The sequence below is a fragment of the Hippichthys cyanospilos genome, chromosome 18, assembly GCF_059441005.1.
Source record: "Hippichthys cyanospilos isolate Australia breed blue-spotted pipefish chromosome 18, RoL_Hcya_1.0, whole genome shotgun sequence".
Classification (NCBI taxonomy): Eukaryota; Metazoa; Chordata; class Actinopteri; order Syngnathiformes; family Syngnathidae; genus Hippichthys; species Hippichthys cyanospilos.
In genome coordinates, this window is record NC_142386.1 from 3,687,708 (window position 1) to 3,828,708 (window position 141,001).

General features: G+C 41.0%; 9 protein-coding genes across 21 annotated transcripts in view; 5 read left to right on the forward strand and 4 right to left on the reverse strand.

The window, feature by feature from the left end:
* Nucleotides 1–1,154: 1,154 nt before the first annotated feature.
* Nucleotides 1,155–19,367, reverse strand: LOC148408504 (gap junction delta-2 protein-like). 2 transcript variants are annotated; one of them, XM_088440066.1, is made up of 3 exons: nt 18,237–19,367; nt 16,658–16,714; nt 1,155–2,200 (listed from the first exon to the last, which is right to left on the reverse strand). In XM_088440066.1, exons 1-3 carry the CDS (start codon nt 18,305–18,307, stop codon nt 1,336–1,338), a joined length of 993 nt encoding a protein of 330 aa, XP_088296192.1. In that variant the 5' UTR covers nt 18,308–19,367; the 3' UTR covers nt 1,155–1,335. The 2 variants fall into 2 exon arrangements, with proteins under 2 accessions (XP_088296192.1, XP_088296193.1); XM_088440067.1 differs by lacking the exon at nt 16,658–16,714.
* Nucleotides 19,368–22,615: 3,248 nt separating this feature from the next.
* Nucleotides 22,616–30,705, forward strand: LOC148408505 (ras-related protein Rab-6A). Of its 2 annotated transcripts, none has more exons than XM_088440075.1 (8): nt 22,616–22,971; nt 24,032–24,090; nt 24,170–24,223; nt 24,388–24,493; nt 25,008–25,119; nt 27,500–27,593; nt 28,679–28,745; nt 29,533–30,705. In XM_088440075.1, exons 1-8 carry the CDS (start codon nt 22,902–22,904, stop codon nt 29,595–29,597), a joined length of 627 nt encoding a protein of 208 aa, XP_088296201.1. In that variant the 5' UTR covers nt 22,616–22,901; the 3' UTR covers nt 29,598–30,705. The 2 variants fall into 2 exon arrangements, with proteins under 2 accessions (XP_088296201.1, XP_088296200.1); XM_088440074.1 differs by lacking the exon at nt 27,500–27,593 and adding an exon at nt 26,623–26,716 and having other exon boundaries at nt 22,617–22,971.
* Nucleotides 30,706–30,842: 137 nt separating this feature from the next.
* dnajb13 (DnaJ heat shock protein family (Hsp40) member B13) lies at nt 30,843–36,483 on the forward strand. The gene is made up of 8 exons (XM_088440070.1): nt 30,843–31,480; nt 31,555–31,658; nt 31,860–32,021; nt 32,089–32,237; nt 32,441–32,554; nt 32,628–32,741; nt 33,075–33,151; nt 33,385–36,483. Exons 1-8 carry the CDS (start codon nt 31,413–31,415, stop codon nt 33,542–33,544), a joined length of 948 nt encoding a protein of 315 aa, XP_088296196.1. The 5' UTR covers nt 30,843–31,412; the 3' UTR covers nt 33,545–36,483.
* Nucleotides 34,609–40,427, reverse strand: LOC148408507 (dicarboxylate carrier UCP2-like). Of its 2 annotated transcripts, XM_088440071.1 has the most exons (8): nt 40,259–40,427; nt 40,107–40,175; nt 38,502–38,641; nt 37,459–37,666; nt 37,198–37,395; nt 37,034–37,135; nt 35,829–36,009; nt 34,609–35,149 (listed from the first exon to the last, which is right to left on the reverse strand). In XM_088440071.1, exons 3-8 carry the CDS (start codon nt 38,625–38,627, stop codon nt 35,044–35,046), a joined length of 921 nt encoding a protein of 306 aa, XP_088296197.1. In that variant the 5' UTR covers nt 38,628–38,641; nt 40,107–40,175; nt 40,259–40,427; the 3' UTR covers nt 34,609–35,043. The 2 variants fall into 2 exon arrangements, with proteins under 2 accessions (XP_088296197.1, XP_088296199.1); XM_088440073.1 differs by lacking the exon at nt 40,107–40,175.
* A 3,043-nt stretch (nt 40,428–43,470) lies between these two features.
* ppme1 (protein phosphatase methylesterase 1) lies at nt 43,471–48,259 on the forward strand. The gene is made up of 14 exons (XM_088441731.1): nt 43,471–43,733; nt 44,166–44,257; nt 44,411–44,505; nt 44,591–44,648; nt 45,135–45,186; nt 45,503–45,657; nt 45,757–45,847; nt 45,923–45,988; nt 46,071–46,197; nt 46,354–46,483; nt 46,561–46,605; nt 46,687–46,751; nt 46,821–46,888; nt 46,992–48,259. Exons 1-14 carry the CDS (start codon nt 43,648–43,650, stop codon nt 46,993–46,995), a joined length of 1,134 nt encoding a protein of 377 aa, XP_088297857.1. The 5' UTR covers nt 43,471–43,647; the 3' UTR covers nt 46,996–48,259.
* Nucleotides 48,260–50,266: 2,007 nt separating this feature from the next.
* On the forward strand, nt 50,267–73,897 carry nectin3b (nectin cell adhesion molecule 3b). 4 transcript variants are annotated; one of them, XM_088440015.1, is made up of 8 exons: nt 50,267–50,420; nt 57,234–57,581; nt 58,137–58,436; nt 58,759–58,876; nt 59,963–60,114; nt 69,044–69,188; nt 71,442–71,544; nt 71,655–73,897. In XM_088440015.1, exons 1-8 carry the CDS (start codon nt 50,342–50,344, stop codon nt 71,802–71,804), a joined length of 1,395 nt encoding a protein of 464 aa, XP_088296141.1. In that variant the 5' UTR covers nt 50,267–50,341; the 3' UTR covers nt 71,805–73,897. The 4 variants fall into 4 exon arrangements, with proteins under 4 accessions (XP_088296141.1, XP_088296138.1, XP_088296140.1 ...); XM_088440012.1 differs by lacking the exons at nt 69,044–69,188; nt 71,442–71,544; nt 71,655–73,897 and adding an exon at nt 63,792–66,454; XM_088440014.1 differs by lacking the exons at nt 69,044–69,188; nt 71,442–71,544; nt 71,655–73,897 and adding an exon at nt 63,792–66,454 and having other exon boundaries at nt 57,234–57,519; nt 58,210–58,436.
* Nucleotides 73,898–74,070: 173 nt separating this feature from the next.
* cpeb4b (cytoplasmic polyadenylation element binding protein 4b) lies at nt 74,071–104,557 on the reverse strand. 3 transcript variants are annotated; one of them, XM_088440009.1, is made up of 11 exons: nt 104,135–104,557; nt 102,155–103,377; nt 92,283–92,373; nt 87,874–87,924; nt 85,468–85,491; nt 84,070–84,240; nt 83,260–83,349; nt 83,063–83,181; nt 82,852–82,966; nt 80,180–80,361; nt 74,071–79,076 (listed from the first exon to the last, which is right to left on the reverse strand). In XM_088440009.1, the coding sequence occupies exons 2-11, from the start codon at nt 103,325–103,327 to the stop codon at nt 78,849–78,851; spliced, it is 2,244 nt and encodes a 747-aa protein (XP_088296135.1). In that variant the 5' UTR covers nt 103,328–103,377; nt 104,135–104,557; the 3' UTR covers nt 74,071–78,848. The 3 variants fall into 3 exon arrangements, with proteins under 3 accessions (XP_088296135.1, XP_088296136.1, XP_088296137.1); XM_088440010.1 differs by lacking the exon at nt 85,468–85,491; XM_088440011.1 differs by lacking the exons at nt 85,468–85,491; nt 87,874–87,924.
* Nucleotides 104,558–128,479: 23,922 nt separating this feature from the next.
* Nucleotides 128,480–131,918, forward strand: adad2 (adenosine deaminase domain containing 2). Of its 2 annotated transcripts, none has more exons than XM_088441809.1 (11): nt 128,480–128,560; nt 128,790–128,870; nt 129,024–129,129; nt 129,195–129,309; nt 129,515–129,643; nt 129,715–129,865; nt 129,946–130,116; nt 130,535–130,743; nt 130,822–131,056; nt 131,399–131,531; nt 131,609–131,918. In XM_088441809.1, exons 2-11 carry the CDS (start codon nt 128,794–128,796, stop codon nt 131,717–131,719), a joined length of 1,437 nt encoding a protein of 478 aa, XP_088297935.1. In that variant the 5' UTR covers nt 128,480–128,560; nt 128,790–128,793; the 3' UTR covers nt 131,720–131,918. The 2 variants fall into 2 exon arrangements, with proteins under 2 accessions (XP_088297935.1, XP_088297936.1); XM_088441810.1 differs by having other exon boundaries at nt 129,718–129,865.
* A 138-nt stretch (nt 131,919–132,056) lies between these two features.
* adgrg4b (adhesion G protein-coupled receptor G4b) overlaps nt 132,057–141,001 on the reverse strand; it is a 10,719-nt gene continuing 1,774 nt past the window's right edge. For 2 of the 4 annotated variants that reach the window (XM_088441805.1, XM_088441808.1), the window contains 27 exons: nt 140,856–141,001; nt 140,461–140,763; nt 140,273–140,370; nt 140,114–140,175; nt 139,977–140,022; nt 139,431–139,459; nt 139,209–139,363; nt 139,080–139,136; nt 138,916–138,989; nt 138,776–138,843; nt 138,228–138,373; nt 138,010–138,139; nt 136,724–136,824; nt 136,455–136,659; nt 136,165–136,330; nt 135,902–136,039; nt 135,681–135,806; nt 135,549–135,594; nt 135,374–135,477; nt 135,136–135,257; nt 134,792–135,060; nt 134,444–134,558; nt 134,297–134,375; nt 134,010–134,214; nt 133,812–133,913; nt 133,587–133,739; nt 132,057–133,025 (listed from right to left, as the gene is read on the reverse strand). The exon at nt 140,856–141,001 is cut by the window's right edge and continues 92 nt beyond it. In XM_088441805.1, the coding sequence (XP_088297931.1) occupies nt 132,862–133,025; nt 133,587–133,739; nt 133,812–133,913; nt 134,010–134,214; nt 134,297–134,375; nt 134,444–134,558; nt 134,792–135,060; nt 135,136–135,257; nt 135,374–135,477; nt 135,549–135,594; nt 135,681–135,806; nt 135,902–136,039; nt 136,165–136,330; nt 136,455–136,659; nt 136,724–136,824; nt 138,010–138,139; nt 138,228–138,373; nt 138,776–138,843; nt 138,916–138,989; nt 139,080–139,136; nt 139,209–139,363; nt 139,431–139,459; nt 139,977–140,022; nt 140,114–140,175; nt 140,273–140,370; nt 140,461–140,763; nt 140,856–141,001 (3,409 nt within the window). In that variant the 3' untranslated portion in view covers nt 132,057–132,861. The remainder of the gene's footprint in view (nt 133,026–133,586; nt 133,740–133,811; nt 133,914–134,009; nt 134,215–134,296; nt 134,376–134,443; nt 134,559–134,791; nt 135,061–135,135; nt 135,258–135,373; nt 135,478–135,548; nt 135,595–135,680; nt 135,807–135,901; nt 136,040–136,164; nt 136,331–136,454; nt 136,660–136,723; nt 136,825–138,009; nt 138,140–138,227; nt 138,374–138,775; nt 138,844–138,915; nt 138,990–139,079; nt 139,137–139,208; nt 139,364–139,430; nt 139,460–139,976; nt 140,023–140,113; nt 140,176–140,272; nt 140,371–140,460; nt 140,764–140,855) is intronic. The other 2 variants (XM_088441806.1, XM_088441807.1) reach the window with 2 other exon arrangements.

Sequence of the window (141,001 nt, forward strand, 5' to 3'; positions counted from 1 at the left end):
TCACTGACGACCCCCAAATTAATTTTTTTTCCGCTCGAGTGAGCGATTTGGCTTTTTTTTTTCCTCCACGCTCATGCGTGTGCATCTTTTTGCATATGTGCACATCTTAGGAAAACAAGATTACAGTATTCATGAGCTACAACAAAGGCAAGTAATGAAGGGCATTCCTCAATGCAATTTCAACCTACCTTTACATTATTTTCCTATTATGAAATTGCTCACGTGTGTCTGTATTTTTTTTTTTTTAATTTAAAGGCACCTAGTGTCACCTAGGCAGAGTGGAACGCTCCATTTTTAGGAAGGAGCTTAAAGGTCAGGGAGCAAAGATTTCATAGCGTCTAATAAAATTCATATTTTCATTGTTAAAGGGGCTCTATCATGGTAACAAATTTTTGAAGGTTCTAAGCATGGTACAATTCTAATGACTAGAAAATACCCCACCCTCGCTTTGTCTGCAGTGCCGTGACATCACTAACCAAGGAACGCCCTTGAAACGCCACCGTTCTGTCTCCGCGCTGCCAGTGCAGGTTAAATACGCACCCACACTCACATTGGGGCGGTCTTTAAGGGAAACGGTTAACTTCCTGATTAGAAATATTGCCACCCAAAAACCTAATATTTCTTAAGAAATAAAATCGCCAATGATTGTAACATTTGGATATATTTCACTGTGGAACGCTAAAAAATACCATGATATGGCTCCTTTAATGTTTTCTAATACATACAGTATTAGAAAACATTAAGGAGCCATATCATGGTATTTTTTAGCGTTCCCACAGTGAAATATATCCAAATGTTACCAATCATTGGCGATTTTATTTCTTAAGAAATATTAGGTTTTTGAGGTGGCAATATTTCTAACTCAGGAAGTTAACCAGTTTTCCCTTAAAGACCGCCCAATGTGAGTGCTGGGTGCGTATTTAACCTAGCACTGGCAGCGCGGAGACTCAGAACGGTGGCGATTCAAGGGCGTTCTTGGATTAGAGATGTCACCGAGCACTGCAGACCAAAGCCGAGGGTGGGGTATTTTCTAGTCATTACGAATCTGCTACCATGCTTAGAACCTCTCAAAATTCTGTTACCACTGATAGAGCCCCTTTAAATGAAATATGACTTTTATTAGACGCTCAAGAAATCTTTTCAGCTCACCCCTGACCTTTAAACAGCACCAAAGTCTGTGGTAGGAAGGTGATTCTTCTTCTCTGTGCTCCTTCAAAGTCATATCACAACGGTGACCTTCTGTGCCCCGATGGTCGTCCGGGGTCCAGGGCCAAGGGAAAAACCTCTTTTCCAAAACGTCACATGTCCCCGAGCCCTCGGGCGGCGAAGCCTCTGTCAGACGTAGGCCGACTCGCTGGATTGGGTCCTGCCCAGGTTGGGGGCGGGACCCAGGTGGGATACGTCCTTCTTGCGCACCTCGCAGATGGACTTCCTTCGTGCCTGCACGCCACGGATGGCCGTCTTTATCTTGCGCCAGCCCAGGTGGTTGAGCTCAGCCAGGTTGAGCACCACGCAAATGCCGCTGACGGCAAACATGAAGACCAAGAAGACGGTCTTTTCCGTGGGGCGAGACACGTAACACTCCACCTCCTTCACGCACGGGTAGCGGTCGCACTCAAACATTCCCGGCACGTTGAAGCCGTACAGGAAGTACTGGCCCGCCAAGAAGCCGATCTCCAGCGCGTTGCGGAAAACCACCTGGATGACGTAGAAACGGGAGATTCCTTCCTGCCGCCGCACTTTGGAGCTCTTGTGCGTGGGAGGGAGCCCTCTAGGTCCGTTTGGGATCTCCTTGACCTCCAGGCAGTCGTGGTCCTCTTTACTGCTGTCGGGGTGCACCAGGATGCCGTTGATGTTGCGGGAGTGCAGCTTGCGAGCGTGATGGTCGTGGTGGCGGCCGTGGTGACCGTGCCCGTGGTGGTCCATGTAAGGGTGCAGCAGGGAGTAGCTTCGGTCCCGGGCTTTGGCCGACTGGTGGACGGAGTAGGTGATGAAGCACAGGCTGGGCGTGCACACCAGGATGATCTGGAAGACCCAGTAGCGGATGTGCGAGATGGGGAAGGCTTTGTCGTAACAAGCCTGGTTGCAACCGGGCTGCATGGTGTTGCAGATGAACATGATCTGCTCGTCTTCGTACACCTTCTCGCCCACTATGCCCACTATCAGGATGCGGAAGATCACCACCACGGTTAGCAGGATCCTGCAGACGCGGGGAGGAAAAAGAACAAGAAGGGTGAGATCGGTATCGCCGCAGGAATTTCAATCTCCCACCGAGCCATTCTTGTCTTGTTCGGGTGTGCTTTGTCATCTTGCGGATTTACAGCGGTACCTCTACGTTCGAAATGAGTAAGTACGAAATTCTACGAGTCCTTTCGTAACGTGAATTTTTCGTAAGTAGAGACGCGTTTTATATGTAAGTAGTTTAATCCGTTTGAAAAAACGCTCCTAAATACTTTGAATTAATCATTTTAACTGTAGCAGTTGACGTTATGAATGCAATTCGCTTGTGTTTGCCTGGGGATGGCGCTGTTGTGTTGGTGGGGTGTCTAGAGAACTTTGTTAAGGTTGTTATAATCCTACGTTTTTATTTTACATTTCCAGTGATCCAGGCATCATTTACAAGTCCACAGGATCAATAATATTTATTTTTGGATCATTTTGAGCATGTACGTTTACTTAAGTTTAGTTTAAGGTCATGCAGAGTTTTGACCTTTGGAGGTCGAGAATGAGACAAGACCTTTGGAGGTCGGGAATGAGTTAAGACCAAGACATGTGGATGTCGATACACAGACAAGACCAGAATTGCATGTATCAATTAAATTAAAATGCCTCCCGCCTCCCAAAAAAAAGAAAAAACGTGAAAATACGTCTTTGGGATTGAATGAGTTAAACAATTTAGTTGCAGCATTAGCAAAATGATGATTGTGTTTGATAGCATTAACCTTGTCCTTGAGAGTGTTGAAAATTTGTCACGCCATCGCCTGGGTGCGCGTGTGAGCAACTTCATGCATATGCATTTGCGAATCCTGTAATTGCTCAGCACCCCGAACGTAGCATTTTATTTATTATAACATACACGCTCACAAGTCGACTAATCATAAGAGTGATGGTGAGAGGGTGCCGGTAAGTGCAGTGACTCATACTCCACATTGACATCACTGTGTATATGCCCGCACATACGCATATGCTAAAACCGTTTGCTGTTGGTCAAACTAAACACAAAATATTATCCGCTGGTGTGGATCCAACTTGGCCACTGCAGAGGAGGATGGGGCCTTTCGGATTGCGCCGTCAGCGCTTTGTAATGAGCGGCGGGCGCCCGCGCATCACGGGGGGGCCCGCTGCCAAAATGCAGTGGATGCGCAGACTTCCTGCGTGGAGGAGCCAATTACTTAGAACTCACTTGTCTCTAGGCAGTGAAAAGGAATGGAGGGCGGGATCAATGGGAGCTATGGAAGCAACCAAGGTACCAACCAACTAAAAAAAAAAAAAAAATTGCACAAATATGAGTTTCTGATTTCCCACGTTGTGAGCGGTCAGTGAACGCCTCGCCAGGGTGGTTGAAGGGCCCGAAGCAGTTGTGTGTTTTCTTTTAATCGAATCAGCTGGAGACATCATAAGTTTTATATTTTTGCAATATTGTTTATACTCCGGTGAAGCGTATCTGTGGGTTTTTTTACTAGCCACCAGAAAACAATATGCCGGTGAATTTAGGGCTGTCTGAGAAGACATGATCAAACTTTTGATTTTGAGTTTAAATTGCTTTTTTACCCACCACTAGGGGACAATCTCCACTAGGAATCACAATCAGGCAGGTTACCGTTGTGTTGGTGCAGTATTCCAACAATCTGACTGTGTTGTGTTTTGTCGAAAATATGTTGGTGCTGCTCTTGTTTCTAAACGTGTTTATTTGAATATATTCACTTACCACATACCCAGTGGTGTTTCTAATGTTTTGTGAGGGCAGATTTCTCATGATTTTACACTGTGGCGACATACAAAATTTGTCCAGCGACCGTCTTTTTATGAGGCTTCACGAGCATTTAAAGGCCTGTTGCCAAAGCAACTGCTAAAATGTGAGATGTTTGAGCCAGGGGGGGAAAAAAAGGTTTGTATAAGCCAAACGTGCTGTATCTCTCAAATGTAAATATTGTTGTTAGAGAAGTGAATGGAATTTTGAACGAAATGCAATCAGCATCTCTGGTATGTATGATTCATTTTATTTACTTTTTTCTGAATAGCTCCAATTCTCAACCTTTGTGAATTGTTTTTCCAGCCAAGTTCCTCCTAACCAGCGCAAAGCATTTTTAGATTAAAAAAAAGAAAAAAAAAAGACTGAAAGGAAAAGAAAACACTGTGCTGAGTCTGATTTATTAAATCATTTAATACGAAAGACATTTTTTATTTAAGTCCAAACATTCAATCTCATGTACTTATTTATAAAGTTTCACTTGTTTTTTCAAGTGTTTGGCTAAAGTAATTGATTACTTCAGGTATTTAAGTACTACAGTACTCAATTACTAACCGAAAGTACTTTTGGACTTATAGTATTTTTTTACTTTAGTACCTAAAGTAATAGATTAGTTAGTACTCAAATCAATTACTTCTTTGTTTTTTTTTCTTAAAGTAATCAATTACCTATCATAATTAATTACCATAGTACTTAATACCTAAAGTTTTTTTTTTTCCAAAAGGTAAATTATGTAGCACCAAAAGGTAAATCATGTAGCATCAAATTTAGGCCACTAATGACAATGTACATCTGTAGAAAACCAAAGAAAACAAAGGCATCAAATGCTCTGCAAAGGAGATACTCTAACATAAGCTTCATGTTCCTATTAATTTGCTCTTAATTTGAAACAAAACTTTGCCATTGCGGTTAGAGCATTAAAAAGCCTTGAGCTAATTCTGCTGGAGGAGAACACGTGTCGTTAGCGTGAAAGAGTTTTAAAACAGAGTGGGGTTCCACCTGCGAGCGCATGCCAAGTACGTTTCCTCGTGTGCGAGACGCAGACACGGCGACCGAGACGATGAAGGAAAGTCAGCCATGTGTGTGACTTGCGCAAAACGGCAAACGTGCCCGGCCGTCTGTGATGGAGCAGCTGCCAGTGCGTACGCTACACTGACTCGCCCTCCATGAGCCCCGAGAACACAATAAAGCTCAGCTGCACCTTTGGACTTCCATAAATTCAATTTAAAGTTGTCATCGTGCAGGCTTCGGTTCTAATCAAAAACTTGATATTTTTCAACTTCATAAGGAGGAAAATCATGTCCTGTGTGCTCAAATATGACATATGATGCAATAGTAGGAGAGTAGCACTTAATCACCTCCGATTGAACACTGTTGAAGCTACAACGTATGTGATTGAATGAATTATTTTATTTCGAACATATATACTGCAGATAAAAATATTCATAGTTTGTACATACCAAAATAAAATATAATTGAAAACAAAGGGAAGAAAAAAAGGAAGAAAAAAAAAGACTTTTTTATATTTCCTACCCCCTTTAAGAATTCTTGTATTATATACTAATGTTGCTACACAGATATATGCGTATATAAATACATGATGTATTATTATGTTATATAAGGTATAGATAGATAGATAGATAGATAGATAGATAGATAGATAGATAGATAGATAGATAGATAGATAGATAGATAGATAGATAGATAGATAGATAGATAGATAGATAGATAGATAGATAGATAGATAGATAGATAGATGGATAGATAGATAGGCACAAAACGATGTATCGATGATCAAAAAAAGCAAATCGATTCATCTGATAATCGTCTAGTAATCGATTAATCGCTGCAGCTCTAGAATGGTGCACTGCCTACTGTAAATGTGCCTCGTGATTGGTCCACGTTGTAAACAGCCTCTTACCTGAGAAATTATCCCAAAAAAAATCAAAAACTATTCAGAAATCGTTTTTTCTAAACATTGCGTTGCAGGTATTCAGCTCTTCATTGCTGTGTCATGAATCTGTCCTGCTGCAATAAAAATATTGGGTGTTGTGCAGTGTTTATTTGTCTTGTGGGAGATGTGTGTGTGTGAGTGTGTGTGTCAATATGTGCACTCCTCTGCTGGCTAACAGGATAATCAGCACATGGCAGATTGCTGCATTAGCAGAAAGCAATGAAAGAAGGCTATCTGCAAACATCAGTGTTTTAGTGGCGCACCGCGCCAATAGTGTGCTTTGGAGCACATTGGGCCAGAACCACCCCAAGCACTTTACCTGCAGAAGGTTCCAAAAAATCTAGCGATCCTGAATCGAATAGAAATTTCCGGTCCGAGCACAAAATCTATTTGCTGTGGGGATGTAAAGGAGAAATTTCAAGATGTTCGGTTCGGCGTTGTTGCGCCTCGTGGCGTGCGGCGCGTACAGCTAGTGAATTTTTCTCCCTTTAGTCAATGCTCATCGCATCAGTAACAGCAGCTGCCCACCTCCCCGAGGGCGTCTTTTCAGTTACGAATAATCATTACTTTTTGGGTGATGGGCTGCCGCGGCTTCAATAACATTTGAAAGAGAACTAGCATGTAGCATGGTCGTTTTTTTTTTTAACCATTCACATGGGTAACAAATGTCATCGTTTGATTGTGTAGTGTAAGTGAGGAGTCCTGATTAATGGGCGGCAGATTGTCCTGTGTGATACTAGATGCTTTGCCACTGGTGTGTTGGCTGAACTTACTGGCTTGGGATATCCCACAGGCTTCAAAACACACACACGAATATTCATTCATAAGGCAGCTGCTGCTGCCAAACCCCTGGGGACACCAGAGCCTGCAGCATGACAGAAGATGTATTTCAAAAAAAAAAAAAAAAAGCATACATATTCTCTCTCACACACACACACTGACTATACAGTCCCCTGATCCATTTTCTGTATCCTGTTCGGGGTCACAAAAGGTCAGTGTGCCCTGGGCTCCCAGTGCTGAGCGATGAAAGAAATGTGGATTTGTGTCAATACCATGCCGTGATGTATCAATCAACAAACAAAATGAAAAATGTGTATGGACTGTAATATAACTAATCTGAATGTTGAAATGTTCAGACATTCACATAAATTCATTCATAGCTTCTGCATAACTTGCTTGAATGCAATTATTAAGTAGTTAATAAATGTCGATTGTATTCATTTTCAAATGGTCAATTTTTAAAATCGAATTGAATTAATAAATTACTTTTATTTAGATAGATAGATAGATAGATAGATAGATAGATAGATAGATAGATAGATAGATAGATAGATAGATAGATAGATAGATAGATAGATAATATTCGATTAGTTCGATATTAGTTCGAATATTCGATTCGATAAGTAATTCGATTAATTTGTCTTTTTAAAAATTGACCAGGCATTTTTTTTGGAGTGTGGGAGACAACCGGACTACCCTGTAAACTCTTCATCATAATTTTTCAATTTAATCGGCCAATTAATGTGTCATCTGTAATATTTTCTGCCAAAAATCATCCACGTTTGGGAAAAAAAATCCATATCGGCCAGATCCTATTTATTACAGCAAAATTATGGCCATGGAACAGATACTTTCTATAGCACTTCCATTATTTCTCGTGGGACGCATTGATTCTAAACAAACGGGAGGTTTACCAGCATCTCGGGATCGATTATTTTTGATCTTCAAGGTGTCGCTATACCGTACGCCATACTGACTGTTGAGTGCAGTCGGGCTTATCCGAAGGGTCAGGAATAATCTCTGCGGCAAGGCCTCGAGTAAAAAGATTTATCCCACCCATACGCTCTCAATAATAAGCTCCAGCGATCGCCGTAATGAATAAAGACTTGCGCAGGCAGAGAAATTAGGCCGCTTAATGATGAGTGCGCAGACATTTCTATCCTACTGCCACTCATTCGCGCACAAGCCGGCTTTCCGAATGCTTTAATAGTTTGGGATATATGGCAGACGGGCCGCCCGAGGGTCCGCTAAACAGCGGCGTGAATGATGATTTTAAGTGAGCTTTCACCAAAGCAGGTTAACCAAGTTCAATCAGCATATTTTTTACGGAGCCATTAAAACCTAAATGCTTTATAAGTACCACGCTGCAAAAAGTGCTGGACCAAATACAAGAAGTTGGGGATTCTCTATATAAGGTCAGACTGAATAGAATTCTCTTTTAAATGGGCTTGCGTTTACATAGCACTTTTTAGTTCAGTACTCAAAGCGATTTGCACTATTTATTTATCTACTGATAACACGAAATCAGTAGCTTCAACAGAGTCTGTAAAAAAAAAAAAAATCTTCTCGATAAATCCTTCAAAATGTAGCTCGAGCATTTTTTTTCTCGTTTGAGTCTACGTTCAAGCAAACTGTCCTCATTTTACTGTAAAACGTCAGCGATATTTTCTAATTACTTTCGAATTACACAATTACAATATTTCTAGTAATTTTATGAACTAAAGCAATACAGTAGATTCAAGTAAACATGATTCTAGTATGTAGTTTAACTTAAATCACAGGAAAACATATTTATCTTGCTGTATATTTTTAAAACAATGTTTATGAGTAAGTCTGTTGGTACAATAAGATTTTGTTTTTGCTATCATTTCCTAAATTAAAAAAAAAAATGGCCTTGGCCTTAACCTATGGATCCTTCAAAATCATCTTTTTATCATATCATGAGAAAAAAATAGGAATATTTTGAGCAAAGAAACCTTAATAAGAAAATGCTGGATTGAATATCTTGAAATAAGAGCGTTTTTCTTAAGATTTTTATGCTACACAAGATTTTTCTTTTTAGACCAAACATTAAATATATTTCCTCTTTTAAGCCTTCTTTACTTTCTTAAAATTGACTTTTTGCAGTGCATGAACTATGGAGAAATTTAAGCGTCATTCTTTTTGGGAAACGGCCTATTTCTGAAAAGTGACCCCCATTAGTTGTGGAAAAAAAAACAAGATGCTGCAGCCACCCTCTATCCCCTTCATTTTTCATCCATAATGCTCTTTCCATCCCTCTTCCCTTCCCGCCAGAAGAAAAATAAATTCTCTCCGGTTTCAAATGAATGAAGCGGCGCATTTTTGCTGACTGCCTGGAAACGCACTTCCTGAAACCGCCATGAATCTTATTGCTTTCCAGTTGTTTGGAGTGGCGACAGATTCTCCGTCATCAAAAATATGATCACCGCAGAGGTTTCCGCGCGCTCTCAAGTGCGGTGTGAGAAGTTCAGCGTAACTACACAACTTTCATTAAAAACACAGCAGTGATAGATTGGGCTTTAATGCATTCTCCAGTGTCACATAATGGCCGGTGGAATACTAACACTTCAAGCATGTAATAGCATCGCATAGTTTTGATTAGAGCTATAACTCAGTGTAATTGATCATTTATTGTGCATATTAGAAAACTGCTAAAGCAAATTATTACGCAGTTATATTATTACACTCACGCATTGTTTTGTCATTACTAAAAGTGACAGTGCGGTACCCAACTGTTATTATAATTACATTATTTCTCCGAGTACAAGTCGACCTTGCTTATAAGTCGCCCCCAACTTGTTTTTTTCTTCAATTCGAGTGATTTTTACAAAAACGTGATTAGAAATGTACTCCTGACTTTAGTGGTTACAAAGAATGTTCATGTAAGGGAGAAAAAAACAAAAAAACGTTAAAGGCTATTCAATGCTGCAGAATTCACGCATGCGTCGCATGAAATAAAACGCCGCCCTGCAGCAAAACAAAAGCTTTTCTGCAACATTTTGTCCTTGGATCGAAGCTTTCTATCGACTACAAATTCCACAATGCATAGCAAGAACTTTGCGTTATGGGAGTCAGGCTAAGCCACTCAATAAAAATCATTGAAAGGCTTGCAAATGTCATAAGTTGTTTGCTAGCACCCCCCCGGTGGTTTTGGGGTTTCAACACAAAAATTTGAAAGGATTTTTGCAAAAATCGGAGGAAATGCATGATAAAACGTCAGGTTTTCATTATGTCCAAATTTGACTACTACCAATGGCAGCAAATGAGCCCGACATGGGCTCAATTCGACATCTGTGGGGTATACCGCCCGACCTCCTGTTTGCAAGCATTTAGAATTGGATGGCAGGATGGCACATTGAAAGTCGGCATGTTTTGACAATCTATGCCATAGGTGTCGAACTCCAGTCCTGGAGGGCCGGCATCCTGCATGTTTTCCAGTTTTCTTTCCCCAACACACCTGATTCAAATGATTAGCTCATTAGCAGGCTCTGCAAGAGCTTTAAAATGATCCCAATCATTTGAATCAGGTGTTTTTGAGGGAAAAGATTTGAAAACATGTAGGATACCGGCCCTCGAGGACTGGAGTTCGACACCTGTGATCTATGCAGTATTTTAGCCTCCTGGTGTTTGTTTGCGTGCTTTGCATTTGTATCATACATCAAAAACAACAAAAAGCCCAAGTTGGGTCAAAATTTCCCCCAGAGGTTAATGCATCTTTTTCTGAGTGAGTTTGAAATATCCGACTACATTTGAATGCAGCGCAGAAGCAATTTTGTGACATGGATTCTGACCTGTGGTAAATGAGATTTTATGTGAATCGATTTTTGGGGGGCGCACCTCTGCTGTACCCTTTGTAAAATGCATAGAAATACAATGAAATGAGTTGGACCCTTCCTGTCTTTGTGGAGACTTGACTGCTGGCTTTCCTTGACCCCCGGCCCTTCTGTGTTGCGTTTGCTGATAGATGATGATAAAACAGAGTGTATGACACAGTAAGTGGCAGTATTGAGCCAGTGTGTCGTCTCCGCTCTGGAGTGGCCTCCTCTGCAGACCCATGTCATCATTCATAAGCCGGACCTCGACTAGCTCTCTTTCCTCTGACTGTTGCCTTCGCGTCCCCCCAGGGGTACTCGTACCCCATTTGAGAACCACTGATCTAATACAATTTGTTGCAAGAGCTGTTTAAAAATTCCGCCTGTACAAATTTAATATTTCTCAGTTGTTTAACACAGTTACAAAGACATTAATGCAACAGTATGGCGTGTTTTACAGAATAGTGATACTACCTTGCTTCATGCATCACTTTTGGTACAGCTGTCCGTCAATATCAATCTTAAAATGAGAATAAACATATAAAAACATTACTCTATCTTAATGTAATGCTCCTGAGGACTGAAGGAATAATTGCAACTAGGGAAAGATGAAACACATTAACATCCAGGTTCAAGTTCAACCGCCCAATAAATTGATCTTGATTGAGAATTTAAATGTAAAACAGGCCTCAGGGCTTATAAATAGTTCATGAAACATATCTTCATAAAGTGTCAAACTCATTTTTCCCGCCGGCCACATTGCAATTATGCTTTCCCTCAGAGGGCTGTTATGGCTGTATAAATATATAATCACATCACCATTTTATTACATATATACAACAAAACGATGGATTACTAAAATTTTGAAATCCAAAGTCTGACTGGCTAAAAAAGGGACGGGACCTTATGCAGAGAGCACAGTCGACGCAGAGCAGTTGAAACACTGCACATGCTCAGGGAACTTACTTGGCCCATCAATATGTTGCTGGAATGAATAATATCCTGCAGTCAGTGAACGCTGAGCTCAGCTTTACCAGGAAAATCCGCCATTAAACAGCAAAATCAATTGCAGTCAACACGGCGGATTGCTGCACAAATAAGCTAATGACAAGCCCTTCCATTTGCTGACAAATAGTTTCATCTATAAGACCAATGAGTTCCTTCAAGTCATCATAGAATGATGGATCGCTGATCAAATGTTGACATAAGGATTTCCATTATGGAAGCTGATGCGAAATGATACTTGAACAAGAGGAAGAAGCTACCCACAAGTAATGCAGAGTGATCCTGCATCTCATTTTTTGGGTGGAGAATTTGGGAGCTCTTGTCAAAGTAGGGTAGCTCCCCCTGCTGAATATCTTGACCTATTTAGGCTAAGAGGCAGCTAGAATGCAAATAACTACTGCAGCAGGCAACAATTTAAAGAGACCGTGAAGAACCTTTGCTTTCCTTTTACAACCATCTCAGAAAGGAGAAACTTCATATTGTGTTTGATCACGAAAACAGTAAAATAACATTTGGATTTGTTCATATATTCAAAACATTTTGAATAATCAGATCATAAATGGCTTCACAACTTTGTTAACAGTCATACAGGTGTCAATAAATCTTCCAATACGACTTAGACAGTTATGCTATTAAGCTAATGATAAGGTAGATCTAATGTTAGGCACAGTATGTAGTTAGCTAGGTGGCATTAGCTGTATAGCAAAATTATCAAAGTAGTTTTATACTGGAAACCAATCTATTTAAAAAATACTAATGTGCTTGTTTCCGTTATTTTTCCTGTCTGCTGCAAATGTTCGTATATGATGCTATTAGGCTAATGATAGCTAGCTACCTCCATACTGTACCCACCATATTTACCTTGAATTCTAAATAATGTATTTGTTTTCACATTGTTAATGGACACACGAGTGTAAAACTAAATCTTCAATCATGACTTAAACAATTATTCTATTTAGCTATTGATAACGTAGTCATATATAATGGGAGATAAAATGGTAGGTACAGTACAGTATGTTCTTATACTGGAACCAAATAAATCAAAAATACAACTGTACCTGTGAAAATGTCTATTGTCTTTCCTGTTTCGTGCAAATGTTCAAATATGATGCTATTAGGATAATGATAGCTGGCTAGCAACCGCCATAATGTACTCACCATATTTATCTTAAATTCTAAATGATGCGTTTTGACTACTGTATTTATTTTTAAAATGTTAATGGATACACGAGTGTAAGACTAAATCTTCAATCGTAATTTAGACAATTATTTTATTTAGATAACAATAAGATAGATACGTACAGTTTAATGGTAGGTACAGTACGTAGCTAGCTAGCTGTCACTAACCATATAGCAAAATAATCCTAGTAGTTTTAAACCATTAACAAATCACTTAATGATAAATCAAAAACACCACTGTACTTGTGAAAATTTCTATTCTTTTTCCTGCGTCAGTTTTTTTAAAAATGACTTGGGCAACCATGCTTTTAGCTAGCTAGCTAGCTACATAATGTCCCCACTTATATCTACATTGAATTCTATATCATGCGTTTTGACAGCCGCATTTATTTTTACCATCGATCATGGCAACGTAGGAATCAGAGAAGCGACATGTTTGAAATGCAGCTCTTTCTTTCCAACACAAGGCTGGTCAAGTCCATCTACATTTTTTATAAAGGACGTGACATCTGTTGCGGCTTGTAACAAATGCCAAACTGAGTTGTATTAGGTTTTATGTGTGCCATTTTTACACCGTTCGAATGGGTAGGGCGTGTGCATTAGAGAAACTGTGGTCAAAGTGGAGAAAATCAAATTTCAAAACGTACCCGTGGTTGCGTAAATATTTCATGATAATTATTTTGAACAGATGTCGCCTTGCTAATGCATGAAGATGTGCTTTAAAAAGCTACATCGTCATTTGAAGATGCATCCTCTGCTCCTTATTAAAGGTGCTGTTTATTCAGCCAAAGCTGCATTGCTGTGTCTGTGTAGATGGTGAATATTGCATGTCATTTCTCTCTAAATAGCACTGCAGTGCTAAATTCCATGCACCCAAATGAGAAAATTAAAAAACGTCCAAGTTTTAAAAAAGAGCACATGCTGCCTTTGTTAGTTGTTTCAAAACGGTCCTTTTTTTTTCTCTATTTCCTCCCCCTCTTCCGAGGAATATTAAGGATTTTATCTTCCTGGATCACTCTCTTCCTGCATTATCTTTGCCTCTTTTTTCGCTCCACTTGTCTTTGGCTCTGGCCCCGCAGCATTGCAGTGGAGAGCAAAATGCATCAAATTCCTTCCTTCCACTCTACCTGCAAGGTGTACATCTCAGATTTGTTGATGTAGCCCCAAGTCTTCGTGCTTTCACGTTCGACAGCGGCACACACATACACACACACACCTGTGGTCTCAAATAAATCTGAGCAAAACATGTCAAGGAAGAAGTATGCCTACGTGTATGTCTTTTATATGTGCATATACTTTTTTAGTGTACGTGTATATATACATATATATACTTTTTTTTTTTTTTTACACACACACATATAGTATGTGATTCCGGATTTTTTACAGTATCTGCGCCTGAGTGTGAGCTGCGTGCCATAATGCAGTAGCCCTAGAAGCTAGATGCCCTTCACATTTAATTATTTTGTTTGCATGTACTGCTCTGTTATTTGTCCTTTTGTGTTGTTGGGTATATGACTTCCATTGCGAGTGTTTATTTTTAAGGCATACATACACACTTGCAATTTTTCCGGCAGTTTCTTTCCATTTCCTCACAGATGGATCTGTATAAATAAACTTTTTATAGCTCGGGCTAATATAAATTGCTGATGCCTGCATGATGACAAAGCATGAATGTTATAAACAGCTGTACGACATCGATTCTGTCATAAAACGAAATGTTCCGTTTCCCTTCTAGTTTTTTATCTTTTGCTCCTGGCCACAATTTCACTCGCTGCTGCTCCTTGAAGAACATTTTATCGAAGCACAATATGGTTTTACGAGCCTAAAAATAATCTATTTCAACGTGGTTGTTGTTCAAACAACTCTGAATATATTTTTTGCTTTTTTTTTTTTAAATTTTTTTACCTGTGTACTAATGCACTTTACAGGCCACAGTGTACTAAAATTATTAAATAATCTCAATTGATTACAAAAGCACTCTGATAAATTGTTTTATCCAGTGGATGAGGAGACACTATACACAATTCTGTCTGTTTTTTTTTTTATACAATATTTCGTGATTCCATTCATTGGTTGATTATGTACATATGGTACAAGATGAGACCGGCCTTCAAAGGTGCAATACATGAAACACGAGTAATGAGTCACGGTACCGAAGCCACCTGCAGTCTCTGAGGCATAGACGCAAATCTCACCATCCTTTTCCAAGGCTGTGATTAAGCCAACTTATGCTAGCTTCTATTTCTAGTTTAATTACCTACCTAATGCCATAGCCTAAAGTCTGCAATTAAGAAGAAACATAATGGCAGCTTGAGCACACAGCGTCTGGATGGCGGAATGCCGCGGTCATATTGCAAGAGAACACCAAAAAAGATGAGTGACATGCAAAGGACGGTTATCAGCCCGTGTCATGTACTTTGGAGCGGCATCGTTTCAACTACAAGTGCAGACATGCAATGTACTGTATTTATAGTTTCAAGTATGAGACAGGCTCAACATTCTATCTGCGCTGCCATCAAGCAGTTGCTGCATGCTCGGGCCACAGCGTGCGGCGATACACTTGACGATGCACAACTGCGAATGCCTGCGTCGCAGTTGATCGTGTTGGCACGTGCAACAACGGATCACTCCTGACCACACCCAACTTGGGCGTTGGCTGTGGTCAGTGGTGCAACACAATTGAACCTTTCAACCCACAGAGGTCAATGCAACAATTTGGACTCCAAACACTGGTTTTGGTGTGGAGTGGGTCCAATTTAGGAGGCACCTGTACAGCATAAGACTGTGCCAGAGGGTGAGCAGCATTCTCCAACTTGCCGGGAAATCCCAAAAATACAATTTGGATGGATTTCCTGACCATGCAAATACATGCTTAGCGTTGGGCTTTCAAATCTTAATGAAAAGGTTTTGTCATTTAGCCTCAGGTGATATATAAACGACCTGTCTTTCTATGTATAACCCCTGTCAATATATCAATATCATAAAATTAAAACAAAGGCATCTAGACTGTTAGGTAATTACAGTGGAAGCTCTCAAAATGGAAAGCTTGTAAAGTTACAGGTTTTTACGAAAAAAAAAAAAAAGAGGGGGCTTTAACAGTAAGACAGACAGCTGATGTTTCATCTGGTATTCTATCATCTTGGGAGACCTTAGCTTCGTTAACTGTAGATCTGCATGGTTTGTCAAAAAGTGATAAGTAGGAACGGCAACTCACTGAACTCAGAGATTGCACTGCATGGAGAAACAGAAAGGATGCGGGGACCTGATCGGAAAACTCTAACGTTACAAGCGGATGCCCCAGGGCCGAGTTGAGAGGCTCGCAGGACAAACACGATCCGAGCGAAACCAAAACACGTTTACCTCGTGTATCACTTCATTTAACACTGTCTGAATGTTCATATCCTGATGGTGTCAACCACTTTCGAGATTGTTTTATCTAATTCACATTAACACCTAACCCTGTTTGTGTAATTTGGGGTTGCTAAGCTAATGGTCTATCATAAAAAATAAAAATAAAAAAAAAGGACAACCAAAACAAGTAATTAAAGGACCATTCTAATTTGAGCCAGAAAAGCTTCTGGGCTGATTATAATGGTGACTCAGGGAACCATTTTAATGTTCTTCCAGTGAAGTGCATGATCAACAAATAGCTTAATTAAGCACAGGAGTGGGAGCCATTACATTGTTAGAGTATTCATTATGACTTTTGAAAGCGTGAGCAGACAAATTGAGAGTTGCCTCCATGCCTCTGAAAAACTACAGGTGGCTTTCTAGCATCAAAATAAATAAATAAAAAATATACGGTATACCGCATTCAATCTTTGTTTTTGACCACTAGGGGGCGGAAAGACTCATATAAAGAAACAGTGACAACAGTTAGCAATTAGCTTAGCAAGTAGCCATGGCTAACATGTTAGCAAACAGTTGCCTACTTACAAATCCAGAAGAAACAGAGCAACACGGACATCCCTTTGGTCTCCTTTGTCCGGCCACCTGTTGAACGCAATTCCAATATTCACTGGCGTTTTAGCCCTTGTGCTCTTTTTAGCGCTAGCAGCATTCTTCAGCAGTTACCCGAACAAGAAACAAACGTGCTTACAGATGGTTCCACAGAGCTTGAAAGTTGGAGCTTCATTTCTAGTGGTAACCCCATAAGATGCGCTCATATAATCACATGACTATAAAAATTCGCTCAGTGCGTTTTTAAATCCAGTCAGCAGCCTTTTCCTGGCATCTGTCTGTACACCAGCAAATGTAATTGCTTAATAATGTGCTTTCAACCACAAGCAAACCTCTAAAATGGGTGGAAGGAATATCCCTAGCAAACCCATCATGATCAAGAGCCATCGAGAGAGTTGGTGTCATGGAATGCTGCTCACATCATCTCTGTCATTGTGATGCGGTGACGGTGACCCACATGCTGAAGGTACAGTATAGTATGTGCACACAGGGAGATTTTCCGCACTTCGGTTCAACTCAATGTGTGTAAAATCCCTCGTTTTTATTTAGTCACGCAGAGATGATGCAGAGTATGGAAAGGTCTATTATCATCTGACTTTTTTTTGGAATCTGATGGCTGAAAATGATTTTTAACTAGCCTGGCCTTATCATCGCCCAAATTGGGCTGACTTGGAAAGGGTCATAACATCGTCAAATATAAATATACATTTACTTTCAACAACTCAAATTATTCAGCGGCATCAGCCCTTTCCATACGTATATATTTTTTGTTTGTTTTTTGTATGTGTGTGTGTGTGGGGGGGGGGGGGGGGGTCTACGCCCTTTTTATGTACACAAAATATACTAGGAAAACTAACTACACTGTATATTTATATATTTATGACATTGAAATAGGATTGTTTATTATGTGACAATTATTGCGTTATGATGTTTGAAGACTTTTGCGTTATGTGAGTCCAGGCTAAGCCAATCAATGAAGTAATAATTGGTATCTGTATAAACCCCAAAAGAAAGCATCAGTGTTGCAAAGTGCATTGTTTGTTTTTGTTTTTTTACCAGCTGCTCAATGCCAATCAACGTAAGAGCTTATCTGTTCAACCTCTCAGATAAGACTTTCAATGTGAAGTGTTAGCAGATAAGAAAATCCTCTAAATGTTTTTTTATTTATTTATTCTACGTGCCTTCTTATGCTATCCTACTCCATTGTGGCCTATTAGTATGAGTCTGTTTCTATAATAACTAAACTATGAGGTAGTAACAACACAGGAGCATATCTGAATTAACCATAAAACCCAGTAAAGCTTCCTATTGATCACGCATAATTTATTCACCCCTTAACATTCATTATCATCCATTTTTAGGCCCGCCTTTATCCCAACACTTGAAAATATTTGAACGAAAAACACAGAACATGTTCCTGGGATTGAGTGTCTTGGATTGAAGAAAAAAAGTAAAAATGTGTCTTGGGTGGGGGTGGGGGGGGGGGGGGGGGGGCATAGAGAGTTGCGCCAATCCAACAAACAAAAGAATAAAGAAAAACATAACACTTTCTTACCTGCCAATCATGGTAGAGTGCTGCTGGACAGCCGCCTCCAGCAGCCTCTCCAAGATGGTCCATTCTCCCATGGTGAAGCGTCAGGGCGAGCAGACCAAACGACGTACTCGGGGATGACCTTTTGTCGTCAGAGGGGGCACGGCCACTATGACCCCATCCCCCAGCACTTCCCCTTTCTGTCCCTGTGAGGCACGCCGACTCGCTTTTGACCTCTACGCCTGGCCTTGGGTGATGTTTTTATGCTTCTCCAGGCTACTCGTGCGATGATTCTCCTGCCAGTGGTGGAGAGGTGCTGATCTGATTGCCCCCCCTCCCCTCCTCCCTCCCTTGTGCGGCGATGCTTGTCCTCCCCTGCCGCACCACTCTGCACTACAGCATATGCTATAGCTCACTGTTTGACAGGCATGATCACCCTTTCTTTTGCACCCTGTCTTCGTTCTGCACTCAACCTCCAGGGTGCTCGTCCCGGTACCTCAGCTGGCCTCCCTGCCACCGGCGCTACTCTCCGCTCGTCCTTGCATCGTTTTCCAATCTTCTGCTACTCTCACCTCAAGACACATGAGGCGTTCGGCAGATCCCGGCCGGCTTACCTCAGCACACAGCGGCGTAAACAAAGCCCCGAATCTTCTACTTCCTACCGAGGACTGCAGAGCCGCACCAGCACGCACAGCTCCTGCTCCTCTCTGCTGAATGTCATTTTATGACTGTAGGAATGGTCTCTCCCAAAGCTCGGAACGCTACAAGGACCCATAAAAAACTGCACACACACACACACACGCATGCACTCCCAAGCACGCTGCCACCCAGCCCCTTTGTAATAAATCAGGCGCCTTGCTGCATCCAAGGCTCTGCAGACCTCCCGTCCTGCCTTGTCCCCCTTTGCTAATTTGAGCACACTCCAGTGCTCAGAGTCACGTCTGCTGCAAACGCCGTCCTGTAAAGCCTATTTCGGGGCTCCATCATCTTGCTCCCCTGCAACCTCCTCCTCCTCCGCCTCCTCCCGCTAACCTCCGCTCTCCTTCTCCCTCCACCTTTTTTGTTTACTCACGTTTATGTGGCGATCTTGCCCAACTAGCGCTCAGTCCCCATCTCCGCGTTCCCTCTCCACCTCTGTCTCCTTCTCGTGCATGCTCTCGCTCTATCTCTGTCACATCGTGAGCGTGCAACACCCCCCACACCCCCACCCTCTCCTCGCTCCTCCCTCTCTCCCGCCCTCCCCTGGTAAATGTGCTTAGTCTCATCGCAGCTTTACTTATGCTTGCAAGAATGCCTCCTTCTGGCCGCAAATGAGGGATTCTACATCTCACGCTGCATTATGTCTCATCATCTCTGCAATCCTTTGTTCCGAGGTCTTTTCCCACACTCTTCCGGGAAAAGATTTCAAGAGAATCGCGTCCCCGCGCCTCAAACATCGCCCAGTGATTCCCTCGTTCGCCTTTGCTGTCAGGGATGACAAGACACCGAATTTACCCTGACCCAACCCTGATGCCATTCCCATTTTCCCTCCTCTAATCGGCCCCTATGTTCTTCATTCTGTTCACTCCCACGTCCCCTCCTCCCCATCCTCCTTCATTACATCCCGCGTGCTCCCCATCCCTCTCAGGAGACATGAGTGCTGTATTGCACTTTGCTGTGACATTGAAAGCTGCATTCATTAGATTTATATTAAGGTGACGTGAAGATGGGAAGGTCTCCCTTCATCATGTGCGCGCATGTAGGCAGAAGTGCGTCATTGGTATGCTCACAAATAGGCAGCCCTTTCAAGAAATCCATATTTCTGCGTGTGCAGTTTCTTCTGGCTGAGAATAATAGTTGCGGGTAAGTGACATTTATGAGTCATAGAAGGGCTTCCCCATCCACATAAGATTGGGTGCAGTATAGCAGCAGTTCTCAAATGGGGTGGGGGGGTTGTGAGATTTTAATAGGTTCTATGCTCTGCCGGTGCAGTCCCGATTCTGTATCTCATCTATGTATGTTTTTGAGGGTTTTTTTTAACGTACAAAACCTTTGACATGGCTACTGAATTAAACCAAGTAGCCTAAATGTAGCACAGATGGCACAACACACTGTTTTTAGAGTTGTTGTTGTTTTTTTGTTTGTTTGTTTTTTTTAAATACAATGCTAAATACCAAATAAATGTTAAATGCGAAATAAATACAATCGCGGGGGGTACCTCATTGATGAAATTTTGAGAACCATCGCAGCATAGCAGATGTTAATAATGCAGTGGCACGTCCGTGTGAAGTCACAGCTTGAGGTCGGCAGAAAATGCAAATATGCCACAATGGACTATAAGCCGCAGGGTTCAAAACGAGAAAAAAGTTGCGGCTTAAGTTCTAATTTTATAACATTTTTGTCATAGTATCTCATTGCATATTTTATGAAGCAACTTCAGTAGTTGAATTGTAACATTATGTTTTATTTCTGGCTCATCTGCTGGATAACAGTATTATAGAGGACAGTGTTCAGCCGCATAAAACTTAAGAAAATTTAGGCTACTACCATTTTGCAAAAAAATCCCTGCAACACAATTAAGCAAAAAAATGGTTCATGTTCCTATTAATCTGCTCTTAATTTGAAAATACGCTCTGTTCCTCTCATGGCAGCTTTAAAAGCCGTAAATCAAATGTGAAAGTACCTACAGAAACCTTGTTAAAATCTCACATACCCACTCAGAAGTGCTGTAAGAGGGGACAGTTTGAAAGACGTATTTGTCCATTCAGCATCTTGGGGTCATTCCCATACCAAGGACATATGGCGGGATTGAGGAGAGCAGCAACGGGGGGGCGGGCAGTGAAGGGGGATGGCTCGAGTTTGGCAAGGCTCGGGTCTCAAAAATCATGCACAAATAAAGCACTGGCATCAGCCAGATGGAGACTATAGCTGCGTAGGATGTCAGCTCGAGAGTCGCAGGTGTGTCTCCAATGACCTACAGCTCAAGAATGCACATAAACACAACACAATTCAGCAGCAAAGGGAATTATAGGGAGCATTCTGCAATGTTTGATTATGTGTGTTTCTGATTCACTATTGAACTGGGCTATGGTTTTCTGCATTCATAGTATGGGAATTGTTGGAATTTGGAAAATAGGCTTTATCTTGTCACCAAGATAAATTAATGTACTTGGAAATACCATTGTGCTGAAGGTCACGTTACACTTCACGCATGTAAACAAGCACCGGTGTTTCCTTGTATGCTCTTGCTCTCAATTTATTCGCTCAGGTTTTGTTGGAAACAGTTAAACTACCCTCGCAGTAAAATAAATGTGACTCTAATTATAATTATTCGTGGCTTCCGCGCCCCACTTTTCTGTAATACAACAGAGCCTAATGAATTCTTTCAGTTTTGATTTGATATCACAGCAAGGCAAAACGGTTTATAAATTACTATAAAAATTCCTCTTCGTCAATGTATGTCAAGTTGGTTTCACGGCGGCACAAATTACAGCATTTCAATATGATTATTAATCAACACCCCTCTTGAATTGAGTCAATAAAAACTGGAGATTATAATGGCCTCGACAGGAGATTTTATTGCAGGGCTATTGTGTAAAACTGCCTTCATTTGCTGTGCTGAGTGTCATGTAAAATGCAATTGCAGTACTTTAAATATACTATCTTTTTCATTCCTTTGTGTGTGTGTGTGTGTGTGTGTGTGTGTGTGTGTATATATATATATATATATATATATATATATATATATATATATATATATATATATATATATATATATATATATATATATATATATATATATATATATATATATATATATATATATATATATATATATATATAAAACAAGATGCAGATTTAAAGGATTTACAACAATAGAACTAAAAAATCCAGACCTAAGACTTTTGGAAATTATTGCATTATTACAGTGAACATTTCACAAACTACATATTAGCATTTTTTAATAGCCAATGTTGATATGAATTTTAATAAATGAACTCGTGTAGAGCTCAAGATTACAACTATTCGTAAGGAATTGTCTCAATTTGCCTTCCTGTGGGCAAATAGTGTTATCAAGTGCACTGCACATTTAGTTGATTTTATTAAATAAGAGCAGTATGTGAAAAGTGTCTTGCTGCCTCCGTGGATGACCTAAACGTTTTTTTGTTTTGTTTTGTTTTTTGTTTATTTTAAGAAAAACATTTTAAAGTATTACTTGTTTACGTATTTGGGAGTCAATACGTTTTCACGTTACTTTTACTTAGATGTAGGATCCACGCAATTAGTTGATTTTTTTTTTTAACACAGAAATTTGTACCGCTACTAAAACTACACTTCTGGATTTGGTTAGAAATATTGTTGCACTTTATATTTATCGCCGTTAGAGGGCAGCACGCCAATTTAGGGCTGGTTCACGTACACAGAAGAAGATCGCCCACGGTGGCAACTAGCCAGTAGACATGTCACACAAGTAATGTACTGTAATGCTAACTTGTCTGCAGGTCGGCGGTGAGTTGTCCAAAAAGTGTCTGGAAATCCGAAAGGGACGTTTTAACAACAGAAACCACATACAAGTGGCGCTTGTCTTGGTTTCGGCAAAGCGACTCGACGTTCCAGAGATTGATTTCTTTTTTTAAACAAGTGGTTAGCTCGCTTTAGCTTGCTAGCTGGAAGCTCCGAAGAAGTCACGTCAGAGCTTGTTTCACAGCCATGTCCACGGCCGGAGACTTTGGAAATCCACTCAGAAAATTTAAATTGGTCTTCCTCGGGGAACAGAGTGGTAAGTCATATTCCCAAGTGGGTGTTAGCGCAATTTGATCAAAATATGTGTATCAAGTGTCCACTTGAAAATGATGCTATGGACTTTGGGTGTGTTGTGGCTTTGCTTTGCGCCCATCGAGTGTCGAGGCTAGCCACGTAGCGTATTCATACATACTTCTTGAATTGCTTTCTCTCTCACAACGGATGCTCGATTTATCCAACCTCAAATGACTAAATTGACGTGCAAGTTTGATGTAATTTATATTGGCTTCGTCAAGATATAATGGTGATGGATTAGCAACTTGACAGTTGATCAGTAAATCGATATAAATCTTCTGACGCTTGTTATATCATTTATAATTATTTTTTAAGCTACTACTGCCCGGTATTATGTTTTGTTAACAACCTGGTCAGTTACATTCCTCCATCTTGGTCCCACCCATTCTCACAAACAGGACACAAAATTTGCTATATAATGGCTTGACTAACAATCCTTAATCCTTATTTATCACCGTGAAGTTAAAGGGCTGTCAACGCTCAACGTTTTAAGAGCAATCTCCCAGGAGGGTTGTGATACCTCAAGCCAATACAATATTAAGTATTAATACTGCACTAGATGTCTGCATGACTCATCTTTGTGCTTTGTAACATGAAGCAATATACTGTTTGCATCGCTGTCAGTCATTGATTGCAATTCAATGATTTCACTTTAGACAAAATGTGTTCTTCTGAAACTCCTGCTAAATTCTGCATCCTAACAACACGCTTTAAGAGCTTAAGTTTGAGAACATGACTGTGTCCCTGGGCGTTAATGATGTTCTTGCAAGCTGCCTACCACCGAGTCTGTGTGTCGGTGTGGCATTTTGCAGTTTTGTAAACAAGCATGTTGACTTTGGCCCTGTAGTCATCAAGTCAATGTGTCATGTAAATGATAGGCCGGTCGGCTCCGTGTCACAGTCCACGCCGGCAAGCGTGCATGACTTCCACCTTCTACATGTCTTCATAACAGGGCAATAAAAGACAGCAGGAGAACTTGTTAGTTTTAAGAATTCACGATTTGTTATGTATGTTGCTTTCAGTGGGGAAGACCTCGCTGATCACCAGGTTCATGTATGACAGCTTTGACAACACTTATCAAGTGAGGCCAACAATCAAAATCAAAGGTTTATGGGCGTAATGCTTAATCTACTTCATGACCACCATGTGCGATGTTTCAGGCAACCATAGGGATCGATTTCCTGTCAAAAACCATGTACCTCGAGGACAGAACAGTAAGTTTTATGCTTTGTGTTCGTTTTGTTCTACTTGTTTTGATTTTGTCTATTTTATTTAGTCCTTTGTGGGCCGACAGCCACACCATCTGGCATGAGGACAAGCGAAAAGTATTATTTTTCAATTTAGCAGCATAACTGGCATGTCCCCCACCCCCTCCTAGATCAGATTGCAGCTGTGGGACACGGCAGGCCAGGAGCGATTTCGTAGTCTCATCCCAAGTTACATCAGAGACTCAGCCGCCGCTGTTGTAGTGTACGATATCACAAGTAGGTGGCGATTTCTTTCAGACATGTTTTTTGTGTACTCCTTATGTGTTGGATGAATGAATTTGCAGTAACAGGAACTGTACAATTTTCTTTTCAGAATAAGTATAAATTAACTGGAGCATGAAGCAATTGTGTTATAGTGACTCCTTTGTAAAATGCCATATGCCTTTATTTAATTGAGTTTTATACAGATGCACATTGTCATTCTTGATGCAATTTTTTTGCCAGATAAGACAGAAATAAAACAGATGATGTGATACAATCTAATGGTGTTTCTGAATTGAATATGTTTAGAGATACCCCACAAATTGAGTTGACACAGCACTGTGTTTTAAGTCTTTACGTTATTTAGGCATTACTTGGTCGAGGGGGGAAAAAAATTACAAGAGATACATCATTGAAAATAGTTGTGTACCACTGTTTTTTATCATCATACCTTTGCAAAACATCGGTCCAAATCGACCAGTCAAACCACATTCTGCGTTTACCGGTTTTCTCTTCATGTCCTACGCAGACGTGAACTCCTTCCAGCAAACGACCAAATGGATTGACGACGTGAGAACGGAGCGAGGAAGTGATGTCATCATCATGTTGGTGGGAAACAAGACAGACCTCGCAGACAAAAGGTATTCTCTTCTTCCTTCCTTGATTCCTTGGCAGCAGGCATGCTAATGAAGGCATTGATTGTTGCTGCTGGAACGTCACAACAGAGTGCTTCAGAGTTTCCTGATGCGGCAACTTACAGTATTTCTTCTCCAATTGGATGTCAGTGCTGAGTGGCATTTTCATCCACTTTCACTTTTAAAAGTGCAGTGTGATTATAAAGTTATGATATTATAATATCACACATACGTTGTTCTCTTTTCAGAGTTAAGCAGCATATTCTGAGCTTTTGCCCATTGAAGCAAATGAGCGTTAATAATTTGCTTTGCCGGCCTTCCTGGCCATCAGACATTGTTGTGGTAAAAACAGGGAGTTAAAAAATAATTTGTTATATAACGTGAAAGTGGTTTTGGCTTCCAGTCTCACTTAAGCAGACATATATTCGTGTGTCTTTGGATTTTTTTGCGTGCATGCACAGGAAGAGCACTGCAATGCAGAGGGAGGCAGGTGTAAATGCTAACAACTCAGCATTGCTCACAATCACATTCGAAATACTCAAACGCTTTCTTGTACAAACTCATTTGTGTTTCATTTATTGAGCAGATGGTAAAATAATAAATGTACAACATAACCACACAATTTTAAGTCAACTTTTCGTCTGAACTGAGTAATGGTGATTTTGGCAGCAGTTTTTGCTTTTTGGTTTGTATTAAGGCGATTTGTCATTTATTGATGAAAGGTAGCAGTTTGACATCCATTTTTGTCAATATTAGTCAGATTTGATAAGCTGTCAGGGGGTCTGTCATGCAAGGTTACACTTAGATGCTGTGCTTGTAAAAATCTCATTAATCAAGCTTTAATGAGATCATTGCTTGCCAGCTTGAGCCTTTTCTTCTTCTTCTTCAGTAAGTATTCAGTGGAATCTATTTAAATTCTGATTTTAAATATGTTTTTCTATTTTTGGTCTCTGTTGAAATATATTGCATCAATACTTTCATGATAACAACTAGGGTGTCCCAATTTATGCACGCCGAATATTTGGCTCATACTTTACTGTTTTTGAGACAGTTTTTTTTAAATCATATCAATAAGTCAAGTATCTTCTAAAATTTCACACAATAAATAAAAAATTAATGTAATTAATGTATGTAAAAAAGAATGTACATTCCTGCTGATATATGGAATCAGTGTCAGTACTCTCGGTTGCAGTATTTGTATCATATCGGCTGACAATTTTATCGGGACACCCCGATCAACAATCACTTTACTTTTAGCCAGTGTATTGATGCAATATTGTGGCCTCAAGATTTTTCAGAAAGGACTCCAAATTATGCGGAGAGCTACAAATTGTTATCATTTAATTAAGAGCTGTTTTACATGGGCAAAAAACAATCATAATTGGATAAACAATAAAAGATCAATCTACCTCTGTAGAGGATCAGCTAAGAATGTCTACCTAACTTTTTTTTTCCATATTTCATGCATTGTGGTGTGATGTCCAAATGTAACCCCTTTATCTACTACAGGCAAGTATCTATTGAGGAGGGCGAGCGGAAAGCCAAAGAACTAAATGTAATGTTTATTGAGACTAGTGCGAAAGCTGGCTACAACGTAAAACAGGTAAGCCGGAGAGCGAGCGTCGTGCTCAGTCACCTCGCCACCGACGCTGCCACCTTGGCCACGCCTCCCAAAGTTCCCCCACTTCCCAATCTTAATTCACGCATCAGCAGATGTAGTTAAGAACACACCTGGCTGATATCAGGGCTCCCCAACCTTTTTATATTTAGTATGAACCTACCGTTAGTGGGACTCTTCACCTGATATGGACCTCCCCCCTCCCCGAAGACATCAGTTTATTACTCGTTTAACTTATTTGTAAGTGAAATTTTGGCACTCAGGTGACCGAAACAAATACAAGGGAATCCGGACAGTTTTCAAAATAAAAGCTTTTTCAAATCAATTGTCTTTCATACTCGAATTCTATAGAAAATAGGAATAGTTTCGTTCTTTCCTCAGTGTGTGTTAGAACACAGATTGACAGATAAGCGAACAGTTTTCAAGAGGAATGAAGAGGCTGCAGTAAATTTGAACTTGTTTTCAATCTCTGGGGGTTATATACTATAAAACTAAAATGGTGCAATTACCACATCGTTATGATCCGCGGAGCGGCGGTTGGGGACCTCTGGCCTACATGGCCTCCTCCTTGTTGTTCAGATGGTGAACTTTTGGTTTTGAGAAAAGGTGGCAGCAGGAGCAGGGTTGAGCACGACTTTTTCGTTCATTTGAAAATATTGAACCTGTACTTTTCTCCCATTACCCCCCCCCCCCCCCCCCCCTTTCCCTGTCTGTCTGTATGTCTGCGGGGGCGTTTGTGTGTTTGCCGTAAACTGCGACTGATCACAGACAGATTACCACAGAGGAGGGCGAGCAGAGGGCAAAAGACATGAATGTTCTGTTTATTGAAACAAGTGCAAAGACAGGCTACAATGTCAAACAGGTGCACTTCCTCCGACGTGTGTGCGTGTACGTTCATGCTGTCCATCGAGTGGCTTCGGCTTGACACGCATGCGCGCTTCAAAACGGCGGCTGGACGTAAACGGGTGTGGCCGCTCACGCTGACTGTCTTTTGATGATAAAGATCCGGCAGAATAATTGGAAAAAAAGTGAATTTAGTTTGACCTCATCCATCTTTGGCTGTATAAAGTATATAAATATGCGATCTACACAGCGCAACATTTAAAAACGAAAGCTTTTTGTGTTGCATGGAGTGAAAAATGATCTTGAGAAATAATAATATAATGTACACACATATCAAAAGATGTGTCAGTTCACGATCAAGGAGTATTAGAGGAATGCCAAGAAGTAATACTAAGATCGGAGTCATTGGATTGCAAAAGTCATCATTTTAACCATAAAGCTGAATAATCATTAATCAATATTACATTTAAGATTTTGAGTTCTTAATTCTCACATAAATGATGAAAAATAGGCCACGTTTTCCCCACAGATTCATTTGCAGATAGTGCTGAATTGGCTTAATATTAGACAAGCACTAGACAAGAGTATCCACTATCTTGTATTAAAAAAAACAAAACAAAACTATTTGACGAGAATTTTTTGATTCGTTATTTTTATGATTATTTTAAAAGAGGATCATTCTCGGCCATGGCACTGAAAGAGTTAAGCACAGATGTAAAACAATTCTTCAATCTTCAACAATTCTTCTTTCGGGCCTACCGCTAATACTCCTTTGGAACATTCCACTTCATGGGGAGTATGATGCCCAAACTATTTGCCGCATGTTGACAATCGTAATACAACACATGCTCACTTTCTTTCAATTCATCGTTCACTTGACATCGTCTTTGCTCCCTCAGTAGAAAAGGCCCTCTTTTTTTTTTTTTTTTTTTTTTTTTTAATTGGTGTGCATTTTTGTCTGTGAGAGCTCCAGTGGAGTGCATGCTTGATCATTCCAATTGACATCCAAGTGACTTCAATTGATTTTCATAGTGTGTTTTTCAGTTCAATTTCCTTCCCCTGGCAGAAAAAAAAAAAAACATGATTTGCATTACCGTCTTACAGCTTTTCCGTCGCGTGGCAGCCGCCCTTCCTGGCATGGACACCACACAGGACAAAAATAGAGAGGACAGTATCCTTTTGTGTGGACATTTGCAGCATGTCTTGTCAAATGTGGCCATGTCACTCTCTCTTGTCATGCGTCAGGGGCAAAAAAAAAAAGTGACAGATCGCTTTACAGCCTGTCATTGTCGGGTTGGCAGATTTGGCAAAGCATATCATATCAATCTTTATTATTGCCATAAGTTTTTTTTTCCAATATGAAAAATGATTCTTCAAAAAAGTAAAAACAGTGCTGTTTAAACTGATTAATCGCGGCAAAAAAAACCTGTAAAACAGTGCTGAGGCTCCTATACAGTTTTCTTTTCAAATTAAGAGCAAATTAATTGCAACCCAAAGCTACGCGTTACTAAATTGTTATTCTGACTTTGTAAAACGTTGCATGCCTTTTTGTCACTTTTTTTTTAACACAGATGCGCATTGCCATACATGACAATTTTCCAGCAGACAAGCCAGAAATAAAACAGATGACATTACACAAAAATTGTCATTGCTGGCAATGCACATTTGTATAAAAGAGCATAAAGGCCTACAACCTTTTGCAAAGGAGTCACTATAACGCAAAGCAGCACATTGCTTTATGTTCCAATTCATTTGTTCTTAATTTGAAAATTATTTGGCTTTTGACTCCATACGAAACACAGCACACCCAAAATCCCAAAATGCTTTTTGCTCACTATAGAGTACTTGATTGAAAAAAAGGTTGAGAACCACTTGACTAGTGGTTAAGACTCTAGGAATCGGATCAGCCCCCCCCCCCCCCAAAAAAAGTGATTTTCCCTAATTCACGCATCCTTCAGTGATCGACATCAAGCTGGAGAAGCCGCCCGAGCAGCCCGCCAGCGAAGGCGGTTGCGCCTGCTAGTTTCCCCGCGTCCGTGGGGAACGCTTCTCTCACCGGGCTTGTTTGTCTCTTTCTGTACCCTCCACTACATCCGCCTCACTTCCCCAACCCCTCGGAGAACGGAGACCTTCGCTCTCGTCCGGCTGCCATTAAAGTCTCCGATCGATATTTGCACTGCTGCGCACAAACATGCAAAGAGTTTTCACAGACGTCTCGGCCGTTCGGATGGAGATGGAATGAGACGCTGCGGCGGGTTGTGTAAACATCACTACGTTTTTCAGCCGGACGGCAAATGTGTACAAAGGCACCAAATGGATTTAGCATGTTAAATAAAGAGTATCGCATTAAGAGTATCTAGTGCAATGTGGATCTGTCGACATCACGGAGGATTCTTGCGTAATATTGTTGCACTAAAAGTCTAGCGGGCGTTAACGCGGCGAGAGCTCGACAAAGACTGAAACGGGCATGACATGTCAGAACGACCTTTACCAGCAAGGTCACCCATCTCCTGATAATTCCCAGCATGTCGCCAAAACCTCAAAGGACAAAAACATGACGCCCACACTAAAACCTAACATCTCCACACCTTTTTATCGTCCTCACGCAGACTTCCTGTTTGAATTGATTTTCTTGGCTTCTGTTTTCTACCCTTTTTATTTGATAGTTTTTTTTAATCTTCTAAGAGTATCATATAGCAATTTGTTCAATTATAGTGTTTGATAAATATCTCATATATACAGAATCACTATAATAAATGTAAAATATGAATGGAGATGCAGTGTGCATGTTAGCATAAAACCAGGGCTTCCTTTCTATCTACTTATTAGAAACTTTATTTTAGCTTTTTTCCGTTCTTGATGTTTTTGTCAGTGATTTATTTACAATGAGTTGTTATATTTATTTCTACTGAAGTCATTTTTTCTTTTTTATTGTTTCTAATCCATCCATCTTGATAAGACTCTGATTTGCTAATGAAATCTTTTATTTTGTAATCATGTTCAGACAACCGCTGCTCAATCATGCTATTGTCACTACAACTTAACCTTGTCCGTATTTACAGAAAGTTATATAGGCTACAGTAGATTCTGTTTTGATTTAAAAGAAAAAATAAAATGAACTTGTGATCGCTGCTGCATTTCACTCACTCACTCAATCACTTGAGGATGTGTAGATTCTTTTGTTTCACGTCATGCTCTTTTATACACTGCTAAAATATAAATGCTGCCATTAGCTTGCAAATTTAAGTATTTTGCTGATCCCAACAGCATTGTTAATTTCTGCTGTTGTTTTTGTCTACTTTTTACATTTCTACATATTTTTTTTTTCACCGCGTTGACGTTTTTCGGTCTTGTACTTTATTGACGGTCCCTGGATTGGCCGGCTGCTTAGCAACCGATGTAAACATTTCCTTCCCAATGGCTAGTTAGGTTGAGATAGGTTGGTTGTGCTTTTGTTTTCTGTCTTACTAATGTTTGATGGCTGCTTTTTCTGTAACTAATCGACCACGGCATTGAATTTCATACCAGCGCCGAATGAAACGTCACTTGGCTGACATCATTGTCGTAATTGCTTTAAAAGCTTTCGCGTGCGTTACGTCGTCATTTTTAAATCATCAATGTTAAAATTCTTTTGATGAGCGTGCTGTTTTGTCGACCCTGACCTTATCACACTTTTTTGTGTCTGTGATTGTCATAGCTTTTGTGATTTGATTTGATTTTTGCGCAAAGACTGGAGCTGGAGATCGTAAGACTAATCGCATTTGATTCATTTCGTAGTTTTTTTTTGTTTTTTTTTTTACATTTTCATTCCTAAAGAAAAAAAGTTTTAGACGTTGCTATGTGCAGCGAATACTACGACAAACTTGAACTAAACAGAAATGCGACAGATGCGGAGATCAAAAAAGCGTAAGTTACCTAGCAACAGCTGTCACAATTAACCAATCACCGTAAGGCATCGTCATTATTTTTTTTCTCTGCAGGTATCGACGTCTGTCACTCAAGTTTCACCCGAGCAGCAACAAAGAACCAGAAAGTGCCGAAAAATTTTACCAACTGGGTGAAGCCTACGATGTTTTGAGCGACCGTAAGCATGTTTCTTTTTACATAATCATGATAATAATAATAATGCAATACACATATTGCCATTTTTTTCTATCATTATTAGTTTCACAAATTCCTAACTAGACAACACGATTATTGCATACGTAAGCCTTAATCGACATAAACAAATAATGCGTTAATCTATTTTGAATGATCTTTTTTTTCATATGACATATCGCGACAGCTCGAAAAAAGGCAACGTACGACAAGTTTGGAGTGGAAGGCCTAAAAGGTGGAATCCCATATGAGTTTGGCAGCGGCGGCGCCTGGTCAACTAAATACGTCTACCACGGCAATCCAGACAAAACTTTCAAGCAATTTTTCGGCAGTGACAACCCATTTGCAGGTACCGTAAATAAACTAAATAGCATGTGCGACATGGATTGCGCAATAATGTCCATTTGTCTTGCTAGACTTCTACACAAATGACATCCCTCTGCTGTTGGGTGGATTGTTACCGGAGGAGGTCAAGACGCAGGATCCCCCCATCGAGCGGGATCTTCATTTATCCCTGGATGATCTTTTCCATGGTTGCACGAAAAAAATCAAGATATCTCGAAGGGTCAGTTTGCTTGCGTCCGGATTTCATTCTAACGTTAGATACAAGTTCGCGGCCATGCTTGTCGCTCAAAAACGTAAACGTATCTCAAGTCATCTTTCTCCGATGAAATGCACGGGAAGTTTTAACTAGCACACGCTGTCATTGTCAATGAGTCAGCCCACTAAATATGAAACTTTTAACGTTTTTTTGTAATAAACTCACAGGTTATGAACGATGATGGCTACACTTCGGGTATTAAGGATAAGATTCTGTCAATTGACGTCAAACCTGGATGGAAAGAGGGCACGAAGGTCATTTTCTCCAAAGAGGGGGATCAGGTAGGGGATCGATGAAATTAGAGCAGAATTAAGACTGGATATTAATAATTGTTTGGATTTTATCACCCGACAGGGTCCCAACAAGATTCCTGCAGATATTGTTTTCATAGTGCGACAGAAGACTCACCCTCAGTTCAAAAGACAAAATAATGACTTGATCTTCAAGGCCCAAATCTCACTGGCCATGGTGAGTCATGATCAAAACCAAAGAAACGTTTGGAAAGTGGAGGGAAAAAAATACCGTTTATAGGACGCATCCATACTTTTGGCCTTCATCTTAAAAAAATGCGTGTCTTATATTCTGGGAATTACGGTATTTAGTAAACTGTATTGAAAGCTGTTTTCAATCATTCCTTTTTATTCGTTTTTTTTTTTAGATTTGGTCTCAGGACAAGTGAAATGTAGCCGCAAGTAAATTTACTCAGGAACTGTATATTTTAGTATTGTTTATGTAAATTATCTAAAATGTGATGGGTGGTCCTCCAATTCTGGAATGACCCTATTTTTTTTTTTCTCACAGGCTCTGACGGGTTGTTCTGTCAACGTAGAAACACTAGATGGCAGACTACTCAATATTCCCATCAACGACATTGTACAGTAAGCGTTTTACCTCTTGATATACAGTGTTTATTTTCTTGAACCCATGCACACATTTTATATTCATTTATTTTCTTGTATTTCGTCCAAAGTATTTCTTTTCCACGCCCCTTTTGTAGTAACTATGAATCAGAACAAAAAGTAGAGGATTTGCATGAATCCAAAAACAAGCAAATCGTTTATCCGTATCCGTTTTTTTTTTTTGTGTGTGTGTGTGTGTGACCACACTGCAGTTTCACATACCAAAAAGTGGTGACTGGAGAAGGGATGCCGCTCTCCCAGAATCCCTCCCAAAGAGGAAACCTCATCCTCATTTTTGGCATCCAGTTTCCGGAGAGGCTCTCCCCAGACAGGAAGGATCTCATCAAACAAGCTCTACTTTTTAAAAATTGATCGCATTTGCCCTTTTTATTTCTCGCCATCAAAAGAGCAAAATGTAAGTCCATTTTGGCTGAAAGACGTTTTAGAATACTGAGTCATGCTCAAAACACAAAATGAGATCCATCAAGTACATGTTACCACCCTGACTACGTTTATTTAGTAAACACAGTGTTGGTTTTAAGCAAACATCTAGCTTTGAATATGTCCCTGTACGTTCCCACAGGCAGTTTTTCACAGCCCATTTACACTAGCCCGCTGTATGCTTTGTGTACGGTACATATTATGTAATCATGTCATAATATTAGCAACAGCTTAACACTTATTTTCAAGAGCCCTTAAATACGTCCTTAAATCATCCTTATCCTTAAATACATACGAGGGCAGTACGACTTTATGGTCCGTTGGAGATGTGCTGCAAATTATCGAAAAGAATCAATCAAATTTTTGATAATTATTTAAAGTTTGACACCCCTGATTTAGAAGAACAAAAATGCCAGCCTCTTCACACTGAAAATTGTCTGATTTTAGTCCTCTATGAAAGCAGAGTGATTATAATTATATTATCAGCTTTTACTTTGGAAATTATCATTAAAAACCATTTCCTGACATTACTGACCAAACCAGTAATCCAGTAAATTAAGCAAAGCGGTTATTTTTATTGTCTCCCTGACAATTAAAAAAAATACAAATTTTTGAATAAATGTATGAAAAGTAAAATGTTTAATTGACAAAATATTACTAATCCATTCCCTTTAATTGCCATCTATATAAGATATAGATCCGTTTTGTCTAGGCTGACAGTGTGATCTTTGACGTCTATGGTCGTTAATGGCAGCGAATGAGTTAAAAAAAATCGCCGTCAATGGCATTGAATGAGTAAAAATGATTACTTGCAGCCCTAGTCCATTTTGCTGATCGCTAACACCGCATTAGAATTACTGAAAACCAGTGAAGCACGAAAATCAAATCCAAGCCTTTCGGCTTTCATGTACATACAACAGTCAAAATATTAGGCACATTTCTACAATCTATAATGAATTGATTACAGTGGCAAAGCAAATCAGGCAGACCAGAAATCATTTGGAAAAAAATGTCACTTTATTGAATCTTCAACACTTTTGAAACGTTCCTAATTTATTGACCAGCAACAAATCAATGCATTTTATCTTTTGGCTCAGTCTAATTACTGCATGTGGTCTCAATAACAGATACAGTACAACATAACCGCAATCTAACATCATCTCCCTTATTCGTGTTGTAAACATAAACATCCTGTTTAAAGGCAGACACTAAATATGGATCTGCATATTTTGGTACGCTAGGCAATTCCCTTTGGGAATTCCAAAAGGGTGTTGCAACAATTCCCGCAGCAGGAATGAATGGACCTCAAATTTACCTGAGCTGTGAGAAAAGGACCCCCCAAAACCATTTCAAGTGCTCTTCCGACCTGCGGCGTCATCACTGTGCACTTTCATGAAGCTTCGGTCTCTAAGGTTTCCTGCTAAAAAGCTTCAAAAGGGTGACTCCCAATACTTTGTCACGCCTCGTTTGATTTGTTCATATGTGACAAACATGACGATGTTCCAGGAGCCCAGTCGCAGGAAAGAAGGCATAAACCTGAAGGAAGGAAAAAACAAACAAAAAAAAAATCCAATATTAGTGCTGACCAGAGTCCTAATTATGTTAATGCGTTTAAAGGCCTAATAATAAAAGTTTTTTTTTCCTTCAACCACTCAAATTGTTCAGTGGGATCAGTTATATCCATAAATTTATTAACACCCACGAAAAATTGAAAAATGGTCGTCTGTCTTTGTAGTCTGTTGAGTGATGATGCTACTTAAGGCAAAGTCATTAACTGTTCTACTGCCACCTACTGTCTTGAGGTGAAACACAAGTCAACAAAGAATTTCGTTTGCTCAGTTTGTCCACTGCACAAGAAAAGGTTGCAAAAATTGCAGGAAAATCAATGTAATAGATCCTATTAAAAGGCATTACAAAAATCATAATTATAATGGTTTTATATGGTCCAAAATTTGGACAGTGGTTTTGTTTTTGTACACAAAATCCCACACGTCTACTTGCTATCACATAGAAATATCAGAATTGTTTCATTATGAAATTTTACATGTTTACATCATTTGCTGGAAATTTCAGCTCCCTAGTGTTTGATTCTTATAAGATATCATAAAGACATACTCCAGATGTCGCCATATTGCCCAAAGCGTCATTGGCTGCAATTCAAATGCGAGCCACATAAGGATGAAAGATCCAAATGTTGTATGTGAAATGGTTTTACCCTTTATAGAAGGCTGTGGGTCCTTCGTTCCTCATCATGATGAGAGCACAGTTGACGGCGCCGGTGTAGCGATTGGCACCCGAATTCATGAAGCGCGTTTTGATGACGTCCACGGGCGACGCCACGACTGTGGTGCAGAAGCCTGCGCCAAAGGCGGCGGTGAAATGACACGGCAGGTTGTCTGGAAGGGAGCATGACTCATTGTTTCAGGGAGGTGCATGAATTGCATATGATAAATTAGAATATGGAAAACAGTCTTGTATTTTGGTATTCTATGTAAAGTAGCTTACCCTGTTGTTACGATTGTTTGCGAGGAACAGCAACCGTGTTCATGGTTTACTTTGACTCAGGGCATATTTACTGTAGCTACCCAAATGTGTCAGAAATATGCATAATCCAAAATCTAATATTTTATTTGAACCAGTGATGTTGTTTATGTTCATTTTGCAAGAACAGCAATAATGTCTGTCATCAACTCAAAGGGGTTTGTCATTGTCTGTTTAATCAAAAGTGTAAAAAAGAAAACTCATAAATGCAATAATTCATTTATAACTGTGTGTTATATTTGTTTCATAGAAATAACCTCAAAATGTCAAACTGACCCAGGCTCATGTAATTTATCCAAAGGTTTCACGACTTAACTCTTTCGGGGCCATGGACGAGAATTCAATTTTTTTAAATAGTTATAATAATAAATAACATCGAACGTGTTTTTTATGGAGGGTAGCTGACACCCTTGACTAATGCTAACCTAATATAAGCCAATTGAGCACTGTAGTGATAACTGTGACCATTGGATGGCAGTGTTTCCACTCATATAACAAAGATTATTTACATGCAATTCCAAGTATGGAATGGAAATCAATCTTTGATATGATACCAACAATATTTGCATAGACATAGCACACAATATTTTGTTTGCTTTGAAAGATGCGTGAGAATACTAAATATATTGGCCTTCTAGAGTGTTTCTTTTCAGATGCTGCCAAATGGCCCCCAAGTCTTATTTTGGACACCAATGATCTTTGTGTTATATTTGTTTGATAGTAATAACCTCAAAAGGCCCGCGGGCCTTTGTTTGAACACCCCTGTTGTATGTTATACTTAATGTTAACTAAGTACTTCTTGACAGTACCTGTTTAGTTTCTAACTTTCTACAGTAACCTCAAACCCAGAAGATGTTTTTGATCGACAAAGGTTCTCACCCGTCATTAGGTTATACTTCAGGATGACCTCCTTAAAGATGTCATAGGTCACCAGCTCCGCACAGTTGACAATGGCATTCCGGGTGATGTTGGGCGCGCACCCTGCAAGTATTCAAAAGTCGCTTATTTCCCAAGCGGCGGACATGATTTCCATGCAGTCGTACCTTTCCAAAGCCCCCGCACGCCCTCGTCCCTGGCGATGGTCTTGTACGCGTCCAGAGTACCGTTGTACCTTCTCTCGCCGTCAGACGAGCGAGCCTGGGCTTGGAAGCGTACCTTCACCACGTCGGTGGGTTGCGCAAAAGCCACCGCCATGGCGCCGGTGGTGCAGCCCGCCATGAGCCTCGTGACGATCCCCGAACCTTTACACGTGCGCTTCTTACTATCGAGGCGCCGTCATCGAGTGGCGGGCCGCCGGTACTCACTTTCGTTGCCCCGGGTGTAGAATTGCTTCATGGTGTCGTAAAGACCGATTCGTACGGAGGCGAAGCTCATCTGCCGCTGCAGTCCCGCCACCAGCCCGTTGTAAAGACTCCCGGGGCCTTCCGTGCGCACCATGGTGCTGATGGTGCCAAATACCCCACGGTATTTGCTGACATTTGTACCCTGGGCTTTCTGAACCTCGCCCTGAACCTAAAGACACGTATAGAATTAGAAGCACATTGAACGCCATTCATTTTTATCCACCCGGCACGTGAGTCCGCGGTTGGCGGTTCGGGTTTCGAATCTCGGCTGTGGCTGATAGAACGTTCAACCGACATGTGTACCAGACACATACGGGGCTGTGAAAAAAGAATGTGCGCCATTCTTGATTTCCGTTCACAGCACTAATATATATATATATATATATATATATATATATATATATATATATATATATATATATATATATATATATATATATATATATATATATATATATATATATATATATATATATATATATTGGTGTGCATTGTAAACTAAGCCCTTATTTTGATTACAATTTGAACCTTTTGTCTGCTGGGAAATAAACGTTGAGACCTTAAGGAAATTGTTTTTATGGCAATCCCAAAATTTTCATTTCTGTCAAAAATTGTGTTTATTATATTTTTTATTTACAGCATATAGAGTGTAAGTCAATAGTTAAGTCCACGTTTTATTGTTTCATGAGACATACATTTGATTTGTTTACGTTTGTTTACCTTTTGTTGGAATCTGATTTATGAGCTACTCTTATGTTCAGGCCACTTTTATATTAGAATCTTGTTAAGTTATGATAATGAATGCTTAAAACATGTCGTATTAATATACTGTTTCTTTACATTCATAGTAAGACATTAATAATTATATTTAAAAAAAAAACAGATTGTCATTGTGTTTGTGTTATTGCAAATCACAGAAATGAAACCGCAATTACATGCAATTTGTTGGGGATATAATGTACAGACCATTTGAATAATTTCATCAGTCCACTTCATCTTCCTACCTGTAGTCGCACTTTGGCCGTGTCCAACGGAAAGGTGACCAGGTCCGCAATGCAGGCTGCAGTGCCAGCGCCGAAGAATTTGACAGTGGCCGAGGGCGCCACCTCACCGCCTTTGATAACCGCCATTTTTGCGCCTGGGTCTGACACACGTGGAAAAATCTGCTCTTATTTGACCTGCACATGCCTTACAATGAGCGCAACTCAACTTGTCATCAATCAGGTTACACAACATCACTTGTGACGATGGCAATGTGGAAATATACGACAAGTGCGTCACTGTGGAACCAGTCCATGCATTTAATCCCGGGTAGTGATTACTTTAGTAATTACTTTGGGCAATTAAGTACTAATCTAATTGATTAAGTACCAAGCTAAATGATTAACTACTGTATTTTTCAGATTATGAACTGCAGCGGATTATAAATTGCACCAACAAAAATTTACAGGCTATAAATTGCAAATTGTGACATATTTACACTTTTTTTTTTAAATTTTCAAACTAACTGGCGAGAGCAGCAACATGCCTTCAACACATGCCTGCATGATTCGAAATGAGAGCAGCACCAACATAACAGACACACTGATTGTTAGAATACTGCACCAACACTTCAGTAACGTGCCTGATTGTGGAAAATACCTCCTGGTGTCGGGTAAAATAGAACGTCATTGTTAGAATACTGCACCAACACTTCAGTAACATGACTGATTGTATTTGATTGTGGAAAATGCCTCCTGGTGTTGGTTAAAATAGAACTTCAAATTCAAAGTCAGTACATTGATGGTGTCGTCTTTTGTCTCCCTTTGTTTAACCACACGATTGTCTCCTAGTGGCTACCAAAAAACTGCAACTAAGCCTCATTGGAAAATAAGCCGCAGGGTTCATCAAAGTGTGTGAAAAAAAGTTGCAATTATAATTCAAATTTTAAAGTACTATTGGATTACTTTAGGCAATCAAGTACAAAGGTAATGATTACTGTATTTTATTAAGTGCTGAAGTAATTGATTACATAAGTACGTTTCTGCCTAAAGTAACTGATTTTAGTACTTGAACATTACAACTTTATTCTCTGAAAATTATTATCATTTATCGTGATGGTTTTTCAGGATAATGTAACTTAACTCACTGAAAAAAGACATCCTGTTATTTTGTTTTCATTTTTAAACAAATTACCTAACAAAAAAGAAAAAAGATGGGGAAAGTACAATTTAAAAATGTCTAAAATCTCATATAAACATGCTTTTTTCCAGTAGAATTTCAAATTTACTATTAATAAATTCCAGTAAATATTAAATTATTGCAACTTTATTCTCTGAAAATTATCATTTATTCTGATGTTTTTTTTTCAAGATTATGTAACCAACAACTCACTGAAAATAATCAATTTCTGTTTATCAATCCACCCTTTTAAGTGATTTTATAAACAGATCCTTTTTTTTAAGATACTTTAATCACTCAAGACATTCACTGTCATTGACAGTTAGACATCAAAGGTCCATTTTAAGCTGTCCAATGTCTCATTTTTCCATGTTCAAGTCATTAAAAATGCCAAGACACGACTAAAAAAAAAACATCCATGAGAAATGCATTTTCACGTCATCAATTACCTTTGTTGTATTCCCAAAGTGACCGAACAATTCTTTGCTACGCCGTCCTCATCCCTCGCCACCTTCCGCCTGTTTGTCCCTCCGCCGAGCCGCAGAATTTATGAACACCTATTGGCGCATGACCCCCAGGCAGCGTGACAACTTGTACCCACCTGTTATGTGAGTCTCCTGTTTACCATCTCCAGCCGCCTGTTGATCTTCACTTTGCAGCGTCACCCGCCGCCGCCCGGCGGAGTTTGCAAACTTTGAAACCGTTGAAAGCACTTTCAAAGCCGCTTGAAAACGACTTTGATGTGCGCTCTTTGATTCTCCATGCGATACTTTTGTGCATTTCATATTCGGTGTAAGTTCATCCAGGGGGTTCTAGAACATGCAGTCCTTTGTGTGTCTATTGGCTCCCATTGGCAGCCAATGAGAGCGGCTTCCCCTTATAGAATTCCTTGAGGGTTTTCGCCGGGCGATACAAAATGTTGCATGCTTCTTATTACGTTTTTAACGATGGCTATTTTATAATTAGTGATGCAGTTTTCTGGCAGATGAGCCAAAAATGATGCGGCGTGATCTGTGCTCGAGTTGCTAATTAAAAAAACCCCTAGAAATACAACCAAATTGAATAAATCGCAGATGAACTGCTTAAGTTATTTTGTTTTTAATCCAAGAATACTTGAATATGTTAATATTTCACAGGGGGTGCCTCATTGAAATAAGTTTTGAGTACCACTGCTCTACAAAGAATTTTTTTGATAATTTGACACCATAAAACGCAACTTTAAGACATGGTGCATTTTTTTGTTGCCTTAATTTATTGCACTTGTGCTACTCCCTCTGATCTGTGTATCATGGCCACCTGGAGGCAGTAAATTATGGACATGCATGGAGATGGCCGCAGCTTCTCAGTAAACTGTGAAATGCCCGTGAGTATTTTTGTACTATCTACATGTGTTGCTCCACCATTGGACTGCATTGCACTGCAAAACTTATTGTTGTTTTAAGCCCAACTATAATAATCTTTTATCGTTAGCATCTGTTAGTTTCATAGAGCTAATAATAGGTGGATTTTTACCAAAAGAAATAGGAATATGCTAAACCTGGAATATGAGGGGGTTCATCGTATACTTTAGTGGTGTGTGAGGAAATTTCCTGAATCTATGTTCAGCTTTCCAGCCGATCAATTCGGTGCACAAATGTGGATTGGATGTACTAGAACATCTGTGCGGGCTCGTTTAAGCCTGTAGCATCTGTAAATTTTGTGTGGCAGTAATGTGCCCGAGAAGCGTGAAACTTTATAGGCACCGTTGGTGAGTGCATGCCTACATGCGGCGCATGTGACTTTCCATGCAAACTTACATCATCGGTCACAAGGAGGTCCCGCTGAAGCCGCTACTTCGAAATACTGAACACTTCCACTGCTTTGTTAAAAAACATTCATTATAATCATTATAATAAATAAGGTTTTTGTCTTTGTCTGGCACTATAAAAGTCTTTATATGTTGACTGTCTCGTTTAGATTTTTGATAGGAAGGCAAATTTAGGCTTGGGCACTTTACCCCAGTTCAGTTATCTAACTTGAACCTCTTCACTTCCCCGGCAATCCAAAAGAAGTCTCACAGACCGTAGACAGAGCCGTAAACACTCGTGGCTGTTCCGGCTCCAGCCAGATCGAGGTGACCTCGTATACGGCGCGTGCAAAATGAAACCGAGCGGGCCCTGCTGTGCTCTGCTGCAATTTGAATACCACGAAGTGTGCATCGGCGCAGTGAACACAGCTTATCACCGCCGCCCTATAAATAAGGCCCGCAGCTATTAATAAAGGCAGAATCTTCTTAATGTAAATGTTAGCGGTGCATGCAAGTATGTTTCATTATTCATGGGCCGTTCACCTGTCACATTGTCTTATTGCGTGTTTGTTTTTATTATGTGTTTTTCCAAACTGCTTTCATTGCATTGTATTATTGTGTCCCTCCATCTGATGCATCATGTTGAGTGGAGTCTTTCTTTTTTTTTTTTTCACATAATTTGCAATTAAATATATACTGTACACACATTAGGTGTGTATATGCATATATTGGGGTATTTTGGAGATGCATTTAAATTGCATGAAGCATTAACTCAGTTGTATTTAATTCAGAGGCAGCTTAACTCTGCTCAAAGACAAAGATGAACATTTACATTGTGTCACTTTAAAAGATGCTTAACAAAATTTGTGCCCGATACAGCGTGAGAGTGGGTAGTTTTGTTTAACGGTTGTATTTTACAGGTATGACATTAAGTATAACAAAGTTTGACATTAAAGGACAAAAAAAATATTACAATAGTCTTTGAAATGAAATAGGATTTTTTTCATGATTTTGTTCATTCAAGGCTACTCAAGTAAATATCTGTTACAATAATCATAGGATATAATTGTCCAAAAAAATTGATCAGTTATGGAACCTTGTGATTATTTAGTTGAACATGTTTAACTGCGTTTTGTTTATATGTATGTTCTTACTGTTTTTTTGTCGTTGTTTTGTTTTATTGAATACTTTAGGCTTCCCTACTCGGGAAGTGAACAGAATAAGAATTTTGTTGTGTAGTATTACTTTGCATATGACAAAACTCTTGAATGATCAAACAACTGAGAATTCCCTCATGGTCAAAAACATGCAATGCAATTTGATACCGTGTCTGTTATACAGTAGTATAACAATATAATCCACACCTACTTTTCTGCGGTCATGCGATATGATCAAACCCTTTAGAGGACACTAAGACTAAGCCATTGAAAGTTGCACTCTTTTCATCTGGTGATTGTATTGTAGGATTCCAAGAATAATAGCTGGGAGTCAACCTATTATAACGTTGTGTTTCCAAATTTCTATAGACCGACTTACTTAAACCTACAATTCCAGAAGAGTGTTTCCAAACGACGTCTTCTAAAAGTTATTTGTTTACTGCAAATCTCTCACTATAATAGTGACGTGTAGTGCCACTGTATGTGCATTTGTTGCCAGTCAAACAACAGAATGCTTTCATTTTCAGGCTCAGAGTTCCCATTAATTGAACTTGTCTGTGTATAATTTGAGGTGAGAGCATCATTATTTGTCATTATTTTTTGTGATATTTTGGCTTGATGGTGTATTGTGAGATTTTGTTGTTGATGTAACCTCATGTTTGAGAGGTTTGAAACGGTGTAAATCGAGCTCCTTTAGCTGGTGGCATTGTTTTACTCTACCCACCTATATTTACGACTAATTTTACAAATTAGAGGCTTGAGAATAACATTGAGCTTTATACTTGTTGTTGATACATATGGACACTAGAGGGCAACAGTTGACCAGTAGAAGAAGCCGCCGGGCGGAAGTGACGAACACGAAGAAGAAAATTAGCGTAGTAGCGGTTAGCCTTGGGTACAAATGTAGCAGCAGATAACGGCTAGCGTTTATATCACGTCTGCTTAGCATCGGTGCAGCAGGCGTGGAAGAAAACCCTTTTACAGCGAGAGTGTGTTGATGTCACATACAAGTTTTCCTGAGTGCAACCCAGATCGGCTTCCCGCAACATGGAGAAACAGTTGCATTTAAACCTGTTAGCTTCCAGACCTCCTATGCCGGGTGGCTTGCAGTCCAGCTCCAAAATGAAGATGGGGTAAGTCATTTAGCATCATATTAGCGTGACGTCAAAGGTAATATTTAAAATCCGATACTTTGCATCAGTTCGTGCCGTATGTATTAATGCAGCACCGCCATTGGTGGTCTTGCCAAATGACTGAAATAGCCCTTGGACTGGATAACAGTGATTTTCAGATGAAGCATTTTTAATATGCTATAAGCCAACAACTAGTTCAAGAATTGAGTACAATCGCTTTAATGCAAATAGTAACTGCTTACATATCAATAAAGCGATATCAGAAATGGTGTCGTTGCACCAACTTTTGAAAATGCTCATTTGATTTCCGTTAGTCATGAAATTTGAACTGATCTACCTCAACCCCTGAGTCACGACAGTGTCTTATGTTCTTAATGATAACTAATAATGAAGAGATGTTCAGACAGTGCTCTGTTTGTCTTCTAAATCCAGGCCTGGACGAAGGAGAGATTTCACCCCGCTGTCCTGGAGTCAGTATTTTGAAACGATGGAAGATGTCGAAGTGGAAAATGAAACTGGCAAAGACATATCTTTTACTGCTTTTTAGTGCATGAATTTCAGTTCAATCAACTTGAAGTTGATCGACTATGACGCTTGCTGTAATTGCTTCTGACAAATTGTTTGAGGGAGTGAGAATTTAGTTTAAATCCTGTGCAGCAATTCTTTGACTACACGGAACATTTTCAGAGTTTACTGCAGTGGTGCTCATGGCCCGGTGCTGCTCTTGCTCCATGGAGGAGGACACTCCGCTCTCTCCTGGGCCGTCTTCACAGTAAGCGTCGTAACGTTTACTTTTATTGTGTCAATATGCAAACTGTAAAATCCGGGCTGTTTTGAATGTACTTAATGTTTTACAGGCTGTCATCTGCAGCAGGATTAACTGCAGGGTGGTGGCTATGGACCTTCGAGCTCATGGTAAGTGGCATGTAGTGCAATTGACATGACAGGAAAATCAACAGTCACTATGGTGGCAGGTGATGCAAACCAATTCACAAGAAGGTGCGGTTTGGAAGGTTTACATTTTGGAATGGTGATTACCCTTAAGAATTAGATATCCAAACACGTAGACACAAAATATATACTGCAATAACTTCTTTAGAATTTCTAATGTTACTTCTCCACTGTGATGTATTGTACTGCCCCCATGTGGCCAAAGCCAAAACGAGCAGAACAATTTGCATGGATTTAAGCGTGACAGTAAGTGGATTATTTTTAATTCTATGTATAATTTAGTACATGTTTTAGCTCTCAAATGCAGGTTTGCATCTTGCATACAAAGGCCTTATTTAACTGCAAGCCTTCAAACAACTGCCGTTTTAACATACAAATAATGAAAGCTTGATTGTCTCTGCTCTATAGACCACCAAAAACAAATTAGATCATTTCTGTCATCTGCTGCAGGTGACTCAAAAGTGAAAAATTCTGAAGATCTCTCCGCGGACACTATGGCCAAGTAAGATGATGTATATTAAAGAGAAGCACCACTATAATAAGTCTGCACACCCATGATAAAATGCCAAGTTTATATAATGAAAACAATGAGACCAAGATGAATTATTAAAACACGTTTTTTTTTTTCACAATTAATTTAACAAGCACATTCAAATGAGAAGCCACAATCATTGTTTTTTTTTGTGCAGATCACAAAAATCTGGCGTTTTAACAGAGTCATGAAGAACTTTTATTTCCAATATATTTAATAATTGTGGCTTCTGAACGTATTTCCCAATACATTGTTAGGAATTTCTCTTTTCTATTTTTTTCCAAAGGGATGTTGGCAAAGTGGTCGAAGCGCTTTATGGAGAAAACCCACAGCCAATCATGATCATCGGGCACAGCATGGGCGGGGCCATCGCCGTTCACACCGCCGCTGCCAATCACATACCCTCACTGCTTGGCCTCTGTGTCATTGATGTTGTTGAAGGTATTTTTTTTTTCCTTTATATTTTCAACGTAGTCTTCAAACGGCATCTTAAATGTCTTGTTCCACTCGTCATCTCTGTTACAAATTGTTTTCACTCAGGCACAGCAATGGACGCTTTGAACAGCATGCAGAATTTCCTCAGAAGTAGGCCAAAAATGTTTAAATCACTGGAGCATGCCATAGAGTGGAGGTAAGACTTAATCCACCTCGCTGCTTGTAACAGCTTCTAACAACTGCTTATAACGCGGCTACATTCCCACGGCAGTGTGAAAAGTGGCCAGATCCGAAACATCGAGTCCGCACGGGTGTCGATGGGAGGCCAAGTGAAAAAGTACGTACTGCCCTGCGTCGGCTATAGAAATCCAAATACGTGCGAGTGTGCGCTCGTGACAAGTCCGTCCTGACCTTGACAGATGTGAGGAGTCAGCCAGGAGCCCTCTGGTCTCCCATAGCATTGGCGAAGGCATTATAGAAGAAGAGGAGGATGAAGAAGGAGAAGAAGACTCCAACAAGAAACGGATGAAGGAAGATGACCAAGAGGTGAATTGTGTGTCGTACCAGCAGTTCACAGCAGAGATATCCAAACTACGCCCCGGGGGCCATTTGCGGTCCGCCATCTACATTTTAGTGGCTCGCGGCATCTGCTAAAATGACTTAACACGGCCCGCGTATTTTAAAAGATGCGATGCGTTTCAGACGAAGAAGGAGAGCGTCTTCACGTGGCGCGTGGATTTGGCGAGGACGGAGAAATACTGGGAGGGCTGGTTTAAAGGCCTCTCGTCACTTTTTCTCACCTGCTCCGCGCCGAAACTGCTCCTGCTCGCAGGTTCGATCGCTCGCCTCGCCGCCGTTTCTCATAGCGGAGGTTTTGTCATCCAGAATTCAAACGTGCTCTTTGTGCAGGGGTGGACAGGCTTGACAAAGATCTTACCATAGGACAGATGCAAGGTAAGCAGATCAAATAAATATCGGATGGTCGTCGGGCAAAATACAGGGTCTCCCGCTTGATCGTCTGACTTTTGTTCGCAGGGAAGTTTCAGATGCAGGTCCTCCCTCAGTGCGGCCACGCCGTCCACGAGGATGCGCCGGAAAAAGTATGTCGCAAAAGTTTGAACTTTCAGCGTGGCCTTTTTGTCATTCGCCGAATCGTCCTCGCTTTCTAGGTAGCGGACGCTCTAGCGGCGTTTATGGTCCGTCACAAATTCACGGATTTTAAAGACGGATTTATGTGGTAAGTGGGTTAAATATGTATCATCAGGCTTAAAATTTCCATTTCAGGCGCCATTTTGAAAGAGAACGCATGAAGTTGGCTAATCTGTCTGATCTTTTTACAGTTAACTGAATATGTTGCCATAGAAGAAATATTTCAAGACTCATCAACATCATCATACAACAGACCATTACAAAAAGGATATTTAAAAGAAAACTGCTTTCATTGTTACGTTTGTTACTTTGCCTTTCAGCTTTGCCTTATTGTAAAACAATCATTTTGTTTTTTTTTTTCTGTAAAGTCCCCCCCCCCTTTTTTTTTGAGTGATGTGTTATAGGTATAAATGTGTGTAATGGCAAACAGTGATTCAGCGGGATTGAACAGATGTCACATGCTTTTTGAATGCGTAAAATTTAGCAATATGTCAACGTAGCAAGATCAACACAGCTGATTTACTTCAAGGTTATCTACAGTCTACAGTCTAAGACCTCGAACTTTTGCACCGTTCAAAAACTCATGATTTGATCCCCACACCATCTGTTGCCCCATTTACATTGAACCCAGCCCATCCCCCGAAAAACATGCAGTTGCACCCACAATGATTCCAATTTCGTTGAGTTTGCACTATAGCAAAACAGGCAGGAACCATTTAAATCAGGGGTCCCTGACCTTTTTAGCACCACACTGCAGATTTTTATTGTGGACCCAGATAAGTCCCAAATGTAAGAATTATATAGCTTACAAAAATGTGCACAAATTACATTAATTAAATCAATCATAACTGAATTACAAATGCAATCCATTTCTCTACAAAACATCAATTAGATGCAAATTAGTACTTAGGATATGCAAATGTTTTGCATTAATAACATAATATTCCAAAGAGAAAAACCTGACACAAATGAAAATGCTAACAAGCACAATGCAGAACTATAGAACTAACATTAGCAGGCATGTTAGCCACAGTCACAAGTTGTTGTATCAACAAACACATTTTGGGCATATCATAAATGACAACATTCTCACAAAGAAAGTACAACTTACAGACACTCGTGAGCAGGATTTCACAGAGACACAGAACAACGTGTGTGTAACTAAATCAGTTCCAAAGCCTAATTGTTTTTGGTGCGACTTATGTGGTCTGGTACCGTTTTGGCACCCCTGATTTAAATATCCCCACATAACTGTTAGCAATTATCTTTTAAATTTTAAGTTGTTAGAAATTCAAGTATGTTGTCATTTTAAGTGCAGCTGCATAGAAAAAAAACATTTCATTTAGGTGTTTTGAATTCCTGCTGAGTGAGTTGTTAATTTAGTATGGCATAGCACACCGATGCACACAAACGACGGTTATCTTTTGTGTGTTTCCTGAAATAAAAGGTTTAAACTGTTTGTGTTTTGTTTGCACTGGGAAATCTTCTACCTTATTATTGAATTAAGTCACAACTTTTAAAGGACCTGTATCATGTCAATGCCAAGTTTGGGGGGCTTTTTAACCATGCCATGCATTTCATACTTTATCCAGCAGATGTCCTCGATGGTACATACTTGAATGTGACGGTCCCTCTATCTTCTCAGTCTACATTATTTATAATGTAATATATATATATATATATATATATATATATATATATATATATATATATATATATATATATATATATATATATATATATATATATATATATATATATATATATATATATATATATATATATATATAATTTATTTTCCTCCCCCAGTCCAGATGGGCTCACATGGACTCTAAGGCGAATTCATGAGCATAAAGGGAGATGGCTACTCATGGAGTAAATAGGAGTAACCGAGCGGGCGGTGGACTAATTTAACCGATCGTTTTTTTTTAGCCCTCTCCAAAACTCCTTGGCTTCCGTAAAAGAGCACTCGAAGGCCTGAAAAACATTCCAGAGCGGGAGAAGTACCTGGTGACAGGGGCACCCAGACAAAGGTTGTTGTCATGATCACAAACCCCTTCACATCTTTTACCAAGAAAATGAAGAATGGCATTTGAACGAACCCATAAACACATAAACAAGGGAGAAACAAGGGAAAGGTTTTTTCTATGTAAATCCTCACCAAATTTTAAGTGCAAAATCAATATCCTTGAATGTAAATCTGTTAGCTATTAGAGGGAGACTCCAGAAATCAATATCAATTACACATACAGTGCTTTTAACATTATAGCTTCTCATTTTTCTACTCAGCTTGTGTTATGACCTGACTGGTAGATGGTTTGAATATATGCAGCATATGCACACGTACTGCTTCCACGTTCAACATCTTATAAGCTTCTGCTCTTGTTTATTTACAACTGGCCAACAATGTCTACTGGGTATTCAACAGTGTTGAAAGTCCAATTATGTAACAAGCTGATGATGGATTGAAAGCTCGAAACAATGGCATTGGCATGTGACAGTAAAGGCAACAAAATGGAATGCATTAATGCGGCAACTAACTACTAATTCTGCCGCAATTACTACTGAGAAATGGTATCCCCAAAGGTTCTCCATAGGCTGGCACTGTGACTCAAATTAAAGCGCTGACCTGGTTAGCTTTCTGTCAGCAGGAGGGAGCGCTGTACCCCAACCCCCACTCCATCCCACCCACATGCAGACATTAATGAGTCTGGAATATTGTATGTGCCAACCAACTTTTTGCCAGTTTTTACTTGAATTTGCAGAGGAATCAGAAATATGCAATGGGACTTTTTCGAAGGTTGATGGATGAAGCAAAACTATTAAACCATTAATGGAAGGCTGCGCTTTTAAAAATAACTATAGAATTTAGTTATCAATGATATTATAATCCTATTTTGCAACAACACATGTATGTATATGAGATAGATAGATAGATAGATAGATAGATAGATAGATAGATAGATAGATAGATAGATAGATAGATAGATAGATAGATAGATAGATAGATAGATAGATAGATAGATAGATAGATCACATTAATAAAAAGGCATTCCACATGCCTTGAAAGCAACGTAAAATGTTTAAAAATGACTACATATTAACAATGTGTGGGAACAGGTGGCTATTGAACGTATTAGACGAGTAAAGTGTATAGTCAGTATTCTGCCTTTAGCAAAGGTGTTGGCATATTTAGTTAAACTCGTGTGCAGAAACGGAAACGGTTAAAGTGACTTGATCAATCAATTGATATTGGGTTTTCAAAAGAGATGACGTAATGTGAATACTAATGGTTCACTCCTTCAAGGGTATTTTTTGCTGTAGACCCGTAGTTAAATGTTCACTTCACAGGCAGGTGAGTCGTGGTTCCCCCCTGCTCTTTGAGGCGCACATGGTACGGTCCGCATGCACTCTGAGTTGTTGCTGAGGAGGTTCCACTGTGTGCTCAGTGCATACCATCAAATTGGCACGCAGCTGCTAACGTCCTGTTGCAAGTAGTCGCCTGATTTAAAAAAAAAAAAAAAAAACATAAAACAAAACAATGCCGTCTTTTTTTAATCGAACTTACCTGGGACCCTATGGCAAGGTCGCGTTGGTTCACCTTTTCTTTCATATTACAGGTGAGTGTGATTTTATTCGTGTTTTACCAATTTAAAAGCTAAGTTTTTTTTAAATACAACTACCTCGTTCGCGTTCGGCTTGTAAGTTTTTCAAGCTCGCTTCTCGCAGGCAATAAGAGAGGATTTTCTTTTATCACCAAAAAAAAAAAAATGCTCCTGTGATTTTAGCAGGTGCCTCGGAAAGGAATAGCCCCGAGAAAACTTGGCTACAAGTTGACTCGCCTCGCCGGCGCGGCGTGTTAGCAGCCAGAGCCTCTAAGGTCTGCCGGTGCTCCGATCGACCCGGGGCTTCCATAGTAACACTCCATAGGAACCGCCGAGGAACAGATGCAATGAAATTGTACATACCGCCACCCTGCTGATTCAATGGCAGCCATATTAACGACCGGTCATTCTGTGTCAAAAGTAGCATGTTTTACCGCCCCCTCTTTCTAAAGTATTGGGACACAAAGGACGATTCATTTATTCCTTGTAAAAGACCAAAAACGTAATGATTAAAGATAGAGGACACGAGGATTATGTTCCACCTTTATTCCCATATGAGTGCGATGTACAAGTTAGAAGAGTGATCCTCAACCATCATCATCAGATCTTCAGGTGTGCCTGGGAAATGATCCAACTTTGCTTAATTGGTCAAAGTTATTGGGTCATTCAAGAATTGGAGGACATTTTACCATCAAATTTGAAATAATCTACATACAAAATACTTAAACATGTAGTTTCTGAGTCAACGTACTTGTCCTGAAGGACCCCCCCCCCAAAAAAATAAATAAATAAATAAATAGAAAAGATTTCTTTCATAGTTTTAAATACTAAATAACTTTGGAGTACTGTTTCACAAAGTAAAACAATACAATAGAAAAAGCTTAGGTGGTTGTCATGACACTTTCATCAATGGATATTTGAACACATATGGTGCAGCAACACATGTGGACACACAAAATAATATAAATTGCTATTTTGCCCACATTTTAAAAAAAAAACCTTGCTTAAGGAATTTGAGAATTAAAATAAAAATCTTTCTCTGGTGACTCGTTCCGCCATGTACTGCCGAGCCAATAGTGAGTTCGGCTTTCGTTAGACAAGCAGTGGGCGGGTTCTTGCCCGTGTCTTCTGGATGACCTTTGGCAGTTTCCTCTTCCACCTTGCTCGGCGCTAGTGGCGGCCTGCTGCTTATGTCAAATAGCCGAAGCGGAGCCCAGATTGTGGAAACCAAGCAAGTACCCAAAACAATGAAAGCATTATTGCGGTGAACGGACACATTGGCAAACACAAACAGCCCCCCCCCACCTACAACTTAACAGTGCAATCGAGTACGTGTCACTCAAAAGAAGTTAACGCTGGTATCTCAATTAGTGCAAGGCGATCCTTTGCATCATTTGGTCATTTCAGCACCTAGTAACCAAAATGCTGCTCTTGTCAATTCAAGTAGTTGTGTGGTATGTGACAGAACCAAACACAAACGGCGCCCTGCCCCCACATTGACAACCATTTGTATCATCTCTTTCTCTCACACACACACACACCCACGCGTATTAGCAATTTCAGAAATAGCCAGATAACTTAAAAAGCTGTTTTTCACACTTGATAAGTGAGCAGGTGGTTGCAGCCAACTACCCTGGTTTACTTCTGGTTTGTTATATTCACGCTCAATCTCATTAGAGCCGATATGGGGTTTTTTTGCCTTTTTTTTTTTTTTTTTTTTTAAGACAATGGTGATTTTTAGCAGGAAAAAATACTGATTACCGATTAATCAGATGGTTGATTTAAAAAATGATAATGAATACATTTTCTTTCTCCCAGTGTCAACAGTAAACATTGCTTTAAAAAAAAAAAACTTTTTGTTTACAGAATGCATTGTGTGGTGCAATTAATGAAGTTATAAGGACAATTTTTACTTGCGTTTGTTACTCGTCGTTGAAGCGGTCATATTCACGCATTCGTTTGTGTTGCGCTATATAATGATTTTTATTTATACATGTGTAATCAATAATGACTAGTGTTAAAGGTAAAAAGTTAAAATTGTTCTTTTTTTGGTTGTCTCCCCCTTCTTATGTTTGAAAGACTACAATCAGGTGATTTAATCGGCTGTCTGAATAATCTGCCGGGTGCTAATTTAAATAATCAATAAATCTCTCCATTATTTTGTTGATTAATCATTGAATTGTATTTTGAAAACCATTTCGTTTTCATCACTTAATTTAATAAATAGGATTTTTTGAAAACATTTAAATTGCAGAAAATGTTCCTTAATGATTTAGTTGCGACTTTATATATTTGTCAAAGCTGTTGTTGTCCAAAGTAAAAGCAAATGTTGGCAAATGTCTTATCTTGATTCAATTTAAAGATAATCGCTCTTCTTTCGTACAAGACTAAAAATTATCTGAGAATATTTTCCAGAAATTCTAAGCTTTTGGATCATTTTATGTCTCAAGATGATTATTTGATTCCCAAAAATAAAAACAGATTAATTAGCTAATTAATTAGGTGTCTATTAAGCTTTGCAGCTCTACTGTGGATTGCGTTGAGAATTTTTTTTTTAAACTTCCATCTCGAGGAGAATCAAAGCTGTTATTTTTTTTGTTCAAATTATTAAGAAAAAAACCCCATTTGTCCTTCAGGATGAAATTTGACACAGCATGAGAATGCCGCGTTCTCAAACGTTTACTTTTGAAATCGCCCTTAGACAAGCGTGCCCCGGTCTACAGTTATTCTCTCAACGATTATTGGAGCGATTCCCTCGGATTGATTCCTCAGCGACGGACGCTTGTACACGAACTTGATTTGTTAGTTGAATCAATGTGGAGCGCAAATGATGATTCAGCTGTACCGCGTCCCGCTCTGCGCAAGCACCACCGCTACCTCCACCCTAACACCATCTATTTTATGCTCTGATTCCCACTTTTAGCAAGACTCCCTAGCCTCTGCCAAGACATCCATATTTATATTCTCGCTGCCACTTACACATGCTCGATGGACTAACTTGAAGTTACTGCCAAAGCAAAAGATTCGGGTTAAGAAAGATCTGAGACACATGGTCCAACCCAAACTGTCTCTGACATCAAACCACATAAAAGGGGAATATCCTTTGGGGGAAGGGGGCGGTAAGTTCAAGTCTCTAGTATGGATCCAGGGAATCCTTGGAAAAGCACTCTGAAGCTTTTCTCATCGCGTGCTTTATGTGAGTTATTTGTCACCCGTCTATAAGTGGTGCATGTGAAGGTATTATTGTCTAAAGTGAGAACCAGCGTCAGACAGTCCCCGAGGAGCCATGTGTCCTTGATTCTAGGATATCTATAATCTGTTAGGTTTTTTTTTTTTTTTTCTTTTCCGACTGAGTGTGAAAGAGAAGCATTATACGACACATGCGCACCAAGAAGCTTCTTCTCGAGACTCCCAGGAAAGCACGCAAAGTACTTGCTTAGCGTTCCGTCAAGCTCGGCGGCATATATCATCAAAATACGCCCCTAAATTGCCCCTCTTCTCGTCACTTTTTATTCTCGCTCTGAGAAAAACCAGGGCACGCTTATGTAAGGTTGTCATGTCACCAATGAAAAATTTAACAGTCACTATACCTCTGTCATTACAAATTCACAAGTGGAGAAATGCTGCTTCTTTCCCTTGTACTGTGCTGTAGTTTGCTGTCTAGCGTTATTATTGTGCCTCTAGTGAAACCGCAAGTGGAGAAATCCAATTTATGACGGAAGAAGACACGTTCAGGAGTCGAGCAGTGGCCTTGAAGTCAATTTTCAGGATTTGAACATTAACTTCAAACCACTTACTAAATAGCAAAACAGTTCGTATTCGCCGCCGTCGTCGAGTGCAGTGGTCCCTCGTTTTCCGCGGGGGTTGCATTCTAAAAATAACCCACGATAGGTGAAATCCATGAAGTAAACCTCTGTTTTTTTTTTTTTACAATTATTATACGTTTTAAGGCTGTAAAAACCTTCACAATACACTGTATACATTTTTTTATGAGATGGGAATTTGCATTTTCTCACATTTGTCACACTCCACACAATAAATTACTAATGGTAATAGTTAATAATAGTAACTCGTGTGTATTCCACAGATTGTCAACCTTGACCAAATATCAACCCTTTTGACCTAAATTCAACATTGAACTAACGTCTTTTGCTATCTGAAAATGCTCAAAAGCTGTTTAAAAAAAAAAAAAAAAATCTGCGAAAAAGCAAGGCCGCAAAAAGTTAACTGCATTATTGCAAAGGACCACTGTGTATTTAATTCTTAGTTGTTTTATTTTAGTGGGGATTGGTGGAGGAGTGTTTCATGATACTGCACTGTAATTTTCCAAATCTTAAACAACTTTTCTGTTGCAAAATCACCAGTAGATGGCAATGTTTTAAATATAAGATCGGGACGGTTTTTGAATCCTCCTAAACAATCTGCAAAGGGTTTTGATGATGACGTAAAAACTGCAGAGAAAGCATTTCTCTTTTTCGGCTTTCGAGTTCGGCCGAAAGTTTTCATTTCGGTGCATCCCTAGTCAAAATACTAGCTAATTTAGCGGAGGGATGTAATGTTATCTTAGCCTTGAACTAAAGTATAGTTCATTATAGGCATTCAAAATGGAGATTCCAAGTATTCAGAACTGTCATTTCTGATCCAAGTGTCTTTGGTACTCAATAGAGAACCCTCACTTCCAAATAGATCTCATCATTTACGAGTGACTTTTTTTTCATGGTTCTACTTGTAAAACAGAATCTTCCCCCAAAAATGCTGTCATTTATGTTGAAAACCAAACAGCCAGTTGTTACGCACACAACATAAATTGTGTTTAATTAAATGTAGATAACTGCCGCCCGGGTTTTAAAAAAGTGACAATTTAATTCAAGCAGCAGACATGGCATCAGGGTACTTTGGCTCGGGCTCTTAAAATGGCCTCATGTGTCTCGTGGGACAAATTAACGAAAAGTTCTTAGCATTTTTGGATGAATCCAGTGGCGACGGCCTGCGCTGTGGGAACAGCATAGTATTTCTTCTGAGGTCCTCGCTTGACATATGATTCTTTTCCAGGATTGTTGCCAATTGCTGATATTTGCTTCCAAGGCCTTCAAGTGAAAATATCATCCATTTGCACATGTACAATTTGATTACTGCCTGAGGTTTCCAAGTGAATTACCGCCCGTAAGCACGCGTAGTGATGTATTTAGTATCGACTCGCTGTTTTGTTTTGTGTGAAATGACGAATGCCTTCTTTGAGGCAACTAATTCGCCCCGCTAAGTGAAATCAACATTGCCGCAAATCCTGTCACTCTCCCTTCACCCTCCTCGGAGGATGTCGTTTTCTAGGGCCACGTCCTGCCTCCGCGCTCATTATCTGCTATTTTGCAGAAGAAAATCAATCGGTAGCAATAATCGCTGTTTCGCGGTTAGTCCTCCACCAATATTTGAGGACGCGCTCTTTCAAGAGGGAGTTTGGCCCGAGATGGAGCCGATTTTGGCAAAACAACAATGGAATACTGTTTGGGACTCAGTTGCCGAGCAGCACAGCAGGTTTTCATTAGTCACGATGTTTTCCACGCTGGCAGTTTGTTGCAATTAGTGATGTATTCCGAGGCTCAGGGACACATTTTTTAATTTTCCTTCATCGAGCCGTGACGTCATTCATCTGTTTTCGCTTAAGCGGAATCTTGACGATAGCATCCCCCGCCGCCGCCGCCGCCTTTGGAGCGCTGATGTCATCTTCGCATCGGTACGCGCCCTCGCCTCCGCGCCGTATCCCTCTTTGCCTTTCTTTAAAAAGATGAGCTTTCGGCTTTTGAGCGCCGGCGCGGTCGTGACAGAAAGAGCGCGCCGTTTGTTGGAAAAGAGGACATGCAGAGACTGACTGCTTTCATGCGCGCGGTCCGGGCGGAGGGAAGCTGCAGATTAAACAGATTCATCAAATGAACGCTCCCGCTGTCATCTGTGTTTTATTTGTTTAAATGCTCGACGCCTGCTGTGATGCTATCACGCTTTGAATCCCGTCTTATCGCCGCAAATGTCGCATCGCTCTGGGTTTGCAGAGCTATGAAGCATTAGCTGCAACACCATAAATATTCCTCAACGTAGTTTGAACAAAAGTCTTAGTATGACCTATATTTGTGTCCCTTTTTTAATTTATTTATTTAAGGCTGGGGCAGTCAAACACATTTTAATCGCAGGACTTTTTTGATTGTTTGTTTTAACGGCAGTCGATGCTCAGCTGCTTGACAAAATTCAAACTATTTGAGCAGTTCCCTCTAGGGGGGAAAGAAAAACAAAAAAATGAAACAGATCTTGTGCCATTGGCCTGAATGCGTCACTGCATTATAGTAAATTAGTCAAACATTTTGCAAAGTTCAGGCAATTCTTCAAAATACTTGGTGCCATAACAAGGAATGAATGGTAGAAAGAGCTTTTACTTTGAAGTTCCTTCTGTAAGCGTGGTCTATTACTCGATTATTTTTTGTGCCAAACATCATCTCTATGCACATATTACAATGTGGAAAATACTTAAATATCATGTTACAGCCCCTTTAAGTCAAGCTGCTACTGAACTACTATGAAATATGGTTGCTCTATTCAGACTTAAGATAAAATATATTTTTATCATCAAACAAGATTTGTAAAGTTATCCTTGCTTTATATATATAAGTTCTTGTTAATTCGATCTGTTATTGTCCAACTTTTTAATATACAGATTTGTTTTTTATTGGGTTTTTTTTACATTTTGCAAATAACTGACCTGGTTGAGACCGGCATGCGCACGTTAATGATTTTCCGTATGTGGGTCACGCATCGATTCATCCGTCCGTGTGTCTTTGGCAGGGATGCTGTCCAGTCAGGTGGTGGTTCCGCCCAGCGTGAGCGCCGTTCTGGGGAAGAACCTAACTTTGGAGTGCCGGGTGGACGTGGCCACCAACCTGACTCTCACTCAGAGCTCTTGGGAGCGCCGTTTACCTTCCGGTTCGGTCACGGTGGCAGTCTACAACCCACGCTACGGTATCTCCATCTCCCCGGAGTTCATCCATCGCTTGTATTTCCGCTCACCCTCGTCACATGATGCCACCATCGTTCTGGAGAACGTGGGCTTTGCCGATATGGGCATGTACACCTGTAAGGTGGCCACCTTCCCGCTCGGGAACACTCAAGCATCCACTACAGTCAGTGTGCTCGGTAAGAAATTCCACTTAATTCACTTCTTAATTCACTTATTTGCATTTTACAAATCAAAAGATTTGAAAATAGCACAATGCTGGATGGTTTACGGCATGTTTACAATAAGTATTGTACGTACTACTGTAAATACTAAGTTAATATTTTAATATATAATCTTTTAGCGCCAGTCATTTTCAGCCATTCCTTTAGCCTAACTCTTAAATACACGTGCCCTGATGAAGTTCAAATAAATCGAATTCACTGATATAGTACCTGGGATTGAATGTCTGGACTAAAAAAATAAAAATTCAGTCAAAATATGGACTATCCTTTTAAGAAAGGTATGCACAAGTTATGAGTGTTAACGTTAAATGTGATTTTAAACCCGTGTTGATTTTTGTCATATTTTCCTCAGGATTAATTGTTATCTTTACATCGTGATTGTAGAAAATCTAGATTTATGTAACATTTGGAAGCCCTAATTTCCAGCATATTTACAAAAACTGTTAAGATATTCCTATGTCGTCCACTCAAACGCGATCCCTTTCCATTCGTCTTTCCCGGAACCTGTAGTGGAACCGAAAGTGTACGTGTCGGCCGGCTCGACGGCGCTGATCGACGGCACCAACGAGACCGTGGTGGCCACCTGCATTGCCGAGCGTGCCCGCCCTCCCGCCGAGGTGTCCTGGGAGTCCAACCTTTTCGGTCAGTCGGAGGTGCAGCTTTTCGACGACGTCAACGGAACCACCACCACGCAAGTGCGCTACCTTTGGCAGCCCACCCGCCACACCCAGGGACACACGCTCACATGCGTGGTCCGCCATCCGGCTCTGCTCAGTGACTTCAGGGTCCCTTACCAGCTCAATGTCCAGTGTAGGTCCGGCTGTCCCTCAGATATTTCGTTCATTGTGTTTTTATTTTTAACTTGAAGGTTTCAATCAAGTGCAAATGTAAAGAGCGTACTTTACAGCAGCACCTACACAACAACTCTACTTGCTCTGGTCTATGATTAAAATCGTAATCATCCAGAAAGACTGATGAAAATCCGGATTTTAGTCTTTTGGCCCTAACTTTAGCCAATTTTTCCTCCTTTTTATTTTTGCATTTAATAAGGCACACATTGGAGCATTTGTCTTACTGGTAGTGATGTCACTGCTATTTCATCACCTTTTTTTCTATTTTTCCTTGGCTGCAGTTGCCCCCGATATCGCTGTTGTGGGATATGACGGAGACTGGTATGTGGGTCGGAACAATGTTCAAATGACCTGCAAAGCCAATGCAAACCCACCGGCTCATCACTTCAGATGGATCAGGTGTGCAGAACATATACGTACATACTGTATGTACAGCGTCTGGTCTCACCCTTTGCACAATCTAATTACAATCAACTGTATAATAAAAAAAAAAAAAAAGTCATTTTCCCAAAATATTGCTAAATAAATATTTCTTCTGCTTTCAATCCAGCTGAATCCTGATTGCTAAATGTAGATTGTGCAAGTGGTCCTTGTGTTGTGGTTAATTTTGCATATTTGTAGTTGTGAGAAAGAGGTCTTGAATATTTTTTTTTAATACAATGGAAAAGTCATTTTTTAAATTCATGCGGCGTCAAGGCGATCATGAAACAAGTCAGCATCTTCTGGGAATTGTTTACTTTGAGCTTTCGTGCCGCCAGCTTTACAAATAAATCCCCAAAGCGTTGAAGGCAATTTGCACTAACTTGTCATTTAGCCATAAAACATTCAAAGCAGTGCTTGTCAACCTTTTCTAATGATGTACCACCCCCTCGAAATATCCTTTCAAAACTTAAAATTGCGTGTCTGATGTGCCTGTGTGCATCCGGATAAAACTGACAAAAACAATTTGCAAATGAGTCACTATAACACAATTAAGTCATGTTTCTTTAAATTCCAATTACTTTGTTCTTAATTTGAAAAAAATGTCCCTTGAACGGGATTAAAATCATTAAATTGACTTGGCTGATACTTTCAGAAACATTCGTAATCTCTCGTGCCCTTTGACTCTCTTCATTTAGTATTTACTGCCCCCGTGTGGTCAAGATCGGCACTGTAGAAGGAGCAGCGCAACGTCAACTGAACTGAGGAAAAAATTATAGGCAAAATCTTTAATTCCATGCACTTATTTCATCACGCTGCCTCATTTTCTAAATGAGTCATAACACAGTTGTAAAAACTTAGCTGGTGCCAATTCATTTGCTCTAAATTTGAAAAGAAAAATGTCGTTCCTGTCATCAGTAAATTGGATTTGATAATACCATCTGAAACCTTGTTAAAACCTAGTCTAGCCCCTAAGGTTCTTTCACATTTCATAAAAGCACTGACTACTCGGTTTCACAATCTTACTTTCCCACATTTTGAGAAGGTTCCCATTCGTCGTTGCAGGCTCGACGGCGAGATGCCGGACGGAGTCGAAATCCTGAACAGCACGCTGCTCTTCCTGCGTCCTCTCCAGAAGAACGACTCTGGCGTTTACAGGTGCGAGGTCGCCAACGACATCAACCTCCGGAGTCGGGACGTTCGCATCCTCATACAAGGTGAGCGTAGCGAACGCGCGCCCGCCACCCTGTTTGCCTTCTGCACGATTGCATGGCTGCTTTGTGGCCCGCTTGTTTTTTTTTTTCGAAATGTGACCGTGCCTCATTCCTGCCCGGTGTGTGCCAGCTGTTGGTAGCCTCCCCGGGCATTCACATTCACCAGCATGTATGGTTCCTTCAAATGCTTGACCCGTAATCGCTCGCCGGTGATAAACATTAACACCCCACATGCTCGTACGGCACGTACTCGGCCAATCAGTAACGAGTCGAGGCTTCTTCCGCCTGCTTTTACTCTTAGCGTGGTCGTGTGTGTGGTTTGTCACGCAGGAAGAGGCAAAAGTCTTCAGCCTGACTGGGATGATGCCTTCCTTTCATAAAACATTAACTCGTTCTTTTCAGCTCTGATGTTTTATTTATCGTACATATTTCATTTCCTTATGAGAGGGGCTGTATGAGGCATTCACTAGATTACATGTGTTGGTTTAACTCCTTGTGTGTTTGCATCAGTGGGATCGCACGTTCATTGACCACCTCGCTTGCATGTGTTGCGTTCACCCGTATGATGATGATGATAGACCTCCGGGTTTGTGGTTTTCACCAATCAGATGTCTGTGTCCGATCTTGTCTGGCACCGCTTTGGCTTGTCGACTGTTTTCGTTTCTTCAGTTCCTCCAGCTTTTTTCATTTCTTTTTTTTTTTTTACTCTGGTTTTGCGGTCCCACATCCAGATCGTCTTACGCATTATCCATTGTTGCAAGAAATTTGGGCATTATCTTAATGATGTCACTCCTCTGAATTTACCCAACGATTATTAGCTCAGCGTATGTGAATCTAGCAGGAAATTGTGCGAAAATGTAAACATTATGGGCAATTTGTTTTGCAGCCAATATCAGCTCGCACAGAAACCGACTCTAAAAAAGCCACAATACACTCCACAAAGATTGGTGCCATACCGCACTCAAACTACTCAAATTTGTTGCTGCAGTGACTACATAGTAGTTAGGGCCAAAAGTAAATATTAAGGATGTGCCCAAAATCTAATTGAATACGATTTAAATCGATATAATATGCCCCTAAATCGATATCATATTTATAATGAAATCCATTCGCTCGATCGGAGACACGTTGTGCCATGATGTCGACACGCAGCCCGTTCTACACAAACAATGGCGGGAATTCAACACGACACAAAACTTCAAAAAAACAATGTATGCAAACTCCAAATGAATACACAAACATATTATTCACATAAATGTAAATGAATGAAAATCTATACTAAACAATGTTACAACTGTGAGTGATAACGCTCGCAATTGCACACGTTTCATGCTTTGCCCATATTCTCAATTTACCTTGATGTCATAAATGTACTGATAAATATTAATATTTCACATTGGGGCAACAGTTTTCCCACATTTTGGAACTGCAATTTCCTGTGAAATGACAAAGTATCTTGTCACCTCTAATAAAAATCACATGGATTAAATTTACACGTTCATTCATGAAAGTGATTAACCGACAATAATAACTGCAAATAAAGGTTTTCTAATTTAAACCGTTGAGCTCGATTGCATTAGTTTTCATAGTCGTATCCCGACGATACCTAAACACAAGTCTGACAACACTTCATATTTTATGTATTCAAAAAAACCCGAAGTGTACCAACTTTTCAGTCTTATCCGTGCAGAGTCCCTCAGGGAGCATGCTGTCAAAATGAAGTACAATTTCCCAAAGATGTTTGTTCTTGCCCTACTTTATTACTGTTATTGTCTCGCACAAATAAACGCACTGGCAAAAGTTTAATTTCGTGAGGTTTTCTTATTCCAGTGACTTAAAACAAGTCACTTGCAAAATATTCTTTTCAAATGGAGTTTTCCCCGTCTGATTCATCTTATGTTTGACAAAAGCTCCTCACACTCTATAAGAAATCGTATCACGATCTAGAGGCTAAAACAAGGTGCTCTTAGGCGCTAATTAGCCGGTTTGAATTTTCAACTAAGATCTTTGTCGGAAAGGCGCTCAAACTGTTGTCATCGACAACAGTGTTCTTAATGGCCATAGGGGGGGGGGTCAACTTGATAATATTCGAAGCTAGTCATTGACTAGCACTAGCGTCAAACGACTTCAGTATGCAGCCTCAGAAATTCTGGCAAATGGAAAATCGTGACTTCCTCTCATGAATAATGTTCTGAGCAGTTCCAAAAGTTGTCCGAAAAGTAGAAGCAAACATCCCCGAAATGACTAATAGCCAAAAAGACAATTTGTCACGTACTGCAAACCTCCCACTAACTTGAAATGTGTCCAGGTCTTGTCATGTCTTCTAATAGATTGCTTGACCTCTGATTTTAACGAAGAAAACATTTGCCTTGTGTCGTTGCTTTTTTTTTTTTCTTTTCAACACTTGTGCCCATTTAAGATTCTTCTTTCAGCCGTCATCCCGATGTAGCCTCTGTGTGTAACCTTTACATTTCAAGCTTTAAAAACCCTGTAAAGTGAGCTCAAAGATTTGTTTTGAAAGCATTATACAATTTGGAATAATTGCTGAAAAGGTGCGCCAAGACTAGGAATTGTGGCAGAGATTTTTCAGCTGATCAAAGAACATCAGATTTTTTTTGAATGTTCTTTATTTCGGAATTCAAGAAACATTTTGTTTCGTTTGAACAACTGCTGACTTAGAGCCATATCAAAAGATATGTTGCTGGTATACCTTTATTCGAATTCAGAAAATTTGGCTATGCTTTTTCATGTATTTATTCATTTATTTTAGACCGTAGTTTCAACACATTCAGCAGATGCACCCAAAACTTTTGAGAGCAGAGTGAAGGGCTTTCATTTCCCTTTGAAGCCTCCCCTCTTTATTATTATTATTATTATTATTATTATTTTTCAGATGTAGTACTTGTTAACTCTTGTCCGTCAATGTCAAATTCCAGGCTTTTTTTTTTCCTCACTTTGCAGGGTTTTATTGAATTAATACTCAGTTCACACAAATCTTGTCCATTGTCACCTTGAGAATACTGACTGTAGTTTAGTTTGTGCAATAGTTATGTCAAACAGTCCCTACGTTTGTAGTACAGCGTTTCCTGACCTCTCTTGAGCCAAGGCACGTATTTTACATGAGGAAAAATCTCACTCCGCGCAATCGAACAAGTATCACAAATATCAAAATCAAGTTGGGGATGCACCAAATTTTGGGCAAAAAAATGCATTTTCGACTGCAATGCAGATGTTAGATTTTTTTTTCCTAATTTTACAGCATTGTATTGTCCGTTCCACAGTTAAGATGCCATTTTTATCTATTTTTTTCCTATTTTGGCCATACATATTTATTTTGGTGCATCCCTAAATCTCTTTATTTCCAAATTTTATTTTGTATAGTATTTTTATGCTATTACTATAACATTAGTTTCTTTTTTATATATATATTTTTTTTAAATTTAAATCTTACTCTTTAATTGAGCACAGTGCCGACACACTCGCCGAAAGCCACGCGGCAAAACGTTATTTGCATGAATCGAGAAACGGTCGAAACAGGGAGGACGACGCTCCCCACTTTCCCCAAAGATCTGTGAGGTGCGCCGCGGCACAGCGGTTGGGAATCGCCGCCGTAGTCCGATGTAGTCGCACTGACGTTGTGCTTGTCTGTGTGTTCACCCCCACCCTCTACTCCCCATTAGATCCTCCCACCATGCCTTCCACCATTACCGCTCCCGTCCTCTCCGGTTCCTCAGCGCCCACCCGAGTGGGCGATAAGCTCCACGTTCATCTCAGCTCCCCCACTCTCCAAGCGCTACCCGAGAGTAACCTGGGCACCGCGGTGGGCGGGGCGGTGGGCGGGGCCTTGTTCCTGCTTCTGCTGCTGTGTTTGGCCGGCGTGTGTTACCTGCGGAAGCGGCAGACCTTGCACGGGGACAGCTACTCCAAACCGTACCCGGGTCCCGGCGACCTCCAGAAAGCCCCCCAGCGCGAGCCCCACGCCGGCGGCTCCCATCGCCGGCGGGACCACGATAGAGAGGAGTGGGGCGGCCGCGAGCTCAAGCGCCACCGCGGCTGCGACGGGGACGAGTACCCGTCCAACGGCTACACGCGGGCCATGAGGGAGGGCGGTCACCACAGCAACCAGCAGAATCCCCAGCAGGGACAAACGGAGTATTGTAGTCCGCCGCCGCCGCCGCCGCAGCAGCCCAGGAGGCCCCGATACACGCACTCTCCCAAAGCTAGCGGGAACGGCTCCCCCTACGTGCCAAACAAGTGCTACCATAGCGGCCCCGAGGGCGATTACGTCTCGCACAAAGACGGCTCGCTCATCTCTCGCAGGGAGTGGTACGTTTGAGCGGCCCGCCGTCCCCGCCGCGGCTTTAGGAACACTTGACTTCTCTTCTTCGAATACCTTTGCACCCTGGAAGACACTTGATAGGCTCGCCGTGCGAGTGAGCCTCGTGGCGGCCGGCTTATTGTTCGGATGAGGCGGCCTTGCGCCCTCATTCAGCCCTTTGTTTCAAAAGACTTGGACGAAAGGCCGCATCCCTCCGCTTTCCAGATGCTCACTGGTCCTAACCTCTCCTTCGTGGAAGTCGCGACAATTGCACTGCCTTTTGCCATAGTCACAATCTTTAATTATTTCTTCCTCATAGCGCTCTGTTTATGAATAACGCCCTCAGAATGAATTTGGGGCCTTGCTGGTTTTTGAGGTCGAGAAGGGAAGCCAGGTCGGCGCCGCCAGCGGAAGGGAAGTGTTGGTAAATGGAGATTTGTCAATGCCGCGCAAGGAGCAGCCGCGGTCCCGGGTTTCAACCTCCTGAGTCGGGCCCTCTTTTGACCTTTTGACATGACGATAGCCGCGTTGGACAGTTTGCGCTCCGGCATCGAGCCAATGTATCCGCTGGGGGGTTGTCAGCAACATGGCCGCCGTCGCAGACCGGCAGTATCCGGTTGCGCGGCGGCGCCGCGGACGGGTCCGCCTGTCCGTTCGCTACTTCTCCTCCGACTGTTGTAGAATTGTCATGATATCCATGTTGGAATTCGGTTGACTCTTTGTTTTGACGCACACGTTAGCCTGAATTGTCATCGAATACTTTTCGGTTGTTTTTTCCCAATGTCAGGATATATCGGAAGCTCTCTGAGATGTTAAGTATTTTGGCACGCGCACTTACCAGACGAGGAGGAGGAGATCTGACAATCTCCTTCTTGCACAGTAGTGTTTATAAACTGTAGCTTTTTTTTGTTGTCATCTTTACGATATTTGCTCAAAAAGGCCAAATATTTACTCGTGTGTAGAAATGAGACCCTAGAGGCTAGATGAAGTCGTAGCATATATTAGCTCATCACGGGGTCCTGTAGCTTGAAATGGGAAAGACGCGTCAGCCACTTGAAGAATAGTCGCCCGACGAGCGTTAGTTTAAATCGATGTTATTATTATTATTACGGATGTGACTTGTGCCGTGATTAGGCAGCCGTCGTCGTAGCGACATGTCGGCCAGTGCAAATCGTTTTGTTTCTAAATGTGAAACGCTTGAGACACAAGCTCTTTGTTTAAAAAAAAAAAAAAAAAAAAAACGGCCATATTGTCCTGTTTACCTCCAGTGTTTCTAAAGCGGGCCATGCTTTGAGGCCTCCGCTGCCAAGCTAGTTTTTTCGTCAACACGTTTTTGTAGCAAAAGGCTTTGAATGGCTCCGGACGCAAGTCGGCGCAGGGAAGATATGAAATTGCTCCTCAGGCAACGTCAGCCTCTCCCCGGGCGGGCTTGAGAGTACAATCTCGATCTCGGCGGCCATTTTGCGCGCCGCGAAGCTGGAATCGGCCCGACGTGGCGCTTTCATGCTTGGGTGACGGAAAAAGCATCGTTGCCGCCGCCGAGTCGGGGCTGACATCCGTGCAGGTAACAGGAAGCACGGCTGCCGAATCCCCTCTTGCGTTTGCTTCTATGCACTAAGGCGGAAACTTGACTAATCGATTTTTGCAGCCCCCATACCTGGATTCATCAAGTTTGCTTGAGTGAAGCGACGAGAAACCCTTGATCTAGTGCCTTAGGAGATGTTTAATTGTATTTGTAGTTTTCCCCGTGCCATTACCGTTGTCCTCAGTGCCATATGTTCACCGGACACACGAGCAGAGTATCGCAAAAGCACCACAGGCACGCCCAAATGAGTTTCGGACCACAGTAAATAAACACTGTGAGTAGTTTACGTTTGATCAGCACCTTGTTCTTTTATCCTTGTATATACATATACAGTATTCAACAGGAATGTAAGTTAATGGAAAGAAAAATATATTTATGTCAGTGAAGCATTGATTTTTTTTTTTCCTCCCCCCCAGATACTTTGTCTCAATAAAGCACCTTAGCACACGAGTTCTTTTCTCTCGTCTTTGTGCTTCGATAAATGACATCATCTCTGGCTCACGAATGCTGCATAAGACCACCCACCCCCCACTCAGCTCCGTCAGCCCCCCCCTCCCGCTCCTTCAGATCCACTATGCACATCTGGGACGCTGCCGATGATGTAATGCTTCCTCGCTTCATCTTCATTACAGCGTCGTCTCGGAATGATCCGGGATTACTTCTCGTCGCTAGCCGGGATACGGTTATTTGTGTCATTTGGATTTGCAGAGTCAGGTTTTCCTTTTGGTTTCGGCGCAAAAAAAGGCCCTTTGCTCCTTCTCGTCTTGCTCCTTTTGTGAGTTCAGCCCCAGTTGTCTCCCCCCTGCTGTCTAGCAGCCGGTAAAATTAAACGCCGAGTGTTTGTCTGGCCCCGTGTCCCGCTCTCCAGCCCATTGACTGTCCCCATGGCAACGCGCTCATCTGGGGCTGCCTCTCTTCCTCCTACCTGGCCACAAAATATGGAGTGGGCGGGCGGAGGGATGCCGGGGGTGCACGACGCTGTGACAAGCCGCCGGGAATGTCCCGTTACCCCCGCCGTATGATCGCGGTCGCGCCGTGGCTTTGACCTTGACGTTCGCTTCCCGTAAAACGAAAACATCTCTGACAACCTTACCCTCCAAAGGTCACGACCTTGAAACAAGGTAGTTGACGGCGCACCAGGAAAACATCTTAAATGGTGACTTGACGTACTTAAAGACAAGCTCTTCGAATTTGCATTTGTTTAAAACAAGAATTGCAACGTTGGGATGAAAACAAGACAGCTAACCTTCCCCATGAATACTATGTCCTCCCCAAGGGCCGTGTTGTGACCTTTGACCCTGGCACTGAAACTCGGGGGATGGGACTGTCCTGTCATCACTCGCTATTTCACATCGCTTATTTAATTCATGCGCCACTGGCATGACGTCATGCAGGGTTGGCATCAAGTCTTTGCGTCATCACAATTGAACATTTAAGACCATTACACTTCTATCTTGTATTTGAAGCTTTTCTAGACCATTTTACTGATCCAGACAGAAAATCCTTCAGAAAATCCTGAAAATGCAACCATCCTTATTTCGTGCGAGGCCAGTAAAAATACACCTGACCTCCGTAGCCGTCAATGGCAGTGAATGGATTTAGGTATCATTTTAAAGAGATTTAAATGTACAATTTTTTTGGTGAAAAAACACACACAAATTTTGTTTAGCTTATTAGTGAAAGAAAAATATATCCCCACTTGGTCCTATTGGCGAACTTTTTGAAATGAACTAAAAGAAAAAAAACGATATTTAATTCAGATCAATGACCTTTTGACCTGGACGGCAGCTGCCACCGCTTTTCCTGCGCCGCCCAGTGAAGGTCAGTCACCGTGCATTACGGCGGGAAGGTTGACGAGCTGCATTTTTAAAAGCGGGCCGGCCCGTGTCGTAGTTCAGTCGCCGTCAGGGCGAGGCGGATATGGCGGCGGGTGGAGGACGCCGTGAAGGGCGCGCGGGGGCGAGGAGGCTCCAAAGTCCCCACTTGTCGGGGTGCGCCATGATGGAAGCGGTATTTAAGATTCATTGCGGCGCGTTATTGATCCCCCCCCCCCCACCCACCTCCGCGGCTAAATCAACTGTAATTGACCCTTGCACGCGTACTTTTCCTCCCGTCACCTTTCGTCCTCCGTCGGCCTTGCGGGCCGCGGGCGCGGCGCTTCCAGTTTTACGGAGCCAACCTGTGACATGAATGCATCTTAATCACAGCTAAGCCTTAATCCCTATGCAAGCATATGGTCTAACAAAGCTAATTCAGCAGACGTAACAACAGTATTTAAGCTCCACGCACACAACGGAGGAAGGACATGACGAAACGTGGTCGGAGAAACACTTATTCGTCGATACTTTAATAAAATTATTTTATTCCGGCAGGTCCGCGCGAGTCGTGAAATTTGCCGCGATCTTAAATGGAAGACAAACTACTAATTGAATCCCTTATTTAAATGTACGTATGCATTCACTATTTTATATTTGTAATGTGAATTATCAAATAGAAATTCAACATATGTAGGGTTAAATTTGGGGTGTCAAACCTACGGCCCGCGGGCCAGTTCTTGCACACACACAGGTTTGATCGGGCCCGCGAGATGATTTTGCAATACAAAGCAGGGGTCCCCAACCTTTTTTATCACCATGAGCAGGTTTTCAACATGTACTGCATGTCATGAAACAAAATCACAACACAACTTCACCAACGATGCTTTCGCGGGCACAAACAGCAAGTGGGAGTTACGGGAACGCTGGAGCTGTGGATCGGTTGTAAAAACGGAAACAGTTCAGTTGACGTCGTCACTGCCCGGAGGTGTCATGTGATCAAGTCAGCCTGTCGTTACACAGCTTAGAGTTAACCGAAATGAAATCAAGAGCCAACTCTTAAAGGCCACGACAAGGTTACTGGGCGCACGGGCCGCACTCGAAGCGCAAATTCAGACTTTTGCTGAGCGTAAATGTATTTTGAGTACGCCGTTTCTTTTTCAGCGTGATCCCGTCCAGATCCGACGGCCACTCAAAGTGTCTTTCTCCTCCCAGAACAGTCCCAGGCCGAAAGGTCGAACTCCCTCGCCGTGGCCGGGGCGGTGATCGGCGCGGTCCTGGCTCTCTTCCTCATCGCCGTCTTCATCATCGTCCTAGTCACGGCCCGCAAGGCCCCGCCCCCGGCCTTTTCGGACAAAGTGTAAGTCAAAGAAATCTGACTCAACCAGAAAAAAAAAATGACTGATGAAAAAGGATTCCCCTTGAGACTTGGCCGAGGCCTGTCAGCGCTTCTGTTTCCACCGCAACAATTGCACTTTATCTTATTTTGTGCGCTCGTTTTCATGTTAAAACAGCCGGCTCGCGGGCCGCTCTTTTGTTTTGATGAATCTAGCCTCTGTTTAGTCTCAAAGTCCGCGCCGCCGCTCTAACTTGTAACCAGCGGAGCGCAACGTCTGAGCAAGGTCCCCACATTTAGTCTTGTTAATGTGTCAGAGTGAAGTCATGTGACATTTACAAAGTTGAGTTGTGATTGGTGCTTGCCGTAGTCCTATGCAACTGTGATGTCATTTTCAGTTGACAGCAAGTTGCAAAATGGCTGAGCCCCTGAAGTAAAAATATGAGTGGATTTGAATCCTTCATTCATATTCCACAAATATATTCATTTAATTTGAATGCTGTGTTTAGAATGGTTAGGGGAACATAGAACATATTGTAAAAGAATTTTTCACATCTGGGTTTGGTGGTTTGTGAAATTTTAACAGGTTTTCTGCAGGTATTAGGAAGTATGATTGAATGCTTTTAATGCCGTGACCGGAACAGTATTGTATTTTCAAATTAAAAGCAAATCAATTGGAACATGACTCAATTTAACACTACGTGGTCTGGATGGCATTTCCCAGTAGACAAGCCAAGTTATTATATCATTGACCTAAAAATAATAATAATCCATAATTGTCAGGCTTTAGTTTTAGTTTTTTTATTTATTTTAAATCCACAAATGATTTCTGCTTGTTCTGGAGTACTTGGATGGAAACAAATTTCCATGCAGTGCAAATGTTTTTGAGGAAAAAAAAAAAAAATTCAAGGTGGAACGTGCGCATCAGCCCAGTGACACTGCAGAAGTGTGCATCCTGCAGTGCCGTAACGAAGTTAGCATCTTAAGCGCGACTGTGGCTGCTCGTCCCGCTGGGAGCGCAGGGGCAGGTCTCGCCACTCTGCTCCATCACACACGTGGCATGTTGAAAAAAGACAAGCGCTTTTGCTGTCCTCAATCATGAAAACCAAGCAGAAAAATGGAACGCCGAGCTTTTAGGATTGGCTGAGCATTTGGGCTCTTACCAGAAAAGATGTGCGTAAAAATCGATTCTTGTTTAAAACGAATCAATATCTCAGAATCTATACAAAATCTATTTTGCAAATTTTTAAAAAATAATGATAAAAAAATGTGCTTTACTTAAACATCCTGCAAGTCGATCAATCTATCTATCCTTCTATCTATCTCTCTAGCTAGCTAGCTAGTTAGCTATGCACCAATCTAGCTAGCTATACAGCTATCTAGCGATCTATACACCTATCTAGCGATCTATACATCTATCTAGCTAGCTAGCTAGCTAGCTATACAGCTATCTAGCTATACATCTATGTATAACTATAGTCTATAACTATGGATACATAGTTATAGGTTTATCGATACAGCTAGGTAGCTATACATCTATCTATACATCTATTTTATCTTTCTTTTTTACAATGGTGTCGATCGATCTATCTAGCTAGCTAGCTAGCTATACACCTATCTAGCTAGCTAGCTAGCTATACAGCTATACATCTATCCATAGTGATACGTTTATCGATACAGCTAGGTAGCTATACTTCTATCTATACATCTATTTTATCTTCTCTGTCTTTTTTACAATGGTGTCTAGCTATTTAGCTAGCTAGCAACCAAAAATGTAACTCTGCCTCCTACATTAACAATATGAAGTAATTCCAGTCAAAGTTTTATAAACAGGAATGAAATAAAATAGAAAAAAGGTTGTTTTTTTTTATCTATACACCTATCTATCTAGCTAGCTAGCTATTCAGCTATCTAGCTATACATCTATCCATACAGCGATACGTCGATCGATATATCTATCGATACAGCTAGGTAGCTATACATCTATCGATACGTCTGTCTATAATTCTATCTATACATCTATTTTATCTTTCTTTTTTACAATATATTTACAGTTGAGCGTGAATTTGGACCAGGGTAGCACTCAGTGAAAACAAAAACAATTTTTTTTAGTGTAGATGTTCCTCAATGTGGCCCCTGAGCTAAAGTGAGTCGGACAGCCATGCATTCAATGTTCAGAACTAGAAACGTCTCGGGGCTTTCTTCGTCGTCACACTCGTATTTACCCGATAAAATAAGTCAAGTATGAACGACTTTTGTTTTTCCGTCTTTCCGAAGGATCGACCTTCCGCCGACACACAAGCCGCCCCCTCCCTACACCGAGCGCGCGCTCGCCGTTCCTCTGGGTGTCCACGCGTCCCAGGTGGCCTGGCTGTGTCAGGTAAATCTTCACCTTCCTCATCCTCAGCGCCAAATGAACAAAGGCACTCCCCCCCCCCCCCCCCCCCCCCCCGCACGCCTATGACGTCTCTGCCGGATGTCCCCACGCAGAACCGCGGGGCCCAACGTAAGTACGAGGCCGCGGCGGGGCAGAGGCCGCAGGGGGGGCCGAGCCCCACGCGGCCCGCTCGCCTGGAGTGGGTTTGTCATCAGAGCGGGACGGAGCGGGTGTACATCAATCACCGTGAACACTACGTGTGACGTCACGCAACCGTCGACAAACCCTGACGAGGAAACATCTGGAAGGTCACAGGCCGAACTCTCAAGTCAAAATATATCAATAGACCTCACACCTAAAACAAAAGCACCCCATAACATGAACATGATAGTATGCATATTATAACATACTACAGTTAAACACTTAAGAGCATTTAAAAGAATGAAACCGTTTTTGGAGATTGCATCAATACTGCGCTGCTCTAGCTGCTGTGCCCATCTTCGCCACATGAGGGCAGTACAAACCCATGGTAGGCGTTATGAATCGAGTTTGTACTCCTATATCACAGAGTTTCTACTCTATTGCTTCATAGGTGCTAATTAGTATTAGCAATAAGATAATGAACGGAAAGGCTAAACTATGATTCATTATTATTTTTATTTTATTTTTTTTTACAAAGTGGATTCTCTTTGTTTTGACAGCAAACTTCAACGGAGTGCCATGAAACATCTTGAAGCCATTTTTTGCGAAACCATCAATGATTCGCCAAAGTCTTGCTATAGGTTGATTTAACTGAACATACTGAGCTTTATCTCAAGTTTAAGTCTCACTAATCAGAGCAAAAAAAAAAAAAATATCTGCCAAGGACGACTCGTATTTAAATAACCTAATGACGAATCTTCTCGATCTTGTCAGTTTAACGGCTATGAGTGTAAACTGGGCCTGCCACTTTACGTATACTGTATTAGACGCTCATCGTGCCTTCTCCAGCGTTCTTTCTGACAATCGCTGACATAAACAACCGTTTTATTAATTTAGATTTTTTTCTGCTAATGTGTGAGGATTTTGAATCACGTGGTTTAGCCTGTCTAATGGCAAGCTAAGTCTGTTCAAGACTTGAAAAGTAGGCATAACCACAATAAGCTAACGTTTGTGTTTTTTGAAACGTGATATTGTGCATTGTCGAGGTCTATTTTTGTACATTTTACAGAAGACGTAAAGATAAGAAATTTCAAAATTAAAATAACCAATACAAATATAATTAAAATCATACTTTTTAGGCTTCCTTGAATTTGGATTTTAAAAAGTGAATGTTTTATTTTGATAGCTGGACTAACAATATGTTCCTGTTTTGAGGGAAAATGTTTAGCATTTCTGGACTGATGTCCAGATCTGTATTTACTGTGACGCGGACTGTGAAGGGATTTCTTTTATAATTTTCTAGTCTCGATACTGCAAAGGTTAACAAGAAACTAGATGTTTGTTTAATGTACTTATCAGGGGGATCATTTACATATATTACTTTTTAAATCGTTTTTTCATGATTTTGATTTGACTGAGATTGCGCAATAAACGTCGTCAGAATCATATTGAAGTATACCTATAATTGTATATGTATTTTTTATATCTTCAATCAATTCCAGTCAGAAATATTATACGTGTTATTTAGAAATCTACAGTTGTGTAAAAATATGTTGACTGCATATCTCTCCCACAGCTTCTATAAACCCAATTTCACATTTACCCACAAGAGGGCAGCAGCACTCCGTCCAGCACCATGATTACGGGTTCACGTCACATCCTAAACATAATAGTTTTGGTTAGCTCAGTTCTATACCTTCTTTTTTTATTTTTACTTATATAAGTATATAACGTATATAAATTTTAGCTGGGTATAATTTGTGTAACAATTGAATAGTCGTTTGCTCAACCTTTTTTATTAAATATTTATTAGGTAGGAGCCATACCTGCTTCCACGGTTATCTCATCCTCGAACATATTACAATAAGGGCTTATACGTGCTTATAAACCTGGCGTCTATGGAGGACCCAAAATGCACAATTCAATAAATTTACCCATCAACAATTACTGTCATTAAATAAACGTTTCAGTAATCAAACATACGTTTTATCTAATAAATGACATATTTATTCAATTACACATTTAATACATTTTGAAGTGTAGTAATTGAATTTTGGCACTATCGGGCCACCATAGACGTCCACCAAATAAGAGACAAACTTCCTCCGCTTGCTTACAAAAAACAGCCGGCCGCCATCTTGTGGGCAATTTAAGAACTGCTGTCGTGACCACTGTCATGCATTTGTTTTCATAAATGATCAAACTGTTAACCGTTTCCCGACTTTTCCCGTTTTTAATAACGAGATGGATTTCAATTTTGGTCTTCCTATATCAAAACACAAATCTGTGGATTTTGTACTGTCCAACATTTCCCGCAAAGGTCTCAGGGGTGCGCAGATGGAAAAACAGAAGTGACCAAAAAAAAAAAAAAAATGGTGTAGGCAGGCATATTCATCACAGTTAAGATTTATTTCATTCAACATTTCACATTACAAATATTGAAAAATGATGCATACTGTTATATAAATAGTTGGCCGCAAACAATTAAATAACATTAGATTTCTTTTTCTTTTTCGTTTCACTAGCACTTCTACAGACCAACTCCTAGAAATATGGACATATCCGGATTACATAACTTAATCATTAGAAAGGAAAATACAAAAATAGGAACTTATAAAGTGAAATGACAATAAAAATTAAGGTGATATCTGAAGTAAAAAAATGCTATTAATAAATACAACAAACCTTCCCATACACAGTTAAAAACTATTGAAATCTTGCCATTAAGTAACATTAACAGACAAATATTTAAATATTTTTCCTTCAGAAAATGTGAACCATATATTGTGGAGCACAATATAGCAATTAGTAAAAACTAGACACTTTAACATATTAAAAGCTTCACCTCAAAAATATAACAAAAAATCTGATCAAAATTATAAAAATCAATTATACATTCCAATTAAAAATATACCAATGAACAGCTAAATACATTGTTGACCTAGTAATTACAATGCAATCAATCACAGTAGCTTAAAATAAACCAAAAAAATAAGCAAATGAGCACAAAAACCTTTTTTTTATGTTTGAAAAATAACTTCAATTATTTATATTAGTACAAATAGTTGGATTTCATTTCTTTCTCTTTTTTTTTTTACAAACACCAGCATGAAAAGGATTACATTAAACAGTAGAAAATGACTGTGAAAAAACATATTAACATCTTCTTTAATTAAATGTCTGCAATAATTAAAAATGGCATTTGAAAGAATTACATTGCAAAGAGTCTTTCGTCTGGAAAAAGGTTCAAAAGAAGTATTGCACATAACAACTTGAAAGTTTACTTGCAACATTTGTGTGTTTTTTTATTTGATTTTATTCTTTTCTTTTCTACCACATTCAAGTCTTTAAGCTCCCCTTCCTCCACGTAGGTCAAGTCTTCATTGTTTTGTTTTGTTTTTTTTTTTTAATCCGAATTTGTTTTCCTCTCAACAGTGTCGTAGAAAGATGCTCCAATCGGAAACGTTCAAAACTCGCCTTATTGGCGTTAGTGACGCGAGTCCCCGATGAGGTCTGCCAATGTGTGTGTGTGTGTGTGTGTGTGTGGGGGGGAGGGGTTGAGGTCGGGGTTCTCCTTAACAAGTCCAGAAACATTTGGTGCACACCACAACAGTTAATTTCCGAGCTAATTCACCTCATTTCCGAACTTTTTTTTTTTTGTCGTCATGCATGCTAAGGATTACGATAGGTGCTAGTTGGCAAGTTCAAGAATATAGATACTATATATATATATATATATATTTATAGTTTTTTTTTCTTCAAATATTAAAATAGCTAAACACCAAACATCCATTCTTGTGAAACGGGATTCCGCATTGAAGTGTCCGACGTTCTCTTTTTTGCAATGTACCACTTTGAGCGGATTTCCTCACATAGTGGCCGAGCGGGCGAGCGAGCGGTTAGAGGGGAGGTCTTTAGAAAAGCATTTACTCAACTTCCAAGTGAGAGAGAGAGAGAGAGAGAGGATGTCCTAAGTATAGATTGGGGAAGCTGCTTTCGACTATCTTGGGGGGAGGGGTTTCATAGGTGTGAGGTATTTTGGGGAGGCATCGATTATGGGAACGGAATCCAATTGGGTCTGATATGCGACTACAGATTAGGGGAAGTGTTTACTGGGGGGAGGCCTTCATATGCTTCACTGCAGATTGTGTCAATAGGCTGAAGGCATTTACTCGTCCTCAGGTTAGGGGAGGTCTTAACTATAGATTGGGGGAAGCATGCGACAAACTTGAGGGAGGCATTTAATAGGTGTGAGGTATTTGGCTGCATCAAATATGGGAGTTCGGCTGTATGAGGCATTATTTAAGAAGGCTTATTTATGCAAATATAGATTAGGGGAAGTGTTTAATGGGGGGGAGGCCTTCAAATGCTTTACTGTAGATCACGGGGAGACGGCGTCTAGGAAATGCCTCCAATTTACGCAATTTCCGGCGTCAAGGAAATGCCTCCAATTTACGCAATTTCAAGTTAGAGGAGGTCTTGACGATAGATTGGGGAAAGCGTCGAATGTTGGCTCCAGAGGGAGGCATTTAATAGGAGTGAGGCCTTTTATTTACTGCGTTGAAGATGAACAAATCTGTTGGGTGGGAGATGTCTGTTTTATAAATTGCACATCATCTTTATAACTAATAAGAACTATGTTCAATTGCGTCTTGGGTGAGGCTTTTTTTTTTTTGAATGAGGAGACCAAACGCAGATTGGCGGGGTGTTTAGAGGGAGGGAGGACTTCATTAATGCAGATGTAGAAGCCTTCATTAGTCGGGAGCCATCTTCTAGGAAAGTGCACCTTGTCAACTATGTTGGGGGAGGGGTCAAATGTGGAGAGGTCTGATGAGGTTGTTTACATTCAAATAAGGCCTTCATTTAACCGAAGGCCATTATTAGGGGAGGCCTTCGTTTATTCCATTGTAATTAAGAGGCGTTTACTGAACATTTGTCACTACCAAGTATACCCGCACTTTTACTCATCTGAGTCCTGTTTACATGCCTGAATAGGTGCTGCTGTTTTGGTTAGCAATTGCATTCAACGGGCTCAGCGCAGGAGAGGCCACTACCTGAGGAAATAAAGCGGCGATGGAGGCGAAAGTTTATGTTTAACAAGTTAGAAGATCACAACATTTTTTTTTTTTTGTCTTTTTAAACAATTCCGCGCCATGCTATTAGAAGGACTAGTCATCACCGAGTGGAAACATCAAGTGTGGGAAAAGCTAAAAAGACCAAAAGAGCAGATACAACTTTGGTCTCTCCTCGGCAAGATGCCACTTCGCACGTTTATATTGGAAAGAGTCCCCAGCACTGAAATGTATAAAAAGCATAATTGAAAATAATATAGATCTTGAAATCGCTCCGCTTGTTTTTTTTTTTTCTACTTGAAAATGAACATTTCCATATATGCAGATCTCTCAGTAACAAAAGTACAAAAGCTACCTTTCACAATGTGAAAAAATTGAGGTATTGCAAAAAGGAGTTTCCCCATATTTGTGAAAAATGTGCCTAAAATGACTGTCGGAAATAAAAAGAAAAAAAAAAAAGATATTTAGAAAAGTAGTGCATAATAAATGCTTTTATGTGCATGACAAAATAATTTAGCTAGAAAACACTGTTCCAAAAAATCAGCAGGCCGTGTATAAAATCATCTTCTCATCATCATCTCATTTTTGAACAGCAAATTCTTCACAAAGTTTGTGAAAATATCCCGGGTGCAAAAAGCCATATGAGGTGCCTCACTCGTGAGCAAAAAAAAAAAAAAAAAAAATCAAGTTTTCTCCGCGCTCCTCCATGTCTAAATTGGGAGGATTTCGTCCTTCCATTTTTCACTTCCAATGCGTGAATATATACTTTTAGGGGGAACTACCAGGAAGTCTAAATATGGTCGCCATTTACTGCACTACTGACTTTTTGTTGTAGTTAATGCCAATCTTTGGTTCTCTGGAGACCTTTGTGGGCGGGGCTAAAAATTGAACAGGAAATGAGCTACAATGCGAGCCACAGCCATCTTTGGTTTCCCAATCAGCTGGACTGTGTGTGTGTGTGTGTGTGTGTGTGTGTGCGTGCGTGTAAAGTAGCAGACTATCTTCAGTTATGCTTCAAAAACACATAAGATGCTGAGTAGGACTAGCTTGGCTAGAGGGAGGGAAAATGGAGGCCATATTTGAATAAACTGTTGGGGTTTTGATGTTGTTTTTACTTTTGGTGGCAGCCCCTTCAAAACAGCTACTTGCTCAGCTTTTTCTTTTGATTGGCTTTTCAGTTGTTAACCGGTATGGTCGGGTTCTAGGTGTAAAGTGAGGAAAGGGGTGGGGAGGGGGCCCGACCCACTCCCATTGCCATACATTCCCATAATGCACTCCGCGCGCGATCGCGTAGGTTTCCGTTAGAAAAATAAAAAGGTGACGACGAAGCTAGCGAGTACAAAAAAAGTGTGCGAGTAGCATCGTAGCTCCGCCTGGAAAAACACCACAACACGGGCAGGCGTTGGTGACTTGCTGTTTTTCTTCTTCTTTTTTTTTTTTAACTGCATCCGGCACATTAGCAGCTGAGTTTGAGGTATTAGTTTTTGCATGTCAAGATGGAAATCGAAATTATGACGCTTCAAGATCTTTTTTTTTTTTTCTGAGTGAAAGAGAGAGAGAGAGAGAGAGAGCGAACGCGTGTGGTTGGCTTTCAGGGTTTCGCTATCCTGTGCCGCTAGCTAATAAAACAGCTTTGGTTATCAACTAAGGGTATTCTGGTATATTCTAGAACGTGAAATAAGTGCACTCTTCATCAGCAACACCTTTTTTTCTTTTCAATTCACATTTACTCTAAAGCCTCTGCCTCAAAATAATTTAAAATGTCAAATCAAAGTATTCCTTTGTGGGGGGGGGCTCTTGTAAAAAAAAAAAAAACAAATCTAATCTGAATAGCAGAGTACCATAGCACACTTGGACTTTACTAAATGTTTTTTTTTGGGGGGGGAACAATCATTTAAAAGAAAAAAAATAAACATGTGACACTTTTCCTCCTTGCTGGACATACTTCCATAGAAATCCTGTTTTCTCATGTGAAAAATAAATATGAACTAATTTTATCTTTTGAGCAAAAAGGAACCAGCAACAGAAAAGTGCATTTATTCATTAAATGATTTAGCGACTCCTGCACTACCTTGCCATCCTGCTGGCCGCCGCTCAGTTCCAGCGGAAGGAGATGTGACGCGGTCGGTCGCCGCCCTCTTTGACCAGCGGCTTGTGGAACTCGCGGCCGGCGCGCGAGTGGATAGCCGCCCAGCAGTACTCGCAGTAATACTGCAGGCAGGTGACGTTGGCGCAGAAGAAGGGCGCAAACTTTCCGCCGCAGCGAGTCCCCTGGCACTCGTCGCACAACTGGTCGTCCAGCACGTATGGCTTCACTTCCACCTGCGGGCGGACCGGAGAAAGGCCGGAGAATGGGTTTAAGAAGTCCTTGGATGTGGTCAAATGTCATGGCGACGAATTTGTTATTTAATACAAACAATATTTCTACTATCTATGCTAGCTTTTGATGACGGACAAAACAGAAATTGCTCTTCCACTAGAGCGGTGCGTTATCATATTGCACTAACACTAGTGGTTGGTGGGCTCCCTCTAGCGGTAGTATGAAGAATAACATGTTGAGTTGTAATTTTATTTGAATACATTTGCACCATAACTATCCTTTCTACTCTTTACCTTTCACCTCTCTAAACATAGTATTAATGTTAAAACTGTACATTGTACTACATTGGCTTACAATATAAATGAACTTTGGAGCGAAATTTTAGGATCAAATTCTGGTATTTCCTTTGGTAGTGTCTAAGACACACCGACACACAAAACAGAATACATTTCATCTTACATGAACTCTTCCTATTTTTTTGTGTTCATATCTGAAAGTTATATATTTTTTGCGTATTAAGTGTGTTTCAGATTTCCCACATTGCCAGCGATCAGTGAACACCTCGCCACTGTAATGTTGAATGTGCTCAAAGCAGTTGTTTTTCTTTTTCCTCGCCATGCCGTTCAAGTTCATTTCACTATAAATACCAGCAATTTATAATTGTGTGTATAAGGCAAAAGACCGCAAGTGATAAACGACTCAAGTGGAATACCTTTCCGTGTTCTCTAACCGGAGCTCTCGGCTGCATACCTCGCCACTTTTAATTGAATCGGCTGGAGATAAAACTTTGACATGATCCTATCCTATCATATTCCTCTTTGTGAACAATCCTGAGTCCTCTGCGCCCACAGTAGTGTAAACTGTTTTCCAATTAATTCTATGTTTGTGAAATATGAATTAAGCGGCAAAATCGACAAAAAGTATCCGCCATCGGACATTTCGGAAAATGAAAACAAATAAATCGAGCGGAAGATCCCATTATGCTACGCTTTTGATAAGTTGTCAACTCCGTACTTGTCACCTAAACACACATTAGTGAAAGTCGAGCCGAAGCGTGAAAAATTGTACAAAAATGTGAGGCGAGATCACATTTCTTTCCACCAACCCGTTTATCGATTTCTCCATGCTGCAGCTGCACAAAGCGAGCACTGATAGCAGCAATGTAGCTTTGCTGATTAGAGAAGGCGACCCGCCCAGCTCCTTTCGGGTACTTCAGCTCAGGATCTGTGTCGATGCCGGCGTAGCAGACGCCGCCGTACAGACGGTCCATGATCATGGCCAGCTCCACTGTCAAAGAGAACCGTATTGCAACAAATCAACAACTTGACTCACTACAAACACACTAAAGGGAAAAATCAAAGATTTTATATTATAAGCTGAATATTACAGAAAAAAAGGAAAAAATGTTGTAAACAGGCTGTTGCAAATTGTTAAGTTTCACAATTTGAATTGAAATACTTGAATAATTTAAATTCTACAAATTGACTGAGATACGTACACTTTATGATTTGGGATGACTTTTTGTTTTCAAGAGTTCATAGCTTGAATTTCTTGTCCTCTTAATGTTCTGAGACCATTTTGTTTAGGTGTTTCCACACTTTTGACTGATTCGTGGAAAATGATTGCATCACAAGTAGGTTTGAGGGAGCAGACATTCGGAAAAAAGACCCATCAAATTTAAAACCTCTCCATATAAGCTCGCATTCAAATATTAAAATGTTGCTTTATAATTGAATAACAGTTGTTTTGAAACCGAAACATTTGTATGCGGATTGCAGCTTACAGGGAGCGGTGAAACACTAAAAACGAAAGCTGATTAATTCTTTGACATGGCATTTTCAAATCCTTCATTCATCTGATTTGAGGATTAAGTATAATTTCGAAGGGTAATTAAAGGTTTGAGTTTGGAAAATTCAATTAGGACTTTTACACTGTAATAGATATCAGTGCAGGACAATCTAAACACACACGCAGACACAATTAGGATTAAAACCGTATTTCCTAAGAGTTCCTGTTCCAAAAGAGGCCACGAAGAGTACAGAGGAAGGTAAAATGCGATGATTTCAGCAATTGGGCCACGCCGAGCGTGAGCATTTGCACCCTGACTCAAGCCTATCACGTGTCTGAACACCAGCGAGCGTTTGCTTACAGCTGACATTTCAAAGGCTGGCAGCGAAGCAATTAAGCAAATGTCGGAACACATGAGCGGGGATAAAGCGCTGAGATCGCGCTGATCAAAGCCGAGTTCAACATGAAGAGCGCAACAAAAAAGTGGTTGGAGTCCAGAGAGGAAAGCGGGACAGATTGCACATACATCTGCACTTCATACGCGCCTTATGTTTCTGTTAGAATAGACATCAAGCTGGGCTCAAAATTAACACGGAGTAAATTTGATGCCGGATTCCTTTGTATTCTCAGTTGGCAAAAATGGTAACTGACAAAGCTAATGCCTTAGAAAGCCAAATGCATCAAATTCACACCTTACACAATGTAAATGTTTCCACGGGGATTACAAATGGCAAGATTTACTCCTAGAACAAATATATTCCGCTTTGAAATGAACCCATTAACCCGCTCGAGTCTCACATTATTGCTTTCAGACATCGGTTAAAGGAAATGCTAGTTTTGTTTGTTTGTGGCATTTTGAATGCCTATGATTGGTGGGTTAAAATGGTCTTTTTTTTAAAAGGTGTGCATAAAAATGCATTCACATTGGTAGATTGCCTTCTCTAAAACCATCATGGGTTTGTAAACATGCCCCCCCGGTTCGCTTTGTGTACTTTCAGCCAAAATGCGTCACAACAAACATGTGACGTTTCTCTCTCTAACGTGAGAATCACGAGCATGAGAAAACAGGAAGTTGGTTTTGCAGAGAGGAGTACTGAGATTTAGGAAAAATGGAAACGTTTGTCCGAAACAAAAAAACAAAAATGAGAACAGAAAAAAATAAATAATAAAAACACTTCTTAAACAAAATTAGCCACAAGAAAAAGTGGCTCATTTTAATGTGCTCCACTTTTTTGGCAAATGTCATTAAAATGTAGTATTTATAACAACGGCAGGTTTATTTTTTATTCTTTGATTGACATGGCAACCACAAGAATGGAAGATGTAAGTCTAGTAGGTATTGTAAACATAAGTAAGTGGACCATTTATTGTATTGAAGTAAAATATCAAAGTAATTTCACTCACATCTTTGTTCTTGTTATACGTATACCACCAGCTGTTACAGACTGACAGGAAGCTGACGTTATGTAGGCATTTGCAGTTATTACCATTTAGTGCGACATTTAATTTCTTTCCGACTTTGAACTACGCATCTGCATTTGAATGCAACGCGTGAACTACATTCATAGTTAGCAGCTAGTGCAAACGCTAGAGACTTGTGTTGCACGACAGTGTAATCGTTGAACGGTTTCTTAGCATCCCTAATCAGTGATTGAATGTTTTGTTTTGCTTTAAATAGCAGTGTGTTGATGTTGGTAGCCTTGTGACGTGACGGCAATAAAAATTGAGTCATGAGGACTTGAGCCTAGCGGCTCCGCTAACACAGTTACGGAGGGCAACTTCAAAATAAAAGCCTACAAGAGTTGTCGCGTTGTTGTTCATGTATTATTTGGTGTTTGTTTTGAAGTTGGCCGCTGCAATATGCCGTTGGCATGTGACGTGATGTTGTTTGCCTTCCCTGGCAGGTTTTTTTTTTTTTTAGCATTCACATAGTGCCAAGAAAGACATTTAAATATATCGTTTAAATATCCACAAGGGAGGTCCTTCTACCTGCACGGAGCGGGCGAGGGACACCTCCGACAAAAATGGTTTTCCTTGGGTCCAAAGGCTGAGATCCGTCCATCACAAAATCACTGTCGTTCAGGTTCCAAGGCCGGATTTGGACCTGTCACACATAACGTCAACACCTCTCTTAAACTGTGAACTATTTTGAAACCAGATGAGATAAACTAGTGGGAGTTTGTCAAGGAGGTCCACTGACCGGTTTGTCTTTGATGGTAGGACTGGAGACGCACAGGTAGAGCTTGCCGTCCTCCTCGATGCAGGCGTCAATCAGAGCCTGCACAGAGCTCTCGTCCTGGAAGAGCAGGAAGGCGTAGCCTGCGCAAAGTCACAACCATTTTTAAGCCACGCTTTTCCCGGCAGAGTGCCCGACAAAAACTGGTATTTTCAATCTACCTTTTGGGGGGAAATAAGACTTGCTCTCGGCTTTATGGGGCCAGTCGACAAAAAGGTGTCCAAAACGCCGGAAACTGGCAGTTATCTCATCTATAACAAAACAAGAAAAATGTGTAAGGTGATTACAAGATTTACAATTTATATAGGATTGTGCCAAGCTTTTTTGTTACACAGAGAATAATTTGTAAGTTAAAAAAAATGTAGTAATGGTATGCAAAAACATAGTGAAGGGTCAGTTTTATTTATTTCCGAACAAAACAGGGATGATGTTAAATTTAGATTGGCTCAGTGGTGCAGTGGTTAGCACGTCCGCCTCACAGTTCAGGGACCCCAGATTTCGCATGTTCTTCCCGAGCCCGCGTGGGTTCACTCCAGTTTCCTCCCATACTCCAAAAAAAAAAACCATGCATGGCAGATGTACTGGACATACTAAATTGCTCTTCAGTGTGATGGGTGTGTGAATGATTGTTTGTTTCTGAGTGCCCTGCAATTGGCTTGCAACCAGTTCAGGGTGTCCGCCACCTACTGCCCAAAATCAGCTGTGATAGGCACCAGCAAGCCTGAGACCCCTGTGAGGATAAGCTCTCGAAAATGAATGGATGGAAATTGGATACATACTATTGTTTTATATTGTGATTTTGGATTCCTTATTTCGATTTCACAACTACACTAATTATCAATGTGCTTAAGCAAAACATAAAAAATCTCACACTCATGTGTTGTTCCCATGAGAAAAAGATATTTTAGACGAATTAGGGTAAAATCCTTCTGTGATGGCCCAGAAATGCCAAAAGTCAGATGCGAATGTACCTTCATCTATATCTGGAGGCAATCCTCCCACAAAGACCTTGCGTGAGTAGCGCTCTACGCGTTCGCCGTTCTGGTGAGGAAAGCAGTGTGGAGAGCCCAAGCCCGCCAGACCCTGATCGCCGCGTTCGTCGTCTGGGAAGCCGTCCTCCATGGGAAAGAGGGAGGAATGCCCTGAAAGAAAAGGAAGCAGAGGGAAAGAGTGATTTCCTGTGGAGAGAGCTCAGCAACGTTTTTAATCTGACATCCTTCGGAACTAAATATCAGCACCACCATCTGCCAGTGGCTTCAAAATACATTGCTTGTTTCAGAGTTGTGTTCCAGACACAAGACAGAAAATCCACATAATGGATTGTCTATTTTAAAAAATATTTATTTGAGCTTTACAATACCCGGTGCCCACAATTTCTTAACACTGTTTTATGCAGCCGATTATCGGATTCTGGTACTCATCATCCATGAGTGAAATTGAGCAATATTGCTACAGAAAAAAAGAGCAAAAATGATTCAGGAGAATAAAAAAAAGAGTGTATATTTTCGAAGTACGACAATTTTTTGGGTGATATTAAACGAATGTCTTTTAACGTTGGATGACTTTGCTGACGTGCTGCCGCCTTTTCGGGTGCTCATGCATTTCATGTATTTGAAGACAGATTTTGCAACAGCCTTTATTTTTCATCAAATTCTTCCCCACACTCGAGGCACCGCTGCCAGTTTGCAGCACTATCCTAACACTTGTTTATTTCGGTGAGGTGTCCATGTTGTTAATGCCCAAAAAAATGTAAACATATTTTTAAAAAATAAATAACTGAAAAATCTGTGACACAGCAGGGCCAACAGGTGTTGGATTACTGCCACGTCATCAAGAAAAGAAAACTGGAAAACACGTTTTTCTGCATACTTTTTCAAGCTTACCAAACTGGTGAGCAAGCATGCACATGAAACACACACAAGCTGCCTTCGAGCCGACATAGCTTGACAGAGGATTGCGTGTGCTGTGTTGTAGGGGTTAAGCCCTCCCTTGCCTATGCCTGCTCCGATACAACCTGCCCTGAGCTGCTTTGTGAAGATTTATGCCAGGGAGTTAGCTCAGCCACAGCTTACACTATGCGCCGCACTGTGGCAAGTGAGTCCAGTGTGTTTCTGGGCGGCATTACATTTCAGATGAACACTAACAAGCTTGCAATATTCTTGCACAACATGCGTGTGTATAAATATGTTAAGCAGTCCAAGATGGAATTTGCAAACTTCTGACACTTGAACAACCATGCAAATGGCAGATCACTGGAAGCGTTGAACCAAAAGCCAATCAAAGCAGAACAAAATGACTTCACGTCACAAAGCAATAGTGAGATGGACAGAGTGGACTTTATGCGGGTACGTCCGTGATTATGTTGTTACCTCGTCTTCGGCTATAACTCCTGGCTGCATGTGAATTCAAAGAAGAGGGTGATTATAAAGGATGCACAGTACATTTTAGCAAGAAGCATGCCAGGTGCTTGTGTGACAGTGGAAAGAGTATTTCCCGCCATTTTGATTCATTCATTAGATATGGCAATAAAGCAGCATGATAGTTTGTATGTGAGGCTTGACGAATACAAATAAAGAACATGTGAAACAATTACGCCACTATTAAAAATGTATACACTAACTGCTTTGATCAAATATCAGTAGTCTGATTTCATTCAAAGTCACACATCAGTTGATAACTACTGGTAAATAAGGGCATGTGAAATGGTTACAATGTCTTGCCGTCTCCATTCTATAGTGCTTATCCGATTCAGGTTTGCAGGCTGCTGGAGCTTATCCCAGCTAACTTCAGCCTACAGCCGATACTTCACCTCTCTGAGGCCACAAATACACTCATTCACACACACACACACACACAGTCACTACGTGGGGACTGAAAACACATTACCTGCACAAAAACGTCGGCGAGTGAACCAATACATTATTAGTGACCCATGCATATTTTAGATGGGTCCATTACCATCATTCTCTATGAATTGTGACAACATCTATGATCAAACAATGAAACCTCGAAAATGGAGCACATCAGTTTCATGGCATTAATTGACTGACGGGTTGGTTTTGGTATTGGTAAATTTCAAAACAAATCTCACATAGAAAGTCATTTTGAGTTAACAAAATTTGTGTCAGGTTCAGGAAATGTTTACTACTGGATGTTAAATGAAGATTCTAATATCCAGGAATGACATATAAACATAGACAGAGTTAAACAGTAATTATATTTGTTGAATGGTAACGGCATCATTACGTGAGGTATAACAAACAATTTCGGCAAATAAAGTATCTACAACAGCAAGTTTAAACTGCAAATATACTGTACCACAAACTGAGTCCAACGCAATTCTGTAACACTGTTACCCTTAAAAATAAATAGCAAATGCTAAACTTAGCTTCTCTGACAGTCAAGTATATTTTATTTATATAGATGGGGAAAAGGAAAAACTCCCTATAAGGGAAACAACTCGGTCGGTTGGGTTTAGAAGTGCAGAAAGAACAGAAAAAAATGAGAACAATAGGCAACAATAACTTGTCTCATGAAAGTCCAATGATGACAGCAAGAACAACATTCAGTATTGTTCATAGTCTCTATAGATATATCACTTCAACAATACTTCCTTAACACCCATTACAAATTCCTAAAAGCCTTGTGTTGGCATCCTCTTGAACCATAAAAAAATAAAAAAGCACAAAGTTATTCTTTGTTTTTCAAGGTCTAATTGAGGAAATACTTTCAAGAACAAACTAGTACTGGTTGAACGTACCCTACAAGAAAAAAACACCTTCAACACACTTTTCTTAAGCCTTTGAATGAGAAACAATGTCTAAGCCTTCGACTGGTAGTGTAGGGTCCACTTTAAGATGTTACAGTTATCAAGTCCATGACTGATACGTGACCACCGCGTCTAGAAAGCTTGAGTGACACAATAGCGCTTATCATTCTGAGAGCACAATAGCGTTCCTTAAACTTGTTCTGAACGCGTGCAGAGCTTGCAGCAGCGAGCCATCTACAATGAGTTGCAACTAAGAGAGGATGAAGAGGCCTGAATACACACAAGCACTAATCTCCTAGCTCCCACGGTGAACTTTCCAACCCAGATGGACATTAACTCTGGGGGAAGGTCAAAAGGGGGGAATGGGAGTGTGACAGACAGAGCGAGCGAAAGAAGGAAGCAGATTGAAACGAATCAGAGTTCTATAAAAAGATGAGCGTGTGCAAGAGAGGAAAAATAGATTGGAAAGATGCAGAAGCAAAAAGAGGCTGGGGGTGGGGGAGGGATATGCGCAGCCTGCGAGGCCTGCCTATCCGCTGGCACCATCTGTCTCAGGGCTCCATGACAGCTCCTGACCACGTGATCCACCCATGTGACCAGCGGATCGTGAACAAACTACTGGCATTGCCCTTTTGCATCCTGGCCCTGAATTCAGACAGCAAAAATACGCTTGATAGCAAAATATTCCACTGCTGCATGACACATAATCAGAGTTTTATGTTAAAAGCACATTTTAGGTTTTATATAACAAATACTGTCCCATCAGGGGCCATGTCATTTTTTTTTTTTATGACAGTCTACTGAGGGTCATACCAAATTTACAAAAAAATCATTGTGGGTGGGGTTTAATGCTTTTGCTCAGTTTATCTGAGGTGTTTCTAAAATTGCACGGTAGGCTTTGGTGTAGAGTAGCGAGCTGTAAAGATGACATTGGAGTCTTTAAGACTTCATTCCAAATCTCGACGTGTCCATGTAAACCAAAACCTGAGTTGGTCGACATACGTACCATTCAGGGGCAGCGGGTTGTCCCCGCCAGGATGGGGGAACCCCAGACGACCTGCACAGGGAGACACACAATGGTCATATTTAATATGGCCCCTACATGCACCATTTATGGTGGAAAAAGTGTACATTCAGATTGGCATTTGAAGCTAACTGGAATGCTGCTAAATGAGACAAAGACATCTGCCAAAACCTAAAAAGATATCTGACATGGAAGCTTGAAAAACCCTAACATACCAGGTGGGGTGACACTCCAGGCCTTTAGGTGGCAGAAATGGGACATAAACCTTCATCTTGAGCTTTTTGCTTTTCAACAATTGACCAAGTATATATTTTTAATCGTTTACTCAAAATGAAACTTCAAGTCAGAAAAGTGGTTTTCATTTCAATTTTGATTAAAATTTGAAATTCGAACAGTCGTAACAATAAAATATTTAACTCTGGCATCCTATTGACTTCCTGTGCCAGCTCAACTGCTAACTTTGCAACTAAACAGTGAGGAGAGTCAATTACATTTTGTGCACTCTGCAAAGACAACTATATTAGTTACACATCTTATTTTAGCGGTCAGGTGACCTGCACAAGGCCCCACAAATGTTGCCAGAGTATAGTGCTGATGGGCAGAACTACATCAAGAGTTTTAACATTTTTTTTTTCTGAGGTGATCAAATAAACGCCTGCAACAGTGAGTCAGACAAAGTAGTTTTGTTCACAAATGGTATTTAAAGCTTAAACAGAGTACTAGCCTTTAAAAAAGAAGCATATTATTAATTTGATTTTACGTTAATCGTCACATTTTACTTACGTAAACATGCGTAATGCTAACAACTATTTTAGGTCTTGGCATTAAACTTATAAATTTTATTTTGGCTTTTTATTTGGCTTTTTTGTGGTGATATGAAAGAAGGGTCTTGTTGATAGAAGACAGAACGAATAACGGCCAGCTGAAATCAAACTATTGACAGAAAGCCCAACATTAACTGAGCAATATAATTTGATTTATTGCTCATGCTCCTTATATGCTGCAGCTTTGCCTCTAAAAAAACCTTTCCTGTAAAGATTTTGCTGTTCATTTATTTTTAGCCAGTGTATTTTTATTCACAATTCTCACAATTGTGTTATAAGAAAATTCACTCGACATCACTAATGTTGGTAAAAGATTTCATGACCGCAACTCTTTGATAAGGGGAACTAATTAAACCTCTATACATTAATTTCCTTAAAAAATTATGTTAAAGTGTCGAGACATGATACAACCACCTGTGTTACTAAACTGTGGCAATTTGAAGGTTCCACTGTACTTCAGCCAAGACTGGGAAGGCATTTTTCAGCAGAAAAGCGCAATATGCTCAGAAGTTGTTGACTTGAATATGACCGTTTTCTGAGTGTTCTATTAAGCGTGGCAACGCTTTACCTCCACATCAATCTCATTAGAACTGTGAGAAACCAACCCATCTCTCTCTCTCTCTCCCTAATCGACATCCATTTCCCAGTCTGAACCTCTCATATTGCGGGCCTCCTGTCAGACATGTCCCACTTGCCAGGCCCATAAAAAACAACACAACTCCAATACGCATGTTGTGATGCCAAACAAGCTTCAAAGTTATGCAAGCCCTGCTTTCCGCACTGCTGGGGGATAATGAGATGAAAACGCTGAAATAGTACAAGCATTGTTGTACGGACAGCGAGTGCCCTATGATTGGTGCATTCCAACGCCTCTGTCACATGGAAGTCTGAAAGCCCCTCCCTCACAATATGGTTAAGGCGCCCGCCTGTATGAAAGAGATGGGGCGCATAAAATGAGACCTAGATTTACGAAATCAGGACGGACCGCCCCTGGTTTAAAGCAATGCCGCCAAATATTGAGATTTTTTTTTTTTAATCAGTTGAACCCCGAGGCCACACAATGTTATGCTGTAAAAGATAATGCAGCAATGCTCATAGATAACTAGGATGCAACCAAAACTGGTCAACTGGATGTTAATCGTTCATGAGAAGTATGTGGTCTAGCACGAAAAACTCATGTCAACAGGGTGGGGTGCATCCATCGCGTGAACTCTCCTTGGGTGCCGCTACTTTACATGTCCTCAATCGACATGCATGCAAAAGCACACACATAACACGTTGGTGCTCATCTGCGTGGATGAGTGGTGGGCATGCAGAACAGAGAGATCCTTTCTGTCAGTCAACACAATGCTGGAAGCCATTCAAAGCCACGTGCACAGATGACATTTTGTCTCCCCTGTTCTTTTATTCCTCACAATGCTTGGTCCAAATTACAAATATGTCTCAATGTACATGAATTCCATTTGATGTTCCCATCTGGGACGCAAAGAGGAGAGATTAGGACAGCAAATGGGAGTCACTACTGTTGAGAAACTGCAGCAGTTTCAGTGTAATCTACTATGTAAACTCTGTACAAACGTAAAATCCTGTTTGGAATTATGTAAAAGGCAAAACAAACTGAGCGAGTTTGCAAAACATGCGGCTGTGAGGCTGAATCTGGCGTGATGTGTCATGTGAAAGCAGCAGAGAAAGAGGCACTGTCGTAGAGAAAATGTGATGAGGGTTGCCTGAAGAGAGCTAAAATGAGAGTAATGTGTTTCTGCCTTAAAACACCAAGTGGTTCTCTGAATTTTTAGAGTAGTACATTGAAAATGTGTTTGAAAAAAAATGTGATCCATAATTAAGAAGACTAATCAGCATCATATATAATCAATTTGTTCAGGCAAGGTTTTCACTAGTAATTACAATTTTGCTGAGATGCTTGTATTTGGAATAATTTGTTCCACAGTTTAAATTATTTCATGTAACTTTGTATAATTGTACAAGCATGGCCAAGCATTCCAAAAACATTTCTGGTAGGTCCATTGGACAATGCAAATCACCTGTACATTTTGATCATGAGTAAAAACTATATACAATCTACCCATCTTAGCATCTATCAGAGATAGCTAGCAGAGCAGTCTTCATCAACACTCAGTGCTCCTTCAAAGAAAACAACAGAAACAGAAAACTGAAAGGCCCACAAACAGGCGCAGGAGATTTTAATCAGTCAGTTACAAACGATTCAAATTAAAGTTCACAATTGTTAGCTAAATACTGGCTCAGGCTGAGAATTCTATCAAGCCAGTACACATCAAACAAGGTTTAATAAAAGCAATACTTCCGTATGAAAACTTAAATAAGCTTAAACATGCTTTATTGAAATTAGAGGTAAAAAAATAAAAAGTATGGCTATATTACTAACTTTAAGGCATTGGGGGTCTTTCCATCGAGGAAGCAGACAAACATGGCCTTCTCACTTTATAAAGGCAAGATTTACTAAGCTTTGACAGCGCAACATTAGAGCACAGCTGGAGCTAACTAAGCGCAGTGGGTACGAGGCCGAAATAAATAAGAGGTGTAATGTCTTGTGGAGCTCATTTTAACCTTGTTCAAGTGAAACTCCAGCTAGGCTTTTGTTTGGAGAACGTTACCGTCGTTACTAGTGAACAGATAGCATATGTTGCAGAAGACTATGATTGTCATTTGTGCCTATGATTTTTCTTCGACAAGAAACTTTGTCCCATCCAAGAGTGACGACTGAGCAGAGAAAACCTGATTGTGCAGTATTTTTTTAGGATTAAGCTTCCTGGCCTATCCGGAATTAATTAAAATCCCGAAGCTTGACACAAATCCATTCAACTGCACTACTGCCTTGAGAACCAAGTATCAATATCTGAATTTGCTACAACATGTATCTCACCAAAAATCAATACTGGCTATGTCCTGGTCATATGCAATTACAGTCATTTCTAACAGGGAACAAGACTTGCTACAGGCAGGGCTACAGACAGTAACCTATTTCTGCTGTGTTGCATAACCACATTCAGTCAATAACTGTCATTGGCTGCTCTCTAGTAATCAATAACTAAAGTCAGTTAGAATTTAATCTTTGCCAATTTACTTTGGGCTGCTCGGGGTTTTGACCCTCATTTTCATTTCGAAGGAACAAGGAGTAAACGCTGTATAATGCAAACACCGAAGTGGATGGAATAGCCCAAAATACTGCATCGAAGTGGATGGAATAGCCCCAAAAGTGCTAGCTTGGAGTTCAATCAGATGATGGCGGAGGTCCAAGAAAACATACAGTTCAAACCCGGATCATGAGTGAGGTCATGGAAAATATTAGCACATTTTGGGGGGCTTTTTGTCATATTACTGCCCCATAAAACTGTTTGCCCAAAATGGTTGCTTCAAATCAAAATGGCTGAACCTGTTCCCATGTTGAAACCAATTCAATCTCAGGCATGTTTCCTTGAGACATTTCAACCCATTTTCTATCCACTATTTCTGATGTCAGGCACAGATCATACAGATTGCTATATTGTAATGTACTCAGGTCACATGACTGCAAGCCCCTGCGTTTACCTTTTATGTTGTCCTGCTCAGCACGCATGATGTCGATCAAGGAGCTCTCCAGAGTATTCATGTTGAAACTGTCAAATGACCTGGTGCGCTCCTAAACAAGAGAAGAAGGATCTTAAATGAAGGACAAAAACCTATGCTGAAATATAAGGACACCATTAACGTCATGTACAGAAGGACAAGGACAGACAAGTTTTGCATGTGGTTAAATCTGTTACTTTGTCTCTTGTGGCGTTGTATTGTTTTGGGTTGGCAGCCGAAAGAAGCAGACAGTTGTTAGGCGACTGACTGCTTTGTAACGTAAAACAGTCGCATACCAACCATAGTGAGAATTGTTCTTTGGGTACGCACACGTGTACAAAAAATGCGGACACAATGAAAACATGCAGGAACATACTTCAAGCAAAGGGTGTCCCGAACATTTTTTTTTTCTAATCGGGCCGCCAAACACAGACTAAATAAAATGCCGTAATCAGTTTTACTGACCATCAATCAAACAGGCAAACATGTGCTAAACAGAAAAACATTTCTTCCATATTTGGCGATAATATAAAACACGCCTTCAGTTGACTATCATGAACGTATGTACAGTCAAGGTTCATTTATGATAAGACGTAATTTCAACTCCACCTAAATACATCAGAGTGGTAAACACGCTAGTAAACTTGTGTCCCCCCCCAAAAAAAAATCACGAGCCTCACAATGGTCAAATTTAAACAGTGTAACACAGCTTTGCTGTAAATTTGCTACAAAAGACATGTCTAAACACCATGTGATTACACGCTCATACCCGTGCCTGTCGCTTCTCCATTTGATGTGTGAGTAAAAGCAGAACTCTACCACAAACTAAGATCCCAAAACACTTTCAAAAATGTTCAAAAATCATTTTACAAGATTATAAAATTTCAATTAGCATTTTCCTCGTTTTATTATGTTTCTGACTAAATGATTCTCTCTTTAAAAAATACACGTATCAAAAATGACTTCTGATCTTTGGTTCGGAATTTACTGTACCCGGCCATTATCAGCAAGGTCACTATCAGATAGATGCCAACTTTAGTTGATTAGCTTCCACCAACATAGCACCTGAGAAAAAGCAAGGCGAGCATAACAGAAATACCACAAATAACATGGATTGGCACAAATAACTTGCTACTTTCTACAGAAAAAAAAAACAGCCAATGGTGATTTGAAAATCAGTGCTGCTTGTCTATAAACAAATACAGCGTTTGGATTACTTTTATAATGGCACTAATTTTGCATTTTAAAAATGCTTGTACTGTTAATCAATATTTTGTGATGGGCAGAGTTTGACTGTGGAATGAATTATTTCTAATTTTGTTGTTTGGCAAGGGGAAAAATAGTTTAGAGAGTGTGTTTGATCTTATAGCTTTCACTCAAGCTGAAGTAAAACTAGCAGTACAAGAGTATTTTAACTAAGGATGACATGACACTGGTCAACCTGCAAGTAATGTGCAATGCCACTACATTGTTCATATATTCTCAATTGGTGCCGGTCACACACTGGCTACACATTGGTGGCACCACATTCTACATGGAATGCCAGAGCAGAGAAAAGTCACCTAGGGAAGAAATGCTCACAGTTCAGTGATAGATCAGCAACTCTTTGTGATGTCACATGTTTGTTGTTGGGAGGGGGGGTGGGGGGGGGGGGGGGGGGGAGACAAAAACAAACCTCAGCACATGACCAAGGGTCAAGGAGGTAGGCGAATGACTTCTTCAATGTACTTTATTCTTTAAAATTTTCCAAATTCGCTAACTTCTTTTTATCTTATCAGCAAGGGAGAGAGGGAATGGTGGAATGACTCTACATGCCAGCTGGTGGAAAAAAAAAAGGGGGCTGATTCACAGCAGTATCCAAAATGTCACATTTTGAAAACTCGTGCAGAGCTCAATCTCACAAAACAAACATCAGCATAGACCAGACGACGTCTCCAACTTTCTCAAATGTGGCTCACTACAGCACCTTCAATAGACAATGGGGTCACTAAATCACACTGAAATAAATCAGAAATATTGTATGGTTAACGTTCCATTTCCATTTGACTGAGTGTAACAATCATGTCCCCAATTGCCAGGTTGGAGATTGTTTTGACCTCTATGTCTGCATGTAAATTGTTGGGAAGTTGTCCCATTTCACCTCGTATTGTGTTCCTAATCACGTCCTGCACAGTGAGGGAAAGGAAGGCTAAAGCAAAGAAGTGAGAGGCAGATGAAAGAAGGGATGATGAGAGAGATAGAAAGGGTATGAGGCAAATGAAAGGTCTTTTCTCTCAGTCTGCCTTACCAGGAGGGCAGGAAGGGGAAGCGGTCTGAGCTTTTGATGCTTGTGAATATGGCTGCAGCAAGCCAAACTATTTCAAAGAGCTGCCACAACATTAAATAACCCACCTATCAGAAACAACTTGATTAGCGATTGTTAGCTGGATGCTGGAATTGTTGTGCACGTGTGCACTTGAAGTGCAAAAAGGGTAAGAGGAACTGAACCCTTCCATTGCTTGGGGATTAATAAGGGATTATTCTGAACTGACTTCATTGTATGCAACCATCTGAAGTAAATACAGAGCTATGCTGAATAGGAACGTTAGCTTGTGTTCTCCATGCTTTGCCCTCTAGCTACATTCATTAAGATTCTTTCTTGTTTGGCTTGATCTGACACCTACTTCTTAACTGGTATTGACTAATTGGACTTCATTTATATCAGGGGTGTCCAAACTTGGTCCTCGAGGGCCAGTGTCCAACATGTTTGGATAGTCAGATCATCAGCAAGTTCAGCAGAAGGCAGAAAGTGATCCCAATCAATTGAATCAGGTGTTTCAGGGAAAGGAACCTGGAAGACATTCAGGACACCAGCTTTCGAGGACAGAGTTTGGATACCCCTGACTTTGGTATTTTGTGACTGATGTCATCAGTTTGAGTTCTCTTTGGGTGCTGTTTAACAAGATAAATGGTAAACCTTTGTTAGCATCTGGAGCTATCCACTAGCTACACATTTTTTTTTTATCAATTCTTTTTCCGTGACAATCTGAATTACAATACCAGTAATTTTTTTCCTCCATTAACCTGCCTATTATTTTGGAGCTAGCAGTTTCTACTTGTGCTTGTGCGGATTTTTTCCAGTGCAACGGGTACTCCACCTCTCACCTAAAGTCATCTGGAACAGGCTCCATTTGACAGCCACCCTAATGAGGATAAGCACCATAGAAAATGGATGAGAAACCAATTTTGTAATCAATTAAATGCTTACCAATGTCATGAAATGGACTGTGGCTGACCTTCAACGTACCACAAGAGCCTTCAATATAAACACAGTATTGTCTTCTCTATCTTTGTTCGGACGGATATAAAGAAGACATAAGGTGCGAAGTAAATGGGCCTATGTCGCAGTAGACATGCACTGTTAGGAAGTATCTGACATGAGAGTGTACGATGGCGACAGTGTGTGCTGTGTGCAGCCCAGTTCAAGCAACTCATTAGTTTAAAAACATTTCTCTCATTTAGCAACAACGTGACAAAAGAGCAGGGGTAATGACTGAAAACTCGGGCTTCTGCAGCTTAATGGATCAGTCAGAATTAGTCCATGTGGAGACGTGCACGAGAATTTGCGTACACATGTCATGGTCAAAGGATGAAAAGCAGTCTAATTACTTTTTTTTAACCCAATGTCCACTTTTCATAGATTAAGTTTCAACCAAGTAGATTGGCAGAGACATGGCGGTCTAAAAAAAATACATTGTGTGTGTGTCAAAATAAAACTCCTAAATCATTCAAGGGATAAGCTATAAACCAAAACCTGATAAAGTCAAAGAATTTAAAAATACACTAAAGTCTAACCACCATTATGCTCCAGGCATGGGAGTAGACTGCTAATGTTTGCTGGAAGCACCAGCTAACAAATGAGCTTGAGGCATTTTTAAAGACATAAAAAAAGCCTCAAAAGTCACACAAAAATTGTTTGCAAGCTAGCCGTCAAATGGCTAGCTACTAAATTAAAGGGACACCAAATGCCACTCTGTGGATTAAGTAATATATGATATATCCATTAAAAAAAAACAAAATACACTTTTGATGCTTTTAAATCATTTTCAATGTTAGCTGCCAGTTACAAGCTTGCTGCAACATTCTACATATACACCCATCAGATCAAACCTAACAGTTAAAGCTCTATTTTATTAGTAAAATAAAGATCTCTGTAAAGAACCGTCAAACTGTTATGATGCTCCAGACACGAGTCACCTGATATTAGCCGCCAGTGCTAGGAGTTTGCTTGATAGGCAATGGCTAGCTGATTTGCTGATTTCATGTTTCAATTTATGAAAATCAAAGCGGCCAGTTTACATTTACACTTGTGTGACTCAAATTTTTTTTAAATGTTACTTAGAACAGCCTGTACAATTGAGGTTTTTGCATCACGTATCCTTCAAGATAAAGCAGATTTGTGCATAAATCTAGCATGACTCTTTGACGACTAAAAACTGAGATATCTCCTGATTAACATTAAAGTTTCCTGACCCCGGACCCAATGAAAATGCTTAGTCTGTCTAATTTTGTCTTTTCTAATTGCTCAACAACCTCTTATATTGATTAGACGCCCTTTCTAAAAATTGTGAGTCTGGCAGGGGATGAATGGGGATTGGAGCTACACAATAGATGTCAACTCTTCACAAACAGAGCGCACTGGAACCAACAGTTGTCCAGGTGGTTCGCTTAAGACAACATCCTCTCACGGCTTACGAGCACAGATCACCTGGCAAGAGCACATTTCTGACCTTGAGAATTAAATGAGTGAGCAGCTGCGAGACAAAGAAAATCTATTAGACAAATAAATCACACTTTGAAGGCGCAGAAGCTCTACGTCGGCAGAATGTTATGTTAGCCGTTAGCTGGAGTGCTGCTAGCTGGCCATCAGCCCAGCCCGAATACTAAAGCTACTCTAATACAACAACATCCCTGCTTACTGCAGCCTGCGCTACAGTGCTGGAACATGGCGTGCCCTGCATGGCTCTTCCTGTTACGGCCACCAAGCACCATATGGACTCTCCAAATAAAAAAACAAAATGATCCACCAACTAACCCATCTGAAGCCTTTGTACAAAATGGTGGATCTGATGAGTCGATGAAAAAACGGAAACTTCACAAGGGAGGTGACAAGCAGTGTGGTGACACTTCCTCATGTCATTCAGTTGATGCATAACAGAGGACAAATGCATATACACCCTTGTTCAAACTGTCTGATTTTTGTACGGAAAAAATATTGACAATAAGTTAAATCATTTCGATTTTTACCCGCCCATAAAGTGTCGTATCACTTGTATAATGCAATTGGATAAGAGCTTTCATTTAGGTCACATTATACGTGGAAAGTTTGTTACTTGTCATCAATGAACTGCCTAATGCTCATAGTCCGCTGGGATGGGCACCAGCGGGCCTGCGACCCTAATGAGGATAAACGGCAAAAGAAAATGGATGGATGAAAGGCCATGCAATGTAAAATGATCATCTGCCACTAGTAATAGCCAATTGGGACAGATCACAAATTGATACAATGAGTCAGGTCTGTCTTGACCTGCACAGTGGAGGCTCCACAGACCCGCTGAGACAGAGTCACCGAACCCTTAGGGTTTGATCGAACCCAGGTTAACGACCACTGATAGATTATTTTAAGATTCACTGTATACAGCGTAAGGTTGAGTGATTAGCAAACCATGCCTTGTGCAACATTACGTCATCAGTCATGTGAACGCCCCATCTTCTCTGCAATGCAACATTTAAAGAAACAAAACAAACTGGCTTGTTAAGTGCTAAAACCTCTGTAATTCAATATGGTGGATCATCCAAAGTCACATGCCTCAAAAGTTGTACAATTTAAGTTAAACATTTCTGTGAAAGGAGTACAACGTGGAATTTAAACTCAGAACTAAACTAAATTTTTCGCAAGGCTCCCAAAAAGAGTGCCGTTTATGGCAAAGAGGAAGTGGTGAAAATTAAGTTTACAACTGGAAATGGTATTTAAAACAGGATACAGAAAAGTATGTGGCTGCTCACCTCAATAAAAAAATGTATTTTAAAATGTATTTAACTTAAACACTGGCTTTAATAGCATGTAACTGAACTTTATGCATGGAAATAAAAAACCTCCCCAAATTCTATACCTAAATAGTGAGTATTTCAAACAACCATGTCACATTCAATCTCTGCTATCGTAATGCTAACACACAATGCAAGACCTATTTTGTGGCATTGCTATTTTTTATGAATTGTATATTTGAGGACAAAGAGTAGAATAACACTAACACTCACACACACACACATATACATTCTTCATCCTCTCAAAAAAATGGGGCAAATATTAATGTAACATACTGAGTCTCTTAGTTACGAAACTCTTCTTCAGTTGAATCTGAATGACTGGATAACACTGTTCCAATTATTATGTAGCACGCCAGAATCAAAAATGAGGATTTATAATTCCTTGGCATAATAAACATTGGATTAAAAATCCAGAATAACGCACATTCATGTATGTTTCAGTCCGCCTTGACTAAATGGTGTCTTTTCAGACACAACCTCTGCATTGTGTGTTCTTCCTAAGTGGGTTATGCTTGTATAATTTCTGGTTCTTTTGCAGAAGCGCACACGCAAAGGAAGGTCATTGTATGCCTAGCCTCCCTCTATGTGTCCTTGCTGTATAACGAGGCCGAAAGTACAATGCTTATTGCTTGAGCTGATTCTGCAGCTCCGAGCCCACAATGCAAGCCCCATCTTAAAACCAGCCTGGGAATAACCAGAGATTTTTCGTGGCATCAAGATGGAAGCGGCGCCATACCCAAAACGCACCCCGTTGTTTCCACAGTTTTGAGAGTAAAACGACAATGAAATAAGACAGGCCATGGGCATGTTGAGACATGCCAGAACAATGTCCTTACTGTTTAGCCCAAGGTACACTGTGAGTCATTGCTCATCATTGCAAGAGTGTGTAACAAATGCAACAGAATCTCAAAGGTTGAGTGCAATCTGTTTCCAAATTATGATTTCTCCTCTTAAGAGCTTTCATACCATCATTTATTTTAATCAGCCTCTGTAAATGTAGTATAGAGTTGAAATGTAACATTTTCTGGTTATGTCACCGCCATCGGCCTAGTTGAACACTTTTGCTCTTCGGCAGCATGGTTACATACTACTGTAGTGTCAAAGAGTAAAAAAGAAAAATGTTATGTGAGGTTACTGCTCACTGATCTGAAGTCTCAACTGACAAAGTCAGGGGAGAACCTTTCAAAAAAAAAAAATACAATTTAAAATTTCTTCAGTGAGTAACTTTTGCTAAAATGTCTTATAAATAATTCATCCAGAATTTTACTCCTTGTAAAACCTCAATTTTATGATTTAGCCCATTTTCAAACTGTGTTTTTTTAAAATGACAAACTAATTTGATTGTTGAGCCCTCTTCAATATTTGCAGGGCTAGGGACTAATCTTTAAAGTTAATAGCAAAAACTGCAAATAAACCTTAAGTGGCAGGAAGTAGTTTCGCAAGCTGAAATAGTGCAATTATTATTTTCCTAATAATACATGCGATACCCTCACTCGTTTTTTAAAATATGAATAGCCAATTACTTTTTTGTTAGGAGTATGTGTTTTTCACTGAATATATTTTTTTTATATATTTACAGAATAAAAAGATGTGAGGTGATTTCGTTGAAGAATCTGATGGGGGTTACTGTATTCCAGCCATAATTACGTTTGAATATAATTTGACTTGCGCCAGATGGTGGTCTTTAAGACCAATTAGTGTAGGCTGCTGGCAGCTAAGTCAACAAAGGAAGTCACTGCACACGTTTGAAGAACATCTAATAATGATATTGATTTGAGTCCATCCAAATACGTGACTGACAACATTTTGCAGGAGCGGAGGAAAAGAACTCCCAAAAGCAAATAGGGTGGTAGCTGCATACAGTTCTTCAGAGGTCATAAGGTCGAGCTGAGCCTATGGCAGCCGTCATTCCTCAGACCCCCAGCCTCCTTGTGATGACCTATGCAATCAATCTCCAGCTGGATCAATACAATGAATTTATCTTCATGCTCCCTCTCTTTCCCGTCAATCCGGTCAGGCCTTTTTCGACATGTGGTAACGCAATTATTTGCACACTCCGATCCTGGCTATTACAAATCACATTGAACGTGCCGTGAAGCCATTTTGTCGCTAGCGTAATAGCGGACGCATCCTGGTTCATTAATAAAGAGGCAGTCGAAGAAAACCATTCAGTTTCGTTTCAGGGAATACATTATTGATATCTTGTGAAGTGGGCCAAAAAAACAAAAAAAAATCCTCCACTCAGAGTGACTTTTCTTAAATGCAAATCATCAACTGCTATTTTTTCGACTGGAAACCATCTAATTTTATAAACTTGTCCCCACATCCTTGATACCAGCTCCCCGTCCGATTCAACCCAACCCCTTGGCTTGCATTTATCACACTGCAACATTTGCAGTGACACAAGCACATTAGTCATGGGAATAAAATAAAATACTGATTTCTAAAATGAGAGAGCTTTGTTAATCCATGCCCACCTGCAAGCCCTCACGTCTAAAAATAGCTTGTCACCTTTACAGTAATGAGTTAACAGTAAAGGGCGGGCTACTGTTTAATTATGTATCGCAGACACATTGACGGTGAATGAGAATTAAACAGCATGGGCGTATTCGGGGGAATGTATCGGTAGTGCCGATGTTCACATATCTGACCCTAAGCCCAGCTGGGATTAGCCTGCAGCCCGTGACGCCACCTTGGAAAGCGGATGAATGGAACGAACAGTACGTACAGGGGGTCCTCGGTTTACAGTGTCCCGTTTCTGAACCCGCATTTGTTGGAACAAGATATCAACCATCGTTATTCAAAAATAGCAAGCGATAGTTGCATGAAAACCAAAAAGATTAATATAAAAAGTAGAAAGTAGTAATGAGAAGGTGGAAATGTGCTTCCTTCAGCCAAGTGATGCCGTATTCTTACACCACTACAAAAACTAGGTTCATTGGGTGACATTCCTAACCTCAAAATGTTACAAAATCAAATATTTGTTTGAAAAACACTCAAGCCATGAAAATAGTAAATACAGCGGTAACAGTTTGCCTTCTTCTGCCACACAGTGACGTATTCTTATGCCACCTAGACAACTAGTTAATACATTGCCCGCCTTTCATAACATCAAAATGTTACAAAGATGCTCTCGCGCATGAGTATAAAATAATCCAATGGTAAACCAGTAAATGCAGCGGGAAATGAGTGTGCTTTTGTGTCCTGGTGTTAATCTTACTCCACCAAGTAAATGAGTTCAATTCATAATCTCAAAATGTCACAATTACCTAAACTATTTGCATGGGAAACCTCCTGGGCCAATTTTTAGGATTAGAAGTTTAAGGGCACTGACCGTTTCAGAGCACATCCGAACGAGGGCGTTCAGTTGGCGCATAGTTGAGCCGGACTGGTTGGAGTGAACCGTTTGTGAGGCAAAAGAGGGGGGTGCTATTATATTCTACTGAGACCCAGGCTATTCCATTTGTCCACTGCAGAGGACATCCTGGCCTTTGATGTCTCATGAGTTGGGTGGGATGAAATTAACTGCTGTGTCACTGTGACAAAATGGTGGATGGAAATAGGCTGAGTCTCAGGAAGGTATTTTGTTGTTAAAATATAACACTTCGGGAAATTACATTTCTATTAAAAAAAAAAAAATAATCTAGAGAATCCCTCACATTTTGGGGAGGGCTCTTGGTTTCCCTTTAATGGTGCTTGAGCACCCTAAAAATGAACTAGACACCGACAAACCATAAACACACTGTAATTAGAGTCTCACCCACCTGGAAAGGGAAGATGTTATCACTGCGGCCAACGCCATCATCCATCCAGGACTTGGTGTTGAAGCCAGCGGGGCTATTACGGGGGTACTTCTGGGATGCCACATGGTTGTTCAGAAACGTCTTCTTCAGCGGCGAGATGGAGTTAATGGGCGTCATGCCGCCGTTCAGACCTCTGCGATAATCTCGCCCCTGAGAGCCTCCCCAGCCGCCGCCGCCGCTTCCGTAGCCACCTCCTGGACTCCAGGAAGTGGAGGAGCCCGGGGAGGGAGAGGGGCTCTGGTAGGTGGCAGGGCCCCAGGGGGACGGGGGCTTGCTCAGGCTGTTGGACAAATGCGGCAACTGGTTGAAGGGCGGATTCCTGTGCGGAAAGGGCGGAGGAGGGTGCGGGGAGGCGGGCGAGCGGCGGTGCTGCTGGTGTTGGTTGTGGGGGTGCTGGAAGTGGGGGTGCGGCGGGGGAGCTGGGTGGTGCTGTGAAAGGGCGGCGGCCGGTCCTATCTGAGGGGAGAAGTTGCCGCCGAAGCCCGGGCTGACGTGATGGGAGAAGTTCTGGAACAGCAGCGTGCCGTTATTGGCGGAAGCTGGGTTGAAAAAGCTGACGTCCTCGTTGATGATGGTCGACGGCGCCGGCGGGATGGCCGCCGACCAGTTGTTGAAGCCGGTGAGCGACGACGAGGTGGTATTGGACTGGACCGGGCCGCCCAGACCCGACGTCTCCTGGTAATCGAAGCCTGTCAGAACCGGAGACTCGAGACGGATCTGCTTGTCTTTCCCGGTGCTGCCTTCTGGCGAGCTGCTGTCCGTCTTGCTGTCCTCGGACCGGCCTTTTTCCAGTTCTGAGATGATGCCGCCGCCGCCCTCCTGATGACTCCCAGGGGACAGCTGCTTTTCTTGCGTTTCTTGCATTTCTTGTTGCTGCTGCGCTTTGGGCTTCTCGGGCCCACCCAGGATTTCGTCTTGCACGCTGCTGTGGGGGGCCGAGGCAGGGAAGAGCCAGGGAGAGCCCGTCGTGGCGCCATTCCCCGTGGCGGTGGTGCTGTTTATGAACGCAGCGGGGCTCTGCGACACATTTTGGTGGTGGTGTGGGGGCTGTAGATGTGGGTGGATTCGGACCGGGAACGCAGACTTGTTGCCAGTGTTGTTTTGAACCAGGACTCCAAACGCGTAATCCCCCATTTGTTTGTTCCCCCCCACACACACAAATAGTATCCCGTGATCGTTTGGTCCTGTTGAGACAACACACAGACAGGATGGTGTCACGGAGTTAGCAACCAACATTACACATTTTGGATGAATGTATCCGCTTTATCCATTCACAGAGTTGTTGGATCTAAAATAATCAAGTCCCTCCCCAGTGACCCCATTCTCGAACAATCTAACGTTAGTTAAAGCTGTGGGCAAAGCACACGGTTCGCGTTGGGCATGTCCACTGGGCTAATTTTACCCGCGTGACGTTGCCCAAATTGTCCCACGGACAGCTGAGTCGCCGGCAGCCCCCCCTCGCTCAAATGTAAGCCACACGAGCTGTGATGTGACGAGGGCCGGGGGAAACAATCGCTATTTCGGAGACGTTTGGACTTGACGCAAAAAGCGACTGACACGCCATGGATTTGTTCGCGGCGTGGGGCCAAAAAAGAAGGGAACAGACGAACGGCGTGACGTGACGTTTTAAAGACTAATCGACGTGGGTGGGGGGGGAATGTTCCACAAAACACACACACGAAGAAAAAAACCGCACGACCTTGTTTGACAGCTGTCAAGAGTCTACGCGAACGTTTCGCGAAATACGCACCATAAAGATGCGTCTTGTGCCCTTTTTGATTCGCGATTGAGACGACAGAAAAAGGCAAGACAGTGAGGCTAAAGGTAACCAGAAAAAAAACTAGTTAGCCAAGTAGCTAATATCGGTTACTAGCCCTAGCGAGCTAGCCTTTAACTGTTAGCACGAGCGGCTAGCTGGCTAATATAAAACCTTTTTTTCACCTTGTGATCACCACCTCCGACCTCGGCGACGCCTTTGTCGGAAACCTTCCGTCGGCTTGACAGCAGGCTGGTGTCCTTGAAAGGATGTCTTAAGGCCGGCGGAGGCGATTTGATAGCTTGAATCGTACAGTGCAGTCGGTCAGCTTTTTTTTTTCCTCTCCTCCCTTCTCTTGACGTGTCCTGCCTGCTCAATGACACTGCTTTACCTCGAATGTGGACCGTGTCATCCAAAGGGGCTTCGCTCAGCCTTGGCAACGCGTCAAATGCGCTCGGGTGTGTGAAGTGTCGCGAGCCTTATTCGGTCGGTTTCATTTTAAGCTTGGCTTCAGTATTTTTATCCAGCCGGAGTCCTTGTGTGTGTATGTGAGTGAGCTTTGGCTTGCTCCCCTTCTCCTGAAGCCGACCGTGGCCGAATGACAGTGAAGGATCAGCCGAAACACACTTCCGCTTCTAGCCCCGCCCCGTTACTCGAGGCCGTGCCCACTGGAGCCACACCTCGGCATGTGATTGGCCGTGGAACCGGCAGCGGTGCCCTGACTCCGCCCGCAAGCCCCCCAAGCCTCACGCGGAACAATACAGCCATGATGTTCCAAAGGAGACAAATGATCAGATGCAAGTCTTTTTTTTTCCAAGCTGACCTGTTACCTACTAATAGATATATCCTGACACGAGACACCCCCGTTGACATACACACCGGTGCTTTGAGATGATTTGAACTGAACACAAATCACTGTATCTTGAAAAATAACCTGCCATTATTCCATTCCTGCTGCCCAACCCCTCCTTTTTTCATAAAAAATAGCATTATATAAAATTATTCTTGATAAAGGCATTCAGTAGTGACAAATAAAAACAAGTAAGAATGCATGAACTGTGTCATACTTTCTCCACTCCTGGCAGTAATACAAGTCATTCTTCCCAGAGGATAAAAACATGTTTGTTGTTGCAGCTCCTTTTATGTTCAGTGTGTTCAGATACAGTATCTGTTGCTTGAATGGTAACAATGTTGCTACATTCTGTAGATGCTAATTGTTAGACCTTATGCATTCTCATTGTATGCTAGCATTAATTTGTCTGTGATGCTTCTGCTAGCATGTGAAAGGCAAAAAGCAAGCAGAGTTGCACTGAAATCTGTTACATGGACCAATTAACACTCGGTAACGACAGTATGTCATTGAGATGTTATTAAGACCCCTGAGAACCATTTTGAATTATAAACTCCCTCGATATCTAAAGCAAGTCACCTTTCCCGAGATTTTCATCTTTTAACCGCGCAGGAGGCTTTGACCATCTAGTCCTTTTCCAAATGTCTGCCCACGCCATCTCCAACAGGCTTTTATCAACATGGTGCCCCACAGCCCATGTGTCCTTCCCCACTGTGTGGTCATTATCACCTTGAGGTCATCGCGAAGCTTTGACTCTTGTCAGTCTCGGCGACCCTTCGCCATAAATGGATATCTAATAAATCAAGTCACCTCGGGTCCAGCTGGGAGAAGGTGATAAATTAGGCAACGTGTCGTGTACTGCATTGATAAATGTGTACAGAAAGGATGAGGGTGTACTGGCAGGGTCAGCCGGCGACCAGATTAAAGTAATCGGATTAAATAAAAGAAAAAAATGAAAGATGTCCGATAATAACAGCATTCAACTCTTCACATTCTTGCATGCGCTTTTAGGAGACAGTAAAAGTGGCTCATTTGGTTCACAGTGACTCAAACGAGTGACGAAAACGCACAAGGATGAAGGACTAGGGAGTATTGAGACAACAATAAAAAGAACAATAGTATATAGTATATAACCAAAATATGACTATCATCATTTCAGACCTATTCAAACCAAACTCTTGATTCTAGCACAATAATACAATACTAAAGTGAACATTACTGTAAAAATGAAGTCATATTTTTGTGAGAAATTGTGTTCATGAGGATAAAATTGTCATTTAATAAAGTTGTCATTTTAGAAAAATCGTTAAGAGACTGAAGATGTTTTTATTAGTCACAATAATTTTAAGAGAACCATTTGTCAGTCAAAACTATAAGTAAAAAACAAAATATCACATAAATAAAATCAAAAGGTAAACTCATTTCTTAATGGATTGAATCGTAAACGTTTGGCAGGGTGTTCCTGTCATCGCGTCTGCAGGAAGTGGATTCGGAGTATAGCAGAACTGGTCTTACTGGTCCTTGTCGAGAAACACCACCCATCCCTCCTTTCACTTTTACTCAAAACAAACACACTAACACACATTATCCATACTGCAAGCTAGAAAAACACACACGCGCGTGCACGAGAGCTATCGCCCGGTGCTCGTTTCTTGACCGCAACCTCACATGCACTCTGCCATATCCAAGATTGGACAGGTGCTATGAATAAAACATTGAATCCATTAAAAAATTAATCGCCTCTACCTTAGGCATAATTATGGCACGATTGCTCCCAGTGTGCGAGGCGAGAAGCGTTCGTCTGTATGTGGACATGTAGGAGCTCGACGATATTTTGAATTTTAATCATTTCCTTCGGTTAGGATGTTCTCCCGGGTGATTGGAAAACTCACATATTGGACCTCTTAACCTGACGGCAATTGGTTGGGTGTGAATACTCTATGGTTCTCAGGGTTTCATGTTTGGAGAGATGTATAATGTATCATTAATAGACTTTGGCACATTACTTCCATTAAAAAAAAATCTCATATTGGAACGTTATCCCACAAAATGACAACTTTACTGACGCAGTATTTTGATTTTATCAGTCTATATACATCCTTAAATATATTCATGTAATATTAATAATGGTAATAATATTTTGTTTCTAATAGTACTTCAGCTTTGTTCTTGTTTATTTTTCCTTGTCATTGATCTACTCTTTGACAGTAATAATAACAATACAGTAATGTAAAATAAATTACGACTACAGCATCCAGACAGTAACATTTGTGTTCCATTTTCCGACCATACGAGAGGACCTTTTACACGCATTCATCCTTCCGTTGCATTATTCCGACCTGGTGTTCTCTCCCTGGGGACGCCATTCTAATTAACCCAAAGAGGTCTCGAGTCGAGTGTAGCAGGCCGGGACCACTGTTTTAGAAATACTCGCGCGCCTGTGTGTGTGTATCCACAAAGACGGGGGGGTGATTTCATGACTCCATTGGGTTCAGGAGGGGTAATAAATTACATGAGCACAGCAGCTGGGGGTCTGTATGTGTCCGGTGTGTGAGTGTGTGTGTACATACTGTACATGAATGTGTGTGTGCGAGCGCTAAACAAATATTTCCATATACAATGTTTGGTTTTGGGCTTAAAATTTGTTGGTTAGCAAATGACGACGTGTAGAAAAGGTCATGTGAAAGATACTGTACAGCATGGGTTTAAAGTTTCTATGAAGTGAAAAAAAATGTTTTGTAAATCATGCATCTTTCTTTCACATCCTGCATGATTAAATCCCACCGTTGGCTTTGCGCATTACCAGGAGAAGCACTAGCCACTAGCTAGTTTACCGGCTAGCTCAGGAGCTAACAGGCGTAGTTAGTCCCAATTATATTAACTAAGTGGTTTGTAATTTTGTTGAACAACCACTGATACGAACAAAGGTGTTCGTTCTTATAGAGAGAGGGGCCTCACATAGGATGCCAGGTGCTATTTTAACAATTTTTTCAAAAATTCAGAAAACTGATATGGTGAAAAACCGTTCAATAGTACATTATATTTCTACAACTCAGTACAACATAGTTGTCAGTCTTTGCACATTTTTTTCAGCAATTATCTTCAAATGTTTCATGTATTTCGAAACAAATTCTTTTTACAGGGTCTTTAAAAGAATAGTTCACTTATTTAGCCTTTTTCAGCAGTGGGGTTATTTTGATTATAATTCATTATTCTATGTACAATTTGTTTTTTTTGAAAACACAAATTGTCAACTTGGTGAAGGCTCAGGTAAAGACCAATTAAAGCTCAGCTTATGTTGTGAATGCCACATGACCAACCACTGAATCTTGATTGGTCGTTACCCGTTCCTCGAGCACGCTGATGTCATTTTCAGGTGAAAGCAAGTGGGAAGACATAGCTTTAAAGGCATTAATTATACATTAAAAATAGTTTAGGTATCAAATTGATTATAGACAAAATATTACTGCTGAAAATGACTAAACACGCAAGTCAACAATCCCTTTAAGAACGTATGAGCAGTACTGGAAGCGTAGACTGGATATGGTGATCATTTTGTTTCCCAAAACTGCATGAAGTGTTTCAGATAAAAGTTTGATGTGTAGAAATTGGGTCAAGGGTATGCAAGCACTCCCCCACTCAAAAAATGTAGGATTGTCTCCAAATATGTCTTTTTTGCCACATTCCCACGGCATCTCTTGCACTAGACGCGTCACTCTGCAATCTGAGAATTTCTTGTTGCCATGGTGATTCCAATTTGGCCCACTACCTCATTCATTATTTGCCACGACGTTTTTTTTTTTTTTTAAATAAAAGACGTATTTCATGTTTTTTGACGTATTAGCATCCCAAAGATTTCAGGTGAGAGAGACACTCGATTTGCATATGTGTGTGTTTATAATTCAAGAGTGCGCTGTGTGAAATCAATCGAGGTATTGTGCCTGAGACACAGGAGTGGTTTCATTTACCTTCTGGGCGCTTGTCCACGGCTGATGAGTCTTGGCTGGCTGACAGACTGGAAGGAGCCACAGCAGCTGGATGGGCAGCTCCACGTCAACATTCCCAAATTTGGTCGTGTCCCATTTGGCTTTTTCGATGAGTGGCGCTCTGCATTTGGAACGTGACATAAATCCGTGAATATCTACTGTGTCTGGAAAAAAAGTCTACGCGCCCCTGATTAAATGCCAGTTTTTGTGATGAAAGAAAATATAACAAGGATAAATAATTCCAAAATGTTTTCCATTGTGGAAAATGAGTGTGTACGCCATGCTGCGCTGTGTTCATAATTATCGATATTCGGCAGCGTGGCATGTTGAAAGTTGTCCCGTTTTGACAATCTACGCAATATTTTAGCCTCCTAGTGTTTTTTTTGTACACATTGCCTTTGATATTACACATCAAAAACATCAAAAAGCCTGAGCTCGGACAAAATTTCCCCCAGGGGTTAAGGACAGCCAGACACAATTTCAAGTGCCTTTGATTGCCTCTTTTTTGAGTATGGAATTTGACAACTGACTTTGTTTATTCCAATGTGGTCAAACCATTTCCCACCTTGAACAAAATGACTGAAATTCGAAGTAATTTTTTCAACCTGGATTATGCATTCTAGCTACATAGCATGCTGGGGGCGGAGCTGTGTGATTAACAATGATTAATTCAACTTTTATCAGGCAAAAAGATATATTTAGAAAATTGAGTGGGTTGTGCAAAAGTAAAGCAAATGCTAAAGAAATGCATTTCACATCTCCATGTTCTATACAATTCAGAAAAAAAAAACATACATAAGGTGCAGCGCAGTCATTATAATGCGCAATAATAGAGGAATGAATTGAAGATGAATGAAGCTAATAAACAGTAATCATATGCAGACTTCTGTATCTTGAAATCAAAGCAATACCTCAATATAAATGTTATATTAATTTTGAATATAAATATTAATTTGACCACCCTTCTATCTATCTAAACATCTATGTGGGCCTATGTGTTTTTCTTACCATTGTTGTCTTTCCTGTGTGTGTCCCCTGATAAACACACATACAGGTACACCCACACACACAAAAATGCTGACAGAGGCCAAAAAGAAAAAAAAGGGAGCAATAGGCAGAGGAATGCTGAGTCAAGCAGACCGGAGCCGCCCACCGCCCCAATAAATGTACAGAGCATGTGGTCTCATCAATAATGGAAAGTCCTCCTTAACGTGTCATTCGTGTGTGCGTTTGTGAGAGACTGATGAAATGTTGGTGTGTTTATCAAGACATCATGCATATGTATGCGCAATGCGTGTATGTGTCTGTGTGATGACGGTTCGGCTAATGGTGTTGAAAGATCACGTTAACCTTGAGGTGGAGCCGCTAGTGTCGCTTATCAGAACACGCAGCTGCGCTCTTCAAAATGTTAGATGTGTGTGTTTGTGTGTGTGTCAGTTGAAATGATGTCTCCCACTATAATTGAACTGAATGTGAAAGAATTCAACTATTATATATATATATATATATATATATATATATATATATATATATATATATATATATATATATATATATATATATATATATATATATATATATATATATATATGTGCAAGTTATTGCATTATTGTCACTTTAATGTCAAGCTGATACGCCACCATTTGTGTTCAAATATGCATTTAAAGCAGGGCTGTCAAACTCATTTTTATCATGGGCCACATTGTAGTTATAGTTTGAAAGAGAGGGCCAGTATGACTGTGAAGTCGAATAAATTTTACACACTTACCTAGAGATTGGGAATTAAAAAAAAAGTCCCCCCCTACCCCCCATTTTTTTTCAAGGTGGAAGACAACATGCTAGTTTGATATTTTAGCCAGAAATTTGAAATCAAATCAGCATTTTGCGGGCCACACAAAATGATGTGGTGGGCCGGATCTAACCCCCAGGCCTTGAGTTTGACACCTGTGATTTAAAGGCCTAACCGTTGTCAATGGCAAAATTATACAGTATGTTGGTATTAAGCTAGCTGGCCATTATTCCACTTCACAAGGCCGCCTGCACTCAATTCAGGTGGTAGTGCTACTACCAAAAATTAAGAGCAGAAAAAAAAAGATAAAGTCTATTTCATTTGTTTTTAAAATAGCAAAGTGATCTGTATTAAGCTGTACGTGGCCCACGGGCTGCCGGTTCGCCATCGCTGCTCTACAGGATTTCATTAATCCTATTTGATGCTGCCGGTGATGATTGCTCATGAGCTGCGTTAGCGATATTGTCAAGCAGAATGACCTTTCTCGTACGCGATGAGGAAGGAAAAAGCAGAGAGGGAGGGGTCTTTGGCGAGGGATTGATCCGCCAACCCCCACATGTACCTTTCTGGGCCACACTGTGCTGGGTTGAGTTTATTGACCACAGTTTGAAAAGTTCACATTTGGGGCCTTTTGCTATTTAGAGCCATTGATTCCAGTACAGCGCTGAGATGATCAATGCGTTGAAATCGTACGGAACCAAGGGGGATCGACAAGGGGCCGCACCTCCTGAGGCCAGTCCTCAATGCCCACTCATGTATTTCGCGCACGCACTCAGCATACTGTAAACACGGGAGCGTGACACGTATGTGCCCTGGCGAGCTCGCCATTAATCACGGGTGAAGCCTCGACGCTATATGCATTGAAATGTCACGACGCCCTATAATCAATAGAGACCCAAAAAGTCCATATAAAGCCGTTTCACATTCTGTATAAGATGAGCATCGCTCGGTTCAACCATTAATGTACTAAGGATGATGATGACCACAATGGTCCAGAGGTGAAATATGTTCGAATAGGGAAGTAAATCACGTAAAAGTATAAAACAATCAGTCAAAGAATTGAAAAAAGTGTGAATCTCTTACTACGTTGAAAAAAGATGTTGAAAAATACAAAGCTACAAAGGTAAATTTGTGTACAATATCTTCATGCTTCATCTTCATTTCCATCAATAACAGATATTTCTTTTATTTTCTTTATTTTATTACCGGATAACATAATTTTCCTATTATATGTATAGAATTTTGGTATTAAGTTTTAAATATGCAATAAACACAACGGAAAGTTCACAAGGTAGAGTTGTACAGAGATATACTAACTGTACATATTTCCAATTGTATGTTAGCATTAAGCTAACAGAACTGCCCTACATGCTGTACTTGTTTTATTTTTACTATGTGAGTAAACTTCAACTGTGAGAACTGTGAGGATTTTTAATATTTGTCAAATTGCTCTTTGATTTGATGTGAGTTCAAAAGTTACTAAAATAAAACCTACTTAAGTGTTTATAGTTTTTATTTTTCTTCCAACTATATATTTGTATATTTATACACAGTATTTATATTTGAATTGTTTTATGGTTATCTTGTACTAATGTGAAGGTAATCAATGAGTCGTTTTTGTTTATCAACATTTTGACGTTTCCTGTGAAATCTGTTAGCACTAGCAAGAAATCTGTTAGCACTAGCAAGATGACGGCTTCTATCTCGGAAAACCTCAAAGTCGGGTCCCTCGTATTTTATTATAGCACAGTGCTGCATTTCCTCAGGCTTCCGTCTTCTTCCCAGGACTCAGAAATGGTACATAGTCATCTGTTTAAGATGATGCTCATCAGGGAACATGCTAACATGCGATATTCTTTTTCAGTCGTTGGCAGGCCTTCGTGTAACCGGACCTCTGTGCATCTCTCCCCTTTGTCTCAGCCATGCAGCAGCAGTGGACAGATGGTTGGATCAAAACCCATCAAACATTTACAAGCTCACGCACACACACGCGCATGCAGCCGCTGATATCAGAGAGGCCTGCGTGCGCGCAAAAAACACACACACCTGCAGCTGCAAGCTCGGCTCCAACAGTGTGCGAATGAGCAGTATGATGGAGTCGCGCTGGATATCTGAATGGTTTGATGGCTTTTCCTCCTGCTGCACACTTCCTCGCTAACTCTAGCCCCGTTCTGATGGATCGCACCAGGAGCAAAATGGCTGCAGCTTTCCCTGATATTTTAGTCAAGGACATATCGAATACGGCGGTTTTGTTCTACGGCATCGCCGGGTCCCCTGGGTCATGTATCTGCAACAAAATGCAGATGGACAAAACGAAAGATCACAAACAGGAAGGAGGAGTAGGATGGCGGTGTCAAAGAGAGAAATGATTAGCAGACGGGGGAACAGAGGAGTGAAAAGCTGTATCATACAAAAACGTCCAAAGCTCCCAAGTTATGAATAATAATAGTATAGTTGAAACACGCGTGCACCTTCACAACCCTCGTTCATCTCAAATATGATGAGTTGTACAGAGATATACTGAAAGGAGAGTCAGTACCGATACGCAAGACAAAACAAAATATGATGTTAGAATTTTAATAACCCATATCACTTTTGACCTGCTTAAGTTTGCGGGTTCCACTCTTATGTTAAACAGTATTGCATGTATTTCTACTTTTTCTTAAGATGATGTCATTACTGGATTCATTTCAGGCGTTAAAATTTTACTCACAAATACCAGTAAATGAGTAAGAAGCAGACAAAGAAATGGCTCAGTCAAGAGACAGGTGACGAGCCTACAACTTAGGAGAAAAAGAAAGCTTTAAACAAGCAATACCAGGAGTACAACTTGAAATAATGACTTCTTGCGGTAAGCGTTTCAAGCGCTACTTTGTCCAAAAAGGGCCCACGAAATGACAAGATATGGATTTTCTACGTTTTTGCCATATATATAAACACCGCAGTACTAAAACCAAAACTTGGTTCAAAATGGAAAACAAAATTCAATTCAAATATAGAAATCCCAAGAATTACAGTAGCTCTTCCAATTGCTGCGACTGCTCGATATACTAACAAAGAAAAGTCATCCAAATCTGCATGAACATGGCAAACAAAATACAAGTAACTCATAAAATTGAATACATGATCAGTGTGTTCCGAGCTCTGCAGCCCCAGAGATTCGGTTGCCAAGTCAACCACGGCCACCTCGACGCAGAAGCCGCCTCATCTTCACCTCTATTCGATATTCATTTGAATCCTGCGCTCATCTCATTTGGATCTCATCATCCATTTGGATATTGTTTGCACCGGGATCAGTATAGCGCATATGTAGAATGTATGTGCCTTTTCTGGCTTTGAGGAAGACCCTGCGCTCAGTTTCGCGCTTTGGCGCGCCACCCAGTTCTATTTTGTTTTACATAGCCATCACTTGCTGTGCGAATAAATAATAGATAACAAGACTCGTGTGTACCCTTATGTGGGACAAGGAACCATATGTGCTTACTTTAAAAGGAACAAAAATGGAATCATTCAGTTGTGCCTTGAGCCATTGTGATCATTTTTTAAAAGCAGAAGCTTCAAGCCATGTATTACCACTCCAGATGAAGTTTGGTATCAAACAGCGATATATGCCTTTCGCTTGCTAAATGCTAATGCTAAACCGCATCTTTGATACGAAAATGGACGGAACACAAAAGATGAAGCAACACATTTAGACATGTAGCTTAGTTTGATGTTGGTTACACTTTTTCCAGAGTGTTATTCCTAGATTCTAGGGAGTACTGTTTTTGTGGCTGCATGATTAAAATCCTTCGCTATAACAAGTACCCCGTTAAGAGTATAAACCATGCTAGCTGCTAATGCTGCTATACAAGTGACTGCAAGCCGTTTTAGAATTAGCGTCCGGTGGGATGTAATCAGCTGTTATCATGACGACGAAAAATGATTCAGCTAGATGACATGTATTAAGCATGAATCCATATTTTGCAATAAAATAAGCAGTATTTACACATGATTGGATCATACTGGATGGCACGTTCTACAGACAACAACGAGCATATGCGACACGGACAGAAAAACCGCAGTGTTGTGGAATATTCTAGTTTCCATCACACACAGCGACAAGCACACGCGTTCACTGCCACATCTCACAAACAGTGAATCACTATGACCATTTTTTTTTTCAGTCGCGTAATTACCCGTAATGACATTGGGCATGCAGACCACATGGGATCAAAAAGTACTATTTTTTATTCTGGACAGCCTGGAGTGACCTCGGAGCTGATAGGTAATACACCCAACATATGTCTTAAATACACCTTAGCCCGTGGCGTGAATTCTCCCTCGGCGTTGACACGCTTTGACTCATGCTGCAGCAGGCCTCATTGAGATGCACAGCTTGGTCTGAAGTGAGCTCTGCCAAGTCGGAGGCTGCCATTTAGCCAGCAGAAACAGCCGCGCATTGATGCAACAGAAACAATCAGATGGGCTTATTTGAAGGAGGATGTCGGTGAAGTGTGTTGAAAAGTGCACGTGGTTGCTGTAGTAAGAGTGACAGTTATGATCTCCGATCGGGACGCTCATTCGGTTGCTACCCAAAACGGCAGCACCTACCAAAGCATTTGGGCAACTGTTTCTCAGGTTAATTGAAGCATGTTAAGCTTAATTTTGCATGATCTCTGTGTAAACGAAGCGCGGGTTGGTCAAACGTGAGCGCAGTCGGAAAAGACATTTCGGTCCGGACCGGAAAACTTCCACTGCTGTGCCAGCTGCTAACACTTACTAACAGGCTTTTGCATAGAAAAGTGCAATCTACCACTTTCCAAATTTCAGCCCCCGCACACAATGCGCTATTGTTTGTTTCTTGTACCACCTCTCTGCCGAAGACAATAAATGAATGACCACAACCACTGGCACTTTGAAGCCTTTGTTGTAAGTTCATAAGGAGCGTTTTGTTGGGGCTGACCAAACTGCAGAAATAGTTCACCATCATTAAAATTGTTGCGGTGTAAGACTACCTTGAGTCTTTTCTTATTACCTCCACTAAGCACCAAACCAGAAAGCTAATGGGTATTGCTTTCTCTAAAAATGCATATATTATATCCTCCGGCAATCCAGCATATTCATTTTTGTCCTCTGTAGTGGATAAATTGCTTATGATCTATATCTTCTGAATCTTTCCAAATTTTGGTACATGAGCTTTTAACTTCTAGTTTCTTCAGGTATCAGCAAATCTGATTCAATGTTTTTTAATGTTGTGACAGGAACAGAAGAGTTTTCTTTTCAAATTAAGAGAAAATGAACGTGAAGCAACTCTTTACATTCCAATAATGAGAACATAATAAATAACGAGCAATTATAACACTTCAATCATAGGAAATGATCAACAAACAAACCAAGCCACCCCCCAAAAAACTACTTATAGTCAACAATTAAATTATTTAAAATAAAAATAAAAAATTGGAAGGCGTGTAGGGTTTAATTGAATATTTAAAATGCTAACCAATTTTTTAAAAATTCGAAAGTGACAGCCCTACCGGAGACCAATCAATTCTGTATATGAATAACCCATTACATGCTTTTTCTTCCTTGATGGACTTCGGGAAAGTTGAAACGGTCCCCGAAAGAAAAAGGGCCTGGTATGCCTCTCTCCGAAGCCAAAACTAAATGATGGGATTACCATGACAACGTGAAGCGCTGACGTGGAGGTTACATCGGAGGTGTCACGCTCCATGGAGACAAACTTGATGGCGCCGCTGAATCATCAAACGGCAACATGTGACTCTGCCGTCGTTCTCTTGCGTTACGGAAGGTCCGGTAATAAGATGACGGAACCGTGACCTTCAATTTCTTCAGATGGTTAACTGTTGGCTTCCTCCTTTTTATTTATTTATCTTCGACGAGCCCGCATCCTTCTGTTGTCTGCGGTACTTTTCCAATCGCTGTCCTCCATTTTTGCACCCACACCCTCACCATAGCAACCAACGGTGCCTGGATGTCAAGGAGGGGAAAAGAGGACAGGCGAGAGGAGGAAAAAAGGAGATGTAGGATGGAAGAAGAAGTTGTACGACTGAGGTGGAAAGAAGACTTAGAGAGCTTTTGCTACTTGAAAAAAATACAAATAGGTCAGTCGTAATCTCGGGTTGGGTTTTTATGAATAAATGATACAGACCGCCTCAACGTAAAAATAGCGTTCAAGGTGGTAACCTCATCATGTTGCAGCAATACAGTTAAATGTCAGCGTACCAATGTGCTGGCAACAATTAGAATAGGATATATTACACTAAAATTTTGCACTACATGATATTATTATGCACTAAATTATTAGCACCGTTGTCTCTGTTTGTTATTTATTGCTATTTATTTATTGCTCGATTATGGAATGTAGTCTGCTGCTCGGAGAAGTGAACAGAATAAGAATTTCATTGTGTGGTACTACTACCACACAATGTGTGGTACTACTAGCAATATGAATACAACCAGGTATTGCATGTCATACAGCAGAAAACACAAATAATAGTAAAGGAGGTGTTTAGTGCTGGGTAATACGCTGGTGCCTTGAGATACGAAAGACCCAACTTGCTACAAATTGGCTATCCTAATAAAAACTGCACAATAGGGGACCCGGGATTGACCCAGGGATCCCCCCTGGGTCAATCCCGGGTCCCCTATTTTCCCCCCAGAAGTCATATCCATTTGATCTGAGACACAGTGAATTATTTCATGAAGTGTAACGCTTCCTTTCCTTTGGACGTCTATTATAACCCGAATCCCATCACATTCACTCACCTCTCAAGAGGCTGCATGTCAATCAGTAAGTATTGAGGGGTAACCGAATATACAGGCTTTGTGTGTCAGCAATTAGTGATGTAAGAGGTGTGTGTACTATTACATCAAAAAGATTTACTTGTCTATATTTTGCAAATGAGTAACCCACTTTAACTATGTTAAGCACAACTGTGATCTGGTGTTTGGCCGCCCAGTGGGACGTGTATGAAATTTCAGGTCACTGAGTGGGTGTGATAGATGATCTGATTGCTAAGAACAATGGCTGACCTGCCTATGTGATTGAACACCAACATGGTGTCTCTGGTTACAGTTACCATAGAAACAAACATTAAAGCTGCATGTATGGTTCAAAAAGATAGGGCAGTAGGTATCATCCCATGAACGCAACTTAGCTTTCGGTTTTCCATTTACTTTTTTCCCCGTTTCCACGGCGTCATGGGGAGGATTTCCGTAAATGGAATTATTTCGGGCCTCCATTCACGTGTTCATTATAACTTTAAAACAGGAGTTCAGAACATTCCAATTTTGATTTTCCTGATTCAGAAAATGATGTCAAATATGTTGACACCCAAAACTTGCATGAGAAAAAATAGCTTTAGTGTGAGTCAAGTTAGCTCGTAGAATGTAGCATAAGTTCAACGGGCTGGTGGGGTGCACTGCATGGCCTAAACAGACACAGCTGCTGTTTATGATCCCCCGTTGTTACTGCTGCTCCATCGGGAACGCACGAGAGCAGCTGAGGGCAACGACATAGGCATGCACACACACAAACACGCAATAATATAAATAATGTCCGTTAAAGATGGATGCATGACAATATACTGTACACTCATTTGCCAGAACAAAGACAGAATGTTCAGTCTAATTGACACTCTCGGGATAAAATTGAACAGCATGGTGTAATATTGTGCTCATAATTTACAGCTACAGGGTAAAGGAACTAATATATATATATATATATACTGTATATATATATATATATAATTTTTTGGTAAGAAGCTTACTTACCACAGAAGTAGTTCAAGTTTAGCTTACCACATAAATGCAAAGCATCCAGCTCTGACAGCAGCCATGGCTAATGATAGCAACAACGTTGAAGCCATAGTAAAGCTCTTTGGCAAACTAAAGTGGAGAACACCCAGCGTTTGAGAAAATCTGCGACGAACAGGATGGATCAAGTTTTATTGTTAACATTTTCTAATTATTTGAAGTTTGACAAGAGAAAAACAACACCATTGCTCCTGATGGTCGAAACTAAAGTCGGTTTCGTTTATTTCGAATATAGCAGAAGGTATGTGCTTAAGCCACTTATTTTTTTAGCGCACATGCAGAAGTCTAAAAAAGACTGGTGTGTGAAACCAGTATTTCAGACCTCTAGCTGCAACAACAGCTGTCCATGTGACCATTATCAATGTGACTCACCTCTCTCACTGGGTCACACCTGCATGAACGGGGAGATAAGCATATAACACACAACACGTGCGGCACATGCAAGGTGGCAAACATGGTCGGCAAATGAGAAATGAGCATCCTAAAAGACACATGAGTCACACTAATTGAAACTTGTCTTGTAAACAAGATGCTCGCGTGACTGATGGCGTGAGGCCGGTGTCGTCTTGCAGCGCATTATTAACAAACGCACGCAAAAAAAAAAAAAAAAAGTCCAGCAGAGTGGGTTAACTCAATAATGTCGACTGATAATGAGCATTGCGTTGTCTTGGAAACAAAGCCATCTGCAAGCCTGAGTTTATAACGTGCGCTCGGAAAGACGCTTATATATGATGATGAATCAGACTTTGCCAAAATATATGATGGAGGTTCTGTCAAGTGACAAAATGACTATTTTTCACTATTTTTATTTTTGAGTGTAACTAAATCAGCATATGTCAATCTACATGTGTTACTCCACCGATAGTGTTCAAATATATGTTACTGTAATTCCCCAAATATACGATGCACCTGTGTATAAGATGCCTTAATTTTGGGGTCAAATTCTGGTATTTTCTGTTACAGCGTATAAGACGCACCAACATTTTGGCAACAATGTAAAAACTATAGCGAAACATAATAAATCTCATCTTTTGTAAACTCTTCATATTGTCTTTCATATCCGTAAGTTACACATATGTTGCGTGTTAAGTGTGTTTCAGATTTCCCACATTGTGAGCGGGCTGTGAATGTTACACAATTGAAAAAAAGAGAGGTTAGGATGTACAGTATATATTAGGCCCGATGGTGCCAATAGGTGGAGCGTGCTTTAATTTTTAAAGAAGCAAAGAGAAACATGATTGCTCATCCCACAACCTCGGGGTCCCCTTGTGCCGTGACTCTTTTTTTTCCCTCCCCATATTGTGCAAAATGCACCAAAGGCAAATGGCAGAGGAAGTCCAGCGTGATGTATAGATAACGTAATTAGCCGCCTATGTATGTAGATTAAGGGGAGAAGTGTCGAGCCTGGGGAGACCAGACAAATCGGCTAAATGAAAGATGACAAAATGGAGGGGGGGGGCAGAGGAAGTCCACTCCACAGCGCTAACCATGTGAAGACCTAATTGACAGAGACAGCTAACTTCCAGTAATTTAGCTGATGAAGCTTTTCGGGACTGCTGGCTGCACACAAACTCACCAGTAGAGCAGAGGAGCCAAGATGGAGGAGGAGGGTGTGTTTTGTTAGCATCTGAGCCCACGGTCGCCCACCCCGAACACACACGCACACACATCACCGTCACCCGCTAAACAAGTGAGAGGATACAAAGTGCTGATAGTGCTGTTCCCATTGGAGGGCAGGCCAAGGCACACGCATGGCTGGCTGGAGCGCTGACGCTAACATGACATGCTAGCCACGAGACACGGCGACTGGTAATGAAGGGAATGTTGTCTGACCCTGACTATATGTCATTTCAATCAGACGTACAGTAAAAATGAAGTTCCCAACTTGAAAGGGCATACATTTGATGTGTGACTGAACGTTTGTGCCATTTATCAAGTATTTTTTTTCCAAGGTCCTCCTTTTGCGTATTTTTTAATAAACCCAAACAATTTATTTTTCTGCATAACAATAAACTGTCATATTGATTATACGTAAGTGTTTTGGCCTCGGTTTATGTAAAAAAGGACAAATCATAAATGACTCTGATTCATTGTTTGACACTACTTAAAAGTCAACCGAAGATTTAAAGTCTATTCATTCATCCTGTATTTAATTTGATGAAACCAAGAGTAGAAATCGACAAACAAGCTTCTCAGCTTTGCTGTTTGATTGCTACAGTCTGAAAAAAAAAAGATTTTGAAAGGACTATTTTTTTAAGGACAGAGTCATTTCCAATTGAAACTGATTGGATTTTTTATTATTCTTTAAAAACGCAGGACTCCAGTCCTCAAGGGTCGGTATCCTGCATGTTTTTCAACCTTCTCTCTCAAACACACCTGATTCAAATGATTAGGATTATTTCAAGCTCCCGCAGAGCTTGCAAATAAGTGAATCATTTCAATCAGAAATGTTGAAACAGGAATACACGCAGGATACCGGCCCTCCAGGACTGGAGTTGGACGCCTACGAGTTAGGTTATTCAATCTGATCATACCTCAAGCAAGTGTACATTGATCAAATGCAAAAGTGCCATCTTCCTTTGAGAGCGATCCCTGCACCCCCCTCCTCAGTTACCCCCACCCCGCTTCGATCCTGGCCACGTTGTTGCGAGTGTGAGCGCGTGCGCCATAAATAGCTTTGAGAGGATGCGGCGAAAGCTCTGCGGATGAGGGACACGTTGCGCCCAACGTTGTGACTGCCTGCTGCAGCATGCCGGCCAAAAAGAATATGCTCGCGACATGTGCTGCAAGCTAGGGAAGAAAAACACGGATGTGACAGATGACCAGGACAAAATTGGATTAGAAATGCTTCATTACACATCTTCAATTCTGCTGAGCCCCCCCCAGTATCTCTGCCGATATTACACTGATATTTCATCATCTAGGATAGATTTCTGTCTTTAAATCCGTACTCGCACTCACACCTGACATGCCTCTGAATTTTGCTGGAAAGCAATCACATTCCTCAGAGGAAAAGCGCACAAGATAAACCAACGAAAACAATTGAACAGAAGAGAAGTGATAGCGGTCAGTATTACTTCTCGATCAAAAGTCGTTTTGCGGGCTTGCGTGATAACTTGGCCGAGCTAGAATGGGCTTATTTACCAAATGTTGTGGTCCTGGTCATTTCTCACTGTTCTATTCTCTGCTGAGATATTCACTGAGCCCAAAATGGACATAGAGTCACACATTTTTAACACTATAAGGCGCGCTGCATTATAAGGCGCGTAGAATAGAAGCTACAGTTGTGGCTGGAGTTATGCATCCACTAGGAGGGAATGTCTACAAAACAGTGGTCAGTCAAACTCATTCAATGCCAAAGACGTATTTTTACATCTTTCCCACATTTTTATGAATCCAGACAGCAGTTTTCATGAAACAACAATGGTAAACACGTGGACTGCATTTCTTAAAGGGGTAGCAAAAAATTGATGAAAAATGATTTCGTCACAAAACTAGTCAAAATGACTCTTTACTGCTGAGAATGGCTAAATAAGTAGTGAGTATGTATTAGTGCTTCATTATCACTTCCCTTATTCCCCTATTACTGTTTTTATTGTCTACCTTATTATTATGTCTATTGTGTGGCATGTAAGTCCGCTTGGGGGAAGTGAACAATGATAATTTCATTGTGTAGTGATACTATGCATATGAAAATGAAACTCTTGAATCTTTAATCTTATCTAGACATACAAAAAAACCCCACTGGCTGACCAAAACGACCATTTTTCCTTCTTTGCAAATGGCTGCCAACAAAATGTGCGCCGACGGAATGTGATGCCACCTTACGACTCAAACTGTCATGCAAATGCTGTTTTCTTGCTATATTTGCATATTCAAATGATCACGCTCCCCAGTTCACAGTCGCACGCTCCCACATGCAACCTTGTGTGGCGCCAAACCACCCCCCTCCGATTTGACCTCTCTGCTCCTTCTCATGCAAACATCTCCAACTAGTACAGATAGATGAGTGTCATATTTAGACGGCGGCGCACGGCGGGGAATCATTCATCAAACTGCGGAGAAGCCAGCGAGGTTTGCCATGAGCAGCCTTTGTAGACTTAAGGGAGACGGACGCATAAGCGGGCGCAGTCGGGCTTCGCTCGGGATTGCAAAACCGGAGAGGCGGGGAGGCAGCCGACATATTGCTCTCAGCTCATTACATTGTCACCGCCAGCGCCCAATCTGGGCTTGTTGGCTTGAATGCAGCCTGATTCCACCCTGTTTGAGTGGAAGCGGGCCACGCCGCCGAATCCGTTGGGAGAACAGGCGAGAGCATGGGTCTGGATTCATATTGGAACGGGGTTATGCTAATAAAGCCACACAGTTAGTGGAGTGCATTTTACTGTACTTCCATCTGAGTGCGTGGTCATGAATCCTTCATAGGGACAGTATGCATGGCTGACTGCTTAGATTAGCATTGGTGCAGGTTGCTATGTAGAATTGTACTTGGACCACGCTTAGCAAACTGGTACTGTGTGTATTTGTGCATGTGTGGGTGTGTGTTTTATGTGTATGTGTCACAGTACCACGCAGAGGGAGGCTGCCATTTGTTTGCGCTTGGCCCAGCGAGAAATGCCGGCTGCCAACGACCCGCAACGTCACGTTGAATGGGGGAGTACACACACACACACACACACACACACGCACACACATATATATATATATATATATATATATATATATATATATATATATATATATATATATATATATATATATATATATAAATATACATATATATATATATATATATATTTTTTTTTTTCATCCTTTGCAGGAAACGAAAGTGTTACAGCAGCAGTATACAAATACAAAAATACATACATATATTAGTGGCAGACTTATTGTTCATCAAAACATCTCAATTCCTCTCTGTGTCCATCAATGCAGCACGAATGTTAGTCATTCCACCAGAGACTGAAGAATATGAGAATACCATTATACTGAACATACTAGTGTTATTATTCAGTTTTTCCCTTTAAACTGACTTGAATAATAACCCGGTTGTAAAACCAAAAAAATTTGAAATAACTTGATGGTATTTGCGTGGCATGAATGATAAACGAATAAATGAATGGTCAGAAATAAAGTGAACAGCTTATGTGAAGTGCTAAAGGCTTTACATTCAGAAAAAAACACATATAGAGTAAAACAAACACCCTAATACACACACACACACACACACACACAGTGGTGCACACTTCAATCTCTTATTCATTTAAACCTAAGGTGATTGGGTTACACATACACACGCACAAACACACTTACCCCAAAGCAGTTACTCCCACAGGCCAAGCCCAGCCAGTTGAATTGAATTATCGTTATTGTACACCCGGTGCAGCTACTGGGGAGTCTGCCCGCAATCCACCCATCAACATGTGGCGCTGCAATGCCACCGATAAAACACACACGAGAGATCATATAGCGCTACACCTCCCATACGCAAGCTGCATCACTTTTTCACCGCGACAGACAGGTAGATAGACAGATAGGCCCATTAAGTTCATCGCTTACAGTCTGTATTGATCACCCACAGGCTGAGCTTCACCATATTGGGCCCCGCGCACACACACACGCGCACACACACAAGAGTATTCTTGTTTGCAGTGCTAGCTAAATGGGGAAATTTTAATGTTTATCTTGTTTATTTCAAAATTCACCCCCATTTTCTTTTTAATCAAACTTAAAAAAAAAAATCTTTGATTCTTTAATTCTAGTCTTGTAAAATACAACTGTTGAACAAAACTGGTGTTGCAGAACTTATCGTTACTGGCATTTTTTTAGAGTCTTATAGACCTTGTAAATTGAGCTGGGTGTATTGCTTTGAAATGGTCCTTTAGATGTCTAACTAATAACTGAACTTGGTTTTACAAAATGCCCATTTTTTTTTCCAATTTTACACCTCTCACAGGAAGCAAATTTGTAAACTTAAAGTCGTCTCCAAATCTTTCAATTTTAAGATCGATCAAAAAAATTACATCCTTGAGGTCTTAAATTTCGTTTCCTAAGAAATGTAAGAAAAAGAGCGATTGTCGTGCCAGAACGCCGATCACGACCATACAAATTTGTAGCTTGCACATACAGTAAACGCTTTCAACTGCATGACAAATGTGCCTCATTATTACTCGGTCACTGTGTTTGACATTTTCATAGCCGCCTGCAGTGAGTCCTCCCACCGGAGGAGGGAAACCCTAGTTGATGTGTCATGTAACAAAAAAAAAGAATAGAAAGAAAAAAAAAAGGTCGCCGGCCTGCTTTTCGGTACGGCGCGAGAGAATGAGGTCGATGCAAGAAAGAGAGAGGACGCGGGGAGGAGAGAAACAGAAGGCGAGAGGGAAGAAAAAGGAAGAGAGAGGATGTTGCTGCCATGGTAACCGCTGCCACCTCAGAGAGGAACGGCACCGCTGTGGGGAAAGACCCCGTGTGCATCAACACACAAACACGCACGCGCGCACATAAAACTAAAACACATTCATGTATGTTTGATTCATCCCTATTTTGGTGCTTTTTTTTTTTGTTTTTCATCGGTTTCATCTATCATGAATGATGCAACTTTTTAATGTTTTACGTCTGGCCCGGGCTCCCATACTTGACTATCCGGGCCGACACAACCGTTTACACTGAAGCCTTTGAAAAATCTATTTTTTGCGCCCATCGTGCCAAGGCGAATATGCATATCCCCCCCGCTGTGACGCCGCCGACGAGGCGCTTCCCCTCCCCCAACATTTTCCCATGCAATGAGAATCTGTTCTGTATACGCGTGAGAGATTTCCACCGTTCTGTAAGGCGGAAGGATACTTTTATTTCTGCCCTGTGCCATCAGAATAAACCCAGAGGAGGTTTCAAATTCAGTGGTCCGCAAGGTGGCATACACTCAGTGCAGTTAGAACAATCTCACAGATTAGCCTCTAGTTTGTTAGCTTTATGCTAATGCTGATAAATATTGATAAACAGCAGCCTCGCTAATACTAACTAGCATCTGAATGAGTAAAGACATTTGAACAACAACTATGCAGCAACACATGTAAACAGAAAAGACAATGGTACACAAAGTCATATAGTCTTTATCCTCTGCAACAAACAACTCCACCAATGGCTATTTAGCTGATGGAGCATGAAAAATTGCTCATCAGTACTAATATTTTTACAGTACAATAATATGGAGGGTTTTTTTTCATACTGCCAGCCCATTTAAAATGGATCGTTGATGTCTGTGGCCGAAATACACGTTTTATACACATAATTATGAATGAGTTAAGTGGTTGATTACTTAAGTAAAAGATTTAATTATTAAATTAATAAGTTTAGGTACTGCAGTACTAAAGTAGGTAATAAGTAAGAACGTAATTGATTGCTTTTGTACTTCAGTACTAAAATATTTTAGGGAAAGTATTCAATTACCTCAGGTAATAAAGTACTAAAATAATTGATTAAATTAAGAATAAAAGTATGTACTAAAAAATTGATTACATATGTACCTGAGAAATTGATTTAAAGTAATAAATAAATCTAGTTACTAAGTGGTAAAATAATTGATGCCAATGGTAAATAAGTACTAAATACCTACTATAATTCCAATTATCCATTCATACATTATTTAAACTGCTTAATCCTCTCAAGAGATTGATAACTTTAGTACCTAATTATTTGATGACCTAATTCTTCTTTATTCGCCAACCATGTTTAAATTGTTAGCCAAAAATTTGAAAAAAAAAAAAAGTATGAATTGTAACCAGGGATTGAACATTTGGATGAAGGAGTTTCTAAACCCAACATGCATTTTTTTTGGACCAGCGTGATGATTCTAATAAAGGTTCTTGTAGCTCTCGTGATGGAACATGTTTACTGCAAAAGCCCAGGGCTATTTATAGCTTAGCATGTGTCAGAGGAAAGTATATGAGCCTCATCGTGCATGGAGGCGAAGACAGTGATGTTACAGGACAGGCGTGAACGGCGCAGTTGGTGTTAAAGATGTTAATGAGGAGAGCTCGGTGGGAAGCAATACATTTGGGTTAGCATGACGCTAGCAACGCGTGAGTCAGAAACATTAGTGATTGGGACCAATTCAAAGTCGATGTACTTTGCCTCCTCCAGTACATATACTGCATATATGTAAATGTAAATCATAAAATATTTCAAGTTTTTCATTCATTTTTTATTTTTCAATATCAAATGGCGTTTGTGGACCATAACCGGCCTGCCGTTGACACCCCTGCCATAGGAATGAAGTCAAATGCCTGATTATAGAATTCAATTTAAAGGCCTGATTATTAAGTGTAATGCAGTTTCCTGCCCGTTATATGCCTGGAAAAATACAACAACAAAAAAACAAAGAAATCAATTGGCTCTATTTGTTCCTTCCGCCATCTTTTCATGCATGACGTCGCAAGGAGAAGAGGGAGGTCAACAGAAGGCGCGGCAGATGCCGGCATGTGAATCATTATTATCCTGTTGGAATTCGAGCAGAGAGGCACGAAATACGGGGAGTACCTCACGACGCAGGAGAGGCGGGGAAAGAAGGGAGACAAAGGGCGATTCTTTCTTCACGACTCACTCAGTATGTGGGTTAGGCACGTCCACGTGCGCTCTCTCGCTCTCTCTCCTTGGTCGTCCTATGAGGCGTGAGAAAGTGGAGCCTCCCTCTCATCTTTAATGATGTATGAGGCTGCATCCACAGGGTACTTTTCTGCATCCGACTCTGAAAAGATTAGGGGGAGACGAAAAGAGTAAAAAGTAGCGGCGCCCTGACATAAGAGTATTTCAATAAAAGATTTTTTTCTTGATGAAGCAAATTAGCACTCGACAAAATTATCTGCAAAAACACACAAAAATGACACTATTAAATATCCAAAAACAATAATATAATTGAACTAAAAATAATAACAAGTAATACGTTCAATATTATGTATAATAATTATTACATCATACTACATCATCAATAATAACTGAATAAAAAATAATTAGTATCTGTCATGTAATAGTTTTTGCCAGTGGATAAAAGAGAAAGCATTATCTTCCAGGGCTTCCACACATCTTTTTGCATATGCAGTATATGAGTAAGACATACAGACATCAATCCACTTTTTTTCATGTAGCACCGATTAATACTGTCATTTGTCAGGTTTGGGGGACAAAGCTCATCATGCTAGCAAGTGTTTACTTTCACGCTTGCAACACACGGCCTCTCACACTCACAACATATGCTGAATAAAAACACCATCACAGATTTCCCTCTGCCATCTTCCAACACGAAAAGCTGTGACAATAAACGGAGCCGTCCCCTGTGCCCACAACACTTGATTTTTTTTTTTCCCATTTAAGAAATGAAAGTGGGAAATCTGTGAGCCTTTAAGAGGCTGCGTAGGTGTGAAATCATAAAGCAAGGGGGAAAGGGAGGCAAAAAAGATATGACAGAAAGACAGGAAAAAGCGAGGACACTGGGGAAGTTTTCCATTGTGCTTCCGCAGGCGTGATTTCACAAACACACGTCTGCACACACACACTCTAGAAGGCCTCATTTGGCTCTCTTGGGGTGAGCGCAGGAGAAATAAGTGTTGAATTTCACAATAATCAAGGGAACATACCACTGCAAATAATTATTAGCACTTATGTGATATATACAGCATGTTTGTTCATTTGCCTCGGTGCGTACATCATTCATCTTCACAATTTGGTTTTCATTGAACTGAAATAAATGAATTATGAATAAATGAATACCAGTGCATGCAAGCGTACACAAGATGGCGCCAGTGTTCGTGAGATTTACCGTCACACCATTAGGTACACTAACAAAATTAACTTACCTTAAAAAAGAGCTGTATCAGATTTCATATTTGCAATGAAAACTTGAAGCTGCTTGAAGATAATAAATCATATTCAGATTACTGGATTTTTGTATTGGCGTAGTGACGGTTGTTGACCCTAGGAAAGTATCGTTAAATCAGTACGTGTCTTTTTGGTGAGTAAGGCGCTGTTTGATTTGTCCTTGAAGGCCGCCAAGGTAAACACTGAGCCAATCAGGGACAGGTTTACTCGCGGGTGGAGAATTTTCTTCCATCTTCTTTGTTTAGTAACTGCTAGCTAATTGGAATCACCTAGTTTGAATAAATCACGAAAAACGTCTGTGGTGAGCGGGTTTAATTATTATTTCTAACTATAATCAATCAAATTATACGATTTAATGCCGCATTAGTCAAAATAATCGGAATCTTAGTTTTCTAACGCAAATTGGACGCCAGATGGAATTTTTAACAGTTCAAAATCGCTCTTAAAGATTAAGCTCGAAACTTTTTTAGTTGGTTGCGCTTCAAATGGAGATAAAATAAAAAACAAACTGTCTTTTACCCTCTCAACAGCACGATGAGTAAAGAAGCGGACACTCCGAGAGGCGCCAAGCGGAACTCCAACCGCCATATATCTTTTGAAGGTGTCGAAGGGTAAGTTCAAGTTTGCGTCAAATTTAGTACAATAGTTATTTGAAGTCAGTTGCATAGCGAAATGTACATTTCCTCACTCCAAAGTTGTCCAAACACGGCACGTACTGTATAAAATGCATCATTTTACAGTATGAACTTTTTAATTGCTTGCAGAGATGAGGACCACGTGACCGAAGAAGCTGGTGAATGTCCAGCGATGACGTCAAACCCGGGACAAACGGATGTCCTTGATTCTGATCATTTGTCCTTTGGAGATGAGGTAAATTTGGAGGTGAACTTTTTTTTTTTAAGACTCATTGAAGTTACTTGTCATCGTTCTTTGAGGATCGTGTGCCGGATGGGCCAGCTTTCTTCGATCTCTCCAGCACATTCCTCCAAGAGGACAGCTTGCTTCAAGATAAAGATCTGACACCAACCCAAGACTCAAAGATTGTAGAAGGTGCATACATTCATACTTAAAGGGGCCGTAACATGATATTTGTCATTTCCACGTAGGTGCATATAAATTTCGTTAATTTCTTCTTAAATATGATTTTTTTGGTACCGATCTTTCGAACCAGGAAGTAACTTTTTCACATCTATAAACAATGATGACCTGTAGCCAATCTTATGGCCAATGAACTTTCCTACTTCCCGCGGTTTAGTTTGGGACACAGACTTCCACAAAAAGCACGTGATGGCAATAAGCAAGCACAAATTTGAAAGCCTCCTGGAGATGAATCCCACTTTCGGCAGCTGCAAGAGCCACATGGCTGCGTTTGTCCTCGTGCGAGGTACGTTTCATTTCCGAGAGCGTCCGTTGTATTAAGTACATAAAAGAAACATCGCTTGCTTCTTTCAATAGAAGTGACGGACACATCAGGGCGCGCGTGCGATTACTACCAGGTGGTAGCACTGGGAACCGGCCACGTCAGTAACACCAATTGGCTTTGCTTCAACGGGACAATGGTACACGACTGTCACGCCATGGTCATTGCAAGGCGGGCGCTCAAGAGGTGCGCTGGCATCATCAAAGCCGTCTCAGTTTTTCGTCCCTCCGTGCACGTTGCGCCTCAGTTGACGTTTTTATCCTCAGGTTCCTCTACAAGCATCTGCTTCTCTTCTTTGACACCAACCCTCGGTCCAAAGAGGCGTGCATCTTTGAGAACAGCGCAAGCGGACCACAGCTTCAGCTCAAAGCCAAAACCAGCCTGCACCTTTACACCAGTCAATGTCCTGAAGGAGCTGCCGAGAACTTCTATATGTGGTGCGACTGCGTGTTCAGACGGTCTTGATGACTGTATCTTCTTCTTCTCCTTTTGGATTTTACCTTTGGGGGTCGCCACAGTGAATCAACCGCCTCCATCTAAGCCTGTCTGCTGCATCCTCTTCTCGCACTCAAACTACCTTCATGTCGTCTTTGACTACATCTATCTAAAACTCTTTGGTCTTCCTCTAGACATCCTGTCTGGGAATTCAAAATTCTACATATACTATATTCGCTATCTCTTCTCAGGACATCTTCGAAACATGTCCAAACATCTTAGTCCATGGAGATTCCTCTCGAACTTCTCTCAGTCTGTCCATCACCATAGCGAACAAGGGGCTCAAAACTGATTCCTGATGCAGTCCCACCTCCAAGTACTCTGTCATCCTGCAATAACCTTATCTGTGTCCATCTTAAGGGGCGCCGCCCACAAGACCCCACTAAAGCTGCAATACCACTCGAACGGTTTCCTGGTGCCTGCCGCCCAACTCGACCCGAACCACTGGGCGGGCAAAGTGTGCTGCATGTCGGGCAGCGATAAGCTGTGCATGTGGACCTTGGTGGGCGTGCAGGGCGCTCTGCTGAGCCACTTCATCCAGCCGCTTTACATCACAAGCGTGGTGCTCGGTAAGGCTGTCGTCACCCGGATATGGAATGATCAAGTCCGGTATGGGCTCGAGTTCTGAAGTGGTGGTGTCAACGCAGGATGCCAGAAGTTATTAGCCGAACGCTTGTCGGACATCACCAAGGAGTGTCTGGGCAACAGTTGGGAGGACGTCCTGCCGCCTTACTACAAGAAATACGACACCAGCTTTCTGTGGTGCGAAGAGGTTGAGCCCATCAAGGTGTCGCAGCAGCACGACCTCCTCAGCATCAACTGGTGCCTTGGAGATAAAGACATCGAAGTGCTGGACAGCACCAAAGGTTTCATTGACCACAGGTAGCGAACCTTTTCAAAGGTTGGCCCATGTCACGATTAGAGGTATCGCTTTTGTATGTTTTCGCAAATTTTTATAGTCTAAAGCAAAGGTGTTGGACTCCAGTCCTTGAGGGCCGGTATCCTGCAGGTTTCAAAAATAGCCTTTGAGGCCTGTAATTGGACACCTGTGGTCTAAAGTGTAGACTAGAGGTGTGCCAAAAACGGATTCACAAAAGAACACAGATTATTGGCTACGATTCTGAATCAATATAAAATGTCACAAAATTGATTTTATCAATAAAAAAAAGAAAACCGGTCCCGTCTGCTTCGGTGTGAACCACTTAAAGTGCTTTTACCTTGCAGTTCCCCAGCCGTCAGCGGGCGCAGTTTCTCCAGCGGGCTGTGCAAGAGAGCACTCTACAGTTACTTCCGGCGAGTGGCTAAGCTGGGCAGACAGAACTACTTGCTGGACCTGCCCCTTTACCATCACGCCAAGGTGCGTCTCAAAATGTGCCTGCTGACAAAACTTCATGCGGATGTGAGTGTTCAGTTGTTTGTGTGTGTGTATGTCAGGTGGAGGCGGCCGTCTACCAGACTGTCAAGGAGCTAGTGAAGCAGCACTTCCTGACAAACCACGGTGGACCCTGGAATTCCAAAAATCTGGTGGACTGCTTTACCTCCTGAACAGGTCTACTTCACATTTAACTCATTTACATTCAGGCATTTGAGTTCTATTTGGGGAAAAAAAAAATTGATTTGTTCTTAAGTTCACTATGTCTTTGAAAGATCAGCACAGCGTGTTCTTATGCGGTGTGGTCTTGTTTGGAAGGAAATGGCTCAATGTCTATACCCAAGTGTTGTGAAAATAAATGATAGTTCATCACGTTGCTTGTAAATACTTTTCGCCAATAGAGGGCAGCACAGTACTTTGAGTGTTAAACAGTGTTTACTTGATTCCTGTTAATTAGAATGGCATTATATAGTGTTAATATAGGCTACAGTTTCTATTTTTTAATTTTTTGCCGGGTGGAGCGCCTTGATATTTTTCCAAAGGAAAAAAAAAGCATTGATCAAAAAAGAAAAGAAAGTTGATGTTTGACCATAAACAATTCATAACACAAGTAGACAAAGCACATTATATCATATATATGCATATAATTATTTGTGTTAAAACATTACTAATCACTCTGGCTTAGTTGCAACAGCGTTATTTGCATTTCATCATCAAGTCTGCATAAAGTTAATGTTCACAGATAGAGCTGCCAAGGACCTTGAGAAGGATAAGCACAATGTATACTGAAGTGGAGCATTAAATTATTCATCAAGTACAATACTATGAGAGTTTTACCTTAATTCTACTTCCAACCATACATCACAGAATGAGTATCAACGAATAAAAATGCATACTAATGCAGACTAATTCACTGACTCTTCCCATTTTCTGGAAGAACATTTAACTTGTTCACTGCCATTGACGGCTATAGGCGTCAAGGATCCATTTTTTTCTGGGATGGCATAAGGGCAAAGACATTTTAAGTTCCAAATTAAACTCGATACAAGTATTTTGGAAGAATCTAATTTCACACTGAACACACAATTGATTCAATCATCAAGAGAGCAAAAAGCAATGTGATTCAGTCTTCAATGCAAAATTGAGGGTTTCCGTTACAACTGTGTTTCTATGTGTCGTCTCACCAGTTGCCTAGCAACAAACTCCTCCCTGGTCCCGATGCGCACGTGTTCATAATTGCAGGCTCCTTTGTGAAACTTAGCTGAAACAAAGAACAATAGCGGCGCATGATATGATTACCGAGGATGAGGAACAGCTAATTTCCGTGTCGGGCGTCGATGACGGCGTGCTGAGCGTTGGACGTCCGCCGCGGGCTGCTCCATCCAGGCGTGGAGGTCGCCGCCCCTGAGAGATGCTTGATTTGAGTTTCTGGATAGCTTGACCGGGCACGGGGAAAAACCATCGACTTCACCAAAAGACCTGCAGGATCCGCATTAAACAGCTCATAAAGAGTGAGGCTCCAACAAAGATTTTGGTCGATCCCCTACCATTTTATCACAAGATTTTTGTAGGGGACGAGGGATTAATCAACGATTGACCATTTTGTCTGTTCATACTCGGATAATACATAAAACGGAAATAGTTGTATTCTGTCCTCCGTGTGTGTCAGAACACAAATTGACGAATAGCGAACAGCCTTCAAGAGAAATGAAGAGGCTGGACTAAATTTGAGCTGTTTACTGTTGTGTTCAATTTCTGAAGGTTATGTCTATCTAAATACAACTTTTGTCTGTCGAAATACAACTTGAAATTAGAAAACTACTCAAAAACGCCTGAAGAGGGAGGCAAAACAACACAAAAACTCTGACAGGCCATGACAAGTTCATTTTTTTCGGGTGCGGCCCGGTACCAGTTGATCCACGGATCAGTAACGGGCCACGTACCGGCGGTTGGGGACCCCTTTTTAGAAGGAACAGAGTGGTTTGCTATGCTAGTCCTTATTTGAAGGTGACAAGCGAGTGGTGCTGTTTCGGCACTAACCCAGGTCATGCCTCATGAAGGATGAGCGCCTAGGGCTGGACTCTGAAGCCGACGTGCTTTCAGTGGAGTTGGACTCCACAGAGCGCAACGATGGGACGCCTGCGCTGAGCGGACACGGTTTTGGTTTGGCGACGGACGCTGTGTTGCTCCATTCTACACAACAACAACAAGACCCCTGTCAGCATCTTTAGCCAATCTAACGCCGGATTACTTAGGCAAGTGCACCTGAGTGTTCCTCAAGGCGAAATTTTCCAAAACACAAATGGACCCTCCATTGTCTTCGAACATTTTCCTTCATCAGACAGTAGAAGAGGAAGATAAAAATCCCTGGAAAAACAACACAGTAGATCATGTTACTAAAATGGAATATATTCTTGGTCATCAGATAGAGCGTGAGCTTTCATTGGGAAAGTATTTGCCCACCTTGAAGGGTGTTGAGGAGAGAGAAGATGTAGAGCAGGACCACCCGGGCTGGCCCCCAGGTGAAAAATCCAGTGGTCCAGGTTAGTCCGAGTAGCAGAGTCAATGTGGCGAGCACCTTCAGGTCATGCATCACACCTTGGCGGGTGCCAGCAGCCAAATTACTGGTCTGCATGTGGCGAATCTGGGTCAATACCACCACAAAAATCTGACAGAAGCACAATATGATTAAATTGCATAGGTGCAATTTCACATCAGTAAATTACATTTGGGACAGAATTTGAACTTACGGTGACATTAAAGAGAAACACCAACAAGGCGTAGGCCACTACAGACACGTAGAACGTCACGTCATCCTGCACCCAACAACTAGACGTACATTGAAATACGGTTAGCGTAAACGTGGATTTGTGGCGATATCGCAAAAATGACCATACAAGTCGTCGGCGTTATCAAGCGGCTCAAAGCTGCTCCAAACATCAGTGTGGATGTGATTGCCGTAAGCTTCTCTTTTCACGATCAATACCAGCATACAAATCACCAGTGGAATGCCTGCAAGCACAATGAATAAATATAAGTTTGTGTCGATCGTTTTTGAAAATACTATTTCCAATTCCTATTGACCATATAGATAGATAGATATATAGATAGATAGATAGATAGATAAGCAGTTATGCTAGGAAGCTAGCATAGCTATATAGCTAGATGACCTTATAGATATTGATGTAAATATATAAACACATAGGTATGCTGTTCATAGGCATAAATATAGAGGGATCACTCACCCCATCCCAGTAAACAAAACTTAAGTATGTACGCCGTCACGTAGACATTGAAGACCTTCACGAGGGCCAAGTACATGTTGACGCCCTGGAGTCCCATCCAAGTGAAGGACGCCAGGAGGAAGTAGTGAAGCGTTGCAGCAGCGGCCACGCATAGGCCTTCTATGCCCCATGAGGAGAGCCAAGAGTCGAGCAGGAACGCCAAGTTCAGGCCCAGCAGGGCTACAGAGAGGTTGATGAGGATCTGCGAGGGGTAGTCTCCACGGAGCTTCCTGAAGGAAATGAAAGGCGGCGACGTTGCGAAAGGCGCAATCAAGCGTCGCCGGTTCAACGTTTTGGAGTCTTACTCGAAAGCTGTGTAAGTGAGGATGGTGATCCCTAGAAACAGGGAGGAGAGCCCGCACCCAACATAAGAGATGATGGTCAGAAAAAGCTCATTTACTTCATCCAACGGAGCCCTGGAGACATCCTGAACACAAAAACACACGCTGCTAAAATTCCACGAGTGAGGACTGCTCCATAGGTGGAAAGGAAAATGGAAGCGGTTGTCTGTATGCGTCCTGTGATATTGTGTAGTACAATTACCAGAAGAACTCCAAAGTGTGTGAGATGATCACACAAGCACGTGGTGAAGTCGACACTGCTGTTGTGTACCCTGCAGCCGCGAGGGTCCCAGCCTCCGTGTCCACCTGGCGCACACACATACTTCAAGTCACAGCAAAAAAGTCAGCATCTTCATTTGAAAGGATTGACTCCTTACTGTTCTCCAGGAAGTTCCAATACACGCACTGTGTGTTCATATGGGCCTGACACATCACAAAATGCATTCAACAAAAGAAGTATTTACAGATTTTGGACTTGGACTTTGTCATATTGATGATAGTGATCATACATATTTGGGCTGGAGATGATGGAGCGTTATTCGGATCTCGTCTTGGAGATCCTGGATGGGGGAGGTGCTGTTGCTGACACTAGTGGACACCACAAAGCTGTTGAGGACTTGATTCTTCTGCTTGGTCTGAAAATGCACAAAAATATATAGGGTATATAAATGATAAATGTGTTCTACTCCAATGATACGCCCCTGTCCAATCCAGTATTTGCAAAAAGTACCTTGAAGAGCTCTGGAGCGCCATAGAACTGAAACAGGACCCTTGGTGGACTCTGGTTCTGTGGGAAGTTGTTCTGCAGGATGGACGGCAAAGTGACAAAAGCCACTGCGCCTTCAAGAGGGATCCTGTTGAGAAAAATCTGAAACATAGTTTTGAAAATCATTATTTGCTGAGCTAGCCCCGCCCAGTTTGCCAGTATGCGCGGACTATGCTTTACTGGGTAAAAATCTATTGAGCTCCACGGGCGATTGTATCTGGACCAACCTCAGGTTCGGAATCGGCCCCACCAGAAAGCACTCCAAAAGTCAAACCAGCAAAGTGTCCCGGAAGCACGTCCACCATCGAGACAGCCACGGCCGGCGCCACCAGAGTGGACGAGCCCTGGAATCCCACCATGCAGTCTCCCACCGCCTCTGTGATGTTCAGAATCCTCGGAGGAGAGCGCACAGAAAATGAATGACTTTCTTACTAATCAATGACTTCGTTGCTTCATGTGGACTCTTAAAACACGTCCAAATATGTCTTTGGGATTGAATGAGTTCACGTTCCCTTACATATTGGTGAAAGGCAAGAGATAGCTGTGGGACTTGAGGATGTCCGAGACGGTATCGATGAGAGCTTGGCCCAGGTCGGCGGTCACCACTCTGACGTCCACCGCGTCCTCCAGCTTGTCCAGCACCGTCCCCAGCTCGCCGTAGCTGAGCTGGGAGTGGTTGCTCAGTAAACATTCGATCATCTCCACCACGTCCAAGGCGTTCTCTGGAGATGGAAAATTCCTGTATTTCATTCATTCATACGTATGACGTATGGTTTTGTGACAAACCGGGAGTGACTATGACGTGGTCCAGATCATGGATGCTTTCCACCACTAGGTGGCACTCTTGTAAGTTTGGCTCCATCCATTGGGTGCTGAGGCTCAGTTTACTAAACAAAAACATTGAGGAATCAATATCACCATTGGCTTTGCCCTCAAAAGAAATAAATAGCATCATGTCATCCCATATTTTGCTTTTTTGAAACGGTATTTCCATCATCTTGCTCAGAAGGAATACGAACACTGCGTGAGACGCATGCTAAGCTTCTGATTAATGCTTTTACAGCTCTAAGTCAACACACGCCGCCATGTAAATATGTACCAGTGGAAGTAATCAGAACTCACCAGCACACATTTATTGAAGCTCTCATGTTGACACAAGAGTATTTAATGAGCCGCCTCCAGGTCACGATGACGCTCACTGAATTCTCTTTGTAGTGTGTTCTCATGAGAATTTAGTATCTCTCAATTCAACTCGATTTTTGGGGGGGAAAAAACTCTTACATTGGATGACATTGAGTTTCTAAAACAAAGTAATCTCTAGATTTTGAGGAAAGTACTACTTTCACTTCAAAATTCACTCTTTTCCTGTGAAAACTTCTATTTCATTGACTAGTGGTTCTCAAAGTGAGGTCCGAGGACCTCCAGGCGTCCGTGAAATAATTTTGGATATTAATAAAAAATAATATAAATTTCTGTTAATTTCATTTGATCTTACATTAAATTGTGAGTGTATTCATGACGCTTCCATAAATGAATCAATTCAACCAGTTTAATATATTTGTAAAAATGTAATCATTTTGATATTTGTCAACCAGACCCACATAATCTTATTACATTTTTACTAAATATTTAGCAACAACCCCGTTTGTTATGAGGAAGCGTGCAATTTGCAATTTTTATGTTGTAAACTTCTTTATGTCTGAAAAGTAACAAATATACTTGTCAAATTAAATATGTCGGTCAATAAAATGGCCATAGATGTGAAAATCCAGTCCTCGAGGGCCGGTATCCTGCACATTTTTGCTACTTCCCATCCCAAACACACCTGGTTCAAATGGTTAAGTTAATTTTCAAGCTCCTGCAGAGCTTGCGAATGAGCTAATTATTTGAATCGTGTGTTCTGGGGGAGAGGAACCTGGAAAACGTGGATTCCGACTCTCGAGGACCGGAGCTTGACACCCCTGCGAGTCTATCGGAAGGTCTTAAAAAACATATTCTTTTATTGAAATCTTATTTTTTTTTAAATCCTCTTCAATAAAATTGTAATTTCCACTGATAGTTGTGGTTCTTACCAGTGTCTAGTGGCGTTGCGCTGCGTGTTTTTGGGACATGGCTGCGTGCTGTTTTTTCCTCCCAAAGTGACAGGCCACTCAAAGAGGCCTTTTCTCGTCTGCTGACTCTCCGCTTGACATGTCACAATCACTGAGAGAACACCAAAAATTAAAAAAAAAAAAAGTCAAGCAGAGGCTTACATCGTCAACAGTTCAACCTTTCCCCTCTGCCTACTTACATATGCGGCTTATTTGTACATCCTGGGTTGCTATGGAGACGGCGCCTTGGATGTAAGGTTTCTGAAGCAGGTCTTGTATCAGCGCTTCCGTTTCCTCAGCGTGTGTGGCCGATGATAACACCCGAACCTGGAAGACCAAGCTCTGCCTGCAAGAAAGTGTTGTCACAAAAGTATTCATTTTGGACAAAAAAAAAATTGAATGTACACTTACATCATCACTTGCAGCTACAAAATCCACAAAAAAAAAACACACACAAAAGCCACACCACAATGCCTAGTAAGCATCTACCAATATGTATGCTGGTACGGAGGCCCTGAAGTGCAAAACACATAAACAGAAAACTAATCATACAAAAATAGGTAATTGCAAACAAAAAACAAAAACACCTCACAAGAGAGAAGCAAACAAGAAAAAGACATACAATAAAAAAATAAAATAATGGATATATTTGTCCATGGGATCTGCTTGTTCGAGATGTCAGGCAAACTACCAATACTACCTTTGCGATCGACCGGTCAACCGCGACGGGCGCATTGGGCAAGCATACCTGATAGCTCTGGGAAGCACCTGGAGATTGAGAACCACCATCATGTGATGGGACAGAGTATCGCTGAGCTGTGAAGAAACAGGAATACTCGCCTCAAGTAAACAATTGAGAGTCAATTTGGAGAAGATGAGGGGCCTCACCCATGTGCTGAGAAGTTGGTGGGTGTCACATTCTCCTTTTATGGACACGTTGACCTGCACTTCATAGTATAGCTCTAAATGTGGCACAAAAATATCATCAAATTTGGCCTACTGAATCTTCTCGAAGCCTAACCTGACACGTGATTGCGTGTATGGAAAAGTACCGGTAAGCTTTGTTGTCGTGACGGGTGGACGCTTCGTCGGTTCCGAAGGGAAACCGTCTGGAAGCGCATTAGACAATTAGCATCTGTTGCTATTGTAATAAGTTCTAAAAAATGGATCTGCTTTCCTACCAACGGGTGTGGTGTGTATACTGGTTTTGTCAGCCAGCAGCTGGATTAGACCACTGGGCTCGTGGTGGGGGGTCTCCAGTTTTGCATGAATCATCTGCTGCATCGCTGCTACGTCCATGCTGGGGGTGATGTCGATATACACCAGGCCTTCAAATCTACACCGGACAGCCATCGGAATTTAGGACTTTTAAGGACTATTAAGGCTAATGTCAAATTTCTCACCTGTTAATATTGGAAGAGGCCCAACGCACCTGAGAAATAAAAGACAAATTCAAAAACTCAATATAATTATTCCCTCTGCAGTCTATTCGTTTGTGTCCAATATAGTGGACATTGGGTCTATTTTTAAGGGACATCCTGGTCTTTCCTATGATGCTGGTAGGAAGGGATAGAGGGGGTTATAATAGAATACATTTTTCTGAAAATTTCACCAAAGCTACCACACCCCTGCACTGATGTCATCATCATCATATTTCATGCTGTCTTGCTTCTGCATCTCTATGTTTTCTTCCACAGCCTCCTTTAATTCTCACTCTGCTCACTTTTCCTGCTCCCTCCATTGTAATGTTGAAATAATAACAATAAATTCATATAAACTGCAAGGAGGATGATACTTACATATAATAATATCAATAATAATAATTACAATATTACAAACAGTGCAAAATCCTTTTATTGGTTTTGCAATTGCTGTTAATAGTTTTAGAAATTAATAATATAATAATTTATTAAAAAAAAAAACTTAATGGCCAAAACACGCCAGCTCACCTTGTCCCCACTTGATGTATTCGTGTTATGAAATTCTGCGCTAGATCTGTAAAAAAAAAATAGCAGTCACGTGTTAAGATGGAATTCAATGGACATTTGAAGGCCCGATGAATTCAAACGTCAATATTGTGTTTCACCTGCTCGCTTCTAACACATACACGTGGTGTAAGTCGATGTTTGGGGGCAACACAGACTTGAGCTGAAATGGGTCCAAATACGTATTGAAATTGTTAGTGTCGCAAAATCACCTTCACCAGCCGACGGGCTAAATGCATTCCAGTATAAAACAAGAATACCCAGCCTTGTGTGATGTTTCTGGCTGCGTAGAGCTCCGTGTTGTTCCCGTCATAACGAATGATGATGAACTTGAGGCTCACGGTATAAACGGACCACTCTGGACCACGAGAAAATCTTCGATCATTATTTGGAATCTGGAAAGCCTGTCACTAAGAAGGGCGGTGAAATTTTGATCCTCGATACTGACCACAGGTGAGGGAGTGATCTGGTATGGGGGCACAGATCTGCATGTCCCATTGCTCCCTGCTCCAGCGCACCACATCTCCCTCGGTACACCGCAAAGTGTTGACTTCCTGGCTGCTGCGTAGTCGGTCCCACAGGCGGAAGAGCGACAGGCTTTCCAAAAAGCCGCCGGATGAACGGTAACGCGAGGCGCCGTTCACCACGTGGTGGGCTGTGCCGAGGGTGAGCGTCCCATTGGCGGCCATCTTGCAGCAGGAAGTGGAGATGGGCGAGCGGCCGGTGTTGTTCTCAGCTGTAGAATGGATAACTTTCAAGTTTGGGGGATTTACAGTGGATATAAAAAGTTTACACACCCTTGTTTGAACGCCAGGTTTTTAGGACGTCAAAAACTGCGCTTACCCGCTTTGAGATCCATCTGGGTTCCGTTGACGTAAAGCGTGGGCCTGTCTTTGGTGTGCGACCAGGTCAAACATAGTGAGTGCCACTCTTTTGGAGCGAGAACAACGGGGGTGGTAGTCCACTCGTTGCCCAACAACCAGACCACC

Excerpts from the sequence above, each read along its gene's own strand:
- adad2 (XM_088441809.1), top strand. The coding sequence starts at position 128,794 with ATGAGTAAAGAAGCGGACACTCCGAGAGGCGCCAAGCGGAACTCCAAC. Across the intron at positions 129,866-129,945 it reads GCAAGGCGGGCGCTCAAGAG|GTTCCTCTACAAGCATCTGC; the intron begins GTGCGCTGGCAT and ends TTTTATCCTCAG. Across the intron at positions 131,532-131,608 it reads CCCTTTACCATCACGCCAAG|GTGGAGGCGGCCGTCTACCA; the intron begins GTGCGTCTCAAA and ends TGTGTATGTCAG.
- cpeb4b (XM_088440009.1), bottom strand. The coding sequence starts at position 103,327 with ATGGGGGATTACGCGTTTGGAGTCCTGGTTCAAAACAACACTGGCAAC. Across the intron at positions 83,350-84,069 it reads GCCTCCAGATATAGATGAAG|ATGAGATAACTGCCAGTTTC; the intron begins GTACATTCGCAT and ends GTTTTGTTATAG. Across the intron at positions 82,967-83,062 it reads CTACCATCAAAGACAAACCG|GTCCAAATCCGGCCTTGGAA; the intron begins GTCAGTGGACCT and ends TATGTGTGACAG.
- ppme1 (XM_088441731.1), top strand. The coding sequence starts at position 43,648 with ATGGAGAAACAGTTGCATTTAAACCTGTTAGCTTCCAGACCTCCTATG. Across the intron at positions 44,649-45,134 it reads TATGGACCTTCGAGCTCATG|GTGACTCAAAAGTGAAAAAT; the intron begins GTAAGTGGCATG and ends CATCTGCTGCAG. Across the intron at positions 45,989-46,070 it reads ATGGGAGGCCAAGTGAAAAA|ATGTGAGGAGTCAGCCAGGA; the intron begins GTACGTACTGCC and ends TGACCTTGACAG.
- LOC148408507 (XM_088440073.1), bottom strand. The coding sequence starts at position 38,627 with ATGGCGGTTATCAAAGGCGGTGAGGTGGCGCCCTCGGCCACTGTCAAA. Across the intron at positions 37,667-38,501 it reads CGGCCAAAGTGCGACTACAG|GTTCAGGGCGAGGTTCAGAA; the intron begins GTAGGAAGATGA and ends ACGTGTCTTTAG. Across the intron at positions 35,150-35,828 it reads CCCACAGCCTTCTATAAAGG|GTTTATGCCTTCTTTCCTGC; the intron begins GTAAAACCATTT and ends TCCTTCCTTCAG.
- LOC148408504 (XM_088440066.1), bottom strand. The coding sequence starts at position 18,307 with ATGGGAGAATGGACCATCTTGGAGAGGCTGCTGGAGGCGGCTGTCCAG. Across the intron at positions 16,715-18,236 it reads CACTCTACCATGATTGGCAG|GTGGCCGGACAAAGGAGACC; the intron begins GTAAGAAAGTGT and ends TGCGTTCAACAG. Across the intron at positions 2,201-16,657 it reads GCTCTGTTTCTTCTGGATTT|GATCCTGCTAACCGTGGTGG; the intron begins GTAAGTAGGCAA and ends CCGCGTCTGCAG.
- LOC148408505 (XM_088440075.1), top strand. The coding sequence starts at position 22,902 with ATGTCCACGGCCGGAGACTTTGGAAATCCACTCAGAAAATTTAAATTG. Across the intron at positions 27,594-28,678 it reads CAGGCTACAATGTCAAACAG|CTTTTCCGTCGCGTGGCAGC; the intron begins GTGCACTTCCTC and ends ACCGTCTTACAG. Across the intron at positions 28,746-29,532 it reads GGACAAAAATAGAGAGGACA|TGATCGACATCAAGCTGGAG; the intron begins GTATCCTTTTGT and ends CGCATCCTTCAG.
- nectin3b (XM_088440012.1), top strand. The coding sequence starts at position 50,342 with ATGCCGTCTTTTTTTAATCGAACTTACCTGGGACCCTATGGCAAGGTC. Across the intron at positions 50,421-57,233 it reads CCTTTTCTTTCATATTACAG|GGATGCTGTCCAGTCAGGTG; the intron begins GTGAGTGTGATT and ends TGTCTTTGGCAG. Across the intron at positions 58,877-59,962 it reads CATCACTTCAGATGGATCAG|GCTCGACGGCGAGATGCCGG; the intron begins GTGTGCAGAACA and ends TCGTCGTTGCAG.
- dnajb13 (XM_088440070.1), top strand. The coding sequence starts at position 31,413 with ATGTGCAGCGAATACTACGACAAACTTGAACTAAACAGAAATGCGACA. Across the intron at positions 31,481-31,554 it reads GATGCGGAGATCAAAAAAGC|GTATCGACGTCTGTCACTCA; the intron begins GTAAGTTACCTA and ends TTTTCTCTGCAG. Across the intron at positions 32,555-32,627 it reads TCTCCAAAGAGGGGGATCAG|GGTCCCAACAAGATTCCTGC; the intron begins GTAGGGGATCGA and ends ATCACCCGACAG.